Genomic DNA, 111,423 nt, shown 5'->3' on the forward strand with positions numbered 1-111,423 from the left:
AGTAAAAGGAGGATAATAAGTAAAGAAATGCATGTTTCCTGTAGTAATTCCAACAATACAGAGGAGTATGCAGTTGAAAGAATATTCTTTTATGCACCTCTTTCCCCTCTTTACTTGCTTAAAAGTAATCCTACTCACCAGAGGTTTGCACTACTTATAGTTCGATATTTATTAAGGACATTTATCAAATTTTAAGGTTCATAGCACTTATTTCATTCTGTTTTCTATTGTAGTCATTTGATTATATAGTTAATAGTCTTACTAGATTATATGTATTAAAAGCAGAGACACTATATGCTATGCTTCTTATAACCCTTCCTTGAACAAAGTAGGGATAGAAATAAATAAATATACTATTTTGGAATAATTTCCATAATTATTGACACATTATAGGAAACTAACATTATTGAGGACCTACTATGTTTTGGACAATGTACTAGGAATTTTTTATGTTCTATCTCATTTAATCATCACAAGAGCCATAGAAGGTGGTTTTTCCAGTGACCTGTAGCTATGTAACAAACCACACCAAAACTTAACAGCTTAACATAGTGACAGCGTTTACTTTGCTCAAAAATCTGGTCTCTGGCAGATCTTGGCAGGGATAGCTCCTCTCTCTTCCATGCAGCATCAGCTGGGGTAGCTCGTCGGCTCAGGGATGGAATCATCTGAAGTCTCATTCATTCACATGCATGGTGGTTGATGCTGGCCTTTGGGTGAAACTTTACCTGGGGTTGTTGACTAGAACACTTACATGTGTCTTCTCCATGTAGCCTGGACTTCCTCACAACATGGTGGCTGGGTTCTAAGAGTGAGTGTCCAGTGAGAGTGGGCCAGATGGAAGCTATATCCGTGTTGCCCTGTATGACCTGGCCTCAGAAGTCATGCAGTATCATTTCTGCTGCATTCTATTCTTTGAGGCAACCACAAAGCCCCACCCAATTTCAAGGGGAGGGGAAATAGAGTCCATCTTTTTTTTTTTTTTTTTTTTTGCGGTACGCGGGCCTCTCACTGTTGTGGCCTCTCCCGTTGCGGAGCACAGGCTCCGGACGCGCAGGCTCAGCGGCCATGGCTCATGGGCCCAGCCACTCCACGGCATACTGGATCCTCCCGGACTGGGGCACGAACCCGTGTCCCCTGCATCGGCAGGCAGACTCTCAACCACTGCGCCACCAGGGAAGCCCTAGAGTCTATCTTTTGATGGGGGTGTGCAAGGGTTTTAAAGAGCTTATGGGACCAGAAATATTGCTGCAGCCATTTTTGAGAATCCATTCAGCCACAGCAGAAGCTTGTCATGGTTAAATCTCTAAAGCTTGTAAGTGGCTCAGAATTCTCTCTGACTCCAAAGCCCTGATTCTGATCCAGATACTTCTCTTACTTTGTAACTTCGAAAACTATTAATATCACATGTCAATTCCATTTTTAGTCTCTAAAACAAGTTCTTGTGAGCACTGTTCATTTTTCCATAGAAGGACCACACATGAATTATTATTTTTAAAAGATGCGTAGGTACTATTCTGCTGCATTAGATACTAATTCATTTTAGAACATTTTTGAATTCTTGGTAGCTTTTTATCCATGGAAGGGGAATAGCATTTTCCAGGAAGCAGAGGTAAGAGAGCACAGCACTTGTGGAGAAGAGCATGGATTGCAATGTCTGGAGGGGAAGTGAGGGAAGGCAAACCTGTAAGACTTAAAAAGCAAGCAGGCTGTGTCATAAGCAGGCAAAGAACTTAGACCCTATCCTGAAGCCAATGAGGGCCAGCCATTGAAAGGTTTAAAGTGGGGAAGTGATGGGGTTCAGATCTGATTTTTAAATGACCACTTTGGCTTTAGTGTTGAGTATTTAAAACATGAGATTTGGAGTAATATGTAAATCCCAATTCACCCACTTACTGAATAAGTTGGACTTTGCTTGGAATATAGTGTACTCTTTCAACCCATAGGCACAAGTAATTTCCAATTTAAGAAAGTTTTTTTTTCTTTTGATATCTTTAGTTATGGCTTTTTAAATTTTCCTAGTGTCTTATTAAATGTGCACAGATTTAAGTCCAATTCCTGACTTCCAGCTAACAGTTATGCACATGTTTTCTAATGAGACTGTCCTCTCATTCATCTGACTTCATCAGGATGGGCTAGGCTATGAAGGGGTAACAAATAAACCCTGATGTCTTGGTGGTTTAATACAAGAAAGGTTTATTTCCTGCCTGTGGGAAGTCCGAAACAGGTTGAGAGACTTTTCTCTATTTTATAAATATGGCATCTGAAACACGTAACAGGGGCAGGTACAGTCAGAGGATTTCATGAGATGAGTTAAAGCAAAGCCTGGAAGTGGCTTCTACCATTTCTACCCACATCCTGTTGCCCAGAATTCAGTCATAGCCCCAACCTAACTGCAAAGGAAGCTGGAAAATATAAAGGTGCATGCGGTTGTTTGACAAGCACTGGTGGTATCTGTCACCCCCTTCCTGCCCAGATGACTATGAATCAATTAAAATTAAGATTCTCATAATGAACTGGTGCAGAATCTATTTGTTTCAGACTCTGTCTTCAGTGTGTCATTTCTGGGGACTAGACACCTCTGGATGCACAGCCACATCACCAGGGCTCCCTAGTTAGAGCCCAGGTGTTTTTCTGGGGTTTGCTCACTCCTGAGGCTGGAGAAGGGCAGACAAAGAAAATTCTGATAGTCTCAAAAAATAAAACCCATGCAATTGAGTGATTGGCGACATGGCTCTCTGGTTGACGTGGATGGGGTTGAGAGGCACATACAAAATGTCTTCTGACCTCTTAAACAGGTAGCTCTCTTTCCTAAGATAATGTCTAATTTTCCCCTAAGTTTCAGAATTTAAGACCCATTTAATTTTTTTTTTTTTTCAGTACGCGGGCCTCTCACTGTTGTGGCCTCTCCCATTGTGGAGCACAGGCTCTGGACGCGCAGGCTCAGCAGCCATGGCTCACGGGCCCAGCCGCTCCGTGACATGTGGGATCCTCTCGGACCGGGGCACGAACCTGTGTCCCCTGCATCGGCAGGCAGACTCTCAACCACTGTGCCACCAGGGAAGCCCCCATTTAATTTTTAAACCAAATCAATTGGCTACTAATACAGATAAATTGTTTATATTTGGTGGGGTAAGAGAATGGAACATCTTGGTTAGCTGAATATTAATTAAACACTATCAGGAATTATAATGTAATAAAAATATACTACAGTAAACATAAGTAAACTTGTTTGATGATTCAAAAAATCACCTTATAATTCTGAAATAGTTCACCATCTATTATTATTATTATTGTACATATTTATGTTTAAAGCAATTAGATTTTACAAGGAACTTTCATATGTTTTATCTGACTATAATCTTCATGATAATTCTATGCAGTGGGAATTATTATCCTTATTTACTAGATGAAGAAATGGAGGATCAGGAAGGTTATTTGCCCAACATTACAAAGGTTGAGAGCAGCTGAGCTTAAACTCTACTTGGCTGTCTCTATACTAATGATCATCAGAAATATTGTTCAGGGGACTTCGCTGGTGGTCCAGTGGTAAAGAATCTGTCTTCCAATGCAGGCGATGCGGGTTTAATCCCTGGTCGGGGAACTAGATTTCCACATGGGGGTGGAGGGGCGGGCAGCTAAGCCCGCACGCCACGACAACTGATCTCACGCACCTCAACTAGAGAGCCCGCGTGCCGTAAACTACAGATTCCACACACTCTGGAGCCTGCGTGCCACAACTAGAGAGAGAAAACCGGCATGCCACAGCTAGGGAGAAGCCTGCGCGAAGAGCCCGTGCACCCAATGGAAGATCCCGCATGCCTCAACGATGATCCCGTATGCCACAGCTAAGACCCGACGAAGCCAAGAAACTAGAATAAAGTTTAAAAATATATATTAAAAAAAATTATTGTTCCGTCCTGCAGACATGACTGTCTGAATCCTACTGATATTTGGATGGATCCTGAAACTGGTCGCTAATAAAAAATACCTAATAATAAGACATTTTTTTGTGTTTTGTTGTCAAAAGTGTTCATTGCCAAACTAGAACACATTTAAGTTCTAGTTACTGGTTAGGTTTCTGGATAATTGGGATAATGTATTCTGTTTTTTTTTTAATTTGTTATATTTAGATCCATACAGTCAAGAAACGTCATTAAAAGTGAAAAATTATTATCCGTTTCAGTGGTTAATTTAGCTTGTTTATTCAGGCTGAAATAAAGCAGACACCTGCCATATGTTAGATTCAATTTAGAGTTGTTTTCTTTTTTTACAGTGGTTTTTTAAAAGAGAATTATTCTTCTTAAAAATATGGCTTCTAAAAAGGACTGGAAGATGTATCTTTAGTTGACAGGGAAGAATATGAAATCTATTTCATATCTTCTTTCCTTCTCCTCTTTAATAAAAGTATAAAAACAGTCTAGAATATCACATGTACAGGTGACTTAGAGAAACCTTATTTTCTGTCCTTTTAAGTTTAGAATGTTGGCATTATTGCAGAGAAACACAACCTATATTATTTACCATACTCGCTGCATATATTTTTAGTGTTATATTTGTGAACAAGAAAGCATTTGGAAGCAATTACACAATTTTTTTAAACCATCAATTGCCCAGTAGATCTCCATGGCTGGTTTCTTTGATGTTTGGGATTCTACTCTGATGGTGCGAACTTGTTTTACATGAGCCTGTGACCCTCAAACAGTTCACCAGCCATGGAAGGAGTGAATTCATCACACAGGGTTTAATTTGCCCTTCACTGAGATATTTAATTTCCGTCGCGGGGCCCTTGCTCAGTCACATAGTATCTGACCTGGCAATGGCAGCCTAGCAACTGGGTGCAGAGAAGCTACCCCAAGCAGGTTCTGGGGTGCAGGGCACAGGGAGATGTTAATTATTTACAGTGGTGGATTAGTGAGGCTGTGGAAGTGTGCCAGGGCCAATGTGTGCTAGAGTCAATGGCCTTCTCCTCCAAAGCACACACACACAATGTGTTTATCTGAGGGCCTGAAAATACACTGGTTTAATTATGCAACGTTTCTTGGTGGGTAAAAAGCAGTTTGTACAGCTGAATGATAATTAAATTTAGGCTAAATAAATCAAGTCTTATTAGAATGATTAATTTTCAGAATAGCCATAAGCATTTTAGTTCTACAAAAAAGAAAGCTACCATTCAGATTTTAAATACCATGTCTAACATGTCTCGTGCTAAAATGATCATAGGCTAATATTAAACGAGGTGTGCAGAGCCCCCCCTTAGGTCATGTTTGGAAGTGAGAGACATTCTCATTATGGTTAATAATAACAAAAATGGGGACTTCCCTGTGGTCCAGTGGTTAAGACTCTGCACTTCCACTGCAGAGGGCAAGGGATCGATCGCTGGTAGGGGAACTAAGATCCCACATGCTGCGCTGTATGGCCAAAAGGTAAAATAATAATAATAATGATAATAATAACAAAAATGTGAAAATGAGAGATTATTACATAGGACAAAGAGGAAACACTATGGTTTCTCTGGTGTGTGAGTGTGTACACCTGACACCAAGCAAGAAAAAGAGGCACCATTTATTGAGCACCAACTATATGTCAGATGTTTTACATACATTTTTATTTTATTTATTTATTTATTTATTTATTTATTTTTTGTGGTACACGGGCCTCTCACTCTTGTGGCCTCTCCCTTTGCGGAGCACAGGCTCCGGACGCACAGGCTCAGCGGCCATGGCTCACGGGCCCAGCCACTCAGCGGCATGTGGGATCTTCCTGGACCGGGGCATGAACCCGTGTCCCCTGCATCGGCAGGAGGACTCTCAACCACTGTGCCACCAGGGAAGCCCTACATACATTTTTGTTGTAGGAAGTAGGTATGATTATTATCCCCATTTTACAGATAATGTAACCAAGACTTGGGGGACAGAACAGTTCGCTTAGGGTGAAGAAGCTGGGATTAGCACTCAGTTCTGCTAGGATCTCAAGACCCCTTTCTTTTTACTATACTGTACACCAGACCAAAAGACCTAAGTGCAGACAAAGAAGACTGGGTTGACCCACAGCACAGTAGGGGAAAGGGCTAGATCCATGGGAACTGAAAGGAGACACAACACCAAACTCTGTTTTAATTCACACCCAATATTCCTACACTTTCAGCCAGAGCTTCCCAGTTTGAGTCTCAACTGTGTTCTCTGCTGGGATTCAGCAGGTCTGACCTTGTCTGCCAAATGGAGGATCCAAGCCAGAGAAAAAGGCATTTGTTGGAGGAGCTGAAGAGCCTTGGAGAGAACTCATCCCAGGGAAGAAGGAGGCAGCACAGTGAGTGTGCCTAAATTCCAAAGCCTCAGTGAGCGTGCTGGGTGGTCTGAGACTCACCCTACCTGGTTCTCTTTCCTCCCCTCTCTCCTTCCGTGGGTAACAGACCTGCATCGAGGTCTGAAGGCTCTCCCTGGCATCCCTGCTCAGTCTCCCAGTAAACAGTTGCACATCTAGGCCTGCCTTGGTGTTCGCTTCTTGCTGGAACTTAACTAACACAGAGGCACTGACCCAGAACCTTCTTCCATGTCACAGGCCATTAGCATCTCTAGCACATTGGGAAAAGGGAGTCTTGAGTGCCTGGTGGTTGTGGGCTTGTTTTTGTTTGTTTGTTTGTTTGTTTTGCTGTACGCAGGCCTCTCACTGTTGTGGCCTCTCCCGTTGCAGAGCACAGGCTCCGGACGCGCAGGCTCAGTGGCCATGGCTCACGGGCCTAGCTGCTCTGCGGCATGTGGGATCTTCCTGGACCGGGGCACGAACCCAGGTCCCCCTGCATTGGCAGGTGGACTCTCAACCACTGCGCCACCAGGGAAGCCCTGTGGGCTTGTTTTTAAACATATAACTGTACCTTCATTCCTGGGACTACAGGACATACCTGGAGGGGCTTTGCAGAAGGATGAGATACCTGTTAAGCAGGTGGGGCAAGATCCCATGAAACGTGGGCTATGGCTATGTGACCCCATTGGGGGCCATAGGCTGGTGAGATGATGGGACCTGGAAAAACTGAGGTTATAAACACACAATAAAAATATCACACTGAACTGATAATAACTGCTATCATAGGCAAGACGAACCCTATGTTTAGTTTCTATAGCACGAATATTATAATAATATTATATTTATAAATTAGATAAAATAGTAGAAAACATATTTACTGCTTGCTATATGCCAGACCATGCTAAGTTCTTTACTCGATAACCCTAAGGGAGATGTTTATTCAATATCTTCTATGCTAAGAAAACCTTGCTTTTGTTTGAGACAACAATGCACCAGCCCCAGGTAACTCCTGTTCTCTGTAGTCCCACCTTCTTTTGCACTAAGAGGTGGCCACACCTCTGTCCAGGAGACTGAAGCAGAAGTTGGCTGGGGTTGGGAGGTGGGGGGCTGGGTTAGGAAACATGCTTCTCCTAGAAGACAACAGGGCAAAACCCCTCACCTTCTTCAGGTCTTTGCTCTAATGTCACCTTCCCAGTATGACCTACCCTGAACACTCTGTTCAACTATATACTTCAATTAAAAAAAAATAGGGCTTCTCTGGTGGTGCAGTGGTTGAGAGTCCACCTGCCGATGCAGGGGACACGGGTTCGTGCCCCGGTCTGGGAGGATCCCACATGCCGCGGAGCAGCTGGGCCCGTCAACCATGGCCACTGGGCCTGCGTGTCCGGAGCCTGTGCTCCGCAACGGGAGAGGTCACAGCGGTGAGAGGCCCGCGTACCGCAAAAAAAATTAAAATAAATAAAAATAAATAAATAAGTCAAAAAAATTATAGAGCCTGGTACATAGCAGGTACTCAAAACATTTTTTCTCTTTACCTTTGAGGGAACATGTGAAAATAAAACAGGGAAAATTGCTGGAGAAAGCACAGACCGGCAAGCACAAAAGCCCTGGGACAGGAACACGTCAGGCATGTTGGGTGCATAGGAGTCTGGCATGATGGGTGGTGTGATGAGGGGAGGAGAAGGGGAGATGAAACCAGGATGACAGGGGAGAGCCTGACCACACGAGGGTTTGCAGGTCCAGGAGAGCTTTTGGCTCCTACTCTTATCCTAGTGAGCTGGGAAGCCGAGGAGGAGCTCTGAGAAGAATGACAGACTCTGGCTTCCATTTAAAACCACCACCTGGCTGCTGTTGAGAGAGACTGAAGGGAGAGCCGTCAGGCCACTGTGAAAATCCCAGCTGGCGATGATGGTGGCTTGGACCACGGTGGTTCACAGTAAGGAAGGAGAGACATGATCAGGTTCTGGGTATATTTTGAAGATGTACTCAACAGAATTTGCTCACAGATTGAGCATTGAGTGTGAGAGAAAGAGAGAAATGAAAGATGACATCACGGTTTTTGCCCAAGCAACTAGAAGCAAGGTGATTGGGAGGACTACAGGAAGCATGGGTTTTGGAGGGAAATTCAGTCACTCAATTTTGGACGTGTTTAAATATGAGATGCATATTATACACCCAAGGAGAGACATTAAGTACTCATATGAATATACAGTGCTTGATTTTACGGGAAAAGTCCAGGCCAGGGATAGAAGTAGTATATAATGCTATGAGACTGGATGGATTCACCTAAGCCATGGGTGTGGATTTAAAAAAAAAAAAAGGAAAGAAAAAAGAAGTTCAAATACAAGGATGAGCCCTGGGACATTCCAGTAATGACAGTGACATGTGCGGGGCACCACCACCTTACATGCAGGTGCTCATTTGCCCTTATAAAATGTTATAAGGTAAACACTCTCAACCTGACTCCATAGACGGGGAATGTTTCACAGCTATATGTCATCTGTCCAAAGGCACACAGATGGTTAAGTGCTACTACCTACCTGACTTTTGTGTACATAGTTTTTTTTTTTTAATATTTACTTATTTATTTGGCTGCACTGGGTCTTAGTTGTGGCAGGCGGGATCTTCTTTGCTGTGTGCAGGATCTTCAGTTAAGGCATGTGAAGTCTTAGTTGCAGCATGTGAGCTCTAGTTACCTGACCAGGGATCAAACCCGGGCCCCCTGCACTGGGAGCGTGGAGTCTTAGCCACTGGACCACATTTTACCTCCTCTAGCAACTTATAAACCTTGGCATCATCCTTTGTCTTCCCTTCCCCACCCAATCAGCCTTTCATTTTTATTTTCACATTAAGCTTCAGGACATGGTGCCCTAATCTTTTACCTTGAACTATTACAACTGTCTCCTAATAGGATTTCCTGACTTGAGACTCTCCCACTCTAATCTGTTCCTTACCTTCCTGAGTATAAAGCTGATCGTGTCACCTTCCTGCTTAGCCCTTCCATTAATTCCCCAGTATCTGCAAGCTCTAATCCAGCTTCTTTAGTTTGGTTTACGGGAGCCTTCACCACCTGGCTCTAAGCTGCTTCTCCAGTCTCATCTCTTGCCACTCTCCCCGCAACCCACCTCTCACGCTAGTCACTTTCTTGTGACGTTGAATCTGTTATTGAGATACATCAAGCTATTTCACAAGTCAGTTTCATACACTCTTTCTTTTTTGTGCCCACACTGGTTAAACCTTCAGTACAATATTGACTAGAAGACACAACAGTGGGCACCATCTTGTTCCACACTTCTGAGGAAAACTTTCAGCTTTTCACCATTAAGTATAACGTTTGTTGTAGGATTGTTTTAGTTACCCTGCATCCGATTAAGGAAGTTTCCTTCTTTTTGTAATTGCAAGGAATTTATTGTTTTATCATGAGTGGATGTTGAATTTTAGGGAATGTTTTTCTGCATTTTTTTGGTATCATAAATTCTCTCCTTTAATCAAACATTGATTTATTTTCTACTGTTAAATTTACCTTATATTTCCTGGATAAATCCAACATGATCTTCATGTGTTATCCATTTCTATGCATATATTTCTGGATTCCATCTGTTAATATTTTGTTGAGCACATGGCCTGACGATCTGTGCAGTGGCCCAGTGGGAGCACTTTTTGGTGAGGTGACCAAAAGCAACCTGATAATTAGGAGCAAAGTTTGAGCTCTACTTCTGTCTGGGATTAGGGGCTCTGAATAGATGTCAGTTGAGGACTGAGGGTGGATGTCTGAAGCTCTGTATTATTACAGGAAATGAAAATTTCATTATCAATAGCTTTTATACTCAGTACAAAATTTAGTACATATTCAGTCCAAAAATGGAAACAGATCTTATTGTTTAATTCAAAAGTTTTAATAGCAGTGAAATAAAAGCTTGATATGTATGCGTAAGTAAACCTTTTTCATGTTTAGTTTTGCTAGTTCACCTTACATAAAAAATGATGAGTAAAGAAAAGCCCCACAAAGCCCTCAAAACACCCCTACAGAAAGCTTTTCTATATCATTTCCATGTTTGACATTGTCTCTTTCACTTTGATTAGACCAAGATTGATGAGGACGTTCTTTTCCAGTTCCAAATAACTCTCATAGTCCATTTTCAATTCGGCTTCCAATTGTTCTTTTGACTTCTGATACGTTTTCTAGGGGGGAAAAAAGCAAGTCATTTGTATAAAACTCTGGCAGCTAGAGATACCAAAGGCTGGGAAGGGGCTTTTCTTGAAAGGCTGGCCTGGCTGCTGTTCTCTGGAAGGGCTGTGAGGGGCCGAGGGCAGGAGGGCATCTCTTACACAGTCAGGGAGAGAGGCTGCTGGCTCTGAAGGGGAGGGGCAGAGATGAGCGGAGCGGTGTGTGCAGACTCAAGGCATCTCCTGGCGGTGGGGCTGACCCAGTCTGATGGACTGGATGTGGGCTCTGGGGGGCAGGGGCAATCCAGGCTGGCCTACAAACTCCTGCCACTGATGGAGGGAGGAGCACATTGAGAGGGGAGAGAATAACAATGAAGGGCATTTATTCAGCTAATTTGCCCAACACCACTTGCTGAATAATCTGAGTCATCTGTTTTGTGCTTTGATCTGTCAGTGTTCGCCTGAGTACTGCTCTGGTTTAATTATTGTGACATTTTAATTTATTGTAATATCTGCTAGGGCAGTCATTACGATTTTTAAGATTTTGTTTTTTCTCATCTGTGTCTTCTTTCAGATGAACTTTAGGGTCACTTCATCTTGGTGTGTCATCCTATGTTGCTTTTGTTTTTTCTCCTCTTGTCCTGTCCCCATCCTAATGTCTTCCTGTGCCTTCTGATCCCTTGTCACAAAGCCCTGTCTTTGTGGATTCCATCAAAGGGACCAGAACTGTATTTTATTCTAGTTTCTTTAGAGAATAATTTGCAAGAGGTATTTTCCTCTTTTGAATATTCACAGTGACTGATGTTGTCTTCCCCTTCCTCTGCCATATTCCTTCCGTATGTTTGCTTTTCCCCCTCTCTTAATATCTCTGCTTTCTCAGATTCCTCATGTCTAATCATTATAACTGCTTCATAGCACTGTGGGGATTAAATGAATTATTAAATATGGCAGGTCCTCAGAATGGTGCATGCACCCAGTAAGCACTTGTTAGCTACAATAGCCAATTCACAAAAAGAGCATGACTGGATAAGGTGAGAGTACAAAAAATGTTATTCTTCTAACCTTTGTCCTTTACAACATATGTGACAGATTCCATAGCATTTCCTATCATTTTTAGGTATTAGAAATAGTGTCATTTTCAGGTATTTGAAGACCCAGGCCAGTCTAATATCCAAGTGAAGGCTGCCCCTTGTGGCCCCCACTGCAATGCCCCGCTGTGCACCTCCAGGCTCTTTCTGTAGATTGCCTCACCCCACTTAGAAAGTCCTTTGGGGCACCTGATTTGAGCCTAGTTACTTTCAAGTTTCCACCTGGCCCCAGGAAAACTCACTACCCTCACTCTGCCATCACTACAAGTTCATTGCCCCTGGTCCTCTCCCTACCCGTCTGTCAGAGGAGTTTAAGCCAATCTTTTGCCTGCAGACTTTCCAGCCATAGGAGTCAGGTCCCTGCCCCTGAGTTTCCTAAATTCTCCCTGGACATTCTGCTCTGGTCCCTCGGTAACTCCTAGCCCTTGGATTTCTGTGGCTGAGGAAGCCTCCTGCCAGGTGTACAAGGCCCATGGTCCATCCTGACCAGCAACCTATCTCTAGCAGTGCTTCTCTTGAAGGTCTCCTCCCAGAGTCTGGGTGGTGTTGCAGAAGTGGGAATGGGGAATACACAGTGCTCCAACACCTCTCTCTAAAAAAAAATCCCCTTTCTTCCCCATAATTCTTGCCTTCCTTGTGTAGCCTGGAGTGTGGGTCATTGACTGGGGGTTGCAGAATTCTTTTGAATTCTTCTGTCTTCTCTGTCCCATAGAGATGACATAATGAATCATATGGAAACTGCTACTTTTCTCAGTTTCGGGTCTCCAGCTGAAATTCCAGTTAGGAAAATTCCCATTTTGTGTGCTGTTAGAGCTGTACTTACTATTACTTTTCAATAAGTGAGCGGTATCCAGATTCAATGTTTGCAAAGAGATGGGTATATGATTTCCCTCAGATGTGTGGGTTGAAGTGCACAGCCTAATCCCTGCCAGTTGTGGGGCGCTCATGAAAACCAGCCTTGCTGGATGGATGTGTGATCGTCCCCTGCCCTCGGTAATAATACTAATAGTGGACACTTCCTATCTGCCAGTTACTGGCTAAGTGCTGTAAATATTTCAACTCATTTCATCCCCACTGCAATCCTCTGAGGTTGTTAGTTTGTTCCCATTTCCCCTATTATCAGCAGTTGCTTGTAAGGAGATACTTCTGACTAACATTAGTTATTTTTCCTTGGTGACCCTTTTCATTTTCTAAATGTAACAGAGGAGCCCTTTTAAATGTATTCACTTATCCACAGTCTAGTTCCAGAGAAAACTTGACAAGTGGTAGCTCTACTTTAAGGAGGGTACTATGTCAAATGGAAATGAAGTTACAAGAAGGTGGAAAAGTTTTGGAAACTCAAAAGCATCATACAATTCCAAGATATGATTATTATAATATTCAAGTTTTTTAAAAGTACTTCACATTGTAAATTATTTTTGGATTATCCACAATTCTATGTGGATAATTAGCTGTCACTATGTTATTTAAACACTCCTAGTAATCGATGATTGCTGGTGTAGGAAAGGGTGGCAGATTACCTCCCATGGCAGAATTTCACCCAGTGTTTGTGGTTGTGCAAAAGAACAGACCAAGACCAATTTTTTTTTTTGTAGCAAAAGAAAACAAAGAAAAGTTAATTAATTGGTGTTCTTTTATACCTTGTCACCACTGAACAATATTTTGAAATGATGCTCCCTCTGTTTTTGTTCCACTAATTCGTATATATCAATGTGATAATGTTAATCTATTTGCTAATGCAGTACATTAAAATATTTCCACATGCTTGTGCTTTTAATTGAGACCTAGGGTCTTACATGAGTAATTACATTGGAGGAGGCTATATATTTGGCTATAAGGAAACAACAGGCGGTGATGAAATTGTTGGTGACAAAAGGGCAAGGAAGGGAATGAGCAAGAGACAAGCAGAAATATGGACTGAGATGACCTCATGTGAGAAAGAAAGAAGAGCTGAATTCACAGAATATTTCAAGGCCCCAAATTCCAGTGGTCAAAGGAAGACCAACAGAGTGATGGAATTCACATCAAACAGGGAGGCTGAGGAAGAGGATGGGGGCTTCAGAGATTTAGGTTCCTTTTTGGTAGATTTTAAGATGGATGTGTCCTGTACCAAATCCTCCTCTATTGCAAATTTCACAGTTCTAGTTTATTACAGTAAAATTTATATCTATTTGTCTGTCTGTCTCTACACACTAGCTCCCACTTAATGACAATTTACTATTTGTCAAGTTACCTAACTGAAATCCTTACAGTAATCCTAAAAGATTGTTATTAGTATTCCTATTTTAAAAGCAAGAGAACCAAAGCTCAGCAAAGACACAAACCTTGCTGTAGATCTCATAGCTCGTAAGCAGTAGAGACGGGATGAGTGCCCACGCGTCAATTCATAGTCCTCTCTTTTTTGCACTTTTTTTTTTTTTTTTTTTTGCGTTACGCGGGCCTCTCACTGTTGTGGCCTCTCCCGTTGTGGAGCACAGGCTCCGGACACGCAGGCTCAGCGGCCATGGCTCACGGGCCCAGCCGCTCCGCGGCATGTGGGATCTTCCCGGACCGGGGCACGAACCCGTGTCCCCTGCATCAGCAGGCGGACTCTCAACCACTGTGCCACCAGGGAAGCCCTGCACTGTTTTAGTGCATTATTCACTAGATGTCAAAATTCTATGAAATGAAAGCCTTCTAATTTGAATCTCTGAATCTATAATTGGTATTTAGATACCACTGTATCTAAAGGCCTTTGAAATATAGAAAATTTCAGAAACTTAAATTGGGTAGAATCTCACTAGGTGTGTCCAACTGGTTGTTCTGACTCATAGTAAGCTAGAAAATCAGAGAAATGCCCCCTTGACTCCCATCAGAACAAGAGAAGAATGTAAAAAGGCATAATTTTTCTATTAAAATTGTAGAATAAGCCAAACAAATCTATTCTCAATGGCATTAGAGGAAAGCAATTTTTGTTTCTGAAATTTAACTTACAACTTTTTTCTTCTCCATTTCCAGCTCCATTTCTTTCTTTTCTTCTTCCCGAATTTTTTTGCGCTGTTCTACATATTCCAGATTCTTGACTTCTCTTTCAAAATAGTGGCTTATACTTGATACCTGTTAGAAGCACAGGCCCATGAGAGGGGGACCCACATGGAAGCCCCCATGTTCTTCCTGAGGCTCTGAAGAATTTCTGCTGCTTGTAAGTTATTAGCTAGATTACCTGTTTTGGGATAATGCCCACAGGCCCACTATCAGAGGAACTAGCTAATTTGGGGGCTACTGGGCTAAGGTTTAGGGGCCTGCGAATTGGGGGATGGCAGGAAAGGAGTGGGATTGGAAGGAGAGAGCTGCAAAAAATTGCAATTTTGTAGGAGAAATATTCAGGGATTGCTCCCACCCCCTTTCTTTCCTTCTCACTTTTAAGACTAAGGGAAGTTTCACATCATCAAACAAAATTGGAAAACCCAGATGAGGATGTCAATGGAAACCCTAAAGGGACTGGAAGCACAGCTGAGTTCCTGGTCCCCTGGAGAGTTTAGCATGTGGACGTAAGAATAGAAGCAGGGAAGTCAGCAGAGACCTTGGGCAAGGCCACCAAGGGAAGGAAAGTTTTTTGCCTACCAGTAACTAGGGTGATGCTGTTGGGACTTGTGACAGATTGCAATCTATATGTTTAATGTTGGTTATATACATATTTATGTATTTCTACATATTGATCTTCCTTTTATAACCTAATTGTTATCACTGCTTGAAACCCTTGGGTGGTGTGCATGGAGCGGCAGAATACTGCCACTTCAGACCTGCTGCCTGCAGCACACCAAATTGGGGAAAGATGGGTGGAGGCTGGCAATGGAGAGATGCATAAAAATGTCAGCTGGGTCCTCTGGGAAGGATATCACTGAAATAAGGGTCCCACGCTTAGGTTACAATGTGAAAATAACATCTTATGATTATGAATCCCCAAATCAATTCCTCTCTGAATCTGGGCTTCATTTACTTGGCCTTTCTTTTGCTGCATGCTTGTTTTTTTTCCCCTAGCTTTAAACCATGTATCTCATAAAACAGAAATACATCCCCTTTTTCTAAAATTTTTATTTTATATTGGAGCATAGTTGATTAACAATGTTGTGCTAGTTTCAGGGGTATAGCAAAGTGATTCAGTTATACATATACTTGTATCTATTTTTTTTCAAATTCTTTTCCCATTTAGGTTAACATCCTCTTATTTTTATTTATTTATTATTATTATTATTTTTTGCGGTACGCGGGCCTCTCACTGTTGTGGCCTCTCCTGTTGCGGAGCACAGGCTCCGGACTCACAGGCTCAGCAGCCATGGCTCACGCACCCTGCCATTCTGCGGTATGTGGGATCTTCCCAGACTGGGGCACGAACCCGTGTCCCCTGCATCGGCAGGCGGATTCTCAACCACTGAGCCACCAGGGAAGCCCAATATCCCCTTATATTTGACTGCATGATTCTTTTGTTCTCTTAAAGAGCAAAAATGCTGTCATTTCTGAACATGCTTCTAAAACATGCCTCAGCAGTATCTGATCATGTAAATCCTCAAAGCCAAAAGTTACTAACCTCATTGGTGGAAGGGCGACTTAGTGTCCAAGGAATTTCCAATATATGCAATGTTCCATAATAGTCAGCTATGGCTATAAATTGCTGCTTAGCTGAAAGATTAAAAAAATGTGGGAGAAAAACAACTCTGCAATCAGAAAGCCACTTTAGAGGTTAAACAGGTACTGTGTTTTTGTTTTGTGATTTCCCAAAGGACCTGTTGTGGTTACAATGATCTTGGCATCTTCATCAGACCTTCATGACTAGAGACCATATTAACACGTAAAAGCCATTTTTCCAGTTGGTGAAATGAAGGCTGAGACCCTGAGTCTTTGTCAGCCACCCTGCTCACCCCCAATCATGTTTTCTCAGCCTCTATATAAGGAGTGTGGCTCCTAGCTGAGATTGACCCTCTCTGACGGGATCCACTGGGCAGATTTGAAAAGAAAGCAGGGACAATACATGGAAGATTAAAAAAAAAAAAATCATGATGCCAATTTTCACCAAAGACATAGTAAGGGCTAAAGGATGCCATTATCCAGATGAATTTCAAAGACACAGCCAGAACCAGTTTTCTTATTATAAAGACAAATTCCTTCCTTTGATGATTTAAAATGGATATAAAACACAAATGTGTTTGAAAATTTTAATTTTCTCTCTCATCAACTTTATTCTTCTCATTTTCAGCAGGTCTGGTTCCAATTGCTAAATCCTAGACTGGTAATTCCTGGAGGTATACAAAAGCAATGTTTTGTAGCAAAGACGGGAAAACACAATTTGGTGACACATACGGCCAAGTAGTAGTAGTCAGACTCTGACACTCTTAGAGATTCTGAAGACTGTGTTTCTAAATGTAATGCTTCTTCTGAGAAAGAAATGAATAGAAAGACAATTTTATGCCTGCACATCTTTGGAAACAAAGGGGAACTTCTTTGAAGTGAAGCAAATATACACTGAATTTAGGTAGAAAGTATTACTTGGGTGAAAAAGAGAAATTGGGACAAAGGATATAAATTAGTTTTCCATCGACACATTCTTTTTTTTTTTTTTTTTTTCTTTTTAATTTTTTTAATTAGTTTCTGCTTTATAACAAAGTGAATCAGTCATACATATACATCTGTTCCCACATCCCTTCCCTCATGCATCTCCCTCCCTCCCACCCTCCCCATCCCACCCCTCCAGGCGGTCACAGAGCACCGAGCTGATCTCCCTGTGCTCTGTGGCTGCTTCCCACTATCTATCTACCTTACGTTTGGTAGTGTATATATGTCCATGCCTCTCTTTCGCTTTGTCACAGCTTACCCTTCCCCCTCCCCATATCCTCAAGTCCATTCTCAAGTAGGTCTGCATCGACACATTCTTAAGTTTCCGCTTGCTCTGTTATACGTTATCTTTTTCCTCTTAATGAGTTTAAAAGTTATAGTTTAAAGAGATATAGGACCCTGCAGAGTCATTTGATCTCAAGAAGGAAACTGCTTGATATTGTCCAGTGGAGGGCCATAAAGTGACAAAATATTGAAAATTTGTGACATAATGAAAAATTAAAGGTACAGAACTTATTCTATTTGGAAAAGAAGCAGCAAAAAGTAGCAAAGATTTAGGGTTCACCCTGTGATTTAGGGACCCGGAGAGGGTGAGAAGGATGCTTTTTATTGCGTGGTTTAAAATCAGCCTCTGCTTGACATACTAAAATGTGTCTCAGAAATAACTGTTGATGAAGAAAAGAGTGAGAGAAACTCAGGTTGTATCCAAAATTTGAAAAGGGAAAGGAAGGTGAATGATGGGAAGGAAAGAGAAAGGAAGGGAAGAGATGGAATGGGAAGAAAAATCTTTAGAAGAAACATCAGAGGTTTTCCAGTTGGAGGTCAAAATGTTCCTAAGCTAGCCCCAAAAGGCAAAATGACTTAGCTCATTCAATCAGAATTAACATACCAGAAAAGGTCCAGGGTTTGATGTACGTGATCATAGTTATACAGATGTTTTGTGACTGGGCTGGTTCGTGGGTTTTCTCCAGAAGGTCCCAGATATCGATGTATCCATCTTCTCGGCCAATGTAAAAGACTCCAGGCCTTGTCAGGGACCAGTGCCCTGAGGTGTACCTTGTTGGTGCACAGGATGACTGAAGGAGGGGTCCAGTCTAAAAATAAATTAAAAAAAAAAAATTAAAAGCTTTTGTTATTATCTGAGAGATATTCACAATGATTTTTTAAAAGTAAAACTCAGATGGCTATGATCATATAAAAGATCAAACCTTCCAATCGAGCTATTTATGGTTCTAATAATCCAACTGCTGCTAAATCCCATTACTATTTCTATGGAGAGTGATGGACACTGGATAAGTAAAGATTATAAGCAAATTTTGCCTATATCTTTATTTTCCTGTCAGGTGCCTGCTCACCATGGAAATAGCTCTGGTGGGCAGGAAAAGGGAATGAAAAGTCAATTCTATCTGTGAGTTGCATCCAATGGCTTATTAATATTATTTGGGAGAGATTCTGGACCACCAAAGCAACATAAGATCATCTTATCTTTTCTCTATTTTGGGGTAATTTGTCTTCTTTGGGAGGTTTTCATAGAGACTGAAGATCAGAATGTGCTCTCTTCCTACCGCTCTCTTCCTACCGTCATGCTCCACCTGGGCTCCTTCACCTACTTACATCTTCGGGACTAAACTAAGTCATGGAGCTGCCTTCCACCCTCCCATACATGCAGACAAAACGTTCCTACAGGGAACAAAGAGGGTCACCAATTCACGGACTCCTTAGAGGCAACAGGTCAAACCTGTTCTTGCTCAGCTCCTTCAGTTTTGGTGGATAACCAGGTTCCTGACCCCCGCATGGTCTTTGGACAATCTTGCCTAAATTTCTTTTGTCTTTCTCTTTAACTGCAAAACTAATGCTTGCTTGTTGTAAAAAAAAAAAAAAATAAGCATACAAAAGTACATTGTTATAAAGTAGAAGTCCTTTTGTGGATGGACACTTAAGGAGTTTTCAACTTTTTTCAATGACAAACTTGTACATATATTCACACACATTATTTTTTTGAGTATTTCTGTAAGTTAGAGTCCCAGAAATAAAAGGAAAAAAAAGTGTCAGGTCGAAGAATACATATATTACAGCTCTGAAATATATATATACAGACACACACACACACACACACACACACACACACACATATATATATATATATATATATATATACACATACTTTTTTACAGATTTTGATAATTTTCTTAAGTAGCTCATGAGAGGGATATATCATACTGATTTTCCCATGCCCTTGTTTCACTAGATTTTACCAGTCTTTCTAGTTTTTGGCAGTTTAGCTTCTGTCTGCCTGGACCCAGGCCCTGCCCTAATCCGGACCACTGGATTCTTGGCACTGCCTCACCTTGACCCATGCACGTCTCTGCCTGCCTGGTGACGGACCCCTTAGCTTTCCTAGTCCCACTTTCTGAACCTGCTGACAAATTGCCCGGTGCAAGAGCAGTGACAGACCCATTGCTTCTCCTTGGACTTTGTGCCATAATCAGCATCCCATCTTGTATTTTAAGCAGAGGGAAAAACATAAATCAAGGGAACTGCCCATGATATACACAGTATTTCGAAGAAAAGACTGTTTGGTTTCAGAGAACAAAAGACTTGTTAATGTTTCCTTCCCTCAGGAAAGAAAAGCAAATGGTTGTGTTTTCCAAAGGCTTGTAGTGGTTCTGCTGACAGGCTGGGTCCCAGGCCATCTGTTCCAATTTCTCTAAAAAGTGTCCCAAAGGCATTGTTATGTCAGAATAGTCTGTTGTTCCTATTGTTTTTCTCAATAACAAAGGACCACACACCCATTCCTCCATTTTGCAGGCAACTTACCATAATACCTTCTTTCCAGATGGCCATGTTCCAACCCCCAACAGTGAGGATAATGTCCTTGTAAAAAGGTGATCTCTGAATGGTATGGACACCTCCATCATGGACTGTGTAGAGGCTCACGGGCTTCTTTGCTGTTGGAGTGGAAAAGGCCATTTCACATTTTATAACACTGTTTACATTCCTGCAGTGAAGAAGGGGCAGACCTCTCTGATGGACAGATAGGTCCCAATTAATGAGGTCCAAGAGTGGAGAACCAGAGGTCAGTTGGGGTGAATGAATCTGTCAAGGGACAGCTCCTCCTCTTTTTTAAGGCAAGTCCAGGGAAATTCCCATCAAGGCTACTTTTCAGGCTCAAAGGAACACTTCCTGTTCTTATTCATTCACTCATTGATTAGTCTATCAGTTAGTCAATAGTATATATTGTTAGTCAATAAATAATTGTGGATTGTTTGTATGTACCAGGTACTGTAGATGGATGGGTAAACAATGGTTAATAAACAAACATGATCTGTCCTCTTGGACCTTACAGTCCAGTGGAGATAACTCAACAAACAAATCCCAAGGTATATAATAAAAAAAATGTGAAAAGTATTATGAAGTAAAAAATATCACAAGAAAGAATAACAAGGGACATTCGTAATTTAGGCTGAATGGTCAGAACAGGTTTCTCTGAAGATGAGTCGTTTAGGCTTGAGTTCGGCACGGGAAGATTTTGGTGTGGAGTAGCATTCCAGGCAGAGGAAAAATACACACCAAAGTCCTGAGAAGTGTTTAGTGTATTTATTATTTTGAGGAAGACAGTAGGACTGGAGTCTGATAATCCCAGGGTGAGACACAGGAAATGAATGGAGACCAGGAGAGTCCAGACCTTGCAAAGCCTTCTTAGGAAAAACATTTAGATTACATTCTAAGTGTAATGTTTTTTAATGAGCCCTTTAGGCCTAGAAGACTATCTGATTGACACATGAAAGGATTCTCTGGTTGCTGTGGCGAGAATGGATCAGAAGCAGGTAAAAGCAAAGAGGGGACACCATGGGAGGTTGTTGCTGTAGTTCTAGTAAGAGAGGATGGTGACTTGGATGAAGGTGCAATGGAGGAGTGGATAATCAAGAAACATTTGCAAGCTAGAGTTGACAGGAGGGGTGAGAGAGATGAGTGCTGAGAATGGCAGCCAGGTTTCTGGTAAGAGCAACAGGCTCTCTGTACTTCCCATTTATTGCAACTGGGAAGACTAGAGGACAAGCAGATTTGGATATTAAGATGAAGGCTTCCCCGCTGTCTCTGCCCCAGGCACCAGGGTCCTTCTGCTCCCCTGGTCTGCCTACTTCGCCATGGCTTGGGTTTCCTCTCCCCAGTCCTGGCTTTGGAGCTGGCTGCTCCTCATTCCTTGCTGCCCATACCCACAAGCCCCAGGGATGGCCATAAAAATATGTGCTTGTCCAGGCCAAACCACAATGTGTGGCTATTTTATACTAAAACCACGAATTTACTCTGAAACTTATCATATTAACAGCTATGTGAAGGTTGATTTTTTTTCTCAGAACAACAATGTAACATTAAGCAGAAAAAAAAGCTACCATAATCTTGTAAAAAGCTGATACAGTGTCAAAGAGATACTTGTCCACCCCTGTTCATAGCAGCATTATTTGCAATACCCAAAAGACAGAAGTAACCAAAGTGTCCATCAATGGATGAATGGATAAACAAAATGTGGTATATCCATACAATGGAATATTATTCATCCTTCAAAAGGAAGGGAGTTCTGACATACGCTACAACAGGAATGAAAATTGAGTTTATTATTTTAAGGGAAATAAGTCAGTCACAAAAAGGCAAATGCTGGGACTTCCCCGGCAGTCCAGTGGTTAAGACTCTACCTTCCAATGCAGGAGGCAGGGGTTTGATCTCTTGTTGGGGAACTAAGATACCACATGCCATGTGGTGTGGCCAAAAACTTAAGAAAAAAGGCAAATACTGTATGACTCCACTTATATGAGGTACTTACAACAGGTACATTCATAGAGATAGAAAGTAGAATGGTGGTGGCCAGGAGCTGAGGGGAAAGAGTAGTGGGGAGCTAGTGTTTAACAGGTACAGAGTCTCAGTTTCACAAGATGAAAAGAGTTCTGGAGATTGGTTGCACAACAATGTGAATGTACTTAATTCCCCTGAACTGTACTTAAAAAATGGTTAAGATGTCAAATTTCTTGTTTATGTATATTTTTATCTCAATGTAAAAATTATTTGAAAAAAGTGTATATAATAAAAATAAATAAATTTAAACATAGTTCTTCTAGGTTAAAAAAGACCACTCTTCCTCTAACCAAAGCTCCATCCTGAAGACAGCACAGAAGACTTTTTTTTTTTTTTTGCGGTACGCAGGCCTCTCACTGTTGTGGCCTCTCCCGTTGCGGAGCACAGGCTCCGGACACGCAGGCTCAGCGGCCATGGCTCACGGGTCCAGCCGCTCCGAGGCATGTGGGATCTTCCCAGACCGGGGCACGAACCCGTGTCCCCTGCATCGGCAGGCGGACTCTCAACCACTGCGCCACCAGGGAAGCCCCAGGAGCCTTATTTCTAAGGGCACCTTGAAGTGATCTGGAAGATTTCTGGGAAGGCAGGAGACCCCTGGAAGCCAGCAGCTTTCTTCTTGCTGCTGCTTGTGTCCCTCAGATCCTGGTTTTGTCCTTGGTGAGCCGGGCTTTCCTATACCACCTCACTCTGGTGAGCAGGGCTATCCAGGAGTCTAGAGGCCCTCTGCAAAATGTAATGACCACCAGTGATAGGAATATAGATAACCATCAAGATTTGTACTTTTAACATGTTAGAGGTTCTCAGCCCATATAACTTTTTCTTCCTTTTGTCCTTTGGAAGACCTTAGAGCCATTCAGCAGTAAATGGAGCTGTCCTTAAGTTATTAAATGAAATGCCAGAGCCCCCAGCCAGGTTATTATAAGAAACTTACAATAAACAAAACAGTAGTTTTCCAGAGTCATTATCTAATGAAGGATTTAGTATACTGATGTGGTTAAGAGCACCGACCGCCTGGGTTCAAATCCACAGTGTTGCTGTGAGGATTAATCCATGGAGAGAATTGAGCGCCTAACACATGACGTGTGCCAATTTGTGAGCTGAGTACATGAGATGATTATGCTAACTGTCATCATCATCAAATACATCAGCCTGTATTTCTTGGCTTGTCACTTAGATCATCTGTTGGATTTGGACTTCTTCATCACACACAGCTCAGTCAGGGTAATTTGTCTTTCAGAAGCTTCTTCTTAGAAAAGGAAATTCTCCTTCCTGCCTTGTTGTATATTTGAGATAAGAACATGGGGCTCCCAGCAGATCAAGAGAAAATGGCTCCCAGTATTTGCCTCATCTTTACCCAGGAAACCTCCATGGTGTTTATGAAAGACATCAGGCTGGTAGCTTCCAAGGAAAACACTGCCAGTTCACAGAATGTTAAGTAGGGCATGCAATTTACAGTGCAGCATGTCTACACATTGACTTTCCCTGAACTTCAACCATTATCCAATGGGAGTAACAGTGTCATTTGGCTTTCCATGTTGCAAAATACTTGACTGGTAATTTTAAAGTATTAAAGTATTAAGATGACTTAAAAATAGCCTTTAAGTAGGTGGTTAGAGCTATTTCTCATTTTTTTGGAATTAATTAAATGTCAAGAAATTAACAGCAACTTCTGTTTTTCTTTCCCACTCACATCCCACTGGTCACAAAGTCCTGGCATGATGACTCGTATGTCTCTCTCTCCCTCTTGTATTTCCTCTGCTGGACATCCTTGTCACCCTGCCTGTACATCAGTCCTCTCCATCTCTCATCTAGGCTATTGCAACTGGCTATCCTACTTTCCAACAATTAATTAACCCCTGTTCTCCTGACAGAGTGATTTTCTGATTATACTGGTGGTACTAGAATAAGGTCCACAGGTTAGTAAAGCACTCAAGGCTCTTTGCCAGCTGGACTCAAATGTCCTTCCTGGCACCTCTCCTGCTGCTGTTGCCCTGTCTATTACCATGCTTTGGCCAGAAGATCTCCCTGCTTACTAATTGTGCACTGCTCTTCTGAGCTTCCATGTTTTTGCACTTGTTCGTCTTTCTACCTGGAATGCCTTTCTCCAGCTGGAAACTTGCAAACCACACTTCAAGATCCAGCTCAGCCATATCTCTCTTCAGTGGGGCCTTTTCTTTCTTTTCTTTTTTTAAAAAAATTATTTATTTATTTACTTTTGGCTGCGTTGGGTCTTCGTTTCTGTGCGAGGGCTTTCTCTAGTTGTGGCAAGCAGGGGCTACTCTTCATCGCGGTGCATGGGCCTCTCACTGTCGTGGCCTCTCTTGTTGCAGAGCACAGGCTTCAGACGCGCAGGCTCAGTAATTGTGGCTCACGGGCCCAGTTGCTCTGCGGCATGTGGGATCTTCCCAGACCAGGGCTCGAACCCGTGTCCCCTGCATTGGCAAGCAGATTCTCAACCACTGCATCACCAGGGAAGCCCAGTGGGGCCTTTTCTTAACAGCCCAAAAGAGTTGGTCCCTTCCTGGTTTCCATGTCATTTTGTGTTTGTCTTTTTTTTCCAACCATAGCACTAATGACAGCGCAATGTCATCATTTGTTTATGTGGTTGGCTTTTCCAATAGATAATGGAACCCCTTTGGGGGAGATAATATCTTATTCATCTTGTATTCCCAGTGCCTGGCACATAGTTGATTCTCAATAATGATTTGATGAATGAATGAAAGAAAGAAAAAACAAACATCAATGAGGTACAAATGTAAAGTTCTTGGTTTTAAAGTTTATTGTCATTGGTACTATAGATGGAATAAAATCTATTTAAAATAAATAACTCAACCTGTTTGTCACGGGCTGCCTCAAAAGCAGTTTAGGAAGCTGGCACCAGGGTAAGGCTCTAAGAAAATCTGAGACCAGGAGGAACCAGTGTCCATCTGTGCATAACCAAGTCATGGCATCACGAGCTGAGTCATGGTCTCAGTTTGTGTCCCAGGGGTGTAGTGGAGGCTGCTGTCATGTATTATAGTGCCTGGCATGCAGCACATGCACAATTAACATTCTTGAATAACTGAATAAATAGAAACATGAATAAGTATAAAAGTAGTTGAATGTAATTCATTACATCCAATATATAATTTTGAGTTCAACTTTAAATTATGGAATTGGAAATGACTGGAAAATGGAAAATCGGTCTCAGTTCTACATGCACTTGATCCTCTTTTTGGGTCACATCTAATCTTCTCTCAATGCCTCATTCTGATTAACAACATACATTTGGGTCTCTAGGCTGGAGACCTATGTAAGAAAAGTAGGAGTGCTTCTGTTTCCAGATGAAAATGGCCACCCTGGAGGCAATGTTGACAAAACAAGCCTTCCAAGGTCTAAGGCAGACTCTAGCCTGCAGAACCAGCCTCAGTAGATAGAAGTGACGAAGATGAAGTTTAAGGCAGAGATCTGAGCCCCAACAGCTGTCCACTGCAAGCGGTGGTTCTGACCTCCGGACTTCTGTCAGTCATTCACACGTCCACTTGTCTCAGCCACCCACAGGATTGACCAGATCTCCTTCTGCAAACCTAGCTTAGCTGCTCCGCCTCACTGCTCCATGGTGTTCTAGAGGTCCCAGGAGCTGCCACTTCCTTATATCATGGTTAGTCTGCACTTTGAAAAGTGGTTCAAATATATATATATATTTTTAGAAAATTGTATTCCTTCTTTTTTTTTTAACATCTTTATTGGAGTATAATTGCTTTACATGGTTGTGTTAGTTGCTGCTGTATAACAAGGTGAATCAGGTATACGTATAGATATATTCACATATCCCCTCCCTCTTGCGTCTGCCTCCCACCCTCCCTATCCCACCTCTAGGTGGTCACAAAGCACCGAGCTGATCTCCCTGTGCTATGAGGCTGCTTCCCACTAGCTATCTATTTTACATTTGGTAGTGTATATATGTCCATGCCACTCTCTCACTTCGTCCCAGCTTACCCTTCCCCCTCCCCATGTCCTCAAGTCCATTCTCTAGTCTGCATCTTTATTCCTGTCCTGCCCCTAGGTTCTTCAGAACCTATTTTTTTTTAGATTCCATATATATGTGTTAGCATGTGGTATTTGTTTTCCTCTTTCTGACTTACTTCACTCTGTATGACAGACTCTAGGTCCATCCACCTCACTACAAATAACTCAATTTTGTTTCTTTTTATGGCTGAGTAATATTCCATTGTATATATGTGCCACATCTTCTTTATCCATTCATCTGTTGATGGACACTTAGGTTGCTTCCATGTCCTGGCTATTGCAAATAGAGCTTCAGTGAATATTGCGGTACATGACTCCTTTTGAATTATGGTTTTCTCAGGGTATATGCCCAGTAGTGGGATTGCTGGGTCGTATGGTAGTTCTATTTGTAGTTTTAGAAGGAACCTCCATACTGTTCTCCATAGTGGCTGTATTAATTTACATTCCCACCAACAGTGCAAGAGGGTTCCCTTTTCTCCACACCCTCTCCAGCATTTATTGTTTGTAGATTTTTTGACGATGGCCATTCTGATTGGTGTGAGGTGATACCTCATTGTAGTTTTGACCTGCATTTCTCTAATGATTAGTGATGTTGAACATCCTTTCATGTGTTTGTTGGCCACCTGTATATCTTCTTTGGAGAAATGTCTATTTAGGTTTTCTGCACAGTTTTGGATAGGGTTGTTTGTTTTTTTTGATATTGAGCTGCATGAGCTGCTTGTATATTTTGGAGATTAGTCCTTTGTCAGTTGCTTCGTTTGCAAATATTTTCTCCCATTCTGAGGGTTGTCTTTTGGTCTTGTTTATGGTTTCCTTTGCTGTGCAAAAGCTTTGAAGTTTCATTAGGTCCCATTTGTTTATTTTTGTTTTTATTTCCATTTCTCTAGGAGGTGGGTCAAAAAGGATTTTGCTGTGATTTATGTCATAGAGTGTTCTGCCTATGTTTTCTTCTAAGAGTTTTATAGTGTTTGGCCTTACATTTAGGTGTTTAATCCATTCTGAGTTTATTTTTGTATATGGTGTTAGGGACTGTTCTAATTTCATTCTTTTACATGTAGCTGTCCAGTTTTTTCATGCCATGATAAAATCCAAAGCTTTAAAGTAAGTTGTTGTAACTGTAGTGCACCCCAATGCTCTGAGCTTTGATAGAGAACTTTGCTTATTGGGGAGCCTTATCTATTAACACTGATCCTTGCTCACACCTGGGTGTGTCCCTCACACCTCTGTTCATCTGCCCAGAATCTGGGCCCTGGAAGGAGGGGAACATGTGAGCACGACCAGTCCCAGCCCCAAAAGAGGGCCCTAGAGTTAACTTCTCCCATACAGGGCTGAGGTCTTCAAGATCATGGTAAATTTAGCTTATAATTTCATGCTGACTCAGAATTTCCACATAGCTGAGCTACTGGGTTGTTGAATTATTGAAAGAACACTGTTATTTTAAAATTGAATTGTCCAAGTGTCTCCGTAATTTAAGTATCAATACATCAGTGCTCCTCAAATTTCGGTGTGAAAACAAATCACCTGGAGAATTTTATTAAAATCTGTATTCAGATTCAGCAGGCCTGGGGTAGGATCCAAGATTTTGTTTTTCTTACAAGCTCCCAGGTGACAACTGTGCTGCTTGTCCAAAGCCCTCACTTTGAGTAACAAGTGTAGAGTCAGAACCTCAGGCGCCCTCTCTCCCATTAGCAAGGACAGGGCTACCCATACTTCGTAAAAAAGAAATAAATTATTAAGAACAGAGCAGTCATCAAAACTTACTCATAAATCGGCCAGTTTCAGGGTCTCTTTCCATTTTCCAATCTGTGTATATCACTTCACCTTCCTAAAAATATTACAGATTCCTGATGAGACAACTTAAAAGACAAAAGTCCTCTTATTCATGCGCTAAGACTGACCACGACCCAAACAAATGCAAAGTAACAGGTCAATTTAATCAAATGATAATTTGGTGCAATGTGGAGAGGGAAGGCTCAAAATGATTACGTGATTTTATATTAAACAAAAAAATGAATTTGTTGAGTTTTTATCTACACACATTGATGGGGAGAACACAGGCAATTATGAAACTATTCTAGGTACACAAGTTCCAACTGCTGGGTTCCCAAAGTCGTTGTTAACAAAAAATTGTCCCAATAGACTAAAAGCTCCAGAAGGGGAGGGATCTAGTCCGTCTTATCCAGTGATTTGTTCTCAGCATGTTACAAAGTCAGTATTTAATAAATATTCATGGAATAAGAGAGAAAGAGGGAATATGTATGGTACTCATCATCTTTGAAAGTTGAGAAGAGGAAACATAGAGTTCTAGCCAAACGACATAACAAGTAATATGTATTCCAGTTCTATTTATGGCCGTTTTAAGGAGAAGAGAAAGAAGAGGGACTTGGTGTAAATAAGAGGCAGAAATTGCCACACAAAGGGGAAAGACAGACAGAACCAGTGAATGAAGAGGTGGGAGAGGTTCAGAGAAAAAATTTATTCCCAGGCCACCATCTTATAAATGTAAAACCCAGATGCAATCTCCTAATCCCAATGTTTTTTTAACTAAATAATAAGAGGAAAACACAAAGAAGGGTATATATTAAGATGAGTTAAGAGGACTCAGAGGGAGGGATGGATTGGGACGCATAGGTGAGAGAGAGGAGATGAGAAACCATTTGATTTATGCAAAGTGAAGGACAATCTCATGGGACCAGGGCCACTCATTCATTCACTCATCTGTGCTTTCATTCATCCATGTCAACTCATTTAACAAACAAGGACTGTGTGTGGCACTGGAAGTTCAGAGTCTGAGGACAAGCCCTCCCTCCCCTCTTGGTACACAATCTAAGGGAGCAGACAGCCTGGGATGCATCTACTGTACACCTCTAGCCCATCGCCTGTGGCACATCACCCTTGGAGTTACCATTTCCTGAGCACTCAGTGCTGCTGGAGTTGTTAGGAGCTTTACATACATGACCCCAGCCCTCACCAAAGTCCTGTAAGAGAGTTAATATCTCCTGGCTCTCACAGCTCGTACGTGGAACTCTGAAACTGAACCAAGTCACGGTAATAATTTGCACCAGGTTAATAAATATGTGTTGAGTGGTGATTACATCACCAGCCACTTGGCTAGAAACCTTCATATCCCTCTCCATCTGGTTACCTAGTTCTGACAATTCCACTGCCCCCAAGCCTGTGTGACATTCTCGGCCCCACTGCTCAGGCCCTCTTCACCACTGGGTGGGCCCACCTGAGCTCACTGTCTACCAGGTCTCTCTGCCTCCAGGGCTCCACGTCCTCCAGCTTCAGCCCTGAGCCAGTCAACCTAGATACCACAGAGGCATCCCTTAAACTCTCTATCCAAAGTACAAGGATCAGTCAGCCATGTCAGGGGTTGGTAGTAGAGTGTCCCACTGGATGGTCAGCCCCGTGACGGCAGGGAATTTTGGATGTCTGTTCTCTGCTATATTCCCTGGGCCAAGAATAGTGCTTGGTATATATTAAATGTTCAGTAAATATCTGCTGAATAAAGAATGACATTCACTCCAAGGAATGCAAGGACTTGAAAGGCAGGAAAGAGTTTGGTAAGAAGAATGAGAGAAGAAATCAGAGCAGACAGAGAGAGTGAGTAGACTGGTGCAGATGGGAGTGGAGAGAGAGAAAGGGGGCAAATGATGCAGAATCTTACATCATTTGGTGTAAAGAGTTTGGATTTTTCATGTGTCACTAAGTAGTCACTAAAGAGGAGTTTAAGCAGAGGGTGTCATGCTTTAATTTCTGCTTTAAGATTTTGTGGTCATTTCTCTTTCTAAAGCTATCATCCTTGGCTTACAAAACTTTGGTGTGCACAGAGACAAATATTATATGAATCCACTTACATGAGGTGCCTAGAACAGTGAAATTCATTGAGACAGAAAGTAGAATGGTGGTGCCAGGAGTGGGAGGCAGTAGGGAATGGGGAGTTACTGCTTTAATTGCTACAGAAGTTTAATTTGGGAAAATGAAATAGTTCTCAAGATGGATGGTGGTGATAGCTACTCAACGATATGAATGTACTTAATACTACTGAACTGTACACTTAAAAATGGTTAAAGGGGACCTTCAAGATGGCGGAGGAGTAAAACGTGGAGATCACCTTCCTCCCCACAAATACATCAAAAATACTTCTACATGGGGAACAACTCCTACAGAACACCTACTGAACGCTGGCAGAAGATCTCAGACTACCCAAAAGGGTCTTGGTGCTCCAGCCGGGTGTCAAGCCGGAGCCTCTGAGGTGGGAGAGCTGAGTTCAGGACACTGGATCACCAGAGACCTCCTGGACCCACATAATATCAAATGGTGAAAGCTCCCCCAGAGATCTCCATCTTAATGTGAAGATCCAGCTCCACTAAATGACCAGCAAGCTACAGTGCTGGAAATCCTATGCCAAACAACTAGCAAGACAGGAACACAACCCCACCCATTAGCAGAGAGGCTGCCTAAAATCATAATAAGTTCACAGACACCCCAAAACACACCACCAGATGTAGTACTGCCCACCAGAAAGACAAGATCCAGCCTCACCCCCAAGAACACAGGCACCAGTACACTCCACCAGAAAGCTTACAAAACCCACTGAAGAAACCTTACCCACTGGTGTCAGACACAAAAAACAACGGGAAATACATACCTGCAGCCTGTGAAAAGGAGACCCCAAACACAGTCAGCTAAGCAAAATGAGAAGACAGAAAAATACACAGCAGATGAAGGGGCAAGGTAAAAACCCACCAGACCAAACAAATGAAGAGGAAATAGGCAGTCTACCTGAAAAAGAATTCAGAAATGATAGTAAAGATTATCTAAAATCTTGGAAATAGAATGGAGAAAATACAAGAAATGTTTAACAAGGACCTAGAAGAACTAAAGAGCAAACAGATAATGATGAACAACACAATAAATGAAATTAAAAATTCTCTAGAAGGTATCAATAGCAGAATAACTGAGGCAGAAGAATGGATACATGACCTGGAAGATAAAATAGTGGAAATAACTACTGCACAGCAGAAAAAAGAAAAAAGCATGAAAAGAATTGAGGACAGTCCCAGCGATCACTAGGACAACATTAAATGCACCAACATTCGAATTATAGGGGTCCCAGAAGAAGAAGAGAAAAAAAAAAAAAGGCACAGAAAATATTTGAAGAGATTATAGTTGAAAACGTCCCTAATATGAGAAAGGAAAAAGTCAATCAAGTCCAGGAAGTGCAGAGAGTGCCATACGTGATAACTCCAAGGAGAAACATGCCAACACACATCTTAATCAAACTATCAAAAATTAAATACAAAGAAAAATATTAAAAGCAGCAAGGGAAAAGAAACAAATAACAGGCAAGGGAATCCCCATAAGGTTAACAGCTGATCTTTCAGCAGAAACTCTGCAAGACAGAAGGGAGTGGCAGGACATGTTTAAAGTGATGAAAGGGAAAAACGTATAATAAAGATTACTCTACCCAGCAAGGATCTCATTCAGATTCAACAGAGAAATGAAAAATTTACAAACAAGCAAAAGCTAAGAGAATTCAGCACCACCAAACCAGCTTTACAACAAATGCTAAAGGAACTTCTCTAGGCAGGAAACACAAGAGAAGGAAAAGACCTACAAAAAAAAACCCCAAGCAATTAAGAAAATGGTAATAGGAACACACATATTGATAACTACTTTAAATGTAAATGGATTAAATGCTCCAACCAAAAGATACAGACTGGCTGAATGGATACAAAAATAAGACACATATATATGCTGTATACAAGAGACCCACTTCAAATCTAGGGACACATACAGACTGAAAGTAAAGGGATGGAAAAAGATATTCCATGCAAATGGAAATCAAAAGAAAGCTGGAGTAGCAATTCTCATATCAGACAAAATAGACTTTAAAATAAAGACTATTAGAAGAGACAAAGAAGGACACTACATAATGATCAAGGGATCAATCCAAGAAGAAGATATAACAATTGTAAATATTTATGCACCCAACATAGGAGCACCTCAATACATAAGACAAATGCTAACAGCAATAAAAGGGGAAATCGACAGTAACACAATCATAGTAGGGGACTTTAACACCCCGCTTTCACCAAGGGACAGATCAACCAAAATGAAAATAAATAAGGAAACTCAAGCTTTAAATGATATATCAAACAGGAGGGACTTAATTGATATTTATAGGATATTCCATCCAAAAACAACAGAATACACTTTCTTCTCAAGTGCTCATGGAACATTCTCCAGGATAGATCATATCTTGGGTCACAAAACAAGCCTTGGTAAATTTAAGAAAATTGAAATTGTATCAAGTATCTTTTCCAACCACAACACTATGAGACTAGATATCAATTACAGGAAAAAATTTGTAAAGACTACAAAAACATGGTGGCTATAGAATACACTATGAAATAACCAAGAGATCACCGAAGACATCAAACAGGAAATCAAAATGTACCTAGAAACAAATGACAATGAAAACATGATGACCCAAAACCTATGGGATGCAGCAAAAGCAGTTCTAAGAGGGAAGTTTATAGCAATACACTACTACCTCAAGAAACAAGAAACATCTCAAATAAACAACCCAAACTTATACCTAAAGCAACCAGAGAAAGAAGAAAAAAAAACACGCCAAAGTTAGCAGAAGGAAAGAACTCATAAAGATCAGGTCAGAAATAAATGAAAAAGAAATGAATGAAACGATAGCAAAGATCAATAAAACTAAAAGCTGGTTCTTTGAGAAGATAAACAAAATTGATAAAACATTAGCTAGACTCATCAAGAAAAAAGGGAGAAGACTCAAATCAATAGAATTAGAAACGAAAAAGGAGAAGAATAAACTGACACTGCAGAAATACAAAGGATCATGAGAGATTACTACAAGCAACTATATGCCAATAAAATGGACGACCTGGAAGAAACGGACAAATTCTTAGAAAAGCAAACCTTCCGAGCCTGAACCAGGAAGAAATAGAAAATATAAAGAGACCAATCACAAGCACTGAAATTGAAACTGTAATTTAAAATCTTCCAACAAACAAAAGCCCAGGACCAGATGGCTTCACAGGAGAATTTTATCAAACATTTAGAGAAGAGCTAACACCTATCCTTCTCAAACTCTTCCAAAATATAGCAGAGGGAGGAACACTCTTAAACTCATTCCTTGAGGCCACAATCACCCTGATACCAAAACCAGACAAAGATGTCACCAAAAAAGAAAACTACAGGCCAATATCACTGATGAACATAGATGCAAAAATCCTCAACAAAATACTAGCAAACAGAATCCAACAGCACATTAAAAGGATCATACACCATGATCAAGTGGGGTTTATCCCAGGAACACAAGAATTCTTCATTATATGCAAATCAATCAATGTGATAACCCATATTAACAAATGGAAGGAGAAAAACCATATGATCATCTCAATAGATGCAGGAAAAGCTTTCAATAGAATTCAACACCCATTTATGATAAAGACCCTCCAGAAAGTAGGCATAGAGGGAACCTACCTCAACATAATAAAGGCCATATATGACAAACCCACTGCCAACATCGTTCTCAATGGTGAAAAGCTGAAATCATTTCCACTAAGATCAGGAGTAAGACAAGGTTGCCCACTCTCACCACTATTATTCAACATAGTTTTGGAAATTTTAGTCTCAGCAATCAGAGAAGAAAAAGAAATAAAAGGAATCCAAATAGGAAAAGGAGAAGTAAAACTGTCACTGTTTGCAGATGACATCATACTATACATAGAGAATCCTAAAGATGCTACCAGAAAACTACTAGACCTAATCAATGAATTTGGTAAAGTAGCAGGATACAAAATTAATGCACAGAAATCTCTGGCATTCTTATACACTAATGATGAAAAATCTGAAAGAGAAATTAAGGAAACACTCCCATTAACCACTGCAACAAAATGAATAAATACTAGGAATAAACCTACCTATGGAGACAAAAGACCTGAATGCAGAAAACTATAAGACACTGATGAAAGAAATTAAAGGTGATACAAACAGATGGAGAGATATAGCACGTTCTTGGATTTGAAGAATCAACATTGTGAAAATGACTATACTACCCAATGCAATCTACACATTCAGTGCAATCCCTATCAAACTACCAATGGCATTTTTCACAGAACTAGAACAAAAATTTTCACAATTTGTGTAGAAACACAAAAGACCCTGAATAGCCAAAGCAATCTTGAGAAAGAAAAACTGAGCTGGAGGAATCAGGCTCCCTGACTTCAGACTACACTACAGAGCTATAGTAATCAGGACAGTATGGTACTCACACAAAAACAGATATATAGGTCAATGGAACCGGATAGAAAACCCAGAGATAAAACCACGCACATATGGTCACGTTATCTTTGATAAAGGAGGCAGGAGTATACAATGGAGAAAAGCCAGCCTCTTCAATAAGTGGTGCTGGGAAAACTGGACAGCTACATGTAAAAGAATGAAATTAGAACACTCCTTAACACCATACACAAAAATAAACTCAAAATGGATTAAAGAACTAAATGTAAGGCCAGACACTATGAAACTCTTAGAGGAAAACCTAGGCAGAACACTCTATGACATAAATCACAGCAAGATCCTTTTTGACCCACATCCTAGAGAAATGGAAATAAAAACAAAAATAAACAAATGGGACCTAATGAAACTTAAAAGCTTTTGCACAGCAAAGGAAACCATAAACAAGACAAAAAGACAATCTTCAGAATGAGAGAAAATATTTGCAAATGAAGCAACTGACAAAGGACTAATCTCCAAAATATACAAGCAGCTCATGCAGCTCAATATCAAAAAAACAAACAACCCAATCCAAAAATGGGAAGAAGATCTAAATAGACCTTTCTCAAAAGAAGATATACAGATTGCCAACAAACATGTGAAAGGATGCTCAACATCAGTGATCATTAGAGAAATGCAAATCAAAACTGCAATGAGGTATCACCTCACACCGGTCAGAATGGCCATCATCAAAAAATCTAGAAGCAATAAACGCTGGAGAGGGTGTGGAGGAAAGGGAACCCTCTTGCACTGTTGGTGGGAATGTAAATTGATACAGCCACTATGGAGAACAGTATGGAGTTTCCTTAGAAAACTAAAAATAGAACTACCATATGACTCAGCAATCCCGGCACTGGGCATATACCCTGAGAAAACCATAATTCAAAAAGAGACACGTACCACAATATTCACTGAAGCTCTATTTGCAATAGCCAGGACATGGAAGCAACCTAAGTGTCCATCATCGGATGAATGGATAAAGAAGATGTGGCACATATATACAATGGAATATTACTCAGTGATAAAAAGAAACGAAATTGAGTTATTTGTAGTGAGGTGGATAGACCTAGAGACTGTCATACACAGTGAAGTAAGTGAAAAACAAATACCGTATGGTAACACATATATATGCAATCTCAAAAAAAATAAAAAGGTTCTGAAGAACCTAGGGGTAGGACAGTCATAAAGATGCAGACGTAGAGAAAGGAGTTGTGGACTCAGGGAGGGGGAAGGGCAAGCTCGGACGAAGTGAGAGAGTGGCATGGGCATATATACAGTACCAAATGTAAACTAGATAGATAGTGGGAAGCAGCTGCATAGGACAGGGAGATCAGCTTGGTGCTTTGTGTCCACCTAAAAAGGTGGGATAGGGAGGGTGGGAGGGAGATGCAATAGGGAGGGGATATATGTATACGTATAGTTGATTCACTCTGTTATATAGCAGCAACTAACACAACCATGTAAAGCAATTATACTACAATAAAGATGTTAAAAAAATAAGAAAGAAAATTTATGGATTATGCAGCCAAAAAATGGTTAAGATGGTAAATTTCATGTTTATGCATATTTTGTCATTATTGTTAGGTTCAGTTGTTATTTATCTTTTGAATCAAGTGAGTTTTTCACTCTGTTTCCTACTAGATTGTTCTGGCCGAACAAAGCAATATATTTTCTTAGTAAATCTCTAACACTTCACATGGTTTCTTCCGTACGGTCTAGGTGTTTGATAAATATTTGCAGGCTGATAAAAAAATTGTTAGTAAAAAGTCATACCTAATTTTATAGACTTCCACTTTTGTGCAGGAACATCTCATATATGAAGCTATGAGGCACTGAGGTTAAAACTTTTAAATGCAAGCAAGCGTATAAAAGTATGAAAACAGTATAAATATTGTAAGCCAAAAGATAGAAGACTACAAAAAATATTGTAAGTTCTCAAAAGGCAAACATACTGTAGAGGTCATAATCACATATTTCAATGTAATTTAGAAGCAGGTAGTTCCAACTCACCTCTGTTCCCACAAAGATCTTGGTGCAGAAGTCATCTATTGGCTTGAGATGATTGCCCAACCCACTTTCCAGATTCTGGTATGGGTTCATTTCTCCTGCCTTCATTGTTTTGCTTTGGGCGTTTTTGTCTTTTGGAGGTGTATGGATAGAAGAAACACATATTTACACTGAAAGATCTTCTAGAATATAATTAGTTTGTATTCTCTGTCCTTTGTGACACATATCCGCCCCATTTCCTCCCCAGTGTGGTGGGCATAAGTCCAAGCGTTTTTAGACTTCTAATTTAGCAGTAGAATGCCTTTTTCAAACCAAAGTTTGTGTGGACTCCCCTGCCTGTAAAACTGATCAAAGCTGCACTGCTCTGGTTGAAGTGTTTCATGGGTGGGAAAGGGAAGATTCCTCTGCCCACTTTTCAGGGGCTCTAGAAGTTTCCATGGCACAGTTTGAAAACCACTTCTACATCATTTACATCATTTCAGAATTATTTACAGTATATTGGACACAAAATACATCCTCTGGGTTAAATAACACCGTTGATTTTCTCAATAAGTCATTGGTATTTCTCTTGACTTGTTAACACCCTTGATATTCTCTAATGAGAAACTCACGGCATTTTTATTCAGTTGGCATCATATAGCAATTTTTCAAATAATTCAAGGTTAGCCTTTCAAGTACCAAAACTTTTTAACTTCTAAAAAATAAATCCATCTAAAATGTGTTACTTGTTTGTTATAAACACAGCGTACGGAACACAATTTAATGTTTGCTGATTAGTTCAGGTTTATTATTTACGAACATCAATGATTGTGCTATATATTACAGCTATCCATGCAAACAGTAAGAGCACAGCTAATCTGGGGTCTGAAACTCAAATGTTACCTGGAACTTCTTTCTTTTTAAAAGTATCTGGCGTCAGTCAGATACTTTTGTTATCTAAAATTAATAAATGTTATTTGTTGAGATCTAAAATTAATAAATGCTATTTGTTGAGATCTGAAATTAATAAATGTTATTTGAAGCTTTGGAAAAGAGAGAAAAGCATGAATAAAATAACAAAAATCCTTCATTATCATGTTTCCCAGAGGTAACCACTATTAAAATATTGGTATATTTTTCCCTCTATTACTTTTTGGTGAATATATATAGACTATTTTTTTAAGTGAGTATTCTAGCTTTTTATCCTGCTTTTCTATTCTCTTAAAGATATGTCTGGGGCATTTTCCCAAATCACTTATTTTTTTTAAATGTGATATTAAATTTCTGGGAAAGATCATAAAAAAATATAAGCTCACAATACTTTACTCATCACACCTCCTTAATGCATCCTCTGGGTTGTATCAATCATGGGAAAATCAACTAACAAACATATACATGAAAACTAAAATAGAAGAAAACTTAAGCTATACTAAAAATACACATTGCATTTCAAAAAACTTTTGAAAGTAATTCCAGACAAAAGTAAAAGATAATCATCATGATTTAGTAGCTACAGTCAACCAACACTTCCTTTGTTTGGGATCTACACATTTTGAGCAGTCCCTTTCATATTGGGTAAGACATTAAAAACAAGTACCAAAGAAAGCCAAACATGGAAGCTTTAAATAGCTGTATTATGAAGTATCATCAACATTTCAAGAAATAACTAGGCACATTCAATCACATTGTTCTTACTAAAAGATATTATTCATAATACATTTAGCAAGAGCAAAAAGGCATTTCATACCCATTTAATACATAAAATTAAAATCATTAAACTATTTATTTCAAATTCTTCACTCTCATTTTTATGTCTGTTTTTCTCTTTTTAAAATCATGTACATAAATATATTAGTAGAGTAGAACATGTATATAATTTGTAAATAAATACATGTTCACTGGGGATATGTGCTCAAAAATGTTTCTTGAGGGGGTGCAAGATAGAAAGGTTTGGAACCTTCTGGTCTAACAAGGGGAGCCAAGAGCCTGATCCAGGGGTCACTACTGATAACAAAAAGGAAAAGGCAAATGTTCAATGCATTATAAACAAAGACTTAATTACCCTGTGTGAGAGACTGGGCATGGCGGCCTCAGGAGAGAGGCAGGGATGACTCACGTTATGGGTTCTGTTCCAGACACACTGATGTTGTAGGATTAGGTTGGGTTCAATCCCAAGAGATGGTGAGAGGCGAGACTTAAGGATTCTCAGCAGATGTGAGAGAATACACTGTGTTACCAAAGGGAGAGTGCGTAACAAGGAAAGCATACAGCTGAAGTTTGAGTTTGAGGTATATTCATGATGAGAGGGCAGTAAGGTGAAACAGAGCCAGGAGAGAGGAAAGAAACTGAAGGAGGATCAGGAAAATCACAAAAGCCAAAGTGGGAGCTCCAGGAAAAGGGGCTTAGTTGATAGAGTTTAATGTGATGGTCAAAGAGGATGAAGCCAGAGAGAAATGTTATCATCAACTGCATTTACTCAGACTTGACCGGAATAACTTGGATATTTATTCAATTCAATGTCATCCTCATGGGTCATGGATTTTCCATCACCAGGGATAGTAATAATAATAGCAGCAAACATTTACTGAGTGCTTACTACATGTCAGACACTAAACTGTGTGGGCTAAACCATTTCATTCAGTTCTCACAATAACTGCTGAGGTGGTAAAGCATTAATCCTCCTCCCTGGTGAGTAAACTGAGCCTCAGAGAGATGCAGTTGCTTGCCCAAGGGTTCACATATGGTAGCTAACATTTATTGTGAGTTGATGATGGGCTGTTCTTAGAGCTTTACATGTATTAACTCATTTTATCTTCACAACACTCTAAGAGGTAGTTACCTTTACTATTTACTCCACTTGTCTTCATCTCTCCCTTTTCAAACAGGTGGGGGGAAAAAAAGTAAGGCACAGAGAGATAAAGCCATTCGATCTGTTCAAATAATAAATTGTGGCTTTCTGATTTAAACCCAGACTCCAGAATCCACATCCTAAAGTATTCTGACACATTGCTTAGAAGAATATAATGGAGGCTTTGAAGAAAATTCCCAAAGAGGCATTCCAGAACCATTTAGAGCAAAGGTTTGTATGGAAACACAAAAGACCCCGAATAGCCAAAGCAGTCTTGAGAAAGAAAAATGGAGCTGGAGTAATTAGGCTCCTGGACTTCTGACTACACAACAAAGCTACAGTAATCAAGACAGTATGGTACTGGCACAAAAACAGAAATATAGATCAGTGTTACAGGATAGAAAGCCCAGTGATAAAAACATGCACATATGGTCACCTTATTTTTGATAAAGGAAGCAAGAATATATAATGGAAAAAAGACAGCCTCTTCAATAAGTGGTGCTGGGAAAACTGGACAGCTACATGTAAAAGAATGAAATTAGAACACTCCTTAACACCATACACAAAAATAAACTCAAAATGGATTAAAGAACTAAATGTAAGGCCAGACACTATCAAACTCTTAGAGGAAAACCTAGGCAGAACACTCTATGACATAAATCACAGCAAGATTCTTTTTGACCCACCTCCTAGAGGAATAGAAATAAAAACAAAAATAAACAAATGGGACCTAATGAAACTTAAAAGTATTTGCACAGCAAAGGAAAACATAAACTAGACAAAAAGACAGCCCTCAGAATGGGAGAAAATATTTGCAAATGAAGCAACTGACAAAGGACTAATCTCCAAAATATATAAGCAGCTCATGCAGCTCAATATCAAAAAAACAAACAACCCAATCCAAAAATGGGAAGAAGATCTAAATAGACCTTTCTCAAAAGAAGATATACAGATTGCCAACAAACATGTGAAAGGATGCTCAACATCAGTGATCATTAGAGAAATGCAAATCAAAACTGCAATGAGGTATCGCCTCACACCGGTCAGAATGGCCATCATCAAAAAATCTAGAAGCAATAAACGCTGGAGAGGGTGTGGAGGAAAGGGAACCCTCTTGCACTGTTGGTGGGAATGTAAATTGATACAGCCACTATGGAGAACAGTATGGAGTTTCCTTAGAAAACTAAAAATAGAACTACCATATGACTCAGCAATCCCGGCACTGGGCATATACCCTGAGAAAACCATAATTCAAAAAGAGACACGTACCACAATATTCACTGAAGCTCTATTTGCAATAGCCAGGACATGGAAGCAACCTAAGTGTCCATCAACAGATGAATGGATAAAGAAGATGTGGCACATATATACAATGGAATATTACTCAGCCATAAAAAGAAACGAAATTGAGTTATTTGTAGTGAGGTGGATGTACCTAGAGTCTGTCATACAGAGGGAAGTAAGTCAGAAAGAGAAAAACAAATACCATATGCTAACACATGTATATGGAATTTAAAAAAAGATTCTGAAGAACCTAGGGGCAGGAATAAAGATGCAGACATAGAGAATGGAGTTGAGGAAACGTGGCGGGGGAAGGGTAAGCTGGGACGAAGTGAGAGAGTGGCATGGACATATATACACTACCAAATGTAAAATAGATAGTTAGTGGGAAGCAGCTGCATAGCACAGGGAGATCAGCTTGGGGCTTTGTGACCACCTAGAGGGGTGGGATAGAGAGGATGGGAGGGAGACGCAAGAGAGAGGGGATATGGGGATATATGTATATGTATAGCTGATTCACTTTGTTATAAAGCAGAAACTAACACACCATTGTAAAGAAATTATACTCCAATAAAGGTATTAAAAAAAAGAGTAAGTATAGAACTTCTTAAAGTGACTACTTACACGGGCACTGATTTTTATGGATCTAACATTTCAAAGGAAATGTTAAGAGAATAACACAACAACTTAAAAGAGTGTAAATCACAGACTGGGAGAAAATACTTGCAAATCGTATGTTTGATAAATAACTAGTATGCAGATTATATTAAGAACTCTTAAGACATAATAATAATAAAACAAACAACACAAGTAAAAAATAGACAAAAGATTTGGACACTTCACCAAGGAAGATATACAGGTGGCAAACAAATACATGAAAATATGTTCAACATCTTTAGCCATTAGGTAAACACGAATAAGATAATCAGTACACACATTTTATTTATTTATTTATTTATTTATTTGGCTACGCCACATGGCAAACAGGATCTTAATTCCCCGAGCAGGGATTGAAACTGTGCCCCCTGCAGTGGAAGCATGGAGTCTTACTCACTGGATCGCCAGGGAAGTCCCAGTACACACATTTTAGAATAGTTAAATTAAAAGTACTAGTCACACCAATTGCTTGCAAGGATGTGGAAAAATAGGAACTCTCATATACTGCCAGGGGAATGTAAAATGTTACAACCACTTTGGAAAACACTGACAGTTTCTTTAAAAAGTTAAACATGCACCTGCCATATGATCTAATCAGTCCTTTCCTAGGTATTTACCCAAGACAAATGAAAGCATATGTCCATACTAGGCTTGTATATGAATGCTCACAGAAGCTTTACTTATAATAGTCCTAAACTGAAAACAACCCAAATGTCCATCAACAGAAGAACGGATAAACATCTGTGGTATATCCATACAATGAAATACTACTCTGGAATAAAAAGGAATAAACTATTGATACACACAACAACACGGATGAATCCCAAAATAATTAGTTGATTGAAAGAAAGACAGACAAAAAAGTGTAATTGTGTGATTTACATAAAGTTCTAGCAAATGCAAACTGTTATATAGCGACAGAATCAGTGGTGGCTTGAGGGTGGAGGTTGGGGAGGTCCTGGAGGAAGGGACTGCAAAGGGAATCCCTATAAGAGTTAACTTTTGGGAGTGATGGCTATGTTCATTATCTTGATTATAGTGATGGATTCATGGGTTTTTAATATGTAAGAACATATCAAATTGAACATTTTAACATGTGCATTTTATGGTATGGTGATTACACCTCAATAAAGTTGTTAAAAGTAAGGAAACCCCCCCACACTTTAAAAGATTTAATGGTATCCTTACTATAAATTGGATAAAAGCACTGACACCCTCATGATCCCCTTTTTTCATTAGGTTAAAAAAGGACATCGATAACTTTTTACAAGTTACAGTCTTGATTTCCTTGATTACAAATTGATAACAAAAATTCCCAGCTTGCAGGACTGTTCTGATTACCAACGTCTATTTTACTCACCATTGCACCCCCAGTGCCTAGCATAAAATAAACACTTCATAAATATGGTAAATGAATAAAAGCATGTGCAATATTAGAGCACTAGTTGACCCTTGGTTGGAATTCAATACATGGTAACCAATAATCAAATACAAGAGGAGGAGTAGGAGAAGGAGGGAACTCTCCTTACTCACCCTCTAGAATGAAGGGGGTCAGAATACATAAAACACATGGAATGTTTTAATATTGCTTTGAAAATGTCTATAAAAATTCAGTGATTCCATTTTTTTTAGCATGAGGTCTTGGGTTGTATCTATGAAACACACAGCTTCAAAGTGAATTTTGCCCAAGCTGGGTATTAGTTATATAATATGTTTTTCTTAGATGTCCTATTATTTAACTGAACATTGAACAATTTATAAATGTAAATCCTTTTGAAAAGGCAAATGTTTGGAAAATACTTCAATTGCGAGTGATTCTCGTACATTTTCATTATGCATTGCTCTCCAGGAGGGATATTAATCCACAACTTTATTCGAACAGTTTTGACAGCTCATATGCATACCCTTCAGTTACTTCAACAAAGGTGTATAGGTTGAGATATATTTAAAAGTCAATGGGCTTCCCTGGTGGCACAGTGGTTAAGAATCAGCCTGCCAATGTAAGGGACACGGGTTTGAGCCCTGGTCCGGGAAGTCCCACATGCCACAGAGCAGCTAAGCCCGTGTGCCACAACTACTGAGCCTGCGCTTTAGAGCCCGTGAGCCGCAATTACTGAAGCCTGTCCTCTTAGAGCCTGTGTTCCGCAACAAGAGAAGCCATGGCAATGAGAAGCCCGTGCAGTGCAATGAAGAGTAGCCCCTGCTCGTTGCAACTAAAGAAAGCCTGCGTGCAGCAACAAAGACCCAACGCAGCCAAAAAAAAAAAAAAAAAAAAGTCAGTTGTTCTTTCTTTCCTCAGTTTTCTCATGGTGCTGTATAAATATTAATTTTTCTATTCTATTCTGATTGAGAATGGTAATTTGTTTCTGAGCACCTCATAACTTAAGTTTACTAGACTTGAGATGCATTTCATTCTGTAGAATTATTCTTGACCACATACATATTCATTAAGTGAGCTTCGTTAAATTTTTTAGTGTAATGAATTTTCAAAAATATACGAATGTGCTCAATAACTGTGAAACTGAATTGAATTGAGTTCTGTCAAGTCTTTTGGTGTGTATAGGCAGTTTTAGTGTGTTGGCTATAGCGATTACAGCCTTTGTAAAGTTCCACATTGGAGGGTTTGCTTTTCTGTATATATATATATTTTTTTAATTAGACTATCCTAGCAAGTACTCACCTTAGACATAAGGAACTACTTAACACCCGAACTTCATTAAATGCCTTTTTAATAAGCAAAGGCAGTTACCTTGTGCTCTGTAAAGAAGACTGTCTTCACTCAGGCTTAACTTGGTTGGGCAGTGGTCTAAAGCTGTTTCACCTTTAGACAGCCTTATCTTTTAAGAGAACATACAAGAAAGATTATTTCTATATATCCTTAAATTATCCATGGCTGGTTTATTCTTGCTTTTCCCTTCTGCCCCCGGATCTCTATGTCTCTACTTCCCTCTCCTTCTCCCTTCATTCTCCCTCAGATTCTGGTTGCTTTTCCCCAATGGCAGGCACCTAAACCACAGTTTCTAAAACCAGGCTACTGAGGGGAGCTTGTCTGGGGGCTCATTTCCAAATCCCAAAGTCTCATGTGTTGTTAAATTTCTGAAAATGTTTTGTCTTCTATTCCATAAAATCTCATTGTTGGTTTTAATATAAAATAACGGCCTATTCCCCTGTTCCCTAAATCTTTTAGTTAAACAAAGCTCCAAAAAGTTGTGCAGGGACCTTGTATTCCCCTGGAACTGTCAAGCCCCTTCAGGGACACACATGCCCCTGAGTTCCAGGATGGTCCTGAGTCTGCTCCAGAATGGGAAACTGTCACACTTAACATTTTCCCCTCATGTCTCCCTCCTCACTTTTCTCCAACAAGATGTTTGTCCACATGCTATACAATTATTCTCAGGTGAATTTTTGTTTGCTTGTTTCTTTTAAAACTATCTACAGCTCAGTAAATCCTACCCTAGAAAATTTCTAATCCTCTCTATTTAATTTCTAATCCTAGTTACTTCAGGAATATTCTCACCCCTCTGTGCTCTCTCTTCCACTGGGAGCAAATACATGATAATGTAATTCTAGTGATACTTGTAAATCAGAGGAAAAGAAAAATATTAAGTTTGGAATTAGAATTAAACATTCCAAAGAAAAAGAGCCATCAATGTCAGAAGTTCATTCATATTTTCACATATTTCCCATCCACAGCCTTATCTTTCTTAAATTAAAACTACTTTTCTTCAAGCTCTGCCACTGAAGATAACTACAAATAATTTCTCTTTCAATTACTTTCAGTTTTATTTGGTCATAGGTATTACAATACAATTCTGCTATTGATATGCAAAATATGTAGAATTTTGGCTACAGGAGGGGTAAAATTAGCTTTCCCAGGCTAACCTAAGAGCCTACCAATTTTTAAGCACCTGCTATGCAAATGGATAATTATTACACAAACCATTGGTAAGTTGTGGCTTACTTATACATGAACAAATATCAATCTTGAGTTCACAATAACTGTGATTTCTGCCTTGACCTAGGCAGACCTTATAATAACTCTCACCGAAGAACTGATTGGTTGAATGAATACATGGATTGTAATGTCCTGTGTTAATCTGAGCTGTTCTACTTTTACAGTGTGTGTATATGTATGTATGTCTATGCGTATAAACCATATAGTGTATATAAGCAAATAAAATGGACTAAATGCCATGTTACTTACCTTAGAAAGAGGTTTCCAGGAGAGATTTAGATGCAAAAAAGTGGATGGTACATCAAAAGGAACTTCAATATTTTCTTCTTTCTTTTTCTCTGTTGGTGGTTGAGGGGTTAAGGCTTTCTGAGGTCTGATATCCCAAAAGCATATTGTGCTTTAAAAAAAGTTTACAGTTTATTTTTTAACTGAGTACAAAGAAGAGATGTAACCTCAGGACTACCATTCTTGCTGCTACACATTACCAATGTGATCATGGCTATATTTGATATCTCTGAATTTAAGATTTTTATGAAATAGGACTGTTTTGCATTGAATATTTTGGGGAATTATACCATTTATAGGGTTATTTAATGACTTTGCTAGCATTGAGACTAATATTATCATACATGAGAGCTGAGTTTGGAGACTGACAAAATCTTTTTTTAAAACCTAACAGTTTTATTGAAATACAACCCATATATCACAAAATTCACCCATTTAAAGTACTCAATTCAGTGGGTTTTAATACATTCATTAAGTTGTGCAAGGCATTACCACAATCGATTTTAGAAGATTTTCATCACCTCCCAGAAAAAAACGTGTACATATTACCAGTCAGTCCCCATTTCCCTCAATCCCTCTGACTAGCCCTGGGCAACCACTAACCTACTTCATGTCTCTACAGATTTGTCTATTCCGGACATTTCATATAAATGGAATCATATAGTATGTGGTCTTTTGTGACTGGCTTCTTTCATTTAGCATGTTTTCAAAGGTCATTCATGATGTAGTATATATCAATACATCATTACTTTTTATTGTCAAATAATATTCCATTGTATGGACTATATTACACTTTATTTACCCATTCCTCATTTGATGGACAGATGAATGAATAAATTTGGGTTATTTCCCCTTTTTGCTATTATGAATAATGCTGTTATGAACACTTGTTGGTAAATTTGTGTGGATATAGGTTTTCATTTCTCTTGGATATATATTTAGGAGTGGAATTGCTGGGTTATATGGTAACACCTATATTCAATCTTTTGAGGAACTGCTAGATTGTTTTCCAAAGCAACTGGATCATTTTTGAGGATTCCAATTTCTCTACACCCTCACCAAATGTACTATTTTTTTTGTCTTGAGGATTCCAATTTCTCTACATTCTCATCAACATTTATTATTTTTTGTCTTTTTTAAACTTTAGCTATCCTAGTGGGTGTGAAGTTGTATCTCATCAAAAGTGATTCTGATTTGCATTTCCTTGTGTTTTTGGGGTAATATCGAGGAAATCAGTACCTAATCCAAGGTCATAAACATTTACATTTATGTTTGCCTATGTTTTCTTCTAAAAGTTTTAGAGTTTTAGCTCTTATATTTAGGTCTTTATTTCATTTTCAATTAATTTTTGTATAGAGTGTGAGGTAATTATTTTGCAGGTGAATACCCATTTGTCCTAGCACCATTCATTGAAAAGACTATTCTTTCTCCATTAAATTGTCTTGGTACCCTTATTGAAAATCAATTGACCACAGATATATGGGTTTATTTCTGGACTCTCAATTCTATTCCATTGATCTATATGTCTATCCTTAAGCCATTCTCAGTACATGTGTCTCTACAACTGTAACTGTGCGGAAAGTTTAGAGATTAAGTAGTGTGAGTCTTCCAACTTTGTTCTTTTCTGTCAAGACTGTTTTGGCTATTTTGTGTCATTGTGGTTTTGATTTGACAGCTAATGATTTTGAGCATCTTTTCTTGTGCTTATTGGACATTTGCCTATCTTTTTTTAAGAAATGTCTATTGATAATCTTTGCTCATTTTTAAATTAGATTATTTGTCTTTTTATTGTTGAGTTGTAAGAGTTCTTTATATATTCTTAATAGAAATCTCCTATCAGATATATGATTTGCAAATATTTTCTCCCATTGTATGTGTTGTCTTTTAAATTTCTTGATAGTGCTTCAAAAGCATTATCAACTTTTGAATTTGATGAAGTTCAATTTATCTTTTTTTCTTTTATTGCTTGTTTTAGTGTCATACAAGAGTCTATATATGTTTTATATGTGTGTGTGTGTATATATATATATATATAAAACACATACACAGAGTTGGATTTAATGTGCTTTGTACATAGTAGGCATACAGTAAGTGCCATTTCTCCTCTTATTTCTCCTTCCTCACAGGTTGATTACGAAAATCAAATGAGGGCTTCCCTGGTGGTGCAGTGGTTGAGAGTCCGCCTGCTGATGCAGGGGACACGGGTTCATGCCCCGGTCCAGGAGGATCCCACATGCTGGGGAGCGGCTGGGCCCGTGAGCCGTGGCCGCTGAGCCTGCACGTCCGGAGCCTGTGCTCCGCAACGGGAGAGGACACAACAGTGAGAGGCCCACGTACCACAAAAAAATTAATTAATTAATTAATTAATTAAATAAAATAAAAAATCAAATGAGATAATGTATATCTTGAGTGTTTTTTTAAACACAATAAACTTGATAAAAATTTATAATCATACTTGTTCAGTACTTCAGTATATAATGTCTTTGTAGTAATTATGTGAAAACATAATAAGAACAGCAAAGAATATGCCACATTAGTTCCATAATTTCTATCACTTAGGTTATGAGTAAACAGATTAATAACTTTAAGATGTTATTAAATAATTTAGATGTGTAAGTTAAAGTATTTAGATAAACAGATGGTAACTTGAGACTAACAAAACTTTTATTCATTTATGTGAATTAGTTATTATTTATTCACTTAATAATGGATAAATAAAATTAATAAAAATATTAATCATATTAATGGTCAAAACATAAATCATTGGTAGAATACCACAGATGACATAATAAAATGTTTTAAAATCTAATTATAGTTGGTTTAAACCTGTTTTTCCAAATTACATAGCTCTTCTTGAATCTCATTTACAGCATTAATTTGCATTATTTGTAAAATGGTTTTGCTAAATACAGATAGCTTCAGTTGAAATTTCTGCATCAATCAATCACACATCCTTAATTAGCAGAACACTATTTTATCTTATTCTGTATTATAAGACCCTTAGTATGGCTAAAGTATAAAGACTAGAACTGATGAATTTTCTGGATAGCTAAAAATTGGGCTTTCTAAATGCATAAATTTTTCTTTTTACTTTAACAATTTTTGAAGGAACTATTTCCAGAATATTTCAGAATATTTCCGAATTCAAGGGCCATCATTATAAACAACAGTCAAGGACCTGTATCTTCAACATATAACATGTAATATTTTAAGTCTGTTCAGAGCTTCTAAATGTTCTCCAAGGCCACTGAAGAATAGTATAGCTTTCCATTCTGTTGTTTATAATCAACACTATACCATAAGCATCTTTCCATGAAATAATAATACAATCTTAATTGTTGCATAATATTTCATATGACCCTGTAGGCGCTATGTGTTGTTTTTGCCTGGGCAGCAATTCCCCCCTCCTTTTTTAGCAAGAGCCTTCTAATTGGTTTTTTGAGCACTGCCCCTTCCCCATTGCATGCAGTCAGGTTGGAACTGTCATTCAAGGTGCTCTGCCATCCCTTCCCTGGTCAAAGGCGTGAGTTCATGATGTAACAGAAGCCAGTCAGATTCTCTTCTGTCACTCTGAATCTTGAACAGTGACACAATTGTTGGAACCGATCCATTCAGATGGTAGGGGCTGGCCATTCATTCTGGCCATTCACTAGGTATACAGTGAGCTATAGGTGACAATGTATTTGCCTTCAAAGCCTCATTTCCTCTGTCCATACGTATTTTTCAGGGTTGAGAATATAAAAATAGTTAACCTGCTAAAGCACGTAGTACAGTATTGGCATAAACTTCCAATAAATTTATTTTATCCCCTTAAGTTAACTATAGTTAATTTCTGTTGCTTGCACTCGCAGAACCTTACCTAATACGTGCCCACAGGATTAACCATGTCTCCCCAACCCCCGCCCATGGCTGCTGCTAATGTTACTTATGCCTTCACCTGCCACTCCACAGCTGCTTCTGCTGCAATCAGTGTCTAAAACTTACGGTGTCATGATATCTATTGGGGTCAAAGCTACTTGGAGTGGTAAAGTTTTGTCAGTATTTGGATGCTAGATAATAGTATTGCTCTTCTTATGTCCTACTTCACTCTGAATTTTCAGTTCTATAAATTGGGGGATACAACTTTTAAAAATAAACATTCTTCAACATAGTTACTGAATTACTTATAAAAACACTTGTAATAAATATGCAATAAAAAATGTAAAACTCTTCCACTTTTTAAAAGAAACTTTCCCAATTAAACGTTGTCATCTTCATAATTGTGAGATAAAATTGAATGTAAACAACACATATTAAAAATTTACAAATATGTGAATATGAGGAAACTGAATAACTATGGATAATGTTATACAACATTGCCAACCATGAAACTTAGTTAATTCTTCTTTTTACAACATATTCTTATCCACAAAAATATTTTTTTAAAACCAGCAACAATCTAACATTCTGTCCTTTAGTTATATTAGGTTTAATTGTTACAACAAAGATTATTTAAGGAACAGAAGAGGACAATGATTTTATAAGCATCTAAAAAAAGAATATATTGTTTGAAAACATATTAGGTAATGATTAAAATAAGACATACCAGTCTGCCGAACAAGTGACAAGTTGACAGGATATTCCACTTCGATTTTCAAAGACAGATCCCAATCTGTTAATCTATTTTTAAAAATGCTGGAAGTAAGTTCTGTGTACCTAGGACAGTAATGGCTTTTTTCTCAAAGCTTTTTAAGCTAAAAATTTTTTTCTCCTTTGCTTTAATTTTTATGAAAAGAACAACACAAACAGAATTTGGAAACTGGAAAGCTTCAAAATCAAATATAATTCTCCTATACATATTTTCCAGCCTTTTTTTTCACAGAAACATTTTTACATTTTAAAATTACTTTTAGTTAGTATGCATATAAATTTCCATCCTAAGATCTTTCAGTTAATATACTTTGAACATTTACCTATGTAGTCATAAATCATTGTTTTTTAATATATAGATGATGTATCATAATTTCATTACCATTATTATTAGAAATGTAGGCACTCTGTTTTTCACTATTAATTGTGGAGCTGAACATGGGAGCTTTTATGAGATTGTTAAGCAGGTGAAATCAATAGAAAACAGACTTGGTGTTAAATTCGATACCTACAGCATGCAGTGAATGCTGGGGTGCCTGCATTCTTTTAGTAATTAGTGGCACAACTCTGCTAGCAAACAGAGGAGTCCAAGGAGCGTTAGTGGCTCCTTAGAGTCCTAGAAGGTCCCAGATTCCAACCAGCTAGCTCTCAAAGGAGGTGGAAGGTTTTGTGGCAACCTATGAAGCTGCTACTCTCAAATCAATAGCGAAACATGACTTTCCCCAATACCCTACCTACTTGGTAGGATTGATGAGCAAAAGGTCAAACAAAGGTGGGCGTCCAAGCAGCAGATAAACAGTAAAAGTAGGGGTGGAAGGAAGAATACAGGTGCAGCAGTGGTAAGGCCTGTCAGCATCACGGGAGCTAGGACCCTAGAAACCTGGCTGACACTGCTGTGGCTTGAGCCCAGTCAGGATCACTTAACAGCTGCCAGCTTCCACTGTGATTGATAAACAATCCAGAACCCATCTTTCCTCTCCCTCTAATAAGGCTTCCCTGTTGTAGGAAGTTCAAGACTCTAGAGTTGCGCTTGCTCTGGAGTTTTATGTTTTAATGATTTTAAAAAAAACCCACAATCATATTATAGAGTTTGGAAAATAGAAGGTTTTAAAATCAAATATAATTCTACCTTACATTCTTTTCCAATCTTTTTCATGGATACACTTTGACATGATTTTTCAAGGTATGCATGCGATTGTATGTCTTAGGACACAAATTGGATTATTTCTTTGCATAAATTTCCCAAATTTGAATTACTGGTCAAAAACTTTGAAAATTTGGATGATTTAAGAACCACACTGACTAAATTGTATTCTAAAACTTTTATGTTGGAACTAGTAATTTTGGAGTTTATTGATTTCACCATTTCATCCTTTCTAGTAATGGGAAATTACTAGAAAATTTCATTTAAAAATTAAATAGGTTCAATGGAAAAGAAAAAAATCAAATAGGTCCAAAATAGTACATTATTGTTCCTTTATTATTAATTTCTTTGATATTAGAAAGTCTGAATAATTTTCCTGTTTATCTACTAATTGTTTTTCAGTATATGTCTTTAGCTTATTTACTGGAAAATTTGTATTTACCATATTTGAGGCAAATATTTTTCTTCATTTTGCTACTTGCTCTTTATTTTTTAATTAAAAAATTTCCATGTATATGTTTTGAATTTCTTTCAATATTAATTAGCTTAGAAAACTACAGAATCCAGAAATACAATATTCTATTTTGATTTGTTGTATTTATTTTGGTCCATTATAACTTTGAAAAGTGATTGTGCTTTTGCATAATCCATTTGAATATCTTGAAGGGCTAATCACCCTTCATAACTCTAAGTTTTCAGAATATTCTTTGATATTCTGACCTTTTAATTTCCATAGACTCTTAGTTCCTGGAGAGAAACATTTGGGAAGCTTACTAGTTTTCAAATTCACAAACACCAGCCGTTGTGGGTCAAGTAAAGAACCACAAAGCCACACTGCAGCGCAGATGCTAGGTAGTCAGCTGGGCTCACTCACTGCACAAATAGTTTTCACCTACCAGCCTCATGACGCACTCAATTCAAGACTGTCTTGCAAAATGATGCATTACTACATGTCGCAGATCTTCAAGGTTATATGCTCTAAATAGTTGAAATCATAAACTTTAAATCCGCAAAGATTAAGGGTGTAAAATATTTGCACTCTATTTTTACAACCTTCATTTTCTCCACTGTTGTATTATATCAGTGTTAATACCACCTACATTTTTTATTTTTATAAACCACTGAAGTTGACACATTGGCATTATTCTCATCCCTAAGTCTGATCTTGGTCTGTCAACAGTGACACAACTGTGTGATGTGTTGTTTCTGGTTATTTCACAATTAAAATGCAAATGAATTGTTGACTTCAAACATCCTCTTTGAATAAAATTTTCTAAAAACTTACAAGCCAGCAGGAGAAAAGTATGAAGCTATCAAGACTCACCTCAAATGTGTCAGGCAGCCAATGTATATCTGTAATAACTTTCCTATGTCCATTTTCTATTGAGGAGACTGCACAGTGTCTGATATACATTGCTTCTTTATTAGTCTCTGGTTCAAGGAGAAACATAGGCTGTAAAATGTTACAAGAAAGTTATGTGCTAATTTCAGAGAGCTGATTAAGCAACTCATACTTTACTTATCATTCCAATTAAAATCAATAATTTGGAGAAATACCAGTTCAAGGAAAAACACAAATTAGTGTTTCTATGTATTACATAGTTAGATAATAAGATTATCTTCTTTCTAGTTCAGTTTAGTCTAAGATTTTATCTCTAAACTTTTAACAAGAATGACTGACCCATTCCCTAAAGAACCAATGAGATTTCATTTTTGAAGGAGTATTTCTGTGAGGGCACAGAAAACCATATCCCATGGTTTCTTGGTCAGAGACCCGTGATGCTCAGGTTGAAGGACTGGGGGTGAAGATGTGCAAATGGTGGTGAGTACTGAGTTGGGAGCTGAGGAATCTCTTCCCAGACCTCTTGGCAGAATCCACAGCTTCACAAATCATAGTGTCTTATTACCCAGAAGGCTTGTAGCCCCTTCGTTTTATACACGAGAAAATTGATGCTTGCTAAGGGGATGGGGGACACATCCAAACTCACAGGACTGTGATCTAAAGCCTGGATGCATGGGCCTTCTATCCAGTGCTCTTTCAACTACATCACTTTAGGCAATCCCTTGGCCCCTTCATTTTATTTAACAACAATAACAACAAAAAAGAACCCCTGGGATAGACAGTACAACCTGTTTAGTGGTGTTTTTAATCAAAGGCCTACATAAAAGTGATTCAAAACAGATCCACAGCAGATGTGAAGAATTAGGAAATAACACTTTTTTTTTTTTTTCTAGTGAGTCTCTGTTTAGCTTGGCAACCCTGTTGTGTACTTTTTGATAAACTCCTGAACGGAAAAAATTTGCAAGTGAAAAGTTATAAAAAGCTAACCTTGAGTGTGACGTTTTTACTTCTACTACCACCTGCCTTGATGTTTTCTATTCGATCTGCCTGTGCGGTAATATCCCACATGACAATCTAAAACAGAAATAAACGTTATACAACATACTTTCAGGAACTAGCAAATTGCATCTTGAACATTTAAAAAAACCTATTGGTATTGCATGCACTCTGATAAATCAACCACCTTGGGAGGATAATCAAATTTAGCCTACATCTTAAGTAAATCAGCAACTCTTATTTTTTATCTTTATTTATTTATTTTAGCATCTTTATTGGAGTATAATTGCTCTACAATGGTGTGTTAGTTTCTGCTTTATAACAAAGTGAATCAGCTATACATATACATATATCTCCATATCTCTTCCCTCTTGCGGCTTCCTCCCTCCCACCCTCCCTATCCCACCGCTCTAGGTGGTCACAAAGCACGGAGCTGATCTCCCTGTGAGTCAGCAACTTTTAAAGCTTATATAAAAAATGTTTTCTTCTCTTTATTTATGTTTTTGGCTTTATATATTTTTTATTTATTTTGAGCTACACATACATTTATTAATTTTGTTACTCTTAATTTGTTCCTACTTCTCCATCCTGTTATTCAGGAAATTCCCCTTCTTCTTAATAATGTTTTCTTCTCTTTAAAAGAATTTTCAGCACTTTGATTTTTGTGCTTGTGTTAATAAATGCTAGTGGGTTTTTTTTTGTTTTTTTGTTCTGTTTTTTTAAATCCAAGATAGGCATAATTCAGTTCTCTCTGCTTTGGGAAGAGTTCTTCCTCTGTTTTTAGGGAATGTGGGGACAGCTGCTTTAGACACAGGAGAAAGCAGTCTGTTCTCCAGAATATAGTACAAACACCCAAAATTGTTCAAAAGGCTAGGAAATGATGATTTCTATTTAATTGAATATTACGGCCAACTCTGAATTTGCATATACACAGATGGTCATTTTTTTGAAAAATCAGAACAAAGCAGAATATGCAACACTAAATTAGAATAATTTTCAATGACTAAAAGTCATTTCAGTACACTAAAATGTAAACAAAATGTCAGGATCACAGAATTGTGAGTAATTTTATTTTCAGCATTTGCTTTTCTAAAATATTCTAAAACAAAGTTGTGTCACCTTCTCAATGAGTAAAAACGGCAATATTTGTGGGGCTTGGAGGATGTGCTCTGGGTCCTCACTAGATCACCAGTTATTGTTGAATAAAACCGAGGGAAAAAATTAGTTTTCTTAGATGTTTTTGGTTCTGGATAAGTGGGCATGGATGATGCAGACATTTAAATTTCAACTACCTAGAAGTTTTCCTAGCCACACGTTAAAAATCGTTATACCCTGGTAATGGTCAAACTCACTGTGTCACAATGAATTTAAACTTTGATCATAAAATAGCTATAAGATTTTTGTTTTGCTCTGTTGGAGAAACAGGCAATTGGAAGATAGAATCTAAATTTTATATAAATTAGATAACTTAAAAGAGAAAAAAGCAAATAGGATATCAAATTATACACACATAAATTCAGTGATATAGGTATGTTTTCCAGAGAATTCTGTTTAAATTCTGGATCATTCCCTAACTCCTACCCCTAGGGAAATTTCAGAAAAGGGCTCTTGACCAAGAGGTATTATGCTTATGGTTTTTGTTCTTCCCTGGAATCTTGTACAACGCGTGGTTCTATCCCAGCAACACAAATAGATCTGACCTGGTTTTCTTCCAGTTGTCATAACTGGGTTACCCTGTGGACATCTTGAGCCCAGATACCATGTCTAACACATCTTCATACCCCAGTTCCTGGCATGGTGACTGGCATACAATTGACATGCCTTCCCTCTGCTGAGTTGAACCCTTAAGTTAAAAAAACTACCAGTCAAAATGTGTTACAGAATGCTGTCTAAATTAATAAAGAACTGAAAAAAAAAGCCATATGTACCTGCCCGTTTATGCACCCTCCAGCAATGATATTAGGGTCACTTGGACAAAACTGGAAGCAGAAGATGTCATCTGGGCTTTCCAGCATTAACTAAGGTAAACCCCCCAAATTCAAGAGAGAATGAGAAAATCTATTAAGATCATGGCTAGAAATAATATTAATAAAGTCAAAAGTCTAATTTTATAGCTATTTATAAGAAACATGCACATGAATTCCATTCCCAGAATTCTACCTCTGGATTGGAAGCTGCTTTTGCTGAATTTTATTCTGGACATTGATCATGCATATGAGAGCAGGTAGTTTCTCAAGGGGACCCAATCTCCCCTCCTCTCCCCTCTGTGGGTCATTGCTGGGGCATGTTATAATTTTTTATAAATAAAAAGACTATGAAATCAGTGTTTCTGAAAAGTGTGGAGAGCAAGCTCTGGGGGCCAGGATATTTGTATGATTTTTTCCCTGCTGTATATACCTAGCCTGGCACAGAGATGAGCACTCAAAAATAAAATGCGTTGAAAAAGAGAAGACAGCGGCATTGCCAGCGATAATATTACAAATTTTAAAATAATTCAGAACCCATAAGGTAAACAAAATCAAGTGCCTGGAGGGTAGGGAGGAAGTCCTGCAAGGAATACACCAGTGTGAGGAAATAGATATACTAACCATAGTTAGCACCTGAGCTACTGTGTTACCACCAAGCTAAACACTTGCATGGTTGCCGTTCTTTAAACATAACAGCCAAAAATACAGGCCCCAGAGGCCATTGGTTTGCCACCACTGAGCTAAAGATTTCAAATTGGAATTGAGGTGAATTATCTTGGTTTATTTGGTACTTTGTGGATTCTAGAGAAACCTGTACTTTTTTTTTTTTTAATCTTTTTTTGGTGGAGGTGCCAGGGAGTGAACGAAACCTCTACTTTTGAAAATGAAATCTTTTAATACTTTCCTATAGTTTTGATTAGAACAAAGACAAAATTAATCATTTGCATCATACCTTTAAGAAATTATTTGCGTGTCTTTTTAAAGCTATTCTTCAAAATAGAGGAAAGGTTAAAAAATTTCTTAATAAAAATAAATAAATAGAATATAATTAATTTTATAAGTATATTTAACAAAACTATAAATTTTATATGGAATTTCTATCTTAATAATCTGATTACTGATTTCCTTAAGAAACTAAAATAAATAAATAACATTTCTATTTAAAAAAATAGAGGAAAGGATCGTCTTTCTTTCCTCTTCCTAATTGCCTGGAGGTTCAGCCACACTTCCATGGCATGGAGTGAAGAGTAGTTCTCACTGCTGGAAAATGATAGAAAACACCAGTGAGAGAATGGCACCATACTTGTGGTAAGTAGGCTGACAAGGAAGAATGACAGATCTGTCATTTTGATCTCTGTATCTATAAAAAAGCATCTAGACTCTATAACAGTAAAACTGCCTTAATTCAGATGAATTAGGGAAGAATGAATAAGGGGACCCTAGGGTTTATTAGGGAAAGCCTTAATTATATAATGCTTTATAAAAACAAAATATTATTATATTTAAGTACGTTGAAAAAACTTAATCTAACACTATAAAGCACCCTGCCCCTAAGCAGAACTCATCTTGAGCAGATATTGGAAATTGAACACTGCGGGGGCAAACCCAGCCTTTAGCCTTATTTTATTTGGACTGCTGTATTTTGGTTTGGTTTTAGCTGAGCTATTTAAAAACTGGGAGATCACACACAAAATTGCTGGATTCTCTTGACAAATGGGACCACCTGGCAAGGAGAGCAGAAGAGTCCCCATGGATGGGCTGGGTACCCTCTAGGGCCACAGTCCCCACCATTCCCCACTGTCTCCTACACAGTCATCTTTACTCATTACCATCTCCTACTGGTGATCCTTGGAATCAAGGAAATCCATGTGAAACTAAAATCTCTTTGCATTTGAACAGTTAGTACCTAAATAAAGTCCATAAAAGAGTTTGCTCTTTAAAATCAATTGAACATTCCTCTTACAATGTTTTTTTTTAATAACATGTTGATTTGTTCAATATATCTTTTCAATAAACTAAGTGTAAACTTAAATTTTGCTCAACTTGAATGATGACAAATTCTGAATTGAAGAAAGCCTATCTTTATAGGGGTTTACAACATTAAGTGATTATAAAGTATTTTGCAATTAAAACTGCTAAAGATGTGTGAAAGTAGTAGTTAAAATTTTTAGAACATGTGGATGACTCTCCTTCATTACCTGAGGATGTATGGGATCGGAGAAACTCCAGAAAAGAATCAGTGATGGTTGCAGCAATAGTTTACCAGAAAAGTGGACCCTCTCTTCAAAGGAGACTCGTACAGCCACCGACACAGCTATTAGCCCTGATAGAAACACAACTAGAAATTAAAATCTGCAGCAACTGTGCATGGAGAAGTGTTTTTAAGTTTTGTTTTCCTACACAGTCACTGTTCATTTCCATTTTGATGAAACTTGTGTAAAAATATTCTACAGGAGACCAAGAGTGTTTTTAGAGCTCTACTGTCTAATACGTTGGTTGCCAGTAGCCATGTGTCGCTTATTTAGCACTTGAACTGTGGCTGGACCAAATTGAGATGTTCACAAAATAAACAGTGAACGTTGAAGACTTAGCAAGAAAAAAAGATGTGTTGTGTTTCTTTTTTTGTTTTTGTTTTTGTGAGGAGAGGGCCAATGTTGGGCAGGAAAGGAGGAAGAAAGAGGGCACAGATGGCTCTGTCCATGGATCCACCCTCACACATTCCTATCCCCTTGGCTGCTGAGCTCTTTAAAGGAGGTGTATCTCCTAGCCTGCTCAGTAAGTTGAGAGTCAGGGGGAATGAAGTTCCAGATTTCGCGTTGCACCAGCTGGGTGACCTGAGCCTGTCACTTTCCTGAGAGCTCTGGTCCTCTCCTTATAAAGTAGAGACCACAATGTGGTCCCACAAGGTAGCTGGGAGGACACATGATGGAGAGAAGGTGCAGAAAGTGCTTGGCAGTTGCCTGCACTCAGGAATGGAAGTTGTCTCATGGAAAGTGAGCTAGTTTGCAATTCTACATATAAAAACAACAGATTATTTCAATGTCATCCCAGAATGGAATCCCTGTCATGATTCTGCCTCACCATAGATGACCGGATGCCAGGAGACACAGGTGATCATCTTCTCTGTTAGGTTATGCAGGTCAGTAAAGGACTGGTACTCTTTCAGGTGGGTATCAGTCTTGTCCCCAAAGGTGCCTTCTTCTGCTGCCAGGCTTTTCCAGTCATTAATAAATGTATTCATGATTTCATTTTGCTGCAGGGCTATTTCAACACTATTTTGTAAAAGAAAAAAAAAGGAATCAAGACATTGGATTTTAGTATTCAGTGATACGTCTTTCAGCAGCTCCTCCTGCTTCATTTATACTGAAAGAAAAAGTATTCTCAATTGTATTTGGTAACTAATGATTAATCCTGTGTGAAATAAATGACTTAAGAGAAAAAAAATTCAAGATAGTGTGCTACTCAGACCATCTTCTAGTGCCAGGAAATTGTTAGCTGACAGCCTCTAGCATCATCATAACTTGCCTCAGTTTCCCAGTCATGCTCTATCCCAGTCAATGACTGAGCACGGTGGGGGGACCTGCAAGATGGCGGAGGAGTAAGTCGTGGAGATCACTTTCCTGGCCACAAATACATCAAAAACACCTCTAAATGTGGAACAACTCCTACAGAACACCTACTGAATGCCAGCAGAAGACCTCAGACTTCCCAAAAGGCTAGAAGCTCCCCACAACGTACATGGCCGAGTGGCCAACAGCGTCTTGATACTCCGGCTGGGTGTCAGGCCTGAGCCTCTGAGGTGGGAGAGCTGAGTTCAGGACATTGGTGTACCACAGACCTCCCAGCCCCACATAATATCAATCAGCAAGAGCTCTCCCAGAGATCTCCGTCTCAATGCTAAGACCCAGCTCCACTCAACGACCAGCAAGCTACAGTGCTGGACACCCCATGTCGAACAACTAGCAAGACAGGAACACAACCCCACCCATTAGCAGAGAGGCTGCCTAAAATCATACTAAGTTCACAGACACCCCAAAACACACCACCAGACGTGGTTCTGCCCACCAGAAAGACAAGATACAGCCTCATCCAGCAGAACACAGGCACCAGCCCCCTCCACCAGGAAGCCTACACAACCCATTGAAGAAACCTTACCCACTGGGGGTAGACACCAAAAACAATGGGAACTACGAACAAGCAGCCTGCTAAAAGGAGACCCCAAACACAGTAAGTTAAGCAAAATGAGAAGACAGAGAAATATGCAGCAGATGAAGGGGCAAGGTAAAAGCCCACCAGACCAAACAAATGAAGAGGAAATGGGCAGTCTACCTGAAAAAGAATTCAGAGTAATGATAGTAAAGATGATCCAGAACCTTGGAAATCGAATGGAGAAAATACAAGAAACATTTAACAAGGACCTAGAAGAACTAAAGAGCAAACAAACAAGGATGAACAACACAATGAATGAAATTAAAAATTCTCTAGAAGGAATCAATAGCAGAATAATTGAGACAGAAGAATGGATACGTGACCTGGAAGATAAAATAGTGGAAATAACTACTGCACAGCAGAATAAAGAAAAAAGAATGAAAAGAATTGAGGACACTCTCAGAGACCTCTGGAACAACATTAAACACACCAACACTCGAATTATAGGAGTCTCAGAAGAAGAAGAGAAAAAGAAAGGGACTGAGAAAATATTTGAAGAGATTATAGTTGAAAACTTCCCTAATATGGGAAAGGAAATAGTCAATCAAGTCCAGAAAGCACAGAGAGTCCCATACAGGATAAATCCAAGGAGAAACATGCCAAGACACATATTAATCAAACTATCAAAAATTAAATACAAAGAACAAATATTAAAAGCAGCAAGGGAAAAGCAACAAATAACATACAAGGGAATCCCCATAAGAAGGGTGTGGCAGGACATATATAAAGTGATGAAAGGGAAAAATCTACAACCAAGATTACGCAGCAAGAATCTCATTCAGATTCACCTGAGAAATTAAAACCTTTACAGACAAGCAAAAGCTAAGATAATTCAGCACCACCAAACCAGCTTTACAATAAATGCTAAAGGAATTTTTCTAGGCAGGAAACACAAGAGAAGGAAAAGATATACAATAACAAACCCAAAACAATTAAGAAAATGGTAATAGGAACATACATACGAATAATTACCTTAAATGTAAATGGATTAAAGGCTCCAACCAAAAGATACAGACTAGCTGATTGGATACAAAAACAAGACCCATATATATGCTGTCTGCAAGAGACCCACTTCAGTCCTAGGGACACATGCAGACTGAAAGTGAGGGGATGGAAAAAGATATTCCATGCACATGCAAATCAAAAGAAAGCTGGAGTAGCAATTCTCATATCAGACAAAATAGTCTTTAGAATAAAGACTTTTACAAGAGACAAAGAAGGACACTACATAATGATCAAGGGATCAATCAAAGAAGAAGGTATAACAATGGTAAATATTTATGCATCCACCAGAGGAGCACCTCAATACATAAGGCAAATGCTAACAGCAATAAAAGGGGAAACTGACAGTAACAAAATCATCGTAGGGGACTTTAACAACCTACTTTCACCAATGGACAGATAATCCAAAATGAAAATAAATAAGGAAACACAAGCTTTAAATGACACATTAAACAAGATGGACTTAATTGATATTTATAGGACATTCCATCCAAAAACAACAGAATACACTTTCTTCTCAAGTGCTCATGGAACATTCTACAGCATAGATTATACCCTGGGTCACAAATCAAGCCTTGGTAAATTTAAGAAAATTGAAATTGTATCAAGTATCTTTTCCAACCACAATGCTATGAGACTAGATATCAATTACAGGAAAAAATCTGTAAAAAATACAAACACATGGAGGCTAAACAATACCCTACTAAATAACCAAGAGATCACTGAAAAAATCAAACAGGAAATCAAAACATACCTAGAAACAATAGACAATGAAAACCCGACGACCCAAAACCTAAGAGATGCAGCAAAAGCAGTTCTAAAAGGGAAGTTTATAGCAATACAATACTACCTCAAGAAACAAGAAACATCTCAAATAAACAACCCAAACTTACACCTAAAGCAATTAGAGAAAGAAGAACAAAAAAACACTCAAAGCTAGCAGAAGGAAAGAAATTATAAAGATCAGACCAGAAATAAATGAAAAAGAAATGAAGGAAATGATAGCAAAGATCAATAAAATTAAAAGCTGGTTCTTTGAGAAGATAAACAAAATTGATAAAACATTAGCCAGACTCATCAAGAAAAAAGGGGAGAAGACTCAAATCAACAAAATTAGAAATGAAAAAGAAGTAACAATTGACACTGCAGAGAAAACAAAGGATCATGAGAGATTACTACAAGCAACTATATGTCAATACAATGGACAACCTGGAAGAAATGGACAAATTCTTAGAAAAGCACAGCCTTCTGAGACAGAACCAGGAAGAAATAGAAAATATAAAGAGACCAATCACAAGCACTGAAATTGAAACTGTGATTAAAAATCTTCCAACAAACAAAAGCCCAGGACCAGATGGCTTCACAGGTGAATTCTATCAAACATTTAGAGAAGAGCTAAGACCTATCCTTCTCAAACTCTTCCAGAAAAAAGCAGAGGGAGGAACACTCCAAAACTCATTCCTTGAGGCTACCATCACCCTGATACCAAAACCAGACAAGGATGTCACAAAAAAAGAAAACTACAGGCCAATATCTCTGATGAACATAGATGCAAAAATCCTCAACAAAATACTAGCAAACAGAATCCAACAGCACATTAAAAGGATCATACATCATGATCAAGTGGGGTTTATCCCAGGAATTCAAGGATTCTTCAATATATGCAAAGCAATGTGACAAACCATATTAACAAATGGAAGGAGAAAAACCATACGATCATCTCAATAGATGGAGAAAAAGCTTTCAACAGAATTCAAAACCCATTTATGATAAAAACCCTCCAGAAAGTAGGCACTGAGGGAACTTACCTCAACATAATAAAGGCCACATATGACAAACCTACAGCTAACATCATTCTCAATGGTGAAAAACTGAAACCATTTCCACTGAGATCAGGAACAAGACAAGGTTTCCCACTCACACCACTATTATTCAACATAGTTTTGGAAGTTTTAGCCACAGCAATCAGAGAAGAAAAAGAAATTAAAGGAATCCAAATCAGAAAAGAAGTAGGAAAATTGTCACTGTTTACAGATGACATGATAACATACAAAGAGAATCTTAAAGATGCTACCAGAAAACTACTAGAGCTAATCAATGAATTTGGTAAAGTAGCAGGATACAATATTAATGCACAGAAATCTCTGGCATTCTTATACACTAATGATGAAAAATCTGAAAGAGAAATTAAGGAAACACTCCCATTTACCATTGCAACAAAATGAATAAATACCTAGGAATAAACCTACCTACGGAGACAAAAGACCTGTATGCAGAAAACTGTAAGACACTGATGAAAGAAATTAAAGGTGATACAAACAGATGGAGACATATACCACGTTCTTGGGTTGGAAGAATCAACACTGTGAAAATGACTATACTACTCAAAGCAATCTACAGATTCAGTGCAATCCCTATCAAACTACCAATGGCATTTTTCACAGAACTAGAACAAAAAATTTCACAATTTGTGTGGAAACACAAAAGACCCTGAATAGCCAAAGCAATCTTGAGAAAGAAAAACGGAGCTGGAGGAATCAGGCTCCTGGACTTCAGACTACACTACAAAGCTACAGTAATCAAGACAGTATGGTCCTGGCACAAGAAAAGAAATATAGACCAATGAAACAGGATAGAAAGCCCAGAGAAAAACCCACGCACCTAGGGTAAACTAATCTATGACAAAGGAGGCAAGGATATACAATGTAGAAAGGACAGCCTCTTCAATAAGTGGTGCTGGGAAAACTGGACAGCTACATGTAAAAGAATGAAATTAGAATACTCCTTAACACCATTCACAAAAATAAACTCAAAATGGATTAAAGACCTAAATGTAAGGCCAGACACTATAAAACCCTTAGAGGAAAACATAGGCAGAACACTCTATGACATAAATCACAGCAAGATCCTTTTTGACTCACCTCCTAGAGAAATGGAAATAAAAACAAAAATAAACAAATGGAACCTAATGAAGCTTAAAAGCTTTTGCACAGCAAAGGAAACCATAAAGAAGATGAAAAGACAACCCTCAGAATGGGAGAAAGTATTTGCAAATGAAAAAGGATTAATCTCCAAAATATACAAGCAGCTCATGCAGCTCAGTATTGAAAAAACAAACAACCCAATCCAAACTTGGGCAGAAGACCTAAATCGACATTTCTCCAAAGAAGATATACAGATTGCCAACAAACACATGAAAGGATGCTCAACATCATTAACCATTGGAGAAATGCAAATCAAAACTACAATGAGGTCTCACCTCACACCAGTCAGAATGGCCATCATCAAAAATTCTACAGGGCTTCCCTGGTGGCGCAGTGGTTGAGAGTCCACCTGCCGATGCAGGGGACATGGGTTCGTACCCTGGTCCGGGAGGATCCCACATGCCGTGGAGTGGCTGGGCCCGTGAGCCATGGCCGCTGAGCTTGCGTATCCGGAGCCTTTGCTCCGCAACGGGAGAGGCCACAACAGTGAGAGGCCTGTGTACCCACAAAAAAAAAAAAAAAAAAAAAATCTACAAACAATAAATGCTGGAGAGGGTGTGGAGAAAAGGGAACCCTCTTGCACTGTTGGTGGGAATGTAAATTGATACAGCCCCTATAGAGAACAGTATGGAGGTTCCTTCAAAACCTAAAAATAGAGCTACCATATGACCCAGCAATCCCACTACTGGGCATATACCCTGAGAAAGACATAATTCAAAAAGAGACATGTACCACAATGTTCATTGCAGCTCTATTTACAATAGCCAGGAGTTGGAAGCAACCTAAGTGTCCATCAACAGATGAATGGATAAAGAAGATGTGGCACATATATACAATGGAATATTACTCAGCCATAAAAAGAAATGAAATTGCGTTATTTGTAGTGAGGTGTATGGACCTAGAGTTGATCATACAGAGTGAAGTACATCAGAAAGAGAAAAACAAATACTGTATGCTAACACATATATAAGGAATCTAAAAAAAAAAAGGTTCTGAAGAACCTAGTGGCAGGACAGGAATAAAGACGCAGACGTAGAGAATGGACTTCAGGACATGGGGAGGTGGTAGGGTAAGCTGGGACGAAGTGAGAGAGTAGTATTGACATATATACACTACCAAATGTAAAATTGATAGCTAGTGGGAAGCAGACTCATAGCACAGGGAGATCAGTTCCGTGCTTTGTGTCCACCTAGAGGGGTGGGATAGGGAGGGTGGGAGTGAGATGCAAGAGGGAGGGGATATGGGGATATATGTATACATATAGCTGATTCACTTTGTTATATAGCAGAAACTAACATACACTGTAAAGCAATTATACTCCAATATAGATGTTAAAAAAAAAAAACTTAAAACAAAAAGACTGAGCATGGCCGCTGCGGGCACAAGGGCCTGCCAGTTCTGGCCCTGGCAGGACACCTCCAACAGGTCATCTTCCTCTGCAGCTTCCTGTTGGGTTGGCTGAGAGTTTGTCTGAAGCTCTCCCTGTTCAATCCTGCTTCCCTCCCCTTTATTTTTCACAGTGAACTTCTCAGTAAACTTCTACTTTGAACTTGATCTCATTTGCTTTTTGAAAACTCCAAACTGATAGAAAAGGCAATTTTCTTAGCCATATTCAGTACCAAATGATCATGTATACTAATTATTGTATTTGCATATATATAATTATTATATTAATATATATAATAATTATACTATATACAATTTAAAACAACAAATAAGGCATTCTCAAGGGGAGATTTGGAATTTAGAAGCGTGTGTGTGTGTGTGTGGGGGGGGTGGTTTTAGCTGTCACAGTGTCTGGGAGGTGCTAATGTGTTTAATTCTATTACTAAACCTCCCACAATGCATAAGACAGTCCCTAAAATGAAGAATTATCCTGCTAAAAACACTAACATTGCTCTTTTAAAAAACAATCTTGGTGCTCTTCTTAGTCTAGGGAACTTGGCTTGACAAGTTCCTGTTTTATAAGTTACTATAATGTTTATTGTCCCTTTATATGTTTAGGCTTGAAAGCTCAGCCCCCTCCCAAGGCCTCTAGGAGCTTTCCCATAATTAGAATGCCACCCAAGGTTTTACCCTAATGACTGAAAGTCTAAACAACTTGGTTTTTTAATAAATATAGTAAGTTGAAAGTGGTTTTCAATTATGAATTTCCTAAAATAAGAAAAAAACCCTTTATTTAGATAATTAAATATAAGCAGTAAGTATCCTAATAGATATTCCTAACATATTAAATAAGGGTACCATTTAATACCTGTGTCATTAATCATTACACTACCATTCACTGCGTAATTGAATACTCTTTGGGCTAAATTCTTCTTGTACTTCATCTTTCAAACTAGATGCATTTCCTAGGACCGGCAGCATCAGCATGACCTGGAGCTGTTAGAAATGCAAAGCGGCAGGCTCCACCCCAGACCTACTTAGTCAGAACCTGCATTTTAACAAGATGCCCAGGTGGTTCATACGCACATTAAAGTTTGAACAACCCTGTGTTTGAACAACCCTGAAAAACCCTAGGAACAACCCAGAGCTTCAAGGTTTAAGCCCAGTTTCAAGTAGAAGCATTTGTTAGCATTTTCAAAATCATTTCTTTCTGTTTCAGCCTGAACTGTCTTCACAAGGGAGAAGTGAAAACAGCACCTTTTCTCTGGTTTCCTGTTTCTTGATTTTGGTGCACTCTACCACGTGGTTCCTGAGAGTGATGAACTGGAGGCTGGCAAAGCTTGTTGTCTGAGTGAAAGCCCATGGGTATCACTGTTTTTTTAACCCCCAAACGAACATTTCTTAGTTGCTTTGAGAATCCTCTTGAAGTTTCTCTCTCTCCTCTCAGATCATTTTCTTCTTTTGCAAATAATGCTTGCCTTAGGTTTGTTCTGGACAAAATTCTATGAGAAGGAAAGACCTCATTTCTAAAAGAGGTCTCTTCCAGAACAAAACAAGGCTTATTCTAATCTTAAAAAATTAAGTAAACCTTAAACAGTTCTAGAGTGGGAAGCATGGCTGTGATGTAAATGTGGTTTCTTATTTATTCTTGGCCAATGCTGTTAAAATTCCTGTATCAATTTTCCTCTTTCTTCTTATAGTTCTGGCTCCTCCTTCCCACATCTCAAGGAGGGAATTATGAAGCTGTTCACCATCCCTCTCCTTATAAGCTTGGCAATTGAAAGGGAAGAATAAAAGCCCACGTCTGAAGATAATACAGGGACTTCCCTGGTGGTCCATTGGCTAAGAGTCCATGCTCCCAGTGCAGGGGGTCTGGGCTGGATCCCTGGTCAGGGAACTAGATTCCACATGCATGCTGAAACTAAGGATCCCGCATGCCCGCGTGCCACAACAAAGATCCGGCTTGCCGCAACTAAGACTCAATGAAGCCAAATAAATAAATATTTAAAAAATAAATAAAGATAATACACAATGTAGATAATTGAGAATTGGCTATAGACCATTTATTCCTTTGAAATTGACTGTACATAGACAGACCTCATTTTTAATGTCCTTAGGAAAAATTTTAATAATTACTTAATTTTGATATGAGGAAAAGAAACCTCAGGTTTTCTGGTTTCTTTCTAATTGTCTACATAGGAAAAATTATAGCACACATGCTGTAAGTGAGTGGCAAATAGTTAATAAGCTCTCTTTGAATAATTAGTGAATTTTTGAATCAGATTCTCTCTAGGCATAGGTAACAACTTTTGAGAGTTGTTGGAATTTTCTTTTTTTTTTAACATCTTTATTAGATTATAATTGCTTTACAATGTTGTGTTAGTTTCTGCTGTACAACAAAGTGAATCAGCTATATGTATACCTATATCCCCCTCCCTCTTGGGCCTCCCTCCCACCCTCCCCATCCCACCCCTCTAGGTCATGACAAGGAATTTTCAAGACATTTAATCTTAAAATGTTTTCTTAAAAATAAAAATAAAAGAGCTTAACTTGGGCTGTATATGAACTTGTCTACCAAATCTTTAATTTTGGGAGGAAATGGTAACCAACCTATTGGTACAACTGGTAGACATGTCCACCATTGGCTCCACTTATCTGAACTCTGATATCAACTTGATGAGACCTTCAAACTCTTTCTCTGGTTTAGAAGTCCCCAGGGTCTGCCTAGGGCCTGAATATGAGTGTAGGGGGCATTTTAAAAACACCTCTCTTTCAGGGCCAGTAAGAATGGCAGCAACACAGGGATTAGAGATAAGGGTGACATATCCAAAAATTACATCTGAACTGACTTCAGATTCTCATTTAAAAGGTATTTTTGTAAATTCCTATCATCATGGTAATGATCATCCTCAACATCCACAACATCCTCACCTTTGTAATCCTGTAAAAATCAGTGAAGCTAAGAAAGGGACTGAGGAGTGAAGAAAAAGACTTAAATAAAGGAAACCATGGTAAATAAATGTTAATTTTCCGTTAGGAAAACATCCTCACATGTTCAACTTTATACACCTTCTAGGCTGACACCGTTTGGTGTGGCCCTAGCTTAGAAGGTCTACCATGTTGCTTAGCAATAGAAGGGAAAGAAAGACTGAGAATCTGTAGAATGTGTCACATGCTCATGAGTATCTGATAACTGTCTTCATACTTTCTATCTGTACACCAGGTATAGAGTTGTTTTTTAAGAACTATTATTTTAAGTAAACATATACATTTTATGTTTTTTCTTTTAATTTAATATACAATTTTTACCTTATAGACACATTGTTAAGAAACTCAGTCAAAGCCTTTGATTGTCCCAGTGCCTCTTTTTCTTCTTCCGAAAATTCTCTTGGATAATATTGTGTAGTAGCATTTTTGGGATATGTCCTAATAGATTGAAAGACATCGAATACCAAAAGTTAGATCAAAGACAAGCAAATATAGGTCATAACAGGGCAAAGATTTTTCTCTGTGACAATATTAGGATATTATTTTATACTTAAATTCTACATATTGAATTTTTTCTTTATCCTAGACAACTGATGTTGGCTGCCATTCAAAGTATTTTTGAATTTCTCTTTGACATAATCAACAAGCTCTTTATTTTAAAAAAATATTTATCTATCATTTTAAACTTACAGAAAAGTTGTAAGAAGGGTATAAGAAATTCCCATACATTCTTTACCCAGATTCATTAATTATTAACATTTTGTCACATTTGTGTATCATTCTTTCTTCATTTCATTAAATCAGTGTTTCTCAACCAGTGCGACCCTGTTCTATCTTCTCAATCCAGGAATACTTGGTAATGTCTGGAAACAATGTTGGCTGTCACAACTGGGAAGAGCTCCTGGCATCTAGAGGGTAGAGCCCAGGGATGCTAGAGTGCATAAGGCAGCTCTCCCACAACAGAGAATTATCCAGCCGGTAGCGTTGAGGTTGAGAAACTCTGCTCTAAATATAAAAAACCTGGAACAAGTTACATTTTGGCAGTAATGGCAGCACCATCTCTGGGAGAAAGCTTATTCCATCCAGTCCGCTCTCAGTGTTCACCTCCACCCTTGAACACAACACATTGTATTGTACCTTTGGGCTTTGTCAGTCTCACCCACTAGACTGAATGAGCTCCTTGATCTTAGGGTGTGGGGCTGTAGAAAGATCATATGGCAAGTCCTTAAGAGAGTGCACTCTGGTGACAGGCTGCCTGGCTTTGAAGCCTGGTTCTATCACTTACTAGCTATGTGACCCTGAGCTAATAATTTAACCTCTCTGTGCCTGGTTTTTCATCCCTAAAAGAAATTCTGAAAGTCCCTAGCTCACAGTGTCATTGTAAGGATTGAATGTGTTAATAGATGCAAAGCTTTTAAAACAGTGCCTAGGACATTTTAAGTGCTCAAAAAAATTAGGTTGTATTTAACCTGTGTTGTTGAGCAAATGTCAGGAAAATGTCTCTGAGAGGCAAGTATATTAATGGAGAGTAATCAAACAGAGCAGTAAAGAGAGTTTTGTTTATATTTAATTGAACAATTCATTCCTTTTTCCCTGCCTAGATCAGTATCCATAGCAGAAGACAGAGTGATGGAAAGAAAGAATGTTGGTGCTGAAACCAGAGACTTGGGTTCAGATCTTAGTGTCACCTTTTATTTTCTATCCCACAGTAGTACCCTCCAGGTAGGATTAAGTAAGAAATTATATGGTGCCTGGTGGTTTCATCAAAGTAGCAATATGACTGAGTCACTCTTATTTTTTAAAATGTGATTTGTTTTATTGTTCCTCAGCAGATCTATTCATTATTGCTTTAAATTTAAATTATGTTCTAAACATTTAGCTTTCATTTTTAACCTCTGTTTGCCTTAGTTTCCTTATTTGTAAAATGGAGATGGTGCCTACCTCAGAGGGCAGTTGTGAGGATTAATTGAGTTGATATGTGCAAAGTATTGATACTTAGAAGAATGCCTGGTATGTGGTAAGGACACTGTAAACATTTGCTTTCATTGTCATTACTCTTTGATCCTCATCTTTGATTTTGTTTTTTTACTTCTTCCATCACAATCATATATCCCATCTTTTCCACCTAATTTCTGATCTTAGTAAGTGGTACCAGCATTCTCCCAAGTCACCTGGATTTGAACCATTTGAATTCCCTTTGATTTACTCCTCCCACCACCCCACTTTGTGGGTCAAGACCTGCCACTATTTCTCATCTACTCCCTCCATCTACATAGAAACAACTGTTCATCATTATCAGTCAACATTCATTGAGAGCCTAATAAATCTAGAGTCCTGTGGTTAGGGTCCCTGTTGTTAGAAGTTCACTCTCCTTTTCTGAGTCTACCTCCTGAGTCTACCCTAGCTGACTCATTCTTTTCACTTTTCTGCACCCTGGTAGAAAAATAGAAATCTCTAGTTGTCTTTACTAAGAAAATTTTCTCAAAATCTAAGTTTCTTTTGTACTAATGAATCACCTCTCTCTTTCCTATCTTACCCTCACTTCTTGGTGTTTAATGATCTTTGATGTCCTAATTCTCTGCCAAGACTTGACTACCAATCCTTGCCTTTCTCTTCATCTCTTTTGGTTTGGCCTGTCTATCTGCCTCCCTGGTTTCTGACCTGTGTCTTGTCCTGACCCCTGGTATCTATGTACATGTGCTCTAACTTTAATATTACGTTTTCATGGTTCCTGATCCTTTGGTTCACAGAGATCTGAAAAGCATGTTTTGTACTATGGTCCACACTGAGGACCCACGATTCTCCTGGTCACAGCCTCTCTCACTGTATATTTCATGGCTCTTCTCTAAACATTGAACTCAAGTCAGTGACTCTGCACATTCTTCCTTAACTTGATCCTTCTCCTCCTCCTTCCCTTCCTTGGTTCCCTTTCCCCCTCCATTTAATACGTATGTGCCAGGAACTGTCCTAGGAGTTGGGGATATAGAAGTAAACAAAATAGACAAAGTTCCAGTCTCATGGAGCTTCAGTTCTAAGTGGTGGTGAGGTGAAGGTGAGAGAAGAGAGACAATGCTTGGTGAATTCAAGGAACAAGGAAGCCAGTGGGGCTGGAATGGATGAACAAGGGGAATTGTGGGAAATGAGGGTAGAGGGGCAGATGGAATTTAGATCACATGAAGCCTTGTAGGTTCCTTCAGGATGGGAAGCCATAGGAGGGTTTTTGTCAGTGACGTGATATGACTTGCATTTTAACAGGATTAGTCTGGCTCTTCTATGAAGAACAGAATGTAGGAGGGAAACGATGGATGGAGAAAGCCCAGTTAGGGTGCATTCCAGTAATCCAAGCAAGAGATGATCATGGCTTGATCCAAGGTGATAGAAGTGAATATGTTTTGAAGACAGACCCAAGAAAATTCAAGGTTTGGGGTCTGAGTAACTACAAGAAGATGAGTGCCATTTACTGAGATGAGGAAGATTCAGAGAGTTTCAGGTTTGAAAATAGAAAATCAGAAGTTTGTTGTTGGGCATGTTAACTTTGAGACACCTATTAGATACTTAAGGAAGCAGATGAATAAATGAGTGTAGAGTTCAGGGGAGAGATTGAGGTTGAAGGTATAGATTTGGGAGCCACCAGCAAACAGTTAGTAGGTAACACCACAGGAATGAATACATTCACCCAGGGATTAAGTGTAGTTAGAGAAAACATCAAAAGGAGTTAGCTTTGGGGTCCTTTAATATTTAGAAATTGGAAGGAGAAGGATCCAGTAAAAGAGACTGAGAAGGAGCTGCCAGTGAGTTAGGAGGGGTACACTGAGTATTGCCCATAAGCCAAGAAGGAGAAATAGTCAACCATGTTAAATACCGCTGAGAAGCGGAGAAAGAGGGTGTCTGAAAATGGGATTAGGCGATCAGACCACTGCAGGTCTTTGGTGACCTTGTTAAGACTAGAGTGGGCTCAAGGCAGAATGGAAGAGAAGGTGCAACTAGAGAATGTGGAAAACTGCTGTGAGGAGTTTTATTGTTAAGAAAAAGAAGAAAAAGAAAAAAAAAAAGCAGAGAAAGTAGCTAATAGCCAGAAAGGTTGAAGCAGTTTTTTGTTTGTTGGCTTTAATGATGGGAGTTACAGCATTTTGTATTTATACATGTCTCCTCTCCACCCTCTCTTCTTGGTTTGCTGACACCACCTTACTTTACCTGGTTTAGTTACAGTAGATTCCCATTTGGCCAATCTCAACTCCAGGTTTTTTTTTTCCCTCTGCACTCCAATACATACTGCCTGGCTCATCTTACTTTAATAGCTTTAATCTTGCCTCTCCCTTGCTTCAGACCTTGCCAAAATTCCCTATTGTCTGCCACAGAGAATCTGCTTGTCTCTGCTGCTCCCTCCACACTACCCAGGCTGGTCTCCTTGTGGTCCCATGCAGACTCTGTTCATCCCACCCACTAGACGTTCAGGTCATTTTAAAAAATCTGGGATGTTTTCCCTTTCTCTATGTCTCCAAATCATATTCAACATTTGTAGCTTATCTTTTATAGATCTAAAATTATTTCAAAATAACTTTTTTTAATCCTAAAAATATGCATAGATTAGCTAAATATGTCTTCAGATTTATACAACATTCAAAGCCGAGCTCAAGTCCCCAAAGCATTCCCTCAGCCATCAATTTTACATCAATTCATTCACTGGATAAATTTTAAGTAAATTACAAATTTAATTAATCATTTGTAGCCTCAAAGTGCTCAGGATCTAAGGCAGACAGGTGAGCAGATGAATAAAATATGGGTCATCAGTGCTATAATAAAGATACCTCTAAGCTCTAGTGGGAACCCAGAGGAGAGAGTGATAAGTTCTACCTGGAGTTTCCAGGAAATCACAGAGGAGGGGGTACTGAACTGGAACTTAAAGGGTGAAGAAGGGTGGATAAGGTAGTGAAGGGCATTTTATGCAGAGGAATAGCAAGGGCAAAGGCAGGAAAACGTGGAAGAGCAGGTATTCTGGGAGCTGGAAGTAGCTCATAAGCTAGAGCACAGAGGGCTTGCTTAGGAACAGGGCTGGACAGGCAGACAGTGCCTTGTCATGAAGGAAGGAGGACCTTATATGTCATCCTAATGGCTCTGGATGAGATGGGGAGACATGGAAGAGATTTGGGCAGTAGTGAAGTAAAACAATCTGATTTGGTACGTAAGAATGATCACTTAGCCAGTAGAATAGACAAGTTAGAAGGTGATGGTCATATTTCAGATGAGATGACAAGGTCCCCTTCTCTGAGCAGTTCTATAGTTATTAAGAACGTTGCTCATTTTCCCACTTCATAATCTACTGTCTTATATACTTGTATTTCATTTTCCTAGTAAGATTGTTAAAAGGCATTGTTGCCTATAATTAGATCTTGAGCTGAATTACTCTGTGGAGATCTGGCATCACTGTCATTGCGTTTCTATTATACAGATCTCTCAAAGTAATCATGGATGTTGCTGGATTTTACCACAATTGCCTTTGAAAATACATATAAATTCATCGCATACTTACCATCTTGTCTGAGTACTTGTGTCCTTGATTTTGGGGACTACTTGCATGCCAACATCTCTCTCAAGTTGCTTAAGGGTAAAATTTCTATCTGGGTAGGCTGTACATTCAATATAGGCATCTTTTACACTGGAAGCATTCTGGTCACTGAACTTAACTGGGGCACCAAATTCACTTCGTTTTCGAGAAATCATATATGTAATCTGCAACACATGTAAGCAGTACAGGAAACAATCGAGTCTCTGGAGAAAAATGATGTGTGGCCGACAACACGGGTGCTCTGCCCACATCCTCTTGGACCCCTTTGTGTACTTTCTGTGCACCTTTCCAGGTCCTTTTGCTCTCTGTTCCCACAGCCACCAGCCACCTACCTCTCTTCGGTGGAGGATGCTCTAGAGCTACCAGGACCACTTTGCCTGAAGGTACAAAGAACAGGAAGTGACTGGCAGTTTATATCCAGGCCAGCAATGGACTGGTGGGAGACATATGTAAGCCCATCTCTTTTGCTTCTGTTTGGGACAACTCTGAGGTATAATTTACACTCCAGAGTTCCCTAGAGGTGCAGGCTGAAGCCTTCACTCTGCCAGACTTTTGCCTGAGAGTGCACCCTTGCAGGGCTTCTGTCTCGGTCCTGCTGCTTTCCTATTCTCTTATGGGGCCCTTTCATAATAAATCACTTGCACACGATTGCTCCTCTCAGGGGCTGGTCTGGGAATGCCACTTTGTTAGTTTCCTAGGGCTGCTGTAACCACATACCATAGACTAGGTAGCTTAAAGAAACAGGAATTTATTCTCTCTTGGTTGTGGAGGCTGGAAGTCTGAACTAAGGTGTTGGAGGGTTGGTTCCTTCTGAGGTGGAATCTGTTCCCTGCCTGCTCCCAGCTTCTGATGTGATGGCCAGCAATCCTAGGTGTTGCTTGGCTTGTGATACATCACTCCAATTTCTGCCTCCGTCTTCCATGGCGTTCTCCCTGTGTCTCTGTGTTTTCACAAGAGTGTCTTCTTATAATGATGCCTGCCCTATTGGATAAAACTCCCCTTACTTCCTTTCTGAGGTACTGGGGTTTAGGACTTCAACTTATCTTTTGGAGGGAGACACAGGCCAGCCCATAACACCCCCCTAAGACAGTGACCATTCTTCTATCAAAAAAAGCCATATCCCTGCAGCAAACACAGCAAACCACACTGATCCCTCGGGGATACGTGTTGCTCAGCTATAGGGAGGTGATGGCTAGACATCATATTCAAGCTGCTGACCTCTTTTGTGGATTCTTTAACCGATTCTTCCTCAATTTCTTTTTCACTGCCCAAAGAAACCCATGGTTTAGAGATAGGTGGCTTATAAATATATGTATCTTCAGGAATATGCTCTTTATATTCTTCTTGTTCTTCTGGAACTTCTGGAGGCTGCAATAAAATAAATAGGATTCTAAAATATATTACCAGGGCTTCCCTGGTGGTGCAGTGGTGAAGAATCCGCCTGCCAATGCAGGGACACAGGTTCGAGCCCTGGGCTGAGAAGATCCCATGTGTCGTGGAGCAACTAAGCCCGTGCCCCACAACTACTGAGCCTGCGTTCTAGAGCCTGTGAGCCACAACTGAAGCCCACACTCCTAGAGCCCATGCTCCGTAACAAGAGAAGCCACTGCAATGAGAAGCCCACACACCACAAAGAAGCATAGCCCCCACTCACCGCAACTAGAGAAAGCCCGTGCGCAGCAACAAAGACTCAATGCAGCAAAAAATAAATAAATAAAGTAAATAATAATAAAATTTTAAAAATAATATATTAAAAATATAATAAAATAAAATATATTACCAGAAGAAAACCTATGGTTACCAAAGGAAAAGGGGGGGGGAATAAATTAGGAGGTGAGATTAACATATATACACTACTGTATATAAAATAGATAACCAACGAGGACCTACTGTATAGCACAGGGAACTCTACTCAGTATTTTGTAGTAACCTATAAGGGAAAGGAATCTGAAAAAGAATATATATATATACATATATATACATATGTATATAAAACTGAATCACATTGCTGTACACCTGAAATTAACACAGCATTGTAAATCAACTATACTTCAATTAAAAAAAAGAGTTAAGTTCAGCAAATATATATACATATTACCAAATTTAGGTTATAATTACACATGTATATTTTGCAATAAACTTTGTTTTTATATAAATTCATTAAGCTCTTCCTTATTATTTTTCTTCTTTGTTGGTTCATGCTTTTCAACTATGAGAAGGAAACTATGCAAAAAAAAAGGAAGAATGACAAAAAAGAAAGAGATCAAGGATATAGAAAGAAGATGAAAGGATCAAGAGGGGAGAGGAAAAAACGGAAAAGATGTGTGATAAGAAAAAAGCATTTACTGTATGCCTTTAAGAATATGGAATGCTAAAACTTGATAAAATATAAAACTAATTTTCTCTGATTTCATGAAATGTTTTTCTGATGAGAGGATTATATGTATGAATAAATATGATATCCATTAAATTATAAAGAGCAAATGTTTTTTAAACCAAGATGTCCACAAGAAGATATACAGACAGATAAAGATATAGATACATATACAGATATAGATATATAGATGTTCACTGCTACTTTATTCATAATAGTGAAAAAATGGGCAACCAAAATGAATATCAATAGGGAAAAGGGTTGATATATTTTGGTATAGTCAGAAGATAAAATCTCATAAAACAGTTGCAATGAACAAACTCAATCTACATGTATATGATTTTAAATGTATCAACATGAATAGATCCTAGAAGTTTACAATTTGGTGAAAAACAAAAGTTGCAAAACAAGTTGTATAATATAATTTTATGTAAATTTTAAATGAATAAAACAATAAAATGTATTATTTGTGGAGCATGCATGCATGGTAACAGTATGAAACCATGGACAGAAGACTATATAACAACCTTAGAATAATAGTTCCTTATAGAGAGAAGTTAGAAAAAGTGAATTAAGGAGGATATAAGAGACAGTGAAACATTATCTCTTATATTTTATTTCCTTTCAGAAGAATTTGAAGTAAATATGATAGAATATTAACATTTGTTAATTCTGAGTGGTGACTGTATAGATATTTGTTTCATCATCTGTGCTTTTCTATACACTTGAAATACTTCACCATAATAAAAAAATTAAAACACAGAAAAAAGCAATCATAAAAATAAAACTGAAAATGTTAAGGCTAATGAGAAATTATTTCAAATGTAAAAAGTGTTCAATATTTTAAAATGCTATGACTTTCCTTTATTTTTCTTGCTTATTGGACAACCACACAAACCCCTCTGTCTCCCTCAGTTTGACCAAACCTCCCCATGAGGATGCCAGACCGGAAGGCAAGTGTCAGAAATCTGTTGCCTTTCATGACCACTTTGAACGCAACACCCCGAAGGTGAACTGACTTCCTTTCCTTGGAAACTACCATTCTTTTATATTCTGCTTATCTTTGACACCCTGTTCCCCTCAACTGCCCACTGACCAAGTTGTCCTTTAAAAATTTTGCTTTTAAATAATCATAGCAAAAATTTATGGAGCACTTAGCTTTGTGCCAGGCACTATACAAAGGGCTTTACCTGCATCGGCCCATTTAATCTTCACAACAGCCCTATTGGTGCCACCGTTTTGCAGATGAGAGGTTCAGTAGCTTACCCAAAGTCATGGTGATGGCAAGAGGAGAAGCAGGAATATGGGCCAAGGAGTGGCGAGAGCAGTGGTACTCCAGATTTGTTGTTTCCAGTCCCACTGGGTAAATGAAGGGCAAATAAGTAGAGTATCTGCTACCCTGAGATGTCTGAGTTAGCTCGCCCTTACCCCACCTACTCTAGGCCCCAGGGAATCAGAGCTGAACAAGAATAATCATGACCATGTCTGGGGTTCCCCCAGAGGTACTGCTTCCTTCTGACAATCAACAGATTGCTTAGGGTGTGCTTACATTTAAATAGTTTTCCTTGCCCTCTTCAGTTCCAATAAGATAAAAGTTAAGTCCATATTTGAAGTCTTTGTCGTAAACAAGGAGAAGCTCATCTCCAGGATATTCCTGCAAAAATATAATCAAAAAAGAAGGTTAATGTTCAGTAGTCATTCAGTTTATTCAGATTTGACACAAAATTAATATTTCTTTAATCAATCAATCATAGAAGATAACCACAGTGCTAACCTATGGTTAATAACCCCAAATTGCAAGGTTATTTTATTAACTTACAAAAGCTCTTAAAACACAACGCTTCCAGGGAAACTTACCATGCAATTTTATTTCTAACAGGAAAAAAAGGAAGCATTCATTTTATCTGGTATTGTGCTCTGTAGCATGTTTGTGGACAAATCAGGACTAAAATTATGAATTAAACAATTAAAGCAGTATGGGAAAATAAAGGTAGGTTCCCTTTCTAGTTAAAATTGGGCAAGGATGAGCTTTTCTGGGTGTGGAGTAAGACAAAATGTCACAGATGGGAGTTTGCTTTTCACAAAGGGTCATCAAGAAGGATTCCCAAGGAGGGATGGGCAAGCTAGCATTTGCCCAAAGTAATGGGAAATGCCAGATTTGAACTCAGAAATCTCTCCAACTTTTGTGATTATGTATCAGGAACCTCTTGAGGTAGAACTGAAAAATAAAGAGGGATACTGTACTTACCTGAATAATTTTTTTGACTGGGTAGAAATCAGATACTGCAGCTCTGTTTTCAAAGTCTGCAAAAATATCTTCTTTTTTGATAAGTTTATAAGGTTGTTCATCTGTGACATCTTCATCTATTCTGCAGTTAAATATCTCCTGGGTCTTGTTAGTTAACACTAAAGGATAAATTTCTGGATGACCTGGGAAAGGCAAAGTGGAATTTGGACATTAAATATAACCATTTAAAATATTAACACTAGGAAACATGCAATTGTTTGCTTTAAATAATTGCCTTGGTTAAAATTTTAAAAGACTTTAAAATCATTGTTCATATTTTTAAAGTAAGTTTATCCATTATAAAAAATGTCAACAAATGAACTTATTTACAAAACAGAAACAGACTCACAGACTTAGAAAACAAACGTATCGTTACAAAAGGGGAAATGTGGCAGCAGGGAGGGATAAACTGGGAGTTTGGAATTGACATATACACACTACTATACTTAAACTAGATAACCAACAAGGACCTACTGTATAGCACAGGGAACTGTACTCAATATTCTACAATAACCTCAATGGGAAAAAAATCTGAAAAAGAATAGATATATGTATATGTATAACTGAATCACTTTGCTGTACACCTGAAACTAACACAGCATTGTAAATCAATTATATTCCAATATAAAATTAAAAAAATTTTTTAATGTCAAAAAGATAAAAAGATGAAAATAACAATTACCCATAATTCTATCTCTCAAGAGAGAACCTCTATTAATTGTTTGCTCTATTTCCTTCCAGTCACTCCATATATAGTATCTTAAATGAAATTCTAAATCCTGCCTTTCATACTTACTATTATGTCACTAGAATTTTACTATGACATTATATAATTTTTCTAACGCATCATTTTATTTTATTTTTATTTTATTATTTTTTTGTGTGTGTGGTACACGGGCCTCCCACTGCTGTGGCCTCTCCCGTTGCGGAGCACAGGCTCCGGACGCGCAGGCTCCGGGCGCGCAGGCTCAGTGGCCTTGGCTCACGGGCCCAGCTGCTCCGCAGCATGTGGGATCTTCCCGGACTGGGGCACAAACCCGCGTCCCCTGCATCGGCAGGCGGACTCTCAGCCACTGCGCCACCAGGGAAGCCCGCATCATTTTAAATTAATGTAATTATATAGCATAATTTTTAACTGTTCTGTTGGTAAGCATTACATTTTTTCTCATTTGTTTCTAGTGATTATCAATAACTCTACAAACAAATATATAGTTTATAAACTTTTATCACATTTCAAATTATTTTCTTAGGTTTTAAAAAAAATTTTTGTGTGTGGTTTAACATTATATTTTAAATCTGAAAGACAAAGGTCAAATTCTCAAAACTAATACTTAAGATCTAATGAATAACAAAAGTATAAGAACCAAGACAGTTATATATGATGAGAATGTACAGAAGCGGCCTGAATGACAGTTGAAAATAGCAGTTCATATTTTTTTTCAGTTATATATATATCTGTTCTTTTTCAAATTATTTTCCCAGGAGAGGTTTTAAAAGTGAAATTATTGGTTCAAAGGTATTATCACCATCTTAGGCTCTATCAAACCTGTATTGCTCTCCTAAAACACCTCCTCCCTCACCCCTTCAGCTGTTGCTCTCTCTCATCAGATGACCCTGCTTCCTCTCACAGAGAAAATACTGTGTCTGTACAGCAAAGAATCCTGGGATGTCCCGCAGCCCTACCCACCAGCTCATCAGCACAGGCCCCGTCTTTCTGCCCTTCCCTCCAGTTCGAAGACTTGCCTGCCCCTCTCCACCTTTCTCAGCCCATCAACTCTTCCTCTCCCGTCAACCTTTCCTACCTCTGTGCTGTTTGCCCTCAGCATGCTGATTTGTTCAATGGTCTCCCATTTTAAAGAAACCTTCCCTTGACCCTAGATAGGTACCTCTGCTCCCTAGGGCTCTTTTTCAGTCAAACTTGTTATTCAGTTCTTCACACATTTTTTAAAAAATTTATTTATTTATTTATTTATGCCTGCGTTGGGTCTTCGTTGCTGTGCACGGGCTTTCTCTAGTTGCGGCGAGCGGAGGCTACTCTTCATTGCGGTGCGCGGGCTTCTCATTGCGGTGGCTTCTCTTGCTGAGGAGCACGGCCTCTAGGGTGAGCGGGCTTCAGTAGTTGTGGTGCATGTGCTTAGTAGTTCCGCGGCATGTGGGATCATTCTAGACCCGGGCTCGAACCCGTGTCCCCTGCATTGCCAGGCGGATTCCTAATCACTGTGCCACCAGGGAAGCCCTAGTTCTTCACACTTTAAAGCTACTGACTTTCCAATTAGGTTGTATTAGTAAACCTGGAACTGGAGAGGAACCTCCCCTCCCTCTTCCCTCCTCTGGTTCCCCAGTCCCAGAATTGCCCTCAAAAGAGGAGGAAGGGGAGGTTCAACAGGCTTCCATTACTGTTCTTCCTGTCCCTTTGCCCCCCACCCCAGGTCAGTCCTGGGCAGCAGAAAGCCCTGGGACAGTGGATGGAAGAAGACAAGGTATCATTTTGCCTCAATCTTCTCTCTCAACCCTACTTCTCATTTTCTTATCCTTTTTATCACCATCAGCTTCTACCACCCCAGGTTCAGTTCTGCATTTATCCCCAGAACTCCCTCCCCCAACTCTATGCTCCGGGGGCCCCAGAACCCAATCCCATCCTCTCCAGGCCCCCCACACCTGGATGTCCCAACATCCTCCCTCCCACTGCTCAACAGGTGTATCATCGAGGGGAAAAGTGCATGCAGCCTCTCAAGTAGGAATTTTGAGCTTATTTTCCCACAGAAACATTGACCCCTCGCCCTGGAAGCTCTATGATACAATTATTCAGGTGATTATTAGTGACTATGCATAACACTGATTATGTATGGAAATATATCCCAAATTGCAATCAGTTGGCATAATAAACAAACATTTGGAATACAAGTGGTTCATAAATTAGGGACAAATTGCCCATTTTTATCTCCCCTTAAAATACTAACCCTAAAACCTGCATGTAGAGGATGCTCAAAGGCAATTGGTTTTTTGTTGTTGTTGTTTGTTTGTTTGTTTGCTTCAGATCATATTTATTGTGGGGTTAGGGGTGGGGATCTTGGGGTTAGAGGGCAGCAACTGTGGCTGGCGGGATGAGCCGCTCTCGACGTGTCTGCAGGAGCTGTCCGGGTGTCAGGGACAGGATGGTCCAGGGCCAGAGGGCACGCAGGATCCCGGGGGTGCTTATGACAGGAAGCAGTGTGCTGGCGCCTGGGATGCGGGGGTCTCCAGAGCTTCATGCACAGCAGGGCCCCCAGCACGCCCTCAGTGGGGGGACCTCAGGGCCCAGATCCTGGTTGGTGGTGAGGCGGAGGTGACGCAGGGCAGCCACAGGCTCGGGGTCTGCCCCAAAACAGCTGTTGACTTGATTCACATGCAAGTTATCCTTTAAAATCGTACTGCCAGCCGTAATTTGTAGAGTGTCCGATGCATAAGAGCCCTTGGAGTTTTGTCTTGGAAAACCACTAGGTGGAACTGTAAGACCCAAACTGAGCTGGAGCTGGAAAGGAGGTGGTTGCCCTTCATAAACAGAGGCGCTCACAAAGACCAGAAAGCTTCCTACCCTCCACGAAACTGGAAGGACACTGACAAAGATGGTGTTCTATGTCACCTGCTCCCACTAAACATACTTCAAATCCTACTGGCTGGATATGTGTCATAAAAATAATCCTTTTACACTAATTGGGCTTTTCCAAGGCAACTTTAATAGAGGATCTAACATTCCTTTATCTAGAAGTTAGCAGTAGTCGTAGCCTGTTTCTGGCTGGTGTCGGGAATCAGTAATAACTTCAGGCAACTAGTAGTCAATAGACTACACAGAACTCCTAGAGTCTAGTACCTCCGTGCCCTACCTGAATAATGGCCAAACTAAACAGAGCAAGGCCTGATGCTACTGGCCACCCCAAGGGTCTTTGGCTAAATTCAGTGTAAGAATTGTTGTTATTTAGGCCTTGAGGCCTGCACTGAAGATAACACTGTAGGTATATAACAATGAGGCTCTGGTGATTAGCAATGAGATGAGCTCTGGGCTCAGTTGTGCTTCCAGCAGAGTGGTCCAGGAGGGTGAGAAAGATGTTGGAGCAGAGGAGAAGGGCTGCAGGGCCTCCTGAAGCTTACAGAGGTCAGGAGTGCCTGCCATGAGGGCAAGACCTACTGGATAGGGGGCCAGGCCAGTGCAGTGAGTGAATAACAGTGTGAGTAAATAACAGCATGTTAATTATAGTAGCTTCTGTGAAGCACCTACTTACTGCCAGATGCTATTCTAAGCACATTGCATGGATTATTAATTCATTTACTCTTCATAACAACATTCAGAGGCTGCTCCTATAATTGTCTCCATTTTCTAGCTGAGAAAACTGAGGCCCACAGAGTCCAAGTAAGGTATCCAAGGTTGGGGGCTGGGAGTTAGAAAGAGGGGAGCTAGGATCCAAACCAAGGTCCCTGCACTGTAACTAGCAGGCCATACTTTCTCTCAAAAGTGTGAACACAGCAGAGCACAGGAGATGGTCCTCCTCCCCCTTCACAGATAGTCAGGGAGGTAAGAGAGGTACACTGTATAGGATGCAGTGAATGGCAGTTATTCACCTAGTAGCCTGGTAGAGCAGGAGCTGAAGACAGACTCAAGCTCCACACAACTAACTAGCTCGGAATCTTGCTGTGCGTGCAAGGAAGAGGCCGGTGCAATATAAATCATAGGCCACACATCAGTTGTCCTGCATATTGAAACAGAGTATGTAAATAAGCCCTATGCATTTCATCCATATCTTTTTTTAGCATTTTGCTTGTTGTTTACTTTAAAAAAACAGTTTTATTGAGATATAATTGATAAATAATAAACTGTATATATTTAAAGTGTACAATTTGATAAACATATGCATTTACCCATGAAACCATCATCACAATGGAGATAAAGAACACATCTATAATCCCCAAAAGTTTCCTCCTGCCCCTTCTCCCAGCACCCCTCCTCACTCCCAGACAACCACTGCTCTGCTTTCTATTACTATAGATTAATAGTTAGTTTTTTATGGAATAGTTATAAAACTCACCTCTCTGGGCATCTGCTTCCTCATCTGAGGAATGAGGTAGTGATACCTACCTCATGAGCTTGTTGCAGAAGTTAATTTAGGTAGTCCATGCACATTTCCTTGAACCTTGCACAACACTTTTTGTTTGTCTTCTTTTGCTGAGCACAATTATTTTGAGATTCACTCATGTTGCTGCACATAGCAGTAGCTCATTTCTTTATATTTCTGACTAGTATTTCATAAAAGAAAAAATCAACTAGGCAAAGATTTCTTAAGAGTTACAGTTTGGGGTGCTGTATCTCGGAAATCTTTGCTAATCCAAGGTCACAAAGATTTTTCTCCTATGTTTTCTTTTAGAAGTTTTATATTTGGTTTTATATTTAGGTCTATGATCCATTTTGAGATAATATTCGTATATGATGTGCGATATGGATTGAGGTTCACTTTTTTGCATGTAAATATCCAACTGTTCCAGCATCATTTGTTGAAAAGACTATCTCTTCTCCACTGAATTGCCTTTGTACTTACTTTTGTTGAAATTGATTGACCATATATATGTGAATATACTTTTGGACTCCTTATTCTCATTCACTGATCTATTTCTCTATCTTTTTTTTGGCTGCGCCATGCAGCTTGTGGGATCTTAAAGTATCATTTAAAGCTTGTGTTTCCTTATTTATTTTCATTTTGGATGATCTGTCCATTGGTGAAAGTGGGGTGTTAAAGTCCCCTACTATGAATGTGTTACTGTCAATTTCCCCTTTTATGGCTGTTAGTATTTGCCTTATGTATTGAGGTGCTCCTATGTTGGGTGCATAAATATTTACAATTGTTGTATCTTCTTCTTGGATTGATCCTTTGATCATTATGTAATGTCCTTCTTTGTCTCTTCTAGTAGTCTTTATTTTAAAGTCTATTTTGTCTGATATGAGAATTGCTACTCCAGCTTTCTTTTGGTTTCCATTTGCATGGAATATCTTTTTCCATCCCCTCACTTTCAGTCTTATGTGTCTCTAGGTCTGAAGTGGGTCTCTTGTAGACAGCATATATATGGGTCTTGTTTTTGTATCCATTCAGCCAGTCTGTGTCTTTTGGTGGGAGCATTTAGTCCATTTACATTTAATGTAATTATCGATATGTATGTTCCTATTCCCATTTTCTTAATTGTTTTGGTTTGTAGGTCTTTTCCTTCTCTTGTTTTTCCTGTCTAGAGAAGATCCTTTAGCATTTTTTGTGAAGCTGGTTTGGTGGTGCTGAACTCTCTCAGCTTTTGCTTGTCTGTAAAGGTTTTAATTTCTCCATCAAATCTGAATGAGATCCTTGCTGGATAGAGTAATCTTGGTTGTAGGTTTTTCTTCTTCATCACTTTAAATATGTCCTGCCAGTCCCTTCTGGCTTGCAGAGTTTCTGCTGAAAGATCAGCTGTTAACCTTATGGGGATTCCCTTGTGTGTTATTTGTTGTTTTTCCCTTGCTGCTTTTAACATGTTTTCTTTGTATTTAATTTTTGACAGTTTGATTAATATGTGTCTTGGCGTATTTCTCCTTGGATTTATCCTGTATGGGACTCTCTGTGCTTCCTGGACCTGATTAACTATTTCCTTTCCCATGTTAGGGAAAATTTCAACTATAATCTCTTCAAATCTTTTCTCAGTCCCTTTCTTTTTCTCTTCTTCTTCTGGAACCCCTATAATTCAAATGTTGGTGCGTTTAATGTTGTCCCAGAGGTCTCTAAGACTGTCCTCAGTTCTTTTTGTTCTTTTTTATTTATTCTGTTGTGCAGTAGTTATTTCCACTATTTTATCTTCCAGGTCACTTATCCATTCTTCTGCCTCAGTTATTCTGCTATTGATCCCATCTAGAGTATTTTTAATTTCATTTATTGTGTTGGTCATCGTTGCTTGTTTCATCTTTAGTTCTTCTAGGTCCTTGTTAAATGTTTCTTGCATTTTGTCTATTCTATTTCCAAGATTTTGGATCATCTTTACTATCATTATTCTGAATTCTTTTTCAGGTAGACTGCCTATAGCTTGTGGGATCTTAGTTCCCTGACCAGGGAATGAACCCAGGCCCTTGGCAGTGAAAGTGTGGAGTCCTAACCACTGGACCGCCAGGGAATTCCCTATTTCTCTATCTTTATAGTATTTTGTTTTTATATTAATAACAGTAAAATGCAAACGTTTGAGACAGCCCTCTGTAAGGAAATGTGCATGTACTACCTAATTTAACTTCTGCAACAAGCTCATGAGGTAGGTATCACTACCTCATTCTTCAGATGAGGAAGCAGAGGCCCAGAGAGGAGAAGTTTTTTGTGGTCACACAGTCATTAAGTGGCAGAATTATGATTCAAACCACATCTGTTTAATTCCAAAAACTGTGCTATTAATCACTTGTGGTAAACAGAATAATATCCCCCCAAAGATATCCATGTCCTAATTTCTGAAACCTGTGAATATGTTGCCTTACATGCCAAAAGGGACTTGCAGGTGTGATGAAGTTCAGGATCTTGAGATGGGAAGATTACTGGGCTCCTGAGGTGGGTCCAATGTAATCACAAGGGTCCTTATAAGAGGAAGGCAGAAGGGTCAATGCCAAGGAAGGACATGTGACACGGAGGCAGAGGTCTACGCCAGAGAAAGATTAGAAGATGCTACGCTGCTGGCTTTGAAGACAGAGGAAGGGGCCAAGAGTCAATGAACACAGGGAGCCATTAGGTGAAAAATGTAAAAAAAAAACAGATTATCCCTTCAGAGCCTCCAGAAGGAACCAGCACTGCCAACACCTTGACTTTATCCCAGTGAAAGTAATTTCAGACTCCTGATTTCTAAAATTGTATGATAATAAACTTGTGGTAATTTGTTATAGCAGCAATAGACCATTAATACACCACAGATACTCTAACCTGTATTAAAGTGTGACTTATAATTTGGGTAAATTATTTAACTTTTGGGAGTCACAGCACCTCCATCTTGTAATGACCACAGCAATGTTACTTCCTAGAGGTAAAGGGATGAGAGGAGTATGTCTGGCACAAAGAGGTTGCTCCATAAATGTTAACTACATGTAAAAATCACACCTCTTCTCTAGAAACCTCCAGACGTTGCCTTAATTAGGAGACAGTTTTTGGCTAGTCTGTTGCTCCCTTGGTTCCTTGGTAGGAAAGGGAAACCTAGTCCCCTGCAGCATGACAGCCACAAGTCCTGAGTGACAGCTGACAATGTCAGACCCCACAACAAGGAAGTCAGAGGGTCCTGGTGTTGCCTGAGGGGGAGTCTGGGGGTAGAGAGAGAGGCTGTAAAAAAAGGGGATGCTAGGGTTTCCCTGGTGGCGCAGTGGTTGAGAGTCCGCCTGCCGATGCAGGGGACACGGGTTCGTGCCCCGGTCTGGGAAGATCCCACATGCCGCGGAGCGGCTGGGCCCGTGAGCCATGGCCGCTGAGCCTGCGCGTCCGGAGCCTGTGCTCCACAACGGGAGAGGCCACAACAGCGAGAGGCCCGCGTACCGCAAAAAAAAAAAAAAAAAAAGGGGACGCTAAGTCAAAACCTACCCTCAAGTCTCACTACAAAGTGCTGAGACTTCTTTTTCTTTTTTTTTTCTCCTTAAAGAAACATACTCACATCTATTTTTCAGTTCATTTACTTTCAGCTGAAACCTCTCCACCATGCCCCATTCTCAGGTCCATGGATTTGCTTACCAGTTAATTATTTAGTCAGGAAATATTTACTACACAGCTACTATGTGAAAAGCATGGTGCTAGTGCCAGGGTATACAATCTAGAGGGGGAGACAGACATTAAATAGATAAATACACTCAGAAATACATAAGGACAAATGGTGACAAGTGCTATCTAGGAGAAAACAGGGTGAGAGATAGAACATAGAACTAAGGAGGGTGGTAGTGCTGGTGGTCTGTCTAAACAGGAAGAACAGGGAAAGCAATTCATTCATTTATTTAATCAATAAATCAACAAATATTTATTGAGTGCTTATTCTGTATCAAGATAGGCATTTTTCTTGGATTGATCCCTTGATCATTATGTAGTGTCCTTCTTTGTCTCTTGTAATAGTCTTTGTTTTAAAGTCTATTTTGTCTGATATGAGAATTGCTACTCCAGCTTTCTTTTGATTTCCATTTGAATGGAATATCTTTTTCCATCCCCTCACTTTCAGTCTGTGTGTGTCCCTAGGTCTGAAGTGGGTCTCTTGTAGACAACATATATATGGGTCTTGTTTCTGTATCCATTCAGCCAGTCTATGTCTTTTGGTTGGAGCATTTAGTCCATTTACATTTAAGGTAATTATTGATATGTATGTTTCTATTACCATTTTCTTAGTTGTTTTGGGTTTGTTATTGTAGGTCTTTTCCTTCTCTTGTGTTTCTTGCCTAAAGAAGTTCCTTTAGCATTTGTTGTAAAGCTGGTTTGGTGGTGCTGAATTCTCTTAGCTTTTGCTTGTCTGTTAAGGTTTTAATTTCTCTGTGAAATCTGAATGAGATCCTTGAAAGAAATTAAAGATGATACAAATAGCTGGAGAGATATACCATGCTCTTGAACTGGAAGAATCAACGTTGTGAAAATGCCTATACTACTCAAAGCACTCTAACAGATTCAATGCAATCCCTATCAAACTACCACTGGCATTTTTCACAGAACTAGAACAAAAAATTTCACACTTTCTATGGAAACACAAAGGACCCCGAATAGCCAAAGCAAACTTGAGAAAGAAAAACGGAGCTGGAGGAATCAGGCCCCCTGACTTCAGACTATACTACAGAGCTACAGTAATCAAGACAGTATGGTACTGGCACAAAAACAGAAATATAGATCAATGGAACAGGATAGAAAGCCCAGAGATAAACCCACGCATATATGGTCACCTTATCTTTGATAAAGGAGGCAAGAATATCCAGTGGAGAAAAGACAGCCTCTTCAATAAGTGGTGCTTGGAAAACTGGACAGCTACATGTAAAAGAATGAAATTAGAACACTCCCTAACAGCATACAGAAAAATAAACTCAAAATGCATTAAAGACCTAATGTAAGGTCAGACACTATAAAACTCTTAGAGGAAAACATAGACAGAACACTCTATGACATAAATCACAGCAAAATCCTTTTAGACCCACCTCCTAGAGAAATGGAAATAAAACCAAAAATAAACAAATGGGACCTAATGAAGCTTAAAAGCTTTTGCACAGCAAAGGAAACCATAAATAATATGAAAAGATAACCCTCAGAATGGGAGAAAATATTTACAAATGAAGCAACTGACAAAGGATTAATCTCCAAAATTTACAGGCAGCTCATGCAGCTCAATATCAAACAAACAAACAACCCAATCCAAAAATGGGAAGAAGTCCTAAATAGACACTTCTCCAAAGAAGATATACAGATTGCCAACAAACACATGAAAGAATGCTCAACATCATTAATCATTAGAGAAATGCAAATCAAAATTACAATGAGAGGGCTTCCCTGGTGGCACAGTGGTTGAGAGTCTGCCTGCCGATGCAGGGGACACGGGTTTGTGCCCCGGTCTGGGAAGATCCCACATGCCGCGGAGCAGCTGGGCCCGTGAGCCATGGCCACTGGGCCTGTGCGTCTGGAGCCTGTGCTCTGCAACGGGAGAGGCCACAACAGTGAGAGGCCCGTGTACCGCAAAAAAAAATATATATATATACAATGAGATATCATCTCACACCGGTCAGATTGGCCATCATCAAAAAATCTACAGACAATAAATGCTGGAGAGGGTGTGGAGAAAAGGGAACCCTCTTGCACTGTTGGTGGGAATGTAAATTGATACAGCCACTATGGAGAACAGTATGGAGGTTCCTTAAAAAACTAAAAGTAGAACTACCATATGACCCAGCAATCCCACTACTGGGCATATACCCTGAGAAAACCATAATTGAAAAAGAGTCATGTACCACAATGTTCATTGCAGCTCTATTTACAATAGCCAGGACACGGAAGCAACCTAACTGTCCATCGACAGATGAATGGATAAAGAAGATGTGGCACATATAGACAATGGAATATTACTCAGCCATAAAAAGAAACGAAATTGAGTTATTTTTAGTGAGGTGGATGGACCTAGAGTCTGTCATACAGAGTGAAGTAAGTCAGAAAGAGAAAAACAAATACCTTATGCTAACACATATATATGGAATCTAAAAAAAAAAAGATCATGAAGAACCTAGGGGCAAGACGGGAACAAAGACACAGAACTACTAGAGAATGAACTTGAGGATATGGGGAGGGGGAAGGGTAAGCTGGGACAAAGTGAGAGAGTGGCATGGACATATATACACTACCAAACGTAAAATAGATAGCTAGTGGGAAGCAGCCGCATAGCACAGGGAGATCAGCTCTGTGCTTTGTGACCACCTTGAGGGGTGGGATAGGGAGGGTATGAAGGAGGGAGATGGAAGAGGGAAGAGATATGGGGACATATGTATATGTATAACTGATTCACTTTGTTATAAAGCAGAAACTAACACACCATTGTAAAGCAATTATACTCCAATAAAGATGTTAAAAAAAAAAACAAACGTAAGTCAGATCATGTTACCTCTCTGCTTAAATACCAATAGCTCCCCATCCTAAAAGCCAAAATCTTTACAATGACCAGCAAGGCTTTTAGAGGTTCCTCCTCCCCACCCTCACTGTTTCCCCTCTGTTTCTAAACGTGAAGTGCATCATCTAAGCAACTCTGAGAAAAAGTTTCAACAACAACAACAAAAATAAAAGTTGTTGGAATAAGATTATTTAGCCTCTAAAATAGGAACCATATTAGTTCGGTTGTTTAAGTTCTAGTTTATTTGCTTAAAAATCAGCCTCTTTCCTTGAAATAGCAGAACCCCACCATAGCGTACAGATAAATATTGCCCATGATCAGAGTTTGAAAAATACTATTATAATAAAAGTAATGACTTGCAGACAACACACTTTACAGTTAAAAAAGGTCTCTCAATAATTATACAATGTTGGATTTTTAAGGGACTGCTTGGTCCAAGTCTATTTCTCAGTTTGAAATTGTCTCTTCCACTCTTACTTTTTACTTTTTCTTTAAAAGTTTTATTTTATATTCCAAATGACATGATGTAACTTTAGTCCATGCACATTTTGATCAATCATTTCAATCTGTAATATTCTCATTTGCTCATTGCATATTAAAATGTTGTAGAACTGGGGACATAAATTCTAAATTGTATTTCCACTTACCCATGCTCTCCATATTCACAGGTTCTGCTTCTTCACTAACTAGAATATAATAAAATGATGTCAAATTTACATTTTTGAGTCAAATATGTATCTTAGTTTACTACAATCTTCTACCAAGGCTTAAAACATAAAACATAAGGCAAATACACAGTGAAGACTTAAGCTATTTTATGATTAAATAGAAACTGAATAATTGTCTTTCTTACAGAATTATCTCATAGTGATATATTTGCTATGACATTTATTATATGACATTTAGTTGATATTGTAATGAAATGAATAAAAATAATAATAAATCCCCGTGTTTTGAATTCCACTTGTGTTTGACTTTATGACAGCAAAAACATTTATTTGAGACATAAAACCATGATCGTTTTGGCTGTTAATATATGTACAAATACTAAATCCATAAAAATCCCATTGATGAAAAAACAGTCCTACCAGGTAACGTTATTTTAGTTTTGCCACGTTTTGAGCTCTTTTGTTTTCGACGTTTTGGAGCCATGGCTCTGACTTAGGCTGCATAAAGAGAGAATATGATTAGTAAATTCTGGTTTACAGTTCCAAATAGTAAGCATTATCATTTAGTAAACATAAGAATATGTTTTCTAAGTTTTGCCCTCAGCTAAATCAACATGTATCTTCACACAATGGGTGTTCTGTGACCACAGGTTTATTGCAACAACAATCTTCCCAATGAGATCTTGCCATTCCAGCAGAGCCTTTCAACTGAAGCACAAGGAGGTGACCTGCCAACACTTCAAGGTTTCCGCCACAGGCCCTGCCATGGAACCACAAGAGAGGACACTGGATCCCCTGCCTCTTGCTCTTGTTTCCATTCCAGGGAGCTGTTTTGCACTGTCCTGTGCCCAGCTCCCTGGCAGGTGCCCCAGCTAAAAACACAGGCTTAAAATCCATGGGCAGACACAGACTCACCATGTGCACATACATACATAATTTTTAAATAACATAGTTTAAATAGTACTTTTGTCCTAGCATATGTACATGTAACCACTGTGTCCTAATTTGTACTGTCAGAGAATATCTCTAAAGGTTTGCTATGGAATTACTCATCAATTCTGACAAGACACAGTATGGCCAAGATCACTGCCATGACACTAAATCCTTGTCATCTCCTCAATGATCACCTGTGTCCCATCTTGTTAAATGATTAGGAGTGTGATTTCAGGAGTCTGACCAGCAGGGTTTAAAAACAGACTCTACTTTTTTTTAATATACTTTTTTTTATTGGGGTATGGTTGTTTTACAAAGTTGTGTTAGTTTCTGCTGTACAATGAAGGGAATCAACTATATGTATACATATATCCCCATATCCCCTCCCTCTTGGACCTCCCTCCCATGCCCCACCCCCCCAACCCACCCACCTAGATCACCACCAAGCTGACCTCCCTGTGCTATACAGCAGGTTCCCACTAGCTATGTATTTTACACATGGTAGTGTATATATGTCAATCCTAATCTCAGTTCATCCCACTCCCCCTCCCACTCTGTGTCCACACATTCATTTTCTATGTCTGCATCTCCATTCCTGCTCTGCAAATTGGTTCATCTGTATCATTTTTCTAGATTCCACATATATGTGTTAATATATTTGTTTTCTCTTTCTGACTTACTTCACTATGTATAACAGGCTCTAGGTCCATCCACATCTCTACAAATGACCCAGTTTCATTCTTTTTCATGGCTGAGTAATATTCCATTGTATATATGTACCACATCTTCTTTATCCATTCATCTGTCGATGGACATTTAGGTTGCTTCCATGTCCTGGCTATTGTAAATAGTGCTGCAATGAACACTGGGGTACATGTCTCTTTTTGAATTATGGTTTTCTCTGGGTATATGCCCAGAAGTGGGATTGCTGGGTCATATGGTAGTTCTATTTTTAGTTTTTTAAGGAAACTCCGTACTATTCTCCACAGTGGCTGTATCAATCTACATTCCCACAGTGCAAGAAGGTTCCCTTTCTCTACATCCTCTCCAACATTTATTGTTTGTAGATTTTTTGATATTGGCCATTCTGACCCATGTGAGGTGATACCTCATTATAGTTTTGATTTGCATTTCTCTAATCATTAGTGATGCTGAGCATCTTTTCATGTGCTCTTGGCCATCTGTATGTCTTCTTTGGAGAAGTGTTTATTTAGGTCTTCTGCCCATTTCTTGATTGGGTTTTTTTTTGATATCGAGCTGCATGAGCTAAAAACAGACTCTACTTTTTACCAGCTTAGTGACCCTAGGCAAATTATTTACCTTCTAAGCCTCAGTGTATTCATCTGTCTCATGGGGATAATAATAAAACCTACCTCACAGGGTAGGGTGTTAGGAATTAATGAGAAGAAGTTGCATCATCATCAACTCAGTCATCTGAGACTGGTTTGCCTCATTTTAATAAGCCAACCCCAGGTGGAGTATTATTTCATAGCCCAGAGTCAAAATATCACACGTATTGCTTTATACCTAGTCCCTTGATTACTAAATCTTGACTAAGTGTGGGTGTGTGTGTCTGTGTGTTTGTGTATATACACTTTTCCCTTCAGATTTTTCACATGTATTTTTTCAAATGGCAATAATGATTTTAGTAATAATATTCTCATGTTTATGGAATACTGCTATGTGCCTGACACAGCTCTAACTACTTTACCTGCATTCTTTATTTAATTTTAACCACTCTTTTAGATAGGCATTTTATTAATACTATGGTATTCATGATCATTTTATGATGTGAAAACAGAGGCCCCAAGAGGTCAGGTAATTTGCCTGAGGGGTTGTGTAAACTGCGAATGGTGGAGTCAGGGTGTAATCCCAAGCAGTCTGGCTCCAGTGTCCATGCTCTTAACCTTTGTATGAGACTATCCCTTGGATTTCAGTGATACATATTTACTGTGTTTCATTACAAATGAAGCTATTTAAAAGTATTGTCTTTACCTAGAAAGGTATGATTTTATTATTTAATCAGCATTTTACGATTCTGACAATTAAGGAATTTCTACTTTTTAAACATTGTGCAATGGACGGCTCTGATCCAACATTTCAGCCTGTCAAGTGTCCTTCGTCCCACTTCCCAGACTTAGTGTAATTTCAAACCTTGAACCTAATCTGTTTTCTCAGAAGTTTCTTTATCAATATACCCATCTCCATACTCTATTTCAGCTGTTGACTTAAAATACACAAAAACACGTGAAGGTCACCCAAACCCACTCTACATGTGCGCACGCGCACACACACACACACACAGAGTCACCCCACCACCACTATTTATTCCACAAATATTTATTGAGTGACTATAATGTGCCAGATGATTCCCTAGGTGTTAGGAATACAGCTGTGAAAAAATAGGTAAAACCCCTGCCCTGATAGAGCTTATGCCCTAGTGGGGAGAGAGCAAAGAAAGAAGCAAAATAATTGGTACTTCAGATGGTGATAACTATTAGGGAGAAAAATCAAGTAGGAAGGGGAGAGGGAGTGTAGGAGTGGGGAGGTCACAATCAGGGAAGACCTCACTTAAGTAACGTTGGAGCAAAGACCTAAGAGAAGGGAGAGAGCCAGAAATACAGATATCTAGGGGAAAAAAGGGTATTTCCAGGCAGAGGGAATGGTAAGTGTAAAGGTTCTGGGACAAGAGTATGCTTGGCACTTTTAAGAAAACACGAGATGGCTGGAGTGGAGTGACTGAGGGGAACACTAGGAGGTAAAGTTGATCAGAGAGGTAAAGGGGGTATATATTACAGTAAGGCCCTGACACACGAACGAGTTCTGTCCTGAGAGTGCATTCTTAAGTCCAATTTTGTTCGTAAGTCCAACAGAGTTAGCCTAGGTATCCAACTAACACAATCGGCTATATAGTACTGTACTGTAATAGGTTTATAATACTTTTCACACAAATAATACATAAAAAACAAACACAAAAAATAAAAATATTTTTAATCTTACAGTACAGTACCTTGAAAAGTACAGTAGTACTGTACAACAGCTGGCATACAGGGGCATGTTCACATCTTTGAAAGTTTGCAACCTGAAGGTTCATATGTAGGGGACTCACTGCAGTCAGCTTTGCTGTAGTAACAAATGCCCTTTAACTTTCAGTAACATGCAACGGCAAACATTTATTTCTTCCCATGTTCTGCATTATGGCTGTGGGTGAGTTGCTGCTTCAAGTCGTATTCTGGGACACAGGCTGAAGGAGCAATGCCTATCTGACACACATTACTTTCATGGCAGAAGAAAAAGTGAGAACTAATAGAACCGCGTGATGCTTTCTGAATCTTCTCCTTGGCACTGGCACACTGTCCTTTTTTCTGCTCACATTCCATTGGCTCAAGCAACTCACACAGCCAATCCTGATAATGGGAGAAGAATGTATACTTGCATAGGAATGGGTCGGAATGTGTGATCCTCTTAAAAGGAAGGTAGGTAATAAGGGCAATTATATAATATACCACAAGGGAGATAGGTCCTGGATAAGGACTTTGGGTTTTACTCTGAACGAGGTGGGGAGCTTTGGATGGTTTTGAGCTGGGGAGTTACTTTACTTGACCTGACTCACATTTTAAGGATCACTATAACTGCTGTGTCTCGAAGACTGTAGCAAGGAAAGGGCTGAAGCAGAAAATCCAATTAAGAGACAAGTCAATAATCCAAGAGAGAGATGATGGCAGTTTAGATAATGGAGGTGAGAGTGGGATGGAAAAAGTGATTGGATTACTTTTGGGTAATCCAATTGGGTATATTTTTTAAGTAGAGCCAACAGGATTTGCTGATGACATGGATGTAGGGTCTGAGAGAAAGAAAGAGATCAAGGACGACTTCAGTGAGTTTTGCTTAAGGAAATGAAAGTATGGGGTTGCTGTTTATTGAGATGGGGATCCCCTGGGAAGAACAGATTTGAAAGGGAAGATCAGGAGTTCAATTTGGGGCATGTTAAATTAGACCATAAACTGGACTATAAACTCTGGAAGGATGGGGGTTGTGTTTTCTTTCCTATTATTGTAACCTTTGTACCTGACAAATGTATCAATACATACTGAGAAAAATTGTTAACTTAATGATTCCCTGGTCCTCCCTTCCCCCCTTCCACTCTTAGTTTGTGAATTTCCAGTCTGAACAAAAGGCTTTTGCCTAATGGCCTGTGGAATAACCTGTATGCATGCTTTATTAGTTTTCTATTGCTGCTGTAACAAATTATCACAAACTTAGTGTCTTAAAACTACACAAATTTATTATCTTATAGTTCTGTAGTTCCAAAGTCTGGCATGGATCTCAGTGGGCTAAAATCAACATGTCAGGGCTTGCCTGATGGCGCAGTGGTTAAGAATTAGCCTGCCAGTGAAGGGGACATGGGTTCGAGCCCTGGTCTGGGAAGATCCCACATGCCGCAGAGCAAGTAAGCCTGCCATAACTACTGAGCATGCACTCTAGAGCCCGCCAGCCACAGCTACTGAAGCCTGTGTGCCTAGAGCCCATGCTCCACAACCAGAGAAGCCACTGCAATGAGAAGCCCGTGCACCACAATGAAGAGTAGACCCCGCTCGCCGCAACTAGAGAAAGCCCGCATGCAGCAATGAAGACACAACACAGCCAAAAATAAAGATAAATAAATTAAAAAATAAATCAAATCAAATCAACGTGTCAACAAGGCTGCATTCCATTCTTTTTAGAGGCTTTAAGGGAGAACCTTGCCTTGTCTCCTTGCCTTTTCCTACTTCTGGAGGCCCCCAGCATTTCTCGGCTTGTAGGTCCTCTTCCTACATCTTCAAAGCCAGCAATGGTGGGTTAAGTCCTTCTCACATAGGGTACTCAGATCTTCACTTCCACCCTCCTCCACTTTTTTTTTTTTTTTTTTTTGTGGTACGCGGGCCTCTCACTGTTGTGGCCTCTCCCGTTGCGGAGCACAGGCTCCAGACGCGCAGGCTCAGTGGCCATGGCTCACAGGGCCCAGCCCCTCCGCGGCATGTGGGATCTTCCCGGACCGGGACACGAACCCCTGTCCCCTGCATCAGCAGGCGGACTCTTAACCACTGCGCCACCAGGGAAGCCCCCCTCCTCCACTTTTAAGAACACTTGTGATTACCTTGGACTCACCTCGATAATAAAGGATAACCTCTCTATTTTAAGGTCGGCTAATTAGCAATTTTAATGTCACTTGCAACCTTAACTCTTATTTGCCATGTGTAGTAAAATATTCACAGATTCAGGGATTACCAGGTGCTGCTTGAATATATAGGTATCAGTTTAACACAATCATCCCAAGAAATAGTCAAAATAATCACATGTGCCCAGTTCTTTTCAAATGTTGCTATTAAATGATGTGGGTAATTTGGTTATTTCCAATCTTGGGGGAAAACAAAGTTAATTTTCCAGCAGTATATCAGGTGACAAAATTGAAACAAACATTAAATGTGTGCTGCCTTACCAGAACAGTTCATTTACTACTTTCACAAATATTAACTGTCGTGTCTAAAATATTGACTAGTGACCAAGGAAAAGGGAAGATCAGGTTGTTCTACAGGCTCTTAGAGGTCCTAATCCTTCTTAATTAAAAAGCACAATATCTAATTTGCTAGGCAGATGGAAAAATTCATTAGCTGAGGTCAGCCTGGGAAAAACAGTCTAAACTAAAAGAAAATGGCTAGCTTGGGAGTACCTACCTTGTATTGTATTTGTGTTTCAGGCAAAATTTTATAGTTTATTTTAGTAACTGCACATAATAAAAGCCCTGTCAACATTGTGTCTAGAAAATAAATCACTTTTAATTACAAATATCAAAATCAGATGAATAATGTAGGCCTGCATTAATTTCAATAAACACACTTAACTATTCAAGGTTTATTTTTTTGTGAAGATTTTCCTTTTAAAAACAAATCCCAAATAAAAGATTTGAAAATTACAGCAGGTCTTACTAAATTTTTTTCATAAAACTAATGGCATACTTCATGCAGTGAATGTGCTATATTATATTTCCCAAATTTTTCCCGTTAAATTGACTGCTAAAAGGTCATGAAAGATTTTCAGGGAATTCCCTGGTAGTCTAGTCTTTAGGACTCCATGCTTTCACTGCGGAGGGCCCAGGTTCTATCCCTGGTCGGGGAACTAAGATCCCACAAGTTGTGTGGCACAGCCAAAAATAAATTGTTTTTAATACAGGTATCACTTTACTAAGGTTACTCTGAAATGCTCATTTTTCCTTTTCCAAACTGAAGTAAATTCATTATGATTAACAGTAGCAGAAGAGATACTTCATCTATTCTTAAAATAAAGGTTATGCCTACCACAGGGGATTGTACTACAATTGGTTTTCAAAGCCACCATAGCTGATTGAATTCCAAAACAGAATTTACGAAAGATAATACTTACAAATATTTAAGCATTCCATTTAAATATTGTTGATATTAAAACCATCTATTTTCTTTGCAAATTAACTCACCCATTCCAGAATACCTTTTTTGCTAGCAGTGTACCAAAGGACACATTTTTTACCTTCCACACTAATAGCAAAAGACGTTAGGGGGGTAACAAAAGAAATGAGTTCAGTGGGCCCTCCTCCACATCTGCGGGTTCCACAATCTTGGATTCAACCCACCTTGGATCAAAAATATTGAGAAAAAAATTCCAGAAAGTTCCAAAATGCAAAACTTGAATTTGCCATGCACTGACAATTATTTACATTGTATTAGGTATTATAAGTAATCTAGAGATGATTTAAAGTATGCAGGAGGGTGTGCGTAGGTTATGCAAATACTACACCATTTTATATAAGCATCCTCAGATTTTGGTATCTACGGGGGGCCTGAAAGCAATCCCATCCCCGGGGATAATGAGGGACACCTGTACTGGGTAAATGCTCTGTGTAACAGTTCAAAACCTGTAATGGCACTCCACTGACTATGAGGGACACTGCATTCAGAGCTGTCCATGACCTGGTTCCAAACTAACTTTCAAGACTTGCTTGTGACTGTGTTTTTTTATGAGGCTTCTATTATTCAGGAGGATAACTACTGCAGATGAAGGGATAAGTGATGCGAATTATAACTGACATAATGCAGTGACTTAAACAGTTATTAGCTTCCTCTCTTCACTTTTCTGCTGTATTGCACACATCTGTTTACATGTTCCCATTTGTTACCTGTACGCGTGTGTGGCTTACTCCTAGCCACAAGATCTTTAATTCTAAGACCTGTAGCACTGGTACCTTACCTTCACCTAGCAACTTCCTAAGAAAGTATTACTTCCTTGAGTCTTCTTCAATTAGCTGACCTTGTCTAGGTGGCCATCATCCTCTCTATCCTCTTTTATCTTCCCAAAGTATTTGTAAGCTCATCATGCTTGCCTCTCATCTTTTTTTTTTTAAATAAAGATTTAAAATAAGATCCAAGACTAACATCTTGGGATTCTTGTAAGAATGTCTCCAAGAACTGCTGCTTCTTGGTCAATCTCCACCAAGACCCTGATTAAGCTTCAAGGTTCTCCTGGGTTCTTCTGCCATCTTCTGAGAAGTACACGACACCCACCCTCCAGAGATAACTGTTCCTACAATATTTGTTAGTCTTCTCTTCTTGTTTCTCCCCTTATAACCTACTCCCATTCTTTACTAAGGTTAGATATTTACTTATTTAAGTAGATGCTAAATCATCACTTTTCTCTTTGAAATATCTCCTGAATTCCAAGCTCTCTTCTCCCATAGCATCCTCTGGCTTAGGCCTTCAACATGTTCTTCTATACCAGGAATTCCTAACTATTTTGTGCCATGAACCCCTTTGGCAGCCTGGTGAAGCCCATGCATCAAATAAAAACATGGGATTACAAGGGAGACAGATGATATTGAAATACAGTTATCAAACTATTTAAAAAATTATGAAATAATAATTTATGTGCTTCTTTATTAGTAAATTAAATAAGATATAGCAGTGATTCTAATTACTGCCTTAATTTTGAAGAAGTGATGAGCATAAATAATATATCTATAACATCCATAATATATGAAAAGAGTTATAATTTCTTTTGGTGACAGAGTCACAGGTTCTGCTAATACTACTGTGGTTTATTACCAAATGCATACATTTCAATTAGCAGTTAGTAAAAATAAACATGTAAGTTTTTTCTAACCACAGATTTCTCTCCCCCTGCCCTTTGACAAGATCATGAACATTTGGCTTACCTTCCTGCCTCTGTTCCAACCAGAACAGTCACCCACAGGGCATGCCTTCAGAGTTCTCTTTCTAAAATGCAGATCTTAACAAGTCACTTTTCTGTATACTAGGGAATACAATGTGGGTCCCTATCATCCATAGAGGCATTCTCCTGCAGTAGTACAGAAATGGAATTCATTTGAAATGCAAATTTCCTGGACTTCCACTGCAATTCTGCAGATCTGGGTGAGCCTGGAACACTGCAATTTTTTTTTTTTTTTTTTTTTTTTGCAATACGAGGGCCTCTCACTGTTGTGGCCTCTCCCGTTGCGGAGCACAGGCTCCGGAAGCACAGGCCCAGCGGCCATGGCTCACGGGCCCAGCCGCTCCGCGGCATGTGGGATCTTCCCGTTCCGGGGCACGAACCCGTGTCCCCTGCATCGGCAGGCGGACTCCCAACCACTGCGCCACCAGGGAAGCCCTGGAACACTGCATTTCAAAAATCACTCTGAGGAAGTCTTGCACTAGTGGTCCACAGACCAGACTTTGCAAAACAGGATAGAGTCCAACCTTGTAAGCATCACCTTTAACAGCCTTCACAGTCTGCCTCGCCACACCTACCCTTCCAGTTCTACTCCGGCCTCACAGAATTACTATGCATTCTCCAAACCGAGGGGGAGAATGCCCTTCCTTCCCCACCCCTCCTGCTTCACACGATGCACGCATTTCTCTGCTTGCTTAAATCTTGCTCGTTCTTAAAGGCTCAACTCCAATATGACTTTCTCTCTGAAGCCTCTGCAACGTTCTCACTCAGGCTGATACAATCTTGTTTTCCCTGACAATTTCTAATCATGCTGTACTGTAGTAAATTATGCCAGGCTTCTGCAAAGGCAGAGGGCCCCAAACTCAGAGCTTCCTGAAAGATAGTTGTGCATTCATTTAGCACTCAGCATACACTGTGGAGAAGGAGAGAGAAATTACTGAGCAGCAATCAAGTCCTGCAGGTCAATAGAGGAATAAGACAAGTCCTTACTTTCAAAGGGCTAATGTTCCCCTGTTTATCTTCTTCACTCTTCATATACTCCAGCCCTTTCTTAAGTCCTGAAGTCATCTAATTACTTCAGCTCACATTAATCATTTCTTCTTTGATGTCCTATACCAGGATCATACTGTTTTCCTTTTCATCCAATCATCCATCCATCCATCCATCCATCCATCCATCCAGTATTTATTGAGTTTCTACTATGTGCCAGGCAATGTGATAGGCACTGGGAACGTAAAACCTGTGAACAGGTACCTGCCCTCAAAGTTCTTAGAGTGTCAACTGCTCTCTCGTTGATATTTTTGTCTCCTGGCTAGGCTGGAAGTTCTTTGAAGGCAGAGAAAGTTTTGTACATTTTTGTAGTCTTCACTGCATCTAGTACCTCGCTGGCACAGCGAGTGTTGCAAACGCCTTTGAAAGAGTAAGTGAAATACTTGTTTTCCAAGCCTCCTTTCCCACTCAGAGCTCCCCTTACCTGATACTGCTAAACTGAAGGGAAAAGAAGCCTCTTTGCAATACCCTGGAGAAAAATTCCTTCGGGAGCTGGAGATGGGATTTTGATTCTCCTCTCACAGAAAAACAAGTCCCAAGAACACAAACTGCAGTTCCCCCGGCAGACCGTTGCCGCAACGCATCCGTTGCTAAGAGAAAAGAGGCTAGTCCTCTGCTGAGATTGACAAAGCAGCCTCACCAATAAAATGCCCGCTTCCTAACAGTCTCTTCTAGAGCAGGTTTGTGATTGGTTGCTATATGATGCTGACACGAACTGGAACAAGGTCCGCAGTTTCCCCCTAGCAAGGGAGTTGTATCGAGGGCTGCAGCCTGGCCTGATGCCAGGGCCGTCAGGCTTGGTCCATGCCTCGCACCGAGAGCAACCGTAATCAAAGGAGAAGCCTTCTAGGGTGTGGTCTCCAGCAGCAGAGAGTGAAGGGTGAGGTGAAGATTTAGGGCTGCTGCTCTGTTTACCCCAGCTACTACCTGGGGCCGTCCCAGGAGCCTGCCCTAGATTCCCGTCTGAGAGAAAATCCGGCTCGATGGGGTGTCGTGATATCCTAGAACTTTTAATGTGTTATATTTTTTTCTTGCTAAAATAACTTTTGTATAGTTTGAGACAAACTGGCAGTATGAATCTCAGGTAAGAAGATTAAATCCCACAGCAAAACAAAAATTAATTTTAGCTATGATTATGGGTCCTATGGAATTCTTACAGTCAAGCTCATCTCCCTGAACAGTTACCAGCCCTCCCCTCCTTTAAAAAAATAATTAAAACTGCCTAATTTGTAATCTGGCAGAATTTAATAAAGTAATTCAATTGACTGCTGTAATTGATTTAAATTAATTTTTTACACCCAATTTAAACGAAAATATTTGACAATAGGCTTATAGATTCATAACATCTGAAATTTAATGAGATGATTTAATAAATTTAATAAGATGATTTTACATGGTGTGTAGGAAGATCATGTACATTTTTTCAAATATCTGAAGAATTTGTGCTTGCAAAATACAAATAAATTTTACTAAAGAAATCATTAAAAAAATAAAACTGGGAGGAGGATTTATTATTGTGGCATTGTGAAAACCTTTTCCCAGGCTCTTCCACTTTCTGACACTGAAAGGTTAGTTTTCCCCTGGCCTCAGCCCTGGAGTCTTCTTTTCTTACTCTTTGCACTCTCCTGGTGGCATCATAGATATTCCCCTTAGCTTTAACCATCCTCCAAACATATCGGAGACCTCCATTTCTATACTCTCAGCCTAGTACATCTCTTAAATCCCAGACTTGAAATTCCACTGAATTTCTTGGATATATCCAAACATATCTAGCTTAGTTCATGGTGTTTAGTAGTTGCTAAGTAAAGGTATTGAGTGAATATGTGAATAAAGATATTGAATGAATAATTACTATACCAGAGGTATCACAGTTTCGCAAAAGCAAAAATCAACTTATTATCTTTCATGTGTCTTTCAGGTATCTTTGGGAAACTTTTTTAACTTCTTTGTTTTCTACCTTAGGTAATAGTATCCACTGTCCATTATTTTGCAAAGCAAGAAATCTGAGTCATCCATGATTCCTACCACCCACAGTCAACATGTTACTAAATCCTGTCATTTTCCTTTTCTAAATTCTCTCTCAAATAATCCATTTCTTCTTAGCGATCTTCACTAAAATAAACCTCTGACTTATTTTAGTTGGTAATAATGGTCTCTTGACTTGTTCTGCCTCTTCCTAATTTATTTGCTACGGTGCCATGGAGTGTTCTGAAACAGAGATTCAATCCTGTTATCACCCTGTTTACATATTTCATCTGGCATATGAAACCCTGTACAAATAGGGTTCTGAAGGATACCTTAAAGATATCTGGAAGATAATGAGTTATGTTTCTAACCTCACTTCCTGCCTCTTGCCTCAACTCAACCCACGTTTTAGCGCGGTGTTTCTCAACTGAACCCCTTAAGAGCTGAGAGGCATGAAACCATAGGGGCTGGCGGTTCATAACAGGCTGATAGTAAGAGGGGTTACAGCTTGAAATAGACTTCTGCAACTGAGATATATTTGTTTCATACAAAGAATTCATGAGGATTTTGTATTCTGCTCTACAATGTGTTCATGTTTGTTTTCATTTCTTAATATGTCTAAAATCCTTATTCAATTATATCTCAATAAACTTGGGAAAAATGTCTAAAATTACTATTAACTAAAATTGACATAAAATTGAATAAACTCAAAGAAGCCCCAGGCAACTGTGACATGCTCATCCTGTGACTTTCCACAGCTCCTGGCATTCTGCTGCACAGGCCCGGGAGTTTGTGTGTCCCAGGATGAGAGGTGGCCGAGCTCTGGTTATGCAGGGCCCTTGATGCTCCTTAAAGATGCCTTGTCTTTTAATAGCTGTGCATCTACTTCTACCTCTACCTCAACCTCTAATGCCTTCCTTCATCTTCGTTATTTGGTGAGCTCCTATTTATTTTTCAAGACCCAACTCAAATATCATCCTCTCTGAAAGCCATCCAGACACCCAACAGAATTAATCATTTTTTTCCTCTGTTTTTCCATTATAGCAAACATTACATTGTGTTGCAATGGCTTGTTGATATGGAGGTCCCCCCACTGGATTTTAGGGCAGGGATGGTGTCTCATTCCTTTCTATCTCCATTGTTTAGCACAGTATCTGACATGAGTATTTAATGTATGCTGAATCATTTAATTGATTGACTATTCTTGATAGCAAATCTAGAAAAAGCTCTCTAAAAAATTTCTTTGTATTCTTCCAAAGAATTTCCTTTTCTTAAAAAGATTCATAATCCATTGCAGTCAGATTTAAGGAAGTAATATTATGACCTTGTGATTTGGATGACAAACCAAATCATCCTTACAGACACAACAAAGGGATGTCCATTTGGAGGAATGAGTCATAAATCCCAATACCAAGAAAGTTAGAAATCAAATGGAAAATGTTTAGTAATTTCTTCATTTTAAAAATTCAAATTATAAATGAATGACCCAACATCTGTTCTTTCATGGGAGTGGTCAGAAACAAAACATCCCCATGGTGGGTAGTGAACACTTCTATGCTCTTCCAGGGGATACTGAGTTAAATTTGCCTGAAATTTGAAGATATTTAAAAATTATTTTTAGTTTTATTAGTTGAGTGAAAATGTAATGAGTCAAGAAGCTGTTACTGAAGATACTTCTCTGATGATTTAAGGACATCTTGATAAGTTTTAGATTGGGTTTACAGAAGGGTAATCTGACAAATTAAATATGAGACAGCTTTTGACTATTTATTACTTTAGTGCTTGACTCCCTCACCCCTTTTAAGATTTTTTTAAAATAAGAGTTCAGAAACTAGGGCTTGAGGACCCTGAATAGGAGTCTTCATGCCTTTTGTTTGTCTGCATCAGTATGCCTGGGAGTGAGAAAGAGTGGGAGAGAAGGAAGTGTCTCTGTTTGAGCCCCAAGTTGCTGGGATTATGATGTGTTTGCACCGTGTTTGGGGAAACTATCATAACCTACTACATGAGGAACTGAGGAGCATCCCAGAAGAGAACTCAGCTTCAGAAATGAGAAAATAGACAAAAAAGTCTGATCTGGGAGCAAACCTTTAGCAATTGGAGGAGAGGACCAATTGTGGCAATTCTGGAAAAAACATGAACTAAAACTTCAATAAGAAATTGGCGGGGGGGACTTCCCTGGTGGTGCAGTGGTTAAGAATTCGCCTGCCAATGCAGGGGACAAGGGTTCGAGCCCTGGTCCGGGAAGATCCCACATGCTGCAGAGCTACTAAACCCATGCACCACAATTACTGAGCCTGCGCTTTAGAGGCCGCAAGCCACAACTACTGAAACCCGTGTGCTTAGAGCCTGTGCTCCGCAACAAGAGAAGCCACCACAATGAGAAGCCTGCACACCACAATGAAGAGTAGCCTCCGAGGGCTTGCCTCAACTGCAGAAAACCCGCACAGAGCAACGAAGACCCAACGCAGCCAAAAATAAATAAATACATAATAAATAAATAAATACATAAATTAAGTGACACATATAAAAAAAAAGAGCCAGTGAAATATCAGTTCTACATGTATAATGATTATTACCATTAGGACAGTTTAAATAATACTGCCCTTAAAGTTAGAAAATTATGTTGGAGACTAAATTTGTCACTTTCTGGTTAAGTAACACCAGCCAAGCTGTTAAAATCTCTATACCTCAGTTTTACATCTGCAAAATCTGGGATAATAATGCTTCCCTCAGAGCCAAGTCAGATAAAGGGTGACAGCAACCACACTGCTGCCGTAAATGGCATTCTTCAAAAGAGATGAAACTTCACTGTAGTGAATTGGAAATACGTTGTCAGTTAGTTCAGGTTTCCACAGGGGACTTTGTACATACCAGGAGAGAGATAAAATTGATGCTTCCCTCAACCAAGTAGACAGTTTCAGATTTGAAATAAAATCTATGTTGAATATTTTTGCCATATGAGGGTACAAATCACAAGGTTTAAACAAAAGGCAATGTTGCCACCCCTGAGTTCAGCTAGTTTTCATATTTAAATTTTGAACAGTTCAATATGTTCCCAATAACAATTTATTTAGAAATAACTAGTTTAGAAAATTGTGTTTAATATGTTATTTCAAATGTACAGAAAGAGTATGCATGTTTGTTAGCGGAAATCAGTTTTTCCCTATTTCCACTAGATATATGGTAAAATAAAATTTTAAAGAATATTAGTATGACAGGATGCCAGATTATTAGCCTATCCAGATTACCCACAGATCTTAATCTGTTCCTTCCCCACAGTACTGCCATTAAAAAGGCCAGCACAGTGCCTCAAACATGGTACATGCTCAATGAACAGTTGTTGAATTAAAATTATCTGAAATTCTGTTCAAAGTGAATGATAGACATTGCCTCCGCCATTTGGTGACAATTAAAGGTATATTTGAATACTCAACTGTCTGCTAGACATTTCCACTCAGATGTCTAATACAGAGTTATCCAAAGTGTGCCCCTCAGATCAGAACCAGCCAGGAAATATTTGTTACTAGTTTACCCCTCCACGAAATATTTGCTACCTGTCTACAACAAAAGAAGTACAGAAATTGAAAATGCTTAAAGACTTTCTAGCATTTTTTTTTTTTTTTTTTTTTTTTTTGCGGTACGCGGGCCTCTCACTGTTGTGGCCTCTCCCGTTGCAGAGCACAGGCTCTGGATGCGCAGGCTCAGCGGCCATGGCTCACGGGCCCAGCCGCTCCGCGGCATGTGGGATCTTCCCAGACCGGAGCACGAACCCGCGTCCCCTGCATTGGCAGGCGGACTCTCAATGACTGCGCCACCAGGGAAGCCCTTTCTAGCATTTTTAATAGAGTAACTGTTTTATGTTACATATGAACAAAACTGGTTTGTATTCTAAATGTCTTTATTGCATTTTCTAGCAATTTATTTGTATTGTATTTCACACAAGCATCAGTCTGTGAGAGAAATGGAAACAAAACCAAATCAAGTCGCCTCCAACAGACAGTCTGAGAAGCACTTAATAGACATCTCAAACACATGTTCAAAACTGAACTCCTGATTCTCTCCACTCACCTGCTCATCTTGCTGTCTTCTTCACCTCAATTGATGGTCACTCCATTTTTACGGTTACTCAGGCAAAAACCCAAGAGTCATCCTTTGACTCCTTTGCTTCCATCTTTCACCCTTTTGGGATATATTTTCTACACTGCAATCAGAGGGATACACTTGTAAAACATAAGTCAAATCATGCCAATCGTCTGTTCAAAACCCTCCAAAGGCTCCCATTTCACTCTTGTGTAAAAGCCAAAGTCCAAAGTCCTCACAATGGCCTACAAGATCCAGCTTAACCCGGCCCCTGTTACTAGGCTCATTTCCTACCACTCTTGCCTGTGGTTCACACCTCTGCAGGCACACTGGCCTCCTTGGGTTACTCGAATACACTAGGCAGGCTCCTGATCCACACTGGCTGTTCCCTCTGCCTGAAACACTTAAACCAGATCTCCTTCATGTTTTTGCTAAAACGTTAACTTCTCAGTGAGGCCTACCGCCACCATATTTAAAATGGCAACTTCTCCTCATTCCCCTTTCTCTGGTTGATTTTTTTCTGATAGTATTTATCACCTTCTAAAACACTCTATAATTTACTCATTATAGTCATTGACTGTTTTTGCCCACTAAACTCTAAACTCTACAAGGTCAGAAGTTTCTGTTTTTTTCATTGCTGCATCCCCAGTGCCTAAATCTATGTTTGCCAAATAGAAAGTGCACCATGTACTGTTCATTAAATAATTTGGAACAAGCACTTTGGGGAGTAATTTAGCAGTAGCTATTAAAACTGAAAATGTATATATCCTATAATCCAGCAATTCTACTCCTGGATATTTACCCTAGAGGAACTCTTACACATGTGCGTGAGGAAATGGTTCACAAATGTTCACTGCAGAATGTTTTTGTAATGGCAAAAGATGGAAACAACCTGAATGTCCATTAGTAGGGAAATGGATAGAATGCTATGGTGTAGTCAATAAATTGCCATAAAACTGCTAAAATAAATAAACTTGAATGGATATAGCTCAGAACCAAAATGGTGAGGTAAATGTTGAAGACTACGTGCAGAGCAGTGCCATCTTTGTGAACAAAAACATGAATAAACTATTTCTGTTTATTATGGGTACATGTATGTAAGAAAAATATTACAAATGAACTATTGAGATGATTCACACCAATTCATGACAGAAGGTTCCATTAGGGGAGGGATTGTTAATTTTACAATGTTTTATTTCTTATAAGATAAAAAGACTGGAAACAAAATAAAATGTAAAATTTGTTGCATTTGAGGTTGTGGATATTGAGTGAGATTAATATTTTTTTTGTACTTTTCTGTATTTGAAATTTTCCCAGTTAAAAAAAATTGTCTTCTAGACTTCAAGATCTTTAAGAGCCGGAAGTGTGTTTTATTCATATTCCTATCCATAGTACCTAATACTCTTACTAGAATTTAGGAGGTCCTCAAGAAATACTTGAATATATACGTATTGAATAAATAAACATTTTAATTTTTAAAAAGAGGAGGAATTAAGGGGTAAAGAAGATGAGTGGCACAGATGTAAAAAGAAAGGTAAGAAATATTTTGGATTGACATAATCATAACTTAATACTCATGCTACCTAAGACTCTCAGCTGCCCTATGTTACTCTGAAACAGACAGGATTTTTGAGATGGCAAGAAGATAAAGATGTGAAAAAAGCTCTCTTCCATCCATCAGTTACCAAGAAAGCTGTAGGGATTCATTGGTTATCGTAGTAGTGTTTCCAAATTCCCAAAAGAAATCAATCTTTGAGATTCAGGAACAAAAAAAAAAAATGGAATTCCTGAAATAATAACTTATTTTGCATTTTTCATAACTTTTTTTTACGTTTTTAAAATATAATGAGTAAACATAATAAGCAATTTATTATTTATTATAGGGTTATACTAAAAGTTCCAGTAGTTTCTTTCTGTTTAAAAAAATAATAATAATAAAAGTGTCTTTTATTATTTTTATGAACCAATATATTGGACAAGATGGTATATTTCAGTTACTTGCTACCTGTTATAGATATTTCATAATAAAAATCATTAAAAGAGGGAAGCATTAATGCAAAATAAATTCTAAATAAAAATCATTTTTAAAGATAAAAAGTAGGGCTTCCCTGGTGGCGCAGTGGTTGAGAGTCCGCCTGCCGATGCAGGGGACATGGGTTCGTGCCCCTGTCCGGGAGGATCCCACATGCCGCAGAGCGGCTGGGCCCGTGAGCCATTGCCGCTGGGCCTGCACGTCTGGAGCCTGTGCTCTGCAGCGGGAGAGGCCACAACAGTGAGAAGCCCGCGTACCGCAAAAAAAAAAAAAAAAAAAAAAAAAAGATAAAAAGTAAAATATTTAAAAAGTTATTCTTCAAATGACAATTTATTTTTATTTATTTTATTTTATTATTTTAAGATCATTTTTTTTTTTAAATAAATAAATTTATTTATTTATTTTTGGCCATGTTGCGTCTTCGTTGCTGCGTATGGGCTTTTCTCTAGTTGTGGTGAGCAGGGGCTACTCTTCGTTGCAGTGTGCGGGCTTCTCATTGAAGTGGCCTCTCCCGTTGCGGAGCATGGGCTCTAGGCGCGCAGGCTTCAGTAGTTGTGGCACACGGGATTAGCTGCTCCGTGGCATGTGGGATCTTCCCGGACCAGGGCTCGAACCTGTGTCCCCTGCATTGGCAGGCGGATTCTCAACCACTGCGCCACCAGGGAAGCCCAAGTGACAATTTAAAACACATAAAACTTTAATAGCCTTATCCAATAGATTTGATCTTTGTTTTGTGACAAATGAGAGAAAATTCCTCTTATTATGTATTTGACGTTGGTTCAGCTGTTAAAAGTGCTTCCAAAAGTATTATCAGATTGGGCATTAGGGCATATGTTGCTTTTTATAAGCTCATTTAGTGTTTTCACAATGAAAATATTTGATCTGTTTTACAAAGAACTATATACTTCAGTGATCTGGAAAATGCAGCACACAGAATTACATAATATTCAAACAATGTAACGCTTGGATCTCCTAGCAAGATCAATAGTGTTACATAGAAATATGTTGAAATCACCAATTTATGAAGCTATTTTGCTTGCAAAATGTCATTTCTTGAAATACCATCCACAGGATTAGCACAATGTATTCTATGTATATAATTATTAATCATATACATATATATTAAAATTAATTATATAAGTATATATTAAACATATTACTATTTATGTTATTTGTAAAAGTGCTCAATTTATAACATGACAAAACTTACAAGCAAGATGGACTGCTTAGATATTAACTGTTTCTAATATGTTCCTGTCATGCTGCCAGAAATGTTGACCTTAATTTTTGACTCTGCATGTCAAGGTTTCCTGTCTTCCTTTTGACTTGATGTCAGTATATTGCTTTGAGCCAATAATATCACTATGTTGATTGTCAAGGTTTAATTTTCCCCTTTATATTGTTTTGGCACCTTTGTCAAAAATCAATTGACTGTATATATGTAGGAATCTATTTCTGGACCCACTAGTGTGTTCCATTCCATTTATTTTTATATGTCTCTTTTCATAAACACCAAGCTGTCATGCTTAAAGAGCTTTATAATAAGTCTTGAAATCAGGTAGGGTAAGTCCTCCAATTTTGTCCTTATTTTTATATTTATTTATTAATTTAATTTATTTATTTGGTTGTGCCAGGTCTTAGTTGCAGCAGGTAGGTTCCTTAGTGGCAGCTCGCTGGCCCCTTAGTTGTGGCTCACTGGCTCCTTAGTTGGCGGCATGTATGTGGGATCTAGTTCCCTGACCAGGGATCGAACCCAGGCCCCCTGCATTGGGAGCATGGAGTCTTAAACACTGCGCCACCAAGGAAGTCTCCTGCCCTTATTTTTAAAAATCGCTTTGGTTATTCTAGGTTCTTTGCATTTCCATAGAAATTTAGAATTAGCTTGTCAATATGTATAAAGCAGCTTGCTGGAATTTTGATTGAGATTGGGTTGAATCTATAAATGAACTTGGTGAGAACTGACATCTTAATAATACTGGGTCTTGCAATCCATGAACACGGTTGATTTTTTCATTAATTTAGATTTTTCAAAAATATGCCAGGCATAGTAATGGGGGCTTTACATGCATCCAATTAATTAAAATTCATCATTCCTTTTTTTAGGCAAATTATACCCGGAAGGAAACGGGAAGGTGGAGAGGTTAAGTAATTCCCTGAGGGCAGTAGGTGTCATAGAAGGGAATGTGGGCCCCCAGCTGTCTGACGCCTGGCTTGTTCTATTCACCAGTCTACTTAACTCAGCTCTAACTAGGGCCATCACTTATGCCTGCAAACCTTTCTAAAGTTCAGATTGTTCCTGAACAATCAAGCATTTCAAACTCCCACAATCACTGTTATGGTAAGGAGATAGTATTAAATCATGTGGAGGCATATGGGCATAAGAGATTAAATTACATTTTCCAAATTGCACCTGAGGTTTGAATGTGCCAATTATACACTTTTGACTACCTTGTTCACAGCACTTGGAATTCAGGTTTATGAACAGCATAAAATTCTTGTACCCCATTGCAAGAAAAGATATTCCCATTTATAAAGTAGCCACACCAATTATCCTGGCTTAGGATTTGGAAAAGGTTTTGTAAAATATCTAAAAGCTCTTGATATAATTTGAGAATTACCTGTTATGGAAATTC

General features: G+C 39.1%; 1 protein-coding gene across 1 annotated transcript; it reads right to left on the reverse strand.

Annotated features, from left to right (window-relative positions):
* Positions 1-10,197: 10,197 nt before the first annotated feature.
* On the reverse strand, positions 10,198-94,808 carry DNAI3 (dynein axonemal intermediate chain 3; the record flags this gene model as incomplete). The annotated part of the gene is made up of 22 exons (XM_081258915.1): positions 10,198-10,485; positions 14,532-14,654; positions 16,126-16,217; positions 18,037-18,241; positions 19,965-20,095; positions 27,768-27,831; positions 36,336-36,463; positions 43,847-43,934; positions 45,302-45,449; positions 49,923-49,996; positions 52,435-52,563; positions 53,440-53,526; positions 55,377-55,466; positions 57,614-57,738; positions 58,497-58,687; positions 68,306-68,422; positions 73,515-73,714; positions 74,769-74,918; positions 77,474-77,578; positions 78,173-78,354; positions 90,475-90,513; positions 94,706-94,808. The coding sequence occupies 22 exons, from the start codon at positions 94,806-94,808 to the stop codon at positions 10,342-10,344; spliced, it is 2,715 nt and encodes a 904-aa protein (XP_081115041.1). The 3' UTR covers positions 10,198-10,341.
* Between the last annotated feature and the right edge of the window lie 16,615 nt (positions 94,809-111,423).

This window comes from Mesoplodon bidens (genome assembly GCF_964165515.1).
Source record: "Mesoplodon bidens genome assembly, chromosome: 2".
NCBI classification, from domain to species: Eukaryota; Metazoa; Chordata; class Mammalia; order Artiodactyla; family Ziphiidae; genus Mesoplodon; species Mesoplodon bidens.